Source organism: Oncorhynchus gorbuscha, linkage group LG22 (genome assembly GCF_021184085.1).
Source record: "Oncorhynchus gorbuscha isolate QuinsamMale2020 ecotype Even-year linkage group LG22, OgorEven_v1.0, whole genome shotgun sequence".
In the NCBI taxonomy this organism is placed as follows: Eukaryota; Metazoa; Chordata; class Actinopteri; order Salmoniformes; family Salmonidae; genus Oncorhynchus; species Oncorhynchus gorbuscha.
The window spans coordinates 34,174,947-34,319,125 of NC_060194.1; the positions used below are offsets into that span (position 1 = coordinate 34,174,947).

The following is a 144,179-nucleotide window of genomic DNA, read 5'->3' on the forward strand; positions in this document are numbered from 1 at the left end:
GTGTGCTCTTTGACTCTTTCTTAATCAATTTTGAATTGGTCAAATAGCTCCAAAAAGTTATAAAATGAATCAAAATGTCCTTGGTCAGTGCTCCGGTTTGACTGAACAGCATTCTATCCTTCTCTGGTCACGTTACCCTACTGGTTCCGCACGCTGACGGTGGTCTAACTTTGAATCCTCGAGCACTGTTATCTGTTAGAGGTTACTGCCTCTGCTCAACCCCTCCCTTCTGAGAGAGGGTGACAGAGAGCGAGAATGAATGAACAATGCAGTGAATATAATTGATTGTAAGCCAGAGGGATAGCTGCTTAAAAGTGAATTACTGTTCAATAAAGTGAGGGGAAGTAGAGAGAGGTGTTATTTTTATGCCCGTGCAACATTGTACGCTATGACTGGGCTGTGTCTTGTCACCTTGGGACAGGAGTCAGGACAAGAGCACTATAGACTTCAGACATTTTTTCAGGAATTCCTTCATCCAAGTGAACTGGATTTACCTGATTAGCGAATTGTGGAGTTAAAAATCGTGTATTGTTAGTCTTGAACATTGTTTGGGAGATGATAATCTATACAATTCTGTAGGATCTATATTCTATCCACACCTGCGGCTGTTTTCTATGGACCGAATTGCTGGCTGCCAGAATACCGTCAGTGCCCGTGATTGATCACCATCCCAGAGGTGGAGAAAGAGAGCGTGGCATGGATCCTGATCGTGGAAATTACTTAGAAGAAGTCGTCTCCTGAGACCTCTTATAACGGTTGCTACATTTAATTGCGCCATTGCTGAAAAGACTGCGCACGCACAGAAATATTGAGACATATAATCTTGGCGCACGCCATACATACGCATGTTTCCCGTTATAAATCAGACCTGTTGTGAAATTGCTCGCCTGAAAAAACGCCCATCATTCACCTTTTATGGTGACAATAACGCCCTTATTGTCTGTATTGGCATTAGAAGTATTGGAATTAGGCCAAGACAGTATCTAAGGAAATGGCAATGCATGGAGAACTTGGTCAAATGTGTTTGGAGGGGTTGGCAGAATGTGTTTGGAGGGGTTGGCAGAATGTGTTTGGAGGGGTTGGCAGAATGTTTTCTTTTGCAGTGACATTTGCTGTGAACTATCTGACTATGTCTGAAAGAATAAAACTATTGCACATTGTTGTGGACCTGTAACCAGATCGTTGGAATGTAATCGTGTTTTGCATTGACTTTTTATGAACCTAATGTGCTGCACTGCCTGCGATTTCTGAAACATTGTCTACTAATGGTTATGATATATGTAGTATGCATTAGGCCTATGGTGATAAATTCTATATTGTCTACTAATGGTTATGATATATGTAGTATGCATTAGGCCTATGGTGATAAATTCTATATTGTCTACTAATGGTTATGATATATGTAGTATGCATTAGGCCTATGGTGATAAATTCTATATTGTCTACTAATGGTTATGATATATGTAGTATGCATTAGGCCTATGGTGATAAATTCTATATTGTCTACTAATGGTTATGATATATGTAGTATGCATTAGGCCTATGGTGATAAATTCTATATTGTCTACTAATGGTTATGATATATGTAGTATGCATTAGGCCTATGGTGATAAATTCTATATTGTCTACTAATGGTTATGATATATGTAGTATGCATTAGGCCTATGGTGATAAATTCTATATTGTCTACTAATGGTTATGATATATGTAGTATGCATTAGGCCTATGGTGATAAATTCTATATTGTCTACTAATGGTTATGATATATGTAGTATGCATTAGGCCTATGGTGATAAATTCTATATTGTCTACTAATGGTTATGATATATGTAGTATGCATTAGGCCTATGGTGATAAATTCTATATTGTCTACTAATGGTTATGATATATGTAGTATGCATTAGGCCTATGGTGATAAATTCTATATTGTCTACTAATGGTTATGATATATGTAGTATGCATTAGGCCTATGGTGATAAATTCTATATTGTCTACTAATGGTTATGATATATGTAGTATGCATTAGGCCTATGGTGATAAATTCTATATTGTCTACTAATGGTTATGATATATGTAGTATGCATTAGGCCTATGGTGATAAATTCTATATTGTCTACTAATGGTTATGATATATGTAGTATGCATTAGGCCTATGGTGATAAATTCTATATTGTCTACTAATGGTTATGATATATGTAGTATGCATTAGGCCTATGGTGATAAATTCTATATTGTCTACTAATGGTTATGATATATGTAGTATGCATTAGGCCTATGGTGATAAATTCTATATTGTCTACTAATGGTTATGATATATGTAGTATGCATTAGGCCTATGGTGATAAATTCTATATTGTCTACTAATGGTTATGATATATGTAGTATGCATTAGGCCTATGGTGATAAATTCTATATTGTCTACTAATGGTTATGATATATGTAGTATGCATTAGGCCTATGGTGATAAATTCTATATTGTCTACTAATGGTTATGATATATGTAGTATGCATTAGGCCTATGGTGATAAATTCTATATTGTCTACTAATGGTTATGATATATGTAGTATGCATTAGGCCTATGGTGATAAATTCTATATTGTCTACTAATGGTTATGATATATGTAGTATGCATTAGGCCTATGGTGATAAATTCTATATTGTCTACTAATGGTTATGATATATGTAGTATGCATTAGGCCTATGGTGATAAATTCTATATTGTCTACTAATGGTTATGATATATGTAGTATGCATTAGGCCTATGGTGATAAATTCTATATTGTCTACTAATGGTTATGATATATGTAGTATGCATTAGGCCTATGGTGATACTCGAGAAATTTGACATTACACTATTCATTCAGAGGTAGACCTAGCAGCCTACTAACATCAATGGGAAAGGTGAACCGACTGATCCACCTTAAACTGCGCTTCGGATCGGATCAAATAGAGAAAATACTTCATCATAACAAAACAACCGGTAGCTAAATATAATAACAAGATGCAATCATTTGCTGTTAGTGAGAAGAGCTAAAATCCATTTATTTATCTTTGCATTAAAAAAGAAAATTAGAAATAGGCATCTACAGAGCCTTCAGAAAGTATTCACATCCCCGGACTTTTTACACATTTTGTGTCTCTGTCGGAATTTAAAATGGATACATTAGATTTTTTTTTGTCACTTGCCTACACAATACCACAATGTCAACATGTTTACATATCTTGTCGTGTGTCAATAAGTATTCAACCCATTTGTTATAGCAAGCCTAAATAAGTTAGAGTAAAAATGTGCTTAACAAGTCACATAATAAGTTGCATAGACTCACTGTGTGTAATAATAGTGTTTAACATTATTTTTTAATGACTACCTCATCTCTGTACCCACACATACAATTATCTGGAAGGTCCCTCAGTAGTGCATTTCAACCAGATTCTACCACAAAGACAAGGGAGGTTTTTTCAATGCCTTGCAAAGAAGGACACCTTATCAAGGCTCAGGAAAAGACCCAGACAGTTCAAATAATGGACGTTTATTATATAAACAGGGGGCATGCAAAGGACAGGTCAAGGGCAGGCAGGGTTCGGGAGTCCAGGACAGACAATAGGCTTAATCCTAGACACATGAAAAGTGGGATGTATACTGAGGGCACAGGGCAACAGAAGACAAACAGCAGAGGTGCTAATGATCTTGGTGATGGGGAAAGGGCCGATAAAACAGGGGGAAAGTTTGCGGGACTCCACCCAGAGGGGCAGATAATACCGGGGAGCCGGGGTCCAGTGGCGGTCCACCTGGAGGTGGTCTTGAGAAGAACTGACCGGGCTCTCTTCCAGTTGCGGCGACAGAAGCGGACGAATATCTGGGCTGAGGGTATGTCGATCTCTTCCTCTTGCTCCGGGAAGAGCGGGGGCCGATATCCCAGGGAACACTCAAAGGGCTAGAGACCAGTGGCAGAGGAGGGTGTTGGGGCATTCTCAACCCACACTAGTTGCTGGCTCCAGGTGGTGGGGATGGCGGAGACAAGGCAGCGAAGAGTCATCTCCAGGTCCTCATTGGCTCGCTCCGACTGGCTGTTAGACTGGTGGTGGAACCCGGATAACAGGCTGGCCGACGACCCAATGAGCGTGCAGAACACCTTCCAGAACCTGGACGAGAACTGAGGACCCCGGTCGGAGACCATGTCCAACTGGAGCCCAGTGCCATCTCTATGGCAGAGGATAACTTGGGGAGAGGAATGAAATGGGTGGCTTTGGAAAACTGTAAGGATGACAGTGTTGCCATCAGACAGGGGGAGACCATTGACGAAGTCCAGGGATGTGTGGAACCAGGGACAGGAAGCGGTCTTATTCTGCGCACAGATCGTGCAGGTGGTGACGAACAGAGACGTCAGGGACCATGGTAGGCAACCAAAAGCGTTGTCGCACAAAGGCCAGTGTCCAATGGGAGCCTGGGTGGCAGGCAAGCCTGGAGGAGTGGGCCCACTCCAGGTCTGAGGGTGCAGACAGCGTCAGGAACAAGCCTGGAGGAGTGGGCCCACTCCAGGTCTGAGGGGCAGACAGCATCCGGAACAAACATCTGGTTATCTGCCCCCCCCCCCCCCGGGGGTTCGGCTGGGAACGCTGTGTCTCATGGACCTGATTCTCTATTCCCCAGCTGAGTGCCGTCGCCAGACACGAGGTGGGAAGGATGGTCTCAGGGTCTGACAGTGTTTCACGCCGGGCTATAGCGGCGTGAAAGCACATACGGCTTGACATTCTTGGATCCCAGGCAGTAGGATATGGTGAAAATCAGGGCCCTCCTAAGCTTGGTTGGAATTGAGATGCTTGGCGGTGAGGAGATATTCCAGGTTGTTGTGATCCGTCCACACAATGTTCCTCCCCCTCCAACCAGTGCCTCTATTCCTCCAACGCGATCTTCACCCCTAGAAGCTCACGATTCCCCACATCATAATTCCTCCCCATGGCGTTAAGACGATGGGAGGAGGTGGCGCAGGGATGTAACTTGAGGTCCAGGGCAGAACGCTGGGACAGGACAGCCCCCACTCTGACATCCGAAGTGTCGGCCTCCACCACGTACTGACGTGGTAGTAACCTTGCACAAGGTTACTACTAGGCTAATTTTGCAATGCAATACTTCAACCAGTAGAAACTGTGCATACGCATGGTTTATCGGGAGGATAAGCACGTTATCACATCAAGTTCCATTTTTATAAATTCCAACTTTTGCGTGAAAACTGGCGCACCCATGTTTGGGGGCATATTTTGTGGGTACACAATGTTTATAAATAAGTCCCCAGCTCATGATCTGCTCTCTCTCACCTCTCTACACCTTCTAGTAAGTCCCAGCACAGGGTGTGTTTTTGGGACATGTTCCTCTTCTCCCGTACCCTCCCCAGGCTTCACCATTCTACTTATTTTCTATCACCCCTTATTAGAACAGATTGGAAGTTGGAGAATTCATAGGCAATATACTTGGGGAATGTAAGTATAGCGTTGGTTTATTTGTAAAGTTGACAATGTTTGCAGCCCTCTTGATTTTTGCCTTTAAAGAAATGCCCCAGTTGGCAAAATGACTGATACCTCTGCGTTAGGACAATGGAGAGTGTTGTGAGCATGTTGTCTGTAACAAGTAATGATTCTTCATCCGAGGGATATTAATGCAGTCTCAACTAGGACCCTTCCTTGGCATCCAACAGAGAGCCTGATCTTTAACCCCAATAGCTCTAAGCCATGTCCTCAATCCTGCTGAGTAAAGTCTGGTGTGACCCAGCCACCTAGCCCTAGGCCATGCAGACACACAGGGCTCAATACAGGACAGCTTGATGCCCCTTGTTGAAAGGGAGCAGAAGAAGCATCACTTGTTTCACTCAACACCCGCCTTTGTCTTCCAGTTTTCCTGTATATCGTTTGGTGCGGAGAGGGTAAAAATTAGTCTGAGTTACTGTAGGTTATGTTGAGGAATTAGGCAACAAGCTCTCACAGTCTCAATGCAGAATCCGACATTTGTCAATAAAAGTCACATTTCTGAGTCAATGCATTAATTCTGAGGTGAGGGTTAATGTTTGGGATAGGGTTAAACATTTGTATTTTTTTTTAAAGAGTGACCAGCACTGGGATTTAACACGTGACCCTTGGAGCCGAGCTTGTCTACTTGATGGTAATAGCACTCACCATGGCCCTTAGTGGCCGGGTTTGAAGTCAATCTTCCAATGTCCCGCTTATTTGGACGGACGTGGAATTTCACAGTGGATCTTGAGCAACCTGGCTTAATTAGGAGAATATGTGACAACCCAATGGGCATGGGGCCCTTTTTTATCAAGGTTCCGCCACCCCCCGTAGTGACAAATGACATTATTTTGATGTGTCTACATGCGTGGCTAGGCTACGTAGCTATGCTGGCCTGATCATATCTTGTGCACCAGCTTGATAATGGCTAATGTTAGCTAGCTAACTGATAGCCAGCTAAGCTACATAACTGAGAAGCTAGCTAACTGTTATGTATGATCCTTGAACAAATGACAAACCAAATCGAATGTCACACGCGCCGAATACAACAAGTGTAGACCTTACCGTGAAATGCTTACTTACAAGCCCTTAACCAACAATGCAGAGTGAAAAAAATAAAACAAGTCTATAAAAATACAGATAAACTTAAGTAACACAATAAAACAAAATAACGAGGCTATATACAGGGAGTACCGGTACCAAGCCAATGTGAGGGGGTACCGGTTAGTTTAGTTAATTGAGGTAATATGTAGGTAGGGGTAAAGTGACTATGCATAGATAACGGCGAGTAGCAGCAGCGTACAAAAGGGGGTCAATAAAATAGTCTGGGCAGCCATTTGATGAACTGTTCAGCAGTCTTATGGCTTGGGGGTAGAAGCTGTTAAGGAGCCTTTTGGACCTAGACTTGGCACTCCAGTATCGCTTGCAGTGCGGTAGCAAAGAGAACAGTCCATGACTTGGGTGGCTGGAGTCTTTGAACATGACACCGCCTGGTATAGAAGTCCTGGATGGCAGGAAGCTTGGCTCCAGTGATGTACTGGGCCATACGCACTACTCTCTGTAGCGCCTTGCGGTCGGATGCTGAGCAGTTACCATACCAACCGGTGATGAAACCAGTTAGGATTCTCTTGATGGTGCAGCCGTATAACTTTTTGAGGATCTGGGGACCCATGCCAAATATTTTCAGTCTCCTGAGGGGGAATAGACATTGTTGTGTTTTGGTGACCTGGCTTCCACGCTGTATACAGGGTGAAGCGAACCCGTGCACATACGCCGATATGGTGTATAAATGTGTGAGAGAGGTTAGTCTTGCATCTCACTCATCTCAATATCTGTGTCGCTCCTCGTGGCAACGTCATTTCATGGAGTCTACATCTAACTACTTTTAAAAAATACTTCCGCTAGCAATACAACGGTGTGTAGTCATGCAAGGCATTCTATCAACATCCACTACTTGGGTGGTGCATTGCACTATGGGTAGCATAGTCTGTTATTAACACATAACACGCTAACTAGCCTGTTTTTCTAGCTAGCCAAATACTTAGGTTGTTGTTTATATAATTTATTTCAACTGGCTAACTTGCTATCTAAAATTAAAGTGTGTTAACAAGTTGGTTAAAGTCTATACAATATAAAACGTGGTCGTTGTATCTTTGTATCTATGTCAATATAGCCACGTAGAGAAACATACAGTAGCTATTAAAACAACCTCATTTGTTACTATAGGGATGAAGGAACCTTGTTAACAAAGTACCCCATCTGAAAAGGGTAGTCCGTGCTCATTGGATTGTCACAAATACGCCCCAAAACTGAATGTAAATCCATCTCAGGGATTGTACACCTCAAAAGCACCAATAGGGAGAGGGGTGGGGTCGTGGGGACATACTTTTTTATACTCTTGATAAACTTCAACCTGCATTTCACCATTCTAAAATGAAATGCAACAGTATGATGCAAAGAGATGGGTTGACACACATGCAGATCGAGAGAGAGGGTGGGTGAATGGGGACATTGGATAATGGAGAGAGAAAGTGAGAATGGAGAGAGAGAAAGATACATTAGATTAAGAGGGGAGGATTAAGAGGGGGCAGGGTTTAGGTATGGCCAGAGGGTTAGAGGGTAGAGCAGTGGTATTCAATGCCGGGGTGGGGTTGCCAAAATGCGGGGCGGGGTGGGGTGGGTTTGTGAGAAATGGGGTGGGTTTGTGAGAAATGGGAAGTGGGTTTGTGAGAAATGGGGTGGGTTTGTGAGAAATGGGAAGTGGGTTTGTTAGAAATGGGGTGGGTTTGTGAGAAATGCTTCGGGAAAAAAAAGGGGTCTCCAGAAATTCTGGCTGAAAAAATGGCATCCTGAACAAGTTTGAATACCACTGGGGTAGATCATAGCAGAAGAGGATCATGTGGATATGACGAATGAGAGGCGTGAACAACCTCCCTTTGTTCTGTCTCACAGAAAAAAATTCACCCCTGAAGAAAAGAGAGCGTCTGTAGGGAACTTTTGCCGCAGGTGCTGGAGTCTTTAGTCGCGAATTAATATGTAACTGTGAAACAGACCCAATCTTTATTCGCTTTCATAAATACCTGTGTTTGTGCGCGTGTGTATGCGTGCACGTCTGTGTGTGTAGTCCCCCTCAGGCCTCTCTGTGGTGTGACTGCTGTGATAGTCTTTTAGCACTGGGATCCAGCTGACTGCAACACAATACAACACTGACAGAGAGAGACGTTTTAAGTGTCCTTTAGAAAGCTGTTGACCAGATTGATGGACAGCCTGCATGTTCTAATGCCAGTCAGTAAGGGTGGTTAGTTAGTTGTAAACGCTTGGAGCTTGAAGCAGAAACCCTGGGGGGTTTCCCAGGCAATGAGTGTGAATGGCTGTTGTGTGTGAGGATAGGACACCTTAACCAGAAGATATGGAACGATACATTTCTCTGTACTGAGCATTTCCCAAACAGTGTGTGTGTGTTTGTCCATCCTCCAGTAACTCCTCGTGATCCTATCAATGGAATCTTCTGTATTCAAAGTTAAGAGACTGAGTGTCTATCAGTCTTCCTTACCCCCCTCCATTACCTCCCCTTCTCTCTATTTCCAATCTCCAGACTGACTCACTCTTATCTCCGTACCACCATCCTCGCTATATATACACACTTTTTCCCTTATTCCAATCGCTCCTTTTTTCTCTATTTCTATCAGTCAGTCCCTCCCTCATTTACTTCCCATCACACCTCTGATTTAAAACACCCCTATTTCATCTATAGTTCTAATCTCTCCTACTGAGTTGAGTATTTAGTTGATGTGGGTACATTACATTCACACACTCATTCGCACACACACACACACACACTATTCACTGAACTCTTCGGTTAATACTTAGTAGTCATTGTAAAGTGAATGCATTGAAGATCAATGAGAAGAAAATGACCAATGAGATTATTTAGGTTTCTGTGTTAATTTTGCACGCCCAATTTTTTAGTTTTTGATTTGTTAAAAAAGTTTGAAATAACCAATAAATGTCGTTCCACCTCATGATTGTGTCCCACTTGTTGTTGATTCTTCACAAAAAAATACAGATTTATATCTTTATAATAATATAATAATAATATATGCCATTTAGCAGACGCTTTTATCCAAAGCGACTTAGTCATGTGTGCATACATTCTACGTATGGGTGATCCCGGGAATCGAACCCACTACCCTGGCGTTACAAACGCCATGCTCTACCAACTGAGCTACAGAGCTACAGAAGGACCACATGTTTGAAGCCTGAAATGTGTCAAAAGGTCGCAAAGTTCAAGGGGGCCCAATACTTTCGTAAGGCACTGTATATACACACACACACACACACAGTGGAAACAGTTGAGAAAGCAAATACACTTCTATGGTGGGACGGCTAACTTATATTTCCCATGAAAATTGACGAGGAACTGACGTGGTAAGTTGCATGTTAATTGATATTGAACTTTCACCCTTACTAGAAAACGAGTACATCTTCAAATCAGATAACATGACCCTGACCCTTCTATGGCTACATCTTAACACTCCAAAGTGGACTATTATCCCTGTCCCCTCTTTCATCAGCACTTATGAGAAGATGGGACGAATGAAGGCACTAGGACAGAGGCCTATCAGGGGGCTTTGTTTTTCATCTGCTCTTCCTGCTATTTTACATCTGAGCAGAAGAGGGAACAGGGAGCCATCATGGCTGACATTTGCATTGTAACACATAGATGAGCCACATTTTCTCCCCACTAAAAACCACTGAAGTTTCACAGGAGAAGGACTGTGTTTGTCATAATATTTTAGGGTTGAACACTTTAAATTAGCATAAATTCAGTTAACACACAACATTAAGATGAACCAACCAACTGCAACACCAAATAATTAACAATAGCACACACATACACTGAGTGGACAAAACATTAGGAACACCTGCTCTTTCCATGACATAGACTGAGCAGGTGAATCCAGGTGAAAGCTATGATCCCGTATTGATGTCATGTGTTAAATCCACTTCAATGGGTGAGGATGAAGGGGATAAGACAGGTTAAAGGAGGATTTTTAAGCCTTGAGACAATTGAAACATGGATTGTGTATGTGTGCCATTCAGAGGGTGAATGGGTAAGACTAAATCTAAAAGTGGCTTTGAACAGGGTATGGTAGTAGGTGCCATGCGCACCAGTGAGCGTGTCAAGAACTGCAACTATACTGGGTTTTTCACGCTCTACAGTTTCCTGTGTGTATCAAGAATAGTCCACCACCCAAAGGACATCCAGCCAACTTGACACAACTGTGGGAAGCATTGCAGTCAACATGGGCCAGCATCCCTGTGGAATGCTTTTAGACACCTTGAAGAGTCCATGCCCGACAACATGAGGCTGTTGAGGGCAAAACGAGGTGCAACTAAATATTAGCAAGTGTTCACACACTCACACAGTGCGTTTCTGGTGAGTTCAGATGTATAAGTAATGACATTAGGAAGCAGCAGTGCAGCGGTCTGACTCTTCTTCTCCAACTTCACGCACCCTCTCTTCCACCATCTCCTCTTGGCCCTTCCCCCCCATGCATTACCAATCTCTGTGCATTGAATCCTCATTCCTGCCCTAACTTACAAAATAAAACTACAGAGTTATGCCTCTTCCCTCCTCTCTGCTCTCTTTTATTTTGGCAGTAGAGACATAGCTGAATGTGTTATTTTGACAGTACTGTATACAGCCTGTGTCTGGGCGACAGGCGGCCATCTTGGAGAAGTTATGGAACCTAATATGGAGGACAGCGAAAGGCCACAGCGTCTGCTGCCCACTCTCGACCTCATTCTTACACATTGATACATGGATAACAAAGATAAACTGAGGGGCAGTGGGATAGGGGAGGGTAGGGAAATAAGAGAAAGGAGAGAAAAAGAGGGGAGCGCACGAGAGATGGATGGACACGCTGAATTTGGTTATTGAATTTGATACACTTTTTATAAAATGTTCTATAAGAAACAGAGGGCAAAGAGTTAACAGTCAGCCCACTAATAATGAATTTGCCCTCTGGCTGTCTGTCTATTCTAACTCAATAAAGCCTTGCATCCCCTCGTCTCTTTCTCCAAGCTTTTCTTTTTCACTGTAATCATTTGACAGTATCCCTGGGGTCGTGTGTAGTGGACCTTTGTCCTGTCAAACACTGAGCCATGCCATTACTGGAAGGCTAAATACAGAAACTCACATATTGAATACTTTATTAGGGTTCACAGTGGAGCAATACAATACTAAGGACCCAAATGATCAAAGGTCATACAGATGCCTGGACTTATGAACACACACATTACTGTACACTGGATGCCTGAGGCAGAGGTTTCTGGGTCTTAATCGAAGCAGCGTGGCGGCCTTCCAAATATGGGTGTCTTACACACATTCAACACATACATGCTGTGTTTAGTATGTTGTCTGCAAAATGTCTGCAATTTGCACCATGAAAGAACACACACACACACACACACAGCAGATCGCCTGTTCTAATTGAGGTTTAACGACTCGTTAATGGCTGTATGGTAGGGGGGTAAACTGAGGTCACATTGTATGAGACTGGGTCTCCATAACACAGTTAATACTGCTATTTACAGAACTAGGCTATTAGTTATCTAATGTGTGGGTGGATATGTACTGAGCAGTGTGTGTGAGCGTGTGTGTGTTGAATGAATGACCACAGTGTTAAAAGCACTGGAACCAGCAGCTGCATTGAGAGCCCCAGTGACACTATAATGAGAGAGTCCCATCTTTTGTTCAAAGGTATTTAAAGGGTCATTATTTTATGTCTAAAAAAAGGTTGCTAATGATTTCTTCCCAGTAAATGAACTGCAGGCTAATAGTTGTTCCCACATGTGGGCCACTTGTACAAAGGGAAACACACACACAAACCCACGCTATGAGAGTATGTATGTGTGTGTAACCAGGTAAAGAGAGAGATCATGTAGGTTGTTATAAAATGTGTCTCCTGCTCTTTCCCTCCTCCCACCTCTTGTACAACTCTAACAGTATTGTGTAGCTGTGGAGAAGATTAAGTGATACGGAGTCTCATGCCTTCATGTGACACTAATCTTGTGACAAAGGTGAAAGTGGATTACTCAGACTTTTTTCTTCACTTTCCATTTGTGATGGATTAGTTTAGCATTCCACATGCGGTACTGGTGGGAGACAGCGGGTCAGCTAACCCAGGTCCTCTGTGTGTGTGTGTGTGTCTGTTTATTTTTGCTGCATGGAGACCAATTGTCCACTTTTTTGTGTGTGTGTGAGGATGTATTGAATTAAATTGAGTAAATGTAATATTATATGTGAGGTGAGGAGTTGAGGCTGCATCTTCCATCAGATTGAGGTACAAACAACCCCAGTAACCACAAACACCAATATCCCTAGAAAAATGACATCTCCATTAAACTTAGTGAGTAGGTCAGTGAACCCAGACCACATTAGCAGACTGACCTAGGTGACTGTGTGGCATCTGTCTGGCTGCGCATGTCTGCATGCTCAGCCCCCGTCCCCCCCAGTCTCCCTCTCTGCCCACATCACCAGTCTACTCTGATCTCCTCGGACAACACATTTACAACCATGTTTGAGAGCACTGCTGAAATGACTGTACAGTGAGACTCCCTCTTCTCTCTCGTTCTCTCCATCGCTACAGTGAGGTTGCCCAGCGGTCTGTGCTCCTGAAGGAAAGCTGATGGGATCACAGCTGGATACCAAGACCCCTGCACTTTTCTAATGTGTGTGTGTTTTATATGTCCCAGGGCAGGGAATTTTAAAATCAGACATCAGAGGGAAACTGATATCGCTATATTTTCTCAATATTTATTCCTTATCTGGAGCACCAATACAGGATGTAAGCTGTGAGAGGTTTAGAGAGAAAGCAAGAAGGAAAGAGAGGTTTTAGAGACTTATTCAGTGAGGACCAACCCCACACATAGGACACAGCTACAAAGCCAGAGCTTCATCTAGTGTTCCTTCTAGGTAACTACACTGACCTCAATCATCGACCAGACAAAAGACATCAACTGTGTGATCTGAGCCATGGCACCAATGCAACCGACCCGTGTTTCGTGTTTGTTTGGCTCATGGGTGGTGGAATGTAAGGTTTAGATCCTCTCTGGTGAAACCAAATTATCTAGCAGGCTGTTAGCGCACTTACGGATGGAACCCTCAAACATGAGGCACTTCCTCGAATACATCATGAAAACATTGTGTGTGTGTGTGTGTGTGTGTGTGTGTGTGTGTGTGTGTGTGTGTGTGTGTGTGTGTGTGTGTGTGTGTATCAGCTCTCTCTCAAAAACATCAAAAAACATTGAAGAATGAATCCCAAAAGCCCAGGATCTGTAAATATGCTAATTGACCGATTCGATTATAGGCTACAGGCCATGATTAAGCAATCCTAAATTAAGTTAGCCTAAATGAGTCAATCTTTTGGCAACTGTTCTAGAGAACCGTATTTTTGTTGAATGTACTCATCATGTTAATGTACTCATTGAATGATTCACAAAATGCAAGTATATCAGAGGTCATATGGCATAGTAAGGTATATTGAGAGATTAAGGGGAGGGGCAATTTAGATTCACAAAACAAGGGCAGTAGTTTGGACTGACACCTGTGCTCAGCGACAGAGGCCCATAGGGCCTAGTTCCATTTCTGGGGAGAGTTCCTCACATCTTCTCCTGTTCTGCTCCCAAAGGGCTACATTCCAAACCAAACAGTTTCTGCCTATCCTCTGTCCGACACCCCTGGTAGATCTGAATTCTGACAGATGCACTACAGAAGGTAACAATAGGCGATGATTCCATAATAGTGAATGGAGCTTCTACCATGTCTTTGTCCTTTCATCATTTTCTTGTCATTTAAAAAAATATATATTTTTTTTAGGGGTGGATCAGCTCAATATTGCGGAAAGAATGTTGCTTCCATCAATGTAATTGTCTGCATCATTTCCAATTCCCAATCTTGCTGCCGGTCCTTTCACTCTACTCGTAGCATGAGACGGAGTCTACAACCCACACAAGTGGCTCAGGTAGTGCAGCTCATCCAGGATGGCACATCAATGCGAGCTGTGGCAAGAAGGTTTGCTGTGTCTGTCAGCGTAGTGTCCAGAGCATGGAGGCACTACCAGGAGACAGGCCAGTACATCAGGAGACGTGGAGGAGGCCGTAGGAGGGCAACAACACAGCAGCAGGACCGCTACCTCCGCCTTTGTGCAAGGAGGAGCAGGAGGATCACTGCCAGAGCCCTGCAAAATGACCTCCAGCAGGCCACAAATGTGCAAGTTTTGAATTCGGCGTTGTTTTGCGTATCAATTCATAAACCATGTGCCATGGAATGGGGACATCGAAAATCTCTTTCCGACTCCCAATTTCCATGTCTGTGTTAGCTGCATGTATGACATAACTCCACCAGTCATAGTTATATCATTCACTAAAATTATAACAACATTTAAACAGTTTTTTGAAAATATGTATTTTTTTAATCAATAAGTATATTTGAGTTTAACCACAATATTTGTTGTATTATTTGTTCTGTCTTTTCAGGTGGATTAAACTGAAATTGCAACCAACTTTAAGGCTTGTTAAAAAATAAAAATATGAGATTATTTCCTTTTCAAACAACCGAAAGCAAGCAGGTGTAATCTGAAGAGGGGAAAAGGCCATTCTTGAACATAGGATGAGACATTCCTACCAATTTACTAGAGAACCAGTTTGGATTTAAGTATAACTTTTGTTTGACTGATGCCTTTAGTGAGAGGTCTAATGCTTTAATATTTAGTCATTTCTGCCCTACGAATTCATATTCATTATATAAATAGGCCCTTTTAATTTGTCTGGCTTGCCCTTCCAAATAAAATTGAATATTTTTTGTTCATATCATTTAAAAAGCAGGTCACTAGGTGTAGGCAAAACCATAAGGAAATAGGTCAACTGTGACTAAAGAGTTCATCAGGGTGATTTTTCTATAAATAGATAGGTATTTTCCTTTCTATGATAGCAAGATCTTAACTATTTTTGCTAACTTTCTATAAAAATGTATTTGAGAATCTTTCTTTTGGGATTTGTATACCGAGTAAGTCCACATCTCCGTCAGACCATTTAATTGGTAAACTACACAGTAATGTAAAATTAGTGATCCAATAATATAGTACACTTATAATTTGGTTTTAATCGAGAAAAGATCGCAAAATAATCTAGATCCTCATGAGGCCGTGGAGAGATAGTTCTTTTAAAACATGACTCATCAGCGTACAATGACACCTTAGCTTCTAATCCCTTAATATTATTGTTGATCTAATTTTACCAGCTAACATTTTGACGGCAATAATAAATAGATGTGCCGATAGTGGACGACCTTGTGTTTTACTCCTCTAGATAGTTTTAAACTTTCTGAGATGTAGCCATTATTTACTATTTTACACCTAGGGTTACTATACATAACTTTAACCCATATAAGAGATTCCCCAAAATAGAAATATTCTCTGCATTTATACAGTTGAAGTCAGAAGTTTACATAAACAAGTTAATGACTCCAACCTAAGTGTTTCAACCACTCCACACATTTCTTGTTAACTATAGTTTTGGCAAGTCGGTGAGGATATCTACTTTGTGCATGACACAAGTAATTTTTCCAACAATTTTTTAGACAGATTATTTCACTATCACAATTTCAGTCGGTCAGAAGTTTACCTACATGAAGTTGTGTGCCTTTAAACAGCTTGGAAAATTCCAGAAAATAATGTCATGACTTTAGAAGCTTCTGATAGGCTAATTGACATAATTTAAGTCAAACTGAACTCTAGTTCATCCGTAGGAGCAATTTCCAAAAGCCTGAAGGTACCACATTCATCTGTACAAACAATAGTATGCAAAGTATAAACACGGGACCACGCAGTCGTCATACTGCCCAGGAAGGAGACGCATTCTGTCTCCTAGAGATGAACGTACTTTGGTGTGAAAAGTGCAAATCAATCCCAGAACAACAGCAAAGGACCTTGTGAAGATGCTGGAGGAAACAGGTACAAAAGTATCTATTTCCACAGTAAAACGAGTCCTATATCGACATAACCTGAAAGGCCGCTCAGCAAGGAAGAAGCCACTGCTCCAAAACACCATAAAAAAAGACTACAGTTTGCAACTGCACACGGGGACAAAGATCATACTTCTTGGAGAAATGTCCTCTGGTCTGATGAAACAAAAATAGGACTGTTTTCCCATAATGACCATCATTATGTTTGGAGGAAAAAGGGGGATGCTTGCAAGCTGAAGAACACCATCCCAACCGTGAAGCACGGGGGTGGGGCAGCATCATGTTGTGGGGGTGCATTGCTGCAGGAGGGGCTGGTGCACTTCACAAAATAGATGGCATGAGGCAGGACAATTATGTGGATATACAGTGGGGCAAAAAAGTATTTAGTCAACCACCATGGAGCCTCTTAAAGAAGAAGTTACAGGTCTGTGAGAGCCAGAAATCTTGCTTGTTTGTAGGTGACCAAATACTTATTTTCCACCATAATTTGCAAATAAATTCATTAGAAATCCTACAGGGATTTTCTGGATTTTTTTTCTCTCATTTCGTCTGTCATAGTTGAAGTGTACCTATGGTGAAAATTACAGGCCTCTCATCTTTTTAAAAGTGGGAGAACTTGCACAATTGGCGGCTGACTAAATACTTTTTTGCCCCACTGTATTGAAGCAACATCTCAAGACATAAGTCAGGAAGTTAAAGCTTGGTCACAAATGGGTCTTCCAAATGGACAATGACCCCAAGCTTACTTCCAAAGTTGTGGCAAAATAGCTTAAGGACAACACAGTCAAGGTATTGGAGTGGCCATCACAAAGCCCTGACCTCAAGTCAATAGGAAATGTGGGCAGAACTGACATTTCACATTCTTAAAATAAAAGTGGTGATCCTAACTGACCTAAAACAGGGTATTTTTACAAGGATTAAATGTCAGGAATTGTGAAAAACTGCATTTAATGTACTTGGCTAAGGTGTATGTAAACTTCCAACTTTAACTGTATATAAACTCGCCGTACTTTATCAAAAGCCTTTTCAAAATCAACCATGAAAACCAGGCCTGGTGTCCCCGATATTTCATAGTATTCTATTGTTTCCAGTACTTGTCTTATATTATCTCCAATGTATCGTCCATGTAAAAACCTGTCTGATTAGGATGAATAATATCTGACAATACTTTAAATTCTATGCACCAAACATTTTGCATCACAACACTTGAAGTGTGTAGTGTGTATTTAAATACACACCACTTGGGTCCTTTTTCAGTAATAATGATATCAGACCTTGTTCTGTGTCCAATAGGAGTGGTTACAAAATGCTAATAATGGTCCTCTGAGTATGTAAAAAACAAGTTTGGTATACCTCCACTGGTCTGCCATCCAGCCCTGGAGTTTTCCCAGACTTACATTTAACATTTACATTTAAGTCATTTAGCAGACGCTCTTATCCAGAGCGACTTACAAATTGGTGCATTCACCTTATGACATCCAGTGGGACAGTCACTTAACAATAGTGCATCTAAAACTTAGGGGGGGTAGGGTGAGAGGGATTACTTAACCTATCCTAGGTATTCCTTAAAGAGGTGGGGTTTCAGGTGTCTCCGGAAGGTGGTGATTGACTTAAAGGCTTTAATTGCATCAAGAAGTTCCTCCTCTGTAATTTGGCCTTCACATGAGTCTTTCTGTGCAGATGTTCATTTTACATTATTATTAGAAAAAAAATCCATACAATTAGCGTCAGTTAGTGGAGATGGAGGAGAATGAAACAAAAACATTCTGAAAAGTACTTTACTTCCGCTTTCAAAATACCATTCGGTGAAACATGCGTGACTCCATTTGTAACAAGTTCAATACATTTTGTTGGTAGCATTTCTATATTGAAGATTGAAATAGAATTGTGTATTTTCTCCCATTTAGCTTTATTTTTATGACATATTACATTGGATCTTTCCTGAATAAGTTCCTCCTTTTCTTTTTTCCTCTAGCTTATTCCTCTATGGTAGTTTTTAATTGCTATCTAACTGTACTGTTAGTCCTTCAATTTCATTCGTTAATATGTACTCTTTGGATCGATATTGCTTTTGTTTTATGGATGAGTACTTAATTGCATGGCCTCTAAAGGCACATTTAAAAGTGTCCCACACTAAGGGGATCTGCTGTACCTGTTATGTATGAAAAAGTCAGTTACACATTCTTCTGTCCTAGATCTAAACAATTTATCATCTAGTAGGCTTTGATTAAATTTCCAATATCCTCACCCACGTGGAAATTCTGTAAGAGTAATATATATGCCAATAACGTGATGATCCGACCACATTCTGTCCCCTATCAACACTTTTGGTGCCAGAGAGAATGGCATAAGAAAGTAGTCAAGACGACTAGCTTGATTATGCAGTCGCCATGTATATCTCACTAGGTCAGGATATTTAAGTCTCCATATATCCACTAATTCCAATATATCCATGACATTCATGATTTCCTTAAGTGGCTGAGGGTGATAGTTTGTAGTAAGTCGCTCTGGATAAGAGCGTCTGCTAAATGACTTAAATGTAAATGTAAATGTAGTGTGATTTCCTTTACGGTCCATAGAAATATTTATAAACCGTATTAAAATTCTCCACCATAATAATAGAGTCTAGTGTTGCTTGTAGAGTCGATACATTCTTATATATATTTTCAAAGAAGCTTGGATCATCATTATTTGGACCGTATGTGTTAATAAGCCATATGTTTATTGTCCAATAACATATTTAAAATTCTCCATCTATTTTGATGATATGTTTGGACAATTTGCACACAATTTGTCTTGGGTCACTAGAACTATATCTATTTTGCCAATTGGATTGATCCCCTCTACCACACGGAACACCACTAATCTACCGACGGAAACGAGGTGGCTAAATACAGACCTCCATCCTATGCTAGCTTGCTACCGATGGCCCGGCTAGCTGTCTGAATCGCCGTGACCCCAACCAACCTCACTGCTCACTGGACCCTTATGATCACTCGACTAAGCATGCCTCTCCTTGATGTCAATATGCCTTGTCCATTGCTGTTCTGGTTAGTGTTTATTGGCTTATTTCACTGTAGAGCCTCTAGCCCTGCTCACTATACCTTATCCCAGCTTTCAGTTCTACCACCCACACATGCGATGACATCACCTGGTTTCAATGATGTTTCTAGAGACAATATCTCTCTCATCATCACTCAATACCTAGGTTTACCTCCACTGTATTCACATCCTACCATACCTTTATCTGTACATTATACCTTGAAGCTATTTTATCGCCCCCAGAAATCTCCTTTTACTCTCTGCTCCAGACGTTCTAGACGACCAGTTCTCATAGCTTTTAGCCGTACCCTTATCCTACTCCTCCTCTGTTCCTCTGGTGATGTAGAGGTGAATCCAGGCCCTGCCATGCCTAGCTCCACTCCTATTCCCCAGACGCCCTCTTTTGATGACTTCTGTAACTGTAATAGCCTTGGTTTCATGCATGTTAGCATTAGAAGCCTCCTCCCTAAGTTTGTTTTATTCACTGCTTTAGCACACTCTACCAACCCGGATGTCCTAGCCGTGTCTGAATCCTGGTTTAGGAAGACCACCAAAAATTCTGAAATCTTCATCCCTAACGACAACATTTTCAGACAAGATAGAACAGCCAAAGGGGGCTGTGTTGCAATCTACTGCAAAGATAGGACAGAACTCTGCAGGCTACTATCCAGGTCTGTACCCAAAATATTTGAACTTCTACTTTTAAAAAGCCACCTCTAAAAACAAGTCTCTTACCATTGCCGCCTGCTACAGACCACCCTCTGCCCCCAGCTGTGCTCTGGAAACCATATGTGAACTGATTGCCCCCCATCCATCTTTAGAGCCCGTGCTGCTAGGCGACCTAAACTGGAAAATGCTTAACACACCAGCCATCCTGCAATCTAAGCTTGATGCTTTCAATCTCACACAAATATCAATGAACCTACCAGGTACCACCCCAAAGCTGTAAACATGGGCACCCTCATAGATATCACTCTAACCAACTTGCCCTCTAAATACACCTCTGCTGTTTTCAACCAAGATCTCAGCAATCACTGCCTCATGGCCTGCATCTGTAATGGGTCAGCAGTCAAACACTCCCTGAAACACTTCAGTGAGCAGGCCTTTCTAATCGACCTGACCGGGGTATCCTGGAAGGATATTGATCTCATCCCGTAAGTAGAGGATGCCTGGTTATTTTTTAAATGCCTTCCTCACCATCTTAAATAAGCACGCCCCATTCAAGAAATTTAGAACCAGGAACAGATATAGCCCTTGGTTCTCCCCAGACCTGACTGCCCTTAACCAACACAAAAAACATCATATGGCATTCTGCATTAGCATCGAACAGCCCTGGTGACATACAACTTTTCAGGGAAGCTAGAAACCAATATACACAGGCAGTTAGAAAAGCCAAGGCTAGCTTTTTCAAGCAGAAACTTGATTCCTGCAACAAACTCATAATTGTTCTGGGACACAAAAGTCCATGGAGAATAAAAACACCTCCTCCCAGCTGCCCACTGCACTGAAGATAGGAAACACTGTCACCACCGATAAATCCAATATAATTGAGAATTTCAATAAGCATTTGACCCAAACTGCTACAGACCTATATCCATCCTACCCTGCCTTTCTAAAGTCTTCAAAAGCCACGTCAACAAAACAGATTACCGACCATTTCGAATCCCACCATACCTTCTCCGCTATGCAATATGGTTTCAGAGCTGGTCATGGGTACACCTCAGCCACGCTCAAGGTCCTAAACAAAATATTAACCGCCATCGATAAGAAACAATACTGTGCAGACGTATTCATTGACCTGACCAAAGGCTTTCGACTTGTACGCTCTCGTTGGCTGGCCCTCGCGTCATATTCGTCGCCAATCTCACTGGCTCCAGGTCATCTACAAGACCCTGCTAGGTAAAGTCCCAACTTATCTCAGCTCGCTGGTCACCATAGCAGCACCCAACTGTAGCACACGCTCCAGCAGGTAGATCTCTCTGGTCACCCCCAACACCAATTCTTTCTTTGGCCGCCTCTCCTTCAAGTTCTCTGCTGCCAATGACTGGAACGAACTACAAAAATCTCTTGAAACTGGAAACACTCATCTCCCTCACTAGCTTTAAGCACCAGCTGTCAGAGCAGCTCACAGATTACTGCACCTGTACATAGCCCATCTATAATTTAGCCCAAACAACTACCTGTCCCCCTACTGCATTTATTTATTTTGCTCCTTTGCACCCCATTATTTCTCTATCTTGCACATTCTTCCACTGCATATTTACTGTTAGTGTTTTGTATTTACTTCGCCACCATGGCCTTTATTTTTTTTTCTTCCTTTACCTCCCATTGTATATAGACTTATTTTTCTACTGTATTATTGACTGTATGTTTGTTTTACTCCATGTGTAACTGTGTTGTTGTACCTGTCGAACTGCTGTGCTTTATCTTGGCCAGGTCGCGGTTGTAAATGAGAACTTGTTCTCAACTTGCCTACCTGGTTAAATGAAAAAAAAAATGTGGATCAAAATTACTGTTAATTAAAACCATCACCCCTTTTTAATTTCTTTTGCCCATGGGAGAAATATATTTCGTCCCCCTCAATCCTTTTTCCACAAAACTGGCACAAAAATTCTAACATTTTTGTGCCAGGTAAAGAACCTTAGTGTTGTTTCTTATCTGCTAAGCCATTACAATTATAACTGGCTATATTTATTTCACCATGAGACAACCTACGATTATATTTATCAAAATATATATGTTTGTAAACGTAACATGATAATTGAGTGTCTATATTGTTGTACCATGATATTTGCATTGCTACTAAGTAAACCTCCAATTGGTCCCCACTATTCCACCGCTAAAAGCCCTCATCTAGAGTTTGGTTGTCATACCAATGCCTGGCAGACCACTCCCGACCCACAATACGGCACAGCCCTGAAAAGATTGGGATCCATCCTTCGAAAAGAGTACACAGTGCCATTTACAGAACAAAAGTAGATCAACGGCCAAATGCATTTCCATCGCCCTCACCTCAATTTGTATTACATATAGCCGTGTGTGTGTGTGTGTGTATATATATACACATACCTACACACACACACACACACACACAGTGGGGCAAAAAAGTATTTAGTCCGCCACCAATTGTGCAAGTTCTCCCACTTAAAAATATGAGGCCTGTAATTTTCATCATAGGTACACTTCAACTATGACAGACAAAATTAGGGGGAAAAAATCCAGAAAATCACATTGTAGGATTTTTTATGAATTTATTTGCAAATTATGGTGGAAAATAAGTATTTGGTCACCTACAAACAATAATTCTGGCTCCCACAGACCTGTAACAACTTCTTTAAGAGGCTCCTCTGTCCTCCACTCGTTACCTGTATTAATGGCACCTGTGAACTTGTTATCAGTATAAAAGACCTGTCCACAACATCAAACAGTCACACTCCAAACTCCACTATGGCCAAGACCAAAGAGCTGTCAAAGGACACCAGAAACAAAATTGTAGACCTGCACCAGGCTGGGAAGACTGAATCTGCAATAGGTAAGCAACTTGGTTTGAAGAAATCAACTGTGGGAGCAATTACTAGGAAATGGAAGACATACAAGACCACTGATAATCTCCCTCAATCTGGGGTTCCACACAAGATCTCACCCCGTGGGGTCAAAATGATCACAAGAACGGTGAGCAAAAATCCCAGAACCACACAGGGGGACCTAGTGAATGACCTGCAGAGAGCTGGGACCAAAGTAACAAAGCCTACCATCAGTAACACACTACGCCGCCAGGGAGTCAAATCCTGCAGTGCCAGACGTGGCCCCCTGCTTAAGCCAGTACATGTCCAGGCCCGTCTGAAGTTTGCTAGAGAGCATTTGGATGATCCAGAAGAAGATTGGGAGAATGTCATATGGTCAGATGAAACCAAAATATAACTTTTAGGTAAAAACTCAACTCGTCGTGTTGAGGACAAAGAATGCTGAGTTGCATCCAAAGAACACCATACCTACTGTGAAGCATGGGGGTGGAAACATCATGCTTTGGAGCTGTTTTTCTGCAAAGGGACCAGGACAACTGATCTGTGTAAAGGAAAGAATGAATGGGGCCATGTATTGTGAGATTGAGTGAAAACCTCCTTCCATCAGCAAGGGCATTGAAGATGAAACATGGCTGGGTCTTTCAGCATGACAATGATCCCAAACACACCGCCCAGGCAACAAAGGAGTGGCTTCGTAAGAAGCATTTCAAGGTCCTGGAGTGGCCTAGCCAGTCTCCAGATCTCAACCCCATAGAAAATCTTTGGAGGGAGTTGAAAGTCCATGTTGCTGGGCAACAGCCCCAAAACATCACTGCTCTAGAGGAGATCTGCATGGAGGAATGGGCCAAAATACCAGCAACAGTGTGAGAACCTTACGGAAAATGTTTGACCTCTGTCATTGCCAACAAAGGGTATATAACAAAGTATTGAGATAAACTTTTGTTATTGACCAAATACTTATTTTCCACCATAATTTGCAAATAAATTCATTATAAATCCTACAATGTGATTTTCTGGATTATTTTCCCCTCATTTTGTCTGTCATAGTTGAAGTACCTATGATGAAAATTACAGGCCTCATCTTTTTAAGTGGGAGAACTTGCACAATTGGTGGCTGCCTAAATACTTTTTTGCCCCACTGTATATATATTAAAAATCTGGTTTCTTATTTTCCATAATTAGCTATTAATATTTGTAGTAATGTAGGCAATTTATGCAAAGTATTTTACCTCTCACCATTACCAAAATTACATGATTGCAAAAAAGTACATTATTGCAAGCAATTATATTATTGTCCTTTCATTATTGAGCAAATCAAGGAGAATTTGGAATGGAGCCCGGAACCCAATTCCTCTAACACATACAGATCCCTCCAACACAATAAGCCAACCCCTGTACCCCAGGAGCAAAAAAGGAATGAATACTACCCACAATGCACCATGGTGATTGGAACCCCCCATGGCCATTGGCTCTTGGAGAAGCCCTGTGTGTGTGTGTGTTAGTTGGTAAGCTTTGAGTTACGCATTTGGACTGTTCCTGGTTCTATTGCCTTCATATGTCAGATAGTTTGCTCCACTGTGAAATTACTGAAAACACCAGCATTTAAATATTTTTTAAAGAAGTGAAGCTTTGCAGTAAAAATACACCATCATGGCTCAGATTCAGAAGTTAGAATAACAGCAATCTATATACGTCTAATGAGTCCATCCCATGGTGTCTCTGTCAATAAAATAACTAAAGCATTCATTGGGGCGGCAGGGTAGCCTAGTGGTTAGAGCGTTGGACTAGTAACCGGAAAGGTTGCGAGTTCAAACCCCCGAGCTGACAAGGTACAAATCTGTCGTTCTGCCCCTGAACAGGCAGTTAACCCACAGTTCCCAGGCCGTCATTGAAAATAAGAATGTGTTCTTAACTGACTTGCCTGGTTAAATAAAGGTAAAATAAAAATACACACAGTCAGGGTTCATGGCAATCTCTCCCCAGCAGTCCCATCTCTTCAAAAACTTGTGAGGAAAACTAGGATATTTATCCACTGAAATAAAGAACAATTAGATCAGAGCCTTTGAATTATTCATTAATCAGTGTCTGTGTGTATTTTAAAACAGGGTGGTGCTAGATTTTGGGTCCTGAGTGTAAAAATGTGTCTGCAATAGAGAGCTTATGCATAGACATGGTACACAGCGGCACCCTGTGGACGAATGTGTAATTGTCTAGTGGGACTTCCATGTAGGAAATTACAGATATGACAAATCCATATCTGATATGAAAGAATTGGACAGCAAGCAATACTGCCTTGATAGTCCAAGGACTCGATTATATACTGATCATGGACGTTCAGTGCGATTGAAATGTAAAAGCCATGTTGCCCTGGTCACGGAGAGTGCATTCAGTGAATGCTTCATGTCGGTTCACATCGTAAATTACCGTCACATTTCAATCCCGCTATAGCACTGAACTTCCGCAAAACGGATTGAATCAAACCATAAACTGAATTTTCACCATATGATTTTGCATGTTCCTAGAGACTAGGTGTCAATACAGGATTGGTCAATAGACTGGGACGGAGTCTATATGCTCATTACATTCCTGGTCAGATCACAAGATCACGGTCGTTTTCATTAGCGCACTCCGAAGCAAACATTTTTGGAATGGAAAAACAAGCGTTTCTTAACGTCTGATAGTCCATCCCCATTTTGCCCCGTTTGCTTTCGTTTCATCCTAGTGAAGAGACTGGGCTTTACTCCCAGTTGAAGTAAAACATGAGACCAGTCAGAAGTTTATGTATGTCTTGCTTTAAATCAGGATAAGAGAAGTATTTAAGGGGCTATGACAGTGACACATTGGCATTAAGACTTTGGGGGCTATAAACAAACCATATACAATAACCATATTGTCACATGAACACACTCCGAGGTTCAACCTTAACTCAAGAAAAAAGAAAAAACTAGCAAGCTCACCTTCAAACGATCTAACTGATAATGGTGAAGAACAAAGTAGAAGAAATGAAGGGTAATAGAGGATTAACAGTTAGTTGACATGTACATTTGTTCTGTGTCTTGGGATCATAAAAATGGCAAATCAACAACACCAGCACACAGAAAATGCCATTGGTAGTCAGGTGCAATGGCTAAATATACAACAGCCACCTCTTGACATTCACTTCCCTGTTACTGCATAGGCCAGGTCAGACCACAGGCAGGTCTCTCTGGAAGTTTAAGAGATATCCTGTAAATGAAAGGTTAAATAGATTGGATTGGACACCTCGACCTGAACAGGGATAGACTATGGAGTCTCTGCTGCTGTGGCAGAGTAAGAACTGGGGCTCCGCGTGTGTGTCAGAGATAGGGGTCCTGAAATGACGTAAGGGGCGGCGTGCCAATCATGCTGTCCAGAGTGTATTAATACTATGAACCCAGAATAGTCCGTACACACCGTCCCCATTAACTGTGTGTAGGTCATTCATACACTGTGCCAGGTCACCCTGAAATGATGAAAGTTTGTTCTAAGGGTGCCCACATGACTGAGTGAGTCAATACACTGAGCCAATTCAACCTGGCATTAATAACCTATGTGCCATTGTGTGTGTGGGAGTGTTAGTGGTCACCTGACCTCTGATCTTAATCTGGTTATACAACTAGCCCCATTAAAAGTCCTACCAACCCAGTTCTATAATAACAAATATAAGCTTTCCAGTGGCTGCACAGACATCGAGGGTTTCAGAAAGTGGCCAGTCCTTGAGTAAATGGCAAAGTTAGCAGTCTTTTCCACAGCTTCTTTTGGCAGTTCCTCTTGCAACCAGAGAACGCACACCAAGGCATCTGAAATCCATACAATCTGAGGTAAGTAGTGACTGCTTTTAATATTATTTGAGATCCTGTACATCAGGGGTACTCAAGTACTATTTTAGAAGGTCCGGTCATATAAATTTCCTCGGTTGCAAAGGTCCGGATAAATAGAAATATATCATCGTAGTAACAAACCCCCAACTCACAACCCACATTTGTCCATGTCTTGTGTGTTTATATGATACCAGTGGTTGAGGCTCGACAGATTCAAAACATGATAATAAATACATAATTTAGGGCCAGTTTCAAAATTATGGTCTTCGCGTCACCTTGCTTTCTGATGGTGCAATTGACCGCAACTTTCACGTCCTCTTTCCCAACCAACCAGAGCTCCATTACGTAAGCAGCCAATCAGAAAGGAGAAATGTGTCTGAGGGGGCGTGGTCAACACCACACAGACAAGAAGTGGGAGGCTAGACAGGATACGTTCACCCCTCTTTTGGTCAATTCTTTCCCCTCTCTGGCCGAGTTCTTTCCTCTTCAGCGCTACATTTCATTCTCTCCATCAGACCTCCATCTTCTTCAGCTGTTCGTAGGTAACAAAGAACTAAGGAGGAGTTAAGGACAAGGCACAGAAAGAGAGAAATAAAAAATAAAAACATCCTTCTCTGTGCAGGAGCTTTGCTAGGAACATAACACATCCCAAACACACCACGTCCACTCCACCCTGTAGACTTCCATTCCCGTTCCTAGCTCACCTCGGTGACCCCTGGTTACCCGTTCCTAGCTCACCTCGGTGACCCCTGGTTACCCGTTCCTAGCTCACCTCGGTGACCCCTGGTTACCCGTTCCTAGCTCACCTGGTTACAAGTTCCTAGCTCCCTTCTGTGATCCGCTGGTTACCCGTTCCTAGCTCCCTTCTGTGGTCCCCTGGTTACCTCAATGTAATAATCACATTACATGGCTGAGGTTTAGTTATAGCTGCTACCTCTGCCCAATCTATAGGCCCACTCTCCTAAAGGTTTATACTTGTTCTAATGCCATATCTGTAGATAATTAATTAGAATGTAAGTGTCACTGTTCAAAACATTTAATTTATACTCCGATGGAATGTCTGTAGACCGTCGGTTTCCTTGTTGCATAGACATGAAAAAAGTTAATGTCTGTGCGACTGTTGCAACATCCGTTGTGGTTACTGGGCTGCTACAGCAACAAGACCAAATCCACCTGTGATAAGACGGTGCATGAGTTGTAAAATTCTCAGATGACAATTTACTTTTATTCCGTGACTTTTTGTAAATAATGTTGGTGGATAATGAATAAAATAAAATAAAAGTAGGCTATTTGGAGGTCATGCAGAGGCTATCATTTTGGGTTTATACTCGTTCATGATGTCACAGAGACATCTGTCTACAGACCAACTGTAAAACCAGCCTCATCATGCCACAGGGAACAGATTTCTCTCCCCCTATTGTTCTCCCTCAAATCGTCATTCCCTTTCCCTCTCTCTTAATGCACCAAAGGGACCTGGCCACTCTCCAAACTTAAACCCTTCACATTTGTTTCTCTCCCCCCACCCCCTTCCTTACCCTCCATCTTCCTCACCACCATTCTGGCTCCTAGATCCCCGTTACCCTAGGTGAAACTGGATTGCTATTACAGCAGCTGTAATGTGTGTGCAACTGCATTACATAATTGCGTTAGCTGGCATTAGATTCACCCTCTGGCGCCATTGGAATGTCCAAACTAAGGTTGGGATCAATTCCATCAAAATTCCAGTCAATTTAGGAATTGCATTCCTATAAAGAAATTCCATGACCAACTCTACAGATGTATATTAAACTGGAATTGACCTCGACTCAGTGGTAGATAAACATACACAAATGAAAACATAAACACACTTCTGTGAGTAGGTGAAAGGATACGATGATGTTCCATGGACCGAGACGGAGCCAGTTGGGGAAAAAGCCTTTGTAGAGTGCCATGAAGCCCTCAGACCGCGACGTCTAAAGAGATAAAACGTTACACACACACAGCCCTGTACCAATCATTGCCCCGCATCTATGGGCTGTATTCATAATGCCAATTCTGTTGCAAACCGCTTCTAAAACAGAACGGGGAGGGACCTACCTGAATTTGTCCAATACATTCTGTTTTGCAGGTGTTTAGACTAATGATTACACCCCACCCCTGGTTCATATGGTGTGTACTCATCAAGGTTTCCGTTAGGAAAATGGACTTTCAGCATTTTTATTTACCGGACATTTCAGAAATACCAATATTAGCGGAGTAACGAACAGCAAAATCCCTAGTCTATGTCAATCTACTATCGCCCATAGTAGAAAAGTTCCCCTATTCTATTGGTCAGCATATTGTTCTGTGCGAGAAATAAATAGCCTATTCCAAAACAGACTCTGGGACAGTTATGGACAATAGATCCCAAACTTTACAACCAGTAGTCCTAGGTTACACCAAATAATAAATACATTCAAAAGCAATGAGACTGATGCAACAGATCAGATCTATTAGCTTAACATTTTGATATAATGTGAAGAAATAATCATTTAAGCACAGCAATGCGCACAAAGCAGTAAGCTACGCGCGAATGCTGGTTCCATAATGCAATTGGCAGAGAAACCCAGGTGCCAAAAGCGCACCACACATGCGAGTGGTTTCATGTAAAAGAGATTAAAATATCTTTAGAAATATGGGAGATCTAAAGATGAAACTAGCATGGGTTGCTAATATGACTAGGAATGAAGTTCGGCTATTTGACAATAAAATAAAAGTTGATTTGAAAACCAGTAGAACATGAGAGAAATAGGCTGGTTTTAATGGCATATGGAAGTCTCTATAAAATAATTTTGGCTAGGCAAGACAGGCCACATAATAATAAACTAATGAAAATAGACGTAAACCCAGAGCTCTATGTAACAAAATATGTTGCTGTTCATCCAGGAATATTAGGAGCACGGTGCGAATAGGAAAAAAAATCTGTTGTAATAAGGCTTCACTTTGTTTCGAGTGCCCTAGAGCAAAAGTGAGTGCAGAGTCGATAGCGTAAAGGCTGCACCATTACTACAGCAAAAATGGCTTGCTTCTAGCCCACCAGGTCAAATGATCTGAACCATATTACAGGAGCAACATTTTTATCTTCCTATAGCAGATCACATTTCCCATTCATAAACCATGTTTTGGGCCTTTATAAAATTATTTGCGGGCCGTTAACATGACTGAAGTGTAAACAAATGGTTCCATCATTGGCTAGCTAGCTAACAACCTAGTAACTTTACCTGTATATCCAAACATTTGGGGATACAGAAAGGAAAAGGGATAGCTTCTTCAGGAGATCAATCATAGCATTGAATGAACGCACAGTCATCACAAACCTGATTCTCATTTACAATGACGGCCTAACCCGGACGACACTGGGCCAATTGTGCGCCACCCTATTGGGACTCCCGTTCACGGCCGGTTGTGAGACAGCCCGGGATCGAACCAGGGTCTGTAGTGATGCCTCTAGCACTGAGATGCAGTGCCTTAGACCGCTGCGATAAGCATGACCATTCAAATGTATTTCCACCGACTGATATTTCCAGACTACATTACATTACAAAATAATGCTTTTAATGTGATGTGATCCCCCCAAGCCGGCTAACAGAAACCCTGGTGTTCCTACCTACCTGAAGTAAGCAGTCCAGTGTTCCCTGGTAGGTGACAGCTCCGTATGTCTGGTTCATCATGCGTGTGCGGACCACGTCTATGGGGTTAGAGGCCAGAGCCCCCGCCAGACCACACGCAAAACTGGACCTGGGAACCAGAGGGAAAGGGTCAGAAGTTCCCTAGTCTTACAGAGCCATATGTTGCTCTCTTGTGGAGAGAGAACAGAGTGGTGGGTGAGCATTGATGTCACTCACAAGAAGTGTGTGTAAATGTTGTCACCCATGTGACAATCCAGAATCAGGTGTTTCTTTGCGAGGTCATAGGCAGGAAGCTCCACCCCCACTACGATGGCTGCTCTCTGCGCTGTCAGAGACACACCCTGTGAGAGCAAGAGAGAGTGAGGGGGGTTAAAAGTGTGTGTGTGTGTGTGTGTGTGTGTGTCCATACACCTACCTTCCACAGCCCCCTGGTTCCTTCCTGTTGGTAGATGTTGATGAAGTTTCCCATCATGCTTCCCTGGATCACACTTCCCTGAGCCTGCATACGGATCTAGGAAAACCAGGAAGGAAAAACAGTTGGGATAAAAGTAATCTCAAATTAACAGAAAACCAGTATGCAGATGACAGGAGAGACTAGTGAGAGTTATCAGCACTGGATGACAATTTAACATGGCCTTCGGCGATCTGCCACAAAGAGTTAAGCTTAGGGGGAAACACTGCTGAGGTGTGTGTAGAGCCACAATGTTAAGGTGCCAAGGGTTCACCAGCTGTCCTCATCTGCATTCTGACCCACTGTGTTCTGCATTCTGGCCTACTTAAAGCCTTGCCAATGCTCTTAAGACCAAACAAATGATAACAATAACAATGTGTTAATGTGTTGAATGCAGATCAGTCTCATCCAACTTAAAGGGAAATATAAACCTGCCTGCATACCTGGTTGAGTGGTGTGTGTATGTCCAGAGAGTTATTTAAGTGTGTGAATAAAGCTAAGCACTTGACCAACGACGACCCCCCCCAAACACACACACACAACCTTTGAAAACACACTGTTCTAACTTTCAGCCAACCAATTAAATCCTAAAAACACACATACGCCCACATGATATGGCTATTTCTGGTGGGCAGGAGTCTGGAAATATCTCAGTGACCCCCCTCCCATACACACTTCAACCCCCACCTCCCCCCCCAGACACAACCCTGTACCCATAGAATTAATGTAGGAACTTTATTTAGAAACATCAAGTACTTTCGCCCCCTCACACACCCTCCAATCCATTAAAACCTCTTAAGGATCTGACCCTTTTTTTCATTTTCCGCTTAAAATGACATTTAAATGATATTGTTTGAAAGAAAACACTTTGAAGTTTGTGGAAATATTAAATGAATGTAGGAGAAAATAACACATTAGATCTGTTAAAAGAAAGTAAAAAAACGAGGTTTTTTTTGTACCATCATCTTTGAAATGCAAGAGAAAGTATTTGCACTTGGGAGTATGGCTAGACGGTACACTGTCCTTCTCTTGGTACATATTTAGCTGCAGGCTAAAGTTAAATCTAGACTTTTTCTCTATCGTAATCACTCCTCGTTCACCCCAGCTGCCAAACTAACCCTGATTCAGATGACCATCCTACCCATGCTAGAACACAAAGACATTTATAGATCGGCAGATAAGGGTGCTATCGAGCAGCTAGATGTTCTTTACCAGTCGGTCATCAGACTTGCCACAAATGCTCTTTAATGGACACTTCACCACACTCTATACTCCTCTGTAAAACTGGTCATCTCTGTATACCTGTTGCAAGACTCACTGGTTGATGCTTATTTATAAAACCATTTTAGGCCTCACCCCCCCCCCCCTCCCCCATCTGAGATATCTACTGCAGCTGTTACCGTGTTGTGTCGCTAACATGCTGTGTTGTCATCTTAGGTCTCCATGTAATGTTGTCTCTTGTCGTGGTGTTTTGTCCTATAATTTATATTTAAAAATATATATTATTAATCCCAGCCCCCATCCCCTTTTGGTAGGCCGTCAATGTAAATAAGAATTTGTTCTTAACTGACTTTCCTAGTTAAATAAAAAGTTAAATAAAATAAATGTATTATTCCAGCCCAGGAACAATTTAGATTTTGGACACTAGATGGCAACAGTGTGCACGCAAAATTTTAGACTGATCCAATGGACCATTGGATAATTGTTCAAAATGTTGTATTAAGACTGCCCAAATGTGCCTAATTGGTTAATTAATACATTTAAGTTCATAACTGTGCACCCTGCTCAAACAATAGAATGGCATTATTTCACTGTAATACGTACTTGTAAATTGGACATTGCCGTTAGATTAACAAGAATTGAAGCTTTCTACCCATATCAGATATGTCTATGTCCCGAGATGTTTTTTGTTACTTACAACCTCATGCTAATCACATTAGCCTATGTTAGCTCAACCATCCCGCGGGAGGGGGAACACCGATCCCGTATTAATGTAGAAAACCCCTAGCATTCAGGCTGAGCTGGATTAGGCAGGCCCAGAGAGGATCACTGCTTATGCTCTGAGACAAAGAAACCGTGCCAAAATGCTGTATTTTGTTCAGATCAACCCTGCCGGTCTCTGTTGGCTTCTAATACCCAGGAAACTACTGACAACGTTTACAAGTGTGTGTGTGTGTGTGTCTCTCTCATTACCTTCAGTACATCCGTTGGGTTGGCGATGGACGAGGAGATGACTCCAGACAGAACACCACACAGGACGTTGGTCAACAATGTCTCATCTGAGAAAGAGAGGAGAAATTCAATTCAGGCTAGTCTTTGTACATTGAATTATAGTTCCTCTAAGTCTCACCCGCGCACACACTACCTCTATGATGTGTGTGTCTGTGTTACAATAGCGTATAATGGAGATATTATTCTCAGCAGAAACTGGGTCACACACATTAACTTGACCTACAACCTGCACACAGCTTGGGGTAGGTAAGCTCGTAGCATGTTCTGGGCCTAGCACATAAGGAGCTTTGCTGTCCTGTGGAATATATGCCCCAGAAGGCATCTCATAGCTCCTACCTACTCTTCTTTTCTCATACCTAGTCTTAGGGCTGGGATATACATTTTAATAAATAAATTCATTTGATATATGTTTTTGCGTGTTATTCCAAATGCCTGTATAACAGAATGAAGTAACTTTTCTGAACATGCATGTCTGCTTGTTCTCATGTTGTATGTTTAGTCTTGTCTCCTTCGCGCCTTCTGTGCACCTTCCCATTTACACCAGAGATCTGTATATAATGATGAGATGCACGTCTCCGCCCTAACAATGGGAGTCCTTGTCCCAAAGACAGGAGAAGCAGTTGGAAAAAAACGTAGGTCCAAAATAAGCCCATTGGAAATCGTCCTCGTCCTCTGTTAACACACACTAAGCCCCTCCATGTCTCTCACGCTAACAAAGTTGAGAGATCACGTCTTTATCTGACAAGTGGTTTCAACTAGCTATTTAGTCCAAAAATTAATAAATAAAGTCTCAGGGGAGAAGGTGACTTTTCTAAAGATATCCTTTTCAAATGTCTCAACTACTCAAAGTGCACGCAGAGCAGAACCTACTGAAACGTGAGTATCAATGAACATTGACAAACTGGAAATACATTTTCCAGAATCACTCGGGACATTGCAGTATCACTAGCAGCAATTTAGCCAAAGACTTAAACTTGCTGTCTAGTCTGTTTTATAAATGTGCAATAAGCATAAAACACAATTATATATCGAATTGGCAACTCGTCATTCTGAGAAATAAGATTGTTCAGATGCTTTTTCAAACAGAACATTGTGTTCATAACAAATCAACTGTTCAACCTTGTTAGTTAGCAAATAGATTGAAGTTTGCTAAACTTGAAATGCAGTATAAAGATTAGCTGGCTAATCACTAGCACGTGGCCTTGAGAGATTGATGAAACGTGTTAATTTTCTATAGCCTAATACAAGTTAGTTATTATTAGTGGATATCCATTATGCCTGGGTAGGGCATTTTCATAGACTTGAAAGCCAGATCAGTGATTAGTGTGTCCCCCCCCCAAAAAAAATAGAGGTTAAACTGTTTTCATAAAATAATGAGTGGGTCTTATGGTTGTGTAAGGCTTATATTTATCGTAGGTATAACTTCACACGCCCGGAATTCATTCGATTATTGCTGTTTGAAATGCACTTTGACCTTTAATTTTAAAACTCTTATTTACATTGATACATATACAGTGGGGCAAAAAAAGTATTTAGTCAGCCACCAATTGTGCAAGTTCTCCCACTTAAAAAGATGAGAGGCCTGTAATTTTCATCACAGGTACACTTCAAATATGACAGACAAAATTAGAAAAAAATGAATCCAGAAAAACACATTGAAGGATTTTTAATGCATTTATTTGCAAATTATGGTGGATAATAAGTATTTGGTCACCTACAAACAAGCAAGAATTCTGGCTCTCACAGACCTGTAACTTCTTTAAGAGGCTCCTCTGTCCTCCATTCGTTACCTGTATTAATGGCACCCGTTTGAACTTGTTATCAGTATAAAAGACACCTGTCCACAACCTCAAACAGTCACACTCCAAACTCCACTATGGCCAAGACCAAAGAGCTGTCAAAGGACACCAGAAACAAAATTGTAGACCTGCACTAGGCTGGGAAGACTGAATCTGCAATAGGTAAGCAGCTTGGTTTGAAGAAATCAACTGTGGGAGCAATTATTAGGAAATGGAAGACATACAAGACCACGGATAATCTCCCTAGATCTGGGGCTCCACGCAAGATCTCACCCCGTGGGGTCAAAATGATCACAAGAACAGTGAGCAAAAATCCCAGAACCACACGGGGGACCTAGTGAATGACCTGCAGAGAGCTGGGGCCAAAGTAACAAAGCCTACCATCAGTAACACACTACGCCGCCAGGGACTCAAATCCTGCAGTGCCAGACGTGTCCCCCTGCTTAAGCCAGTACATGTCCAGGCCCGTCTGAAGTTTGCTAGAGAGCATTTGGATGATCCAGAAGAAGATTGGGAGAATGTCATATGGTCAGATGAAACCAAAATATAACTTTTTAGTAAAAACTCAACTCGTCGTGTTTGGAGGACAAAGAATGCTGAGTTGCGTCCAAAGAACACCATACCTACTGTGAAGCAAGGGGGTGGAAATATCATGCTTTGGGGCTGTTTTTCTGCAAAGGGAACAGGACGAATGATCTGTGTAAAGGAAAGAATGAATGGGGCCATGTATCATGAGATTTTGAGTGAAAACCTCCTTCCATCAGCAAGGGCATTGAAGATGAAACGTGGCTGGGTCTTTCAGCATGACAATGATCCCGAACACACCGCCCAGGCAACGAAGGAGTGGCTTCGTAAGAAGCATTTCAAGGTCCTGGAGTGGCCTAGCCAGTCTCCAGATCTCAACCCCATAGAAAATCTTTGGAGGGAGTTGAAAGTCCATGTTGCTGGGCAACAGCCCCAAAACATCACTGCTCTAGAGGAGATCTGCACGGAGGAATGGGCCAAAATACCAGTAACAGTGTGTGAAAACCTTGTGAAGACTTACAGAAAACATTTGACCTCTGTCATTGTCAACAAAGGGTATATAACAAAGTATTGGGATAAGTATTTGGTCAATAATAAACATTTATTTGCAAATAAATTCATTAAAAATCCTACAATGTGATTATCAGGATTTTCTCTCATTTTGTCTGTCATAGTTGAAGTGTACCTATGATGAAAATTACAGGCCTCTCTCATCTTTTTAAGTGGGAGAACTTGCACAATTGTTGGCTGACTAAATACTTTTTTGCCCCACTGTATACACACTTTATAGCTATAGCATGTGCACATCGCAATGAAAGTGACTGGGAGATGTATACATACACTGTACCAGCCAAAAGTTTGAAACACCTACTCATTAATTTTTACTATTTTCTATATTGTAGAAGAATTGTGAAGACATCAAAACTATGAAATAACACATATGGAATCATGTAGTTACCAGAAAAGTTCAATCAAATAGCATTTTATATTCTTCAAATATATAACTTCTCAGCACGTGGGAACTCCTTAAAGACGGTTGGAAAAGCATTCCACATGAAGCTGGTTGAGAGAAGGCCAAGAGTGTGCAAAGCTGTCATCAAGGCAATGGGTGGCTACATTGAAGAATCTAAAATATACTTTGATTTGTTGAACCCTTTTTTGGTTACTGCATGATTCCATGTGTTATTTCATAGTTTTGATGTCTCCACTATTATTCTACAATGTAGAAAATAGTAAAAAATAAAACACCTTGAATGAGCAGGTGTGTCCAACCTTTTGACTAGTACTGTATGTTAAGTTTCCCTATATTTCTGTTGTTAGTGAGCCTGCGCAAGAATCTCACTTTGATGGACCTGGCCTGAGTGTAATGGCAACGATGTACTGTGGTAGGTAACGTTGTTAAACTGGAACCTAGTCGTTGTGTAATTTTGAGTTAACACTGTGTGAGGATATAGATGTAGATATATCCAAATCAGTGTTCATTGCAATGCACACACACACACACCCTACAGACAGATTTAGGACACATGTAACAAGGTGAATAAATAGCTATGAGATCTAAAACCCTGATGTGTGTGCGTTCTCTTACCTTCTGGCCTGTCCACCAGTAGTCTTTTGAAGCTCTGGTATGTGCCAATCTTTATGGTCCCATAGGATGCCTGGCGCAACATTGCAGGGGCGAGACTGCAACACAGAAACACACAACGCGTGAGTATGACATAAATAAAACAGGCTTAACAGTTCAAATCTAGGGGTCATGGGAGAAACTGGGGGTGTCCTAATATGACAATGTGGTCATGGGAGAATTTCAAAAATCCAGAAAAAAAGGTACCAGTCAAAAGTTGACACACCCACTCATTCCAGGATTTTTCTTTATTTTGAATAATAGTGAAGACATCAAAACTATGAAATAACACATATGGAATCATGTAGTAACCAAACAAGTGTTAAACAAATCAAAATATATTTTATATTTGAGATTTTTCAAAGTAGCCTCCCTTTGCCTTGATGACAGCTTTGCACATATGGCATTCTCTCAACCAGCTTCACCTGGAATGCTTTTCCAACAGACTTGAAGGAGTTCCCACATATGCTGAGCAGTTATATTTGAAGAATATAAAATTTATTTTTTATTTAACATTTCTGGTAAATACATGATTCCATACATGCTTTTCCTTTACTCTGCGGTCTGACTCATCCCAAACCATCTCAATTGGGTTTATGTCCAGTGATTGTGGAGGCCAGGTCATCTTGATGTAACGGCACAGGGGATGCTGCGTGGCTATATTCCATTGGATCGAATGGTGGAGGCGTTTTGCACAGATGGGGCTCCATCTATGGCGGGATGGCCTCTGCACTCTAGTTATGAATGTGTCTCTCTCTGCCATATGGACGCATTGTATGTTACACCGGGAGCAACTGGCGGCAAAGGAGCGGAGCACAGAACTCAGAGCTATACTGCAGCAGGTAACTAAGACTAAACTACATCAAGCCACATTCCCTGCACACACACCTGTTCACAAAACTAAGTGGAGATATGGAATCAGAGCAGGACAATGTTCCATTTCACTCTGAGGCGATGTATTTGAAATATTTTCTCACATTCAGAGAGGAACTGTTCACAATTAATGTAAAAACAAATAAAGGTTAAAAAGTTGACTTTGTGTAATAAAAATACATTTGTCTCCTTGCATATGTAACATACATGTTTGGGAAACTGAACGTAAGCACACAGGGGAAATATAAAACATTCTACAGATGAGTGACCGAATCAGTGGATTCAGAGGAAATAATTCTTATTGGAGAGTCTTTCAAAAGCGAACCATGCCCACTTCCCTCAGCTGTGCATGTTTCAAACAGAAAACAGCATCAGTAAGTGTCATACAAACACACACATAATGACTGCTCACCTCCAACGCTTAGAAGAGCACATTGGGACCTACTTCCCAATCCGTTTTATTTTGATCCTGGATCTGTTGATTGAGCTGTCATGTGACCAAATTCACAGGTCACTAAGGAGGACTTTTGGTTCTGACTCAAAGGGAATACCAAAGATCTTTATAACTAAACCAAGATCAACCACAGCCTGTCATTTTGAATGGGAACCAATTAGTCAGTGAACAGAACAAGCAAGGAGGTGGGCAGTGCCAGCACGAGCTAGCGCAATCCTATTGGCACATCCATTTGTATATTTCCTTTAGGGAATGCCTACTCTGAAGTGCACGTGTGCAATAACTCAATATACATTTGCACTCCTAAACACAATTTAAAAAAAACTTTGGCAGAAAGTAAAGTCTACAAAAATGTTGCCACTATGTTCGTAAAATATTATAGTTTGGGAACAGAAAATTGTACTGAGACCAAATGTTTCACCAATGAGAAATGTAGCAGAATGTTGGCCAAAATCCATGTCGTTCATATTTGGAAGTGAGTGGAAACACCAAGCAGCTGCTTCACATTTATACAACCACCTGTGGAAATATGTTGCCATCTCCCTCTGAGCATTAATACGGCATTTAAGACAACTGGGAACTTGTCAAAAATTAGCTCCAACTGGGAAAAAAATATTTTAACCGGTCAGCCAACTTGGAATTCCAACTCAGGAACCTTTCTAGAGCTCTGACTTTCCGACCTGAAAGGTCACGGTCGTCCTGATTTCACCTCGTATTTTTCCCCCAGCATCATCAGTGCTCTTGTCTTCATTAAAATATCGATTCAGGTTGGATGTGGCAGCTGAGATACGCACTGTCGACCAATTCCCCTGACTTTGAGAAGTGCTGACTCAACATGCATCAAGAACACCCATCTCATTAGTGATGGTGAGATAAAACAGACTACTTTGCAATTGACTATCACATTAAAACGATGCGATGGTGAATTGAGAAAAACAAATCCCAAATACTGTTAGAATGTTTTTCAATTGACTGCCATAGCACCAAGTAAAAAAGTTAACATTGGCTGTTAACCTCTCCGAGCACGGAACCCGGTAGCGGGCTGAAATTCCACAACATACGGTGATCGTTACATAAATAGTCATATTAAACAGTCATGAAAATACAAGTGTCTCACATGTATAGAAAGTCTAGAATCTTGCTAATCCAACTCAGTTGTCAGATTTAAAAAAGGATTTACTGTGAAAGAATACGATGCGATTATCTGAGTATAGAGCCCCATAAAAAATATAAAAAATTCAACCGGCACAGGCGTAACAAAATCTCATGCTGCATTAAAATAAATAGTTTACCTGTGTTTGCAATCCCAATGCTCATTGTTACACAATGAATGATCTTTTGTTTGATAAAATCCGTTTTTATAGCCTAACACGAAACATTTTGGGAACCGCTTGTGTTGTGAATTCCGTCTCATTCCATTTTCGACGACACATTCCAGGTAAATAACCCATACAGAACGTGACTTTTCCAGTCATGTTTGGTTTCATTACAATCAACTAGTTTGTTTGTAACACAACCAAACCTGATGGGCCATTTCGCGGGACGTATTGACTGAAAGATACTGATTTGAAGACAACAAGTAATGACATCACTGTGAACCAATGATATGACCACTGTTTTGTTGATTGACTGTATTTTAACCCAATGAACACTGATCGTCTTGAAATCTAGCTGGGTAGATAGCCAATGAGCTGAGGTAAACGGCAGTATGCAATGGTTGTGTGTTGGAAGATCAACCCATGTCGTAAACTCCGGCGTAAAGAGAGTCATTCGCTATTGAAGTTATTGCGGAAGGAGCTACGCATTTTAGGCACAGCGTTGTTTTGGTAAACGTTCAGATTCAACTGTTTATATATCAATCAGTGTGGCGACTAAGTCAGGGAAAGCTAAATCTAAGTCTAGATATACAGATGTACACACAATTTTAGAAGAAATTGATCGGAAAAGTGAGAGAGTGTTGTAGGACAATTCATTTAGCGATTCCCAAGTGGAGGAATATTTTTTTGAACAGAGAGGACACCATTGTAGCCACTGTGTATAATCTGTAACGTGCCTGCAGAAGAGGAACAATGTCACCGTTTTTGCCCTAGGACCATGCGTCAGGACTACCTGGCATGATGACTCCTTGCTGTCCCTAGTCCACCTGGCCTTGCTGCTGTTCCAGTTAACTGTTCTGCCTGTGGCTATGGAACCCTAAACTGTTCATATTTACTCTTGAGGTGCAGTCCTGTTGCACCCTCTACAACCACTGTGATCTCCACCTGGCACAGCCAGAAGAGGACTGGCCACCCCTCATAGCCTGGTTCCTCTCTAGGTTTTGTCCTTTCTAGGGAGTTTTTCCTAGCCACCGTGCTTCTACACCTGCATTGGTTGCTGTTTGGGGTTTTAGGCTGGGTTTCTGTACAGCACCGAGATATTAGCTGATGTACGAAGGGCTTTATAAATAAATTTGATTTGAGAGGACTGAGGGTCTTCCAAATATTGAAAGTGCGTAAATAGTTACCCATATTTTTTTCTCCATTTTTGGGAGAGTGTGTTAGAATACCATTTTGGCATTTTGTATATAGTTATTCCATTCAAAATGTATAACTTCACCAATTTGGCCACTTGGGTACATTTGGGCTACTTGTGTGGGACACCTGAGTGACTTCATGATAAATGTCATGTAGCACACTCATTTTGGAAGTTACCATTCTGAAACTTTGAAGAAGTACTGTTGCCCTCATATTTGTCACTGAAATTGTCCCCATCATCCTATCTGAATGTTTGTTTTATCTTGTTCAGTATGGTTTTATTCATTGTATTATCTAAACCAGATCTATTGTGTTATATTCTCCTACATTCAATTCACATTTACACTAACCAAGAATATGCATATCCTTGCTTCTGGGCCAGAGCTACAGGCAGTTAGATTTGGGTATGTCTTCAGGCAGAAATTGAAAAAAGTAGGGGGGGGGGGGGGGGGGTAGCTCTAAGAGGTTTCAATTACAATTTTTTTCACATGGTTGGGGTCATGAGAATTTCCAGAGTTCCAGAACAAAATGTGGTCTTTGGCCAAAAAAGTTTAGGAACCCCTAATTTATTGGAAACTTCGCTGGCATGTGTAGCAACACACGGATGATCACATAGCTCGGTATTTCTTGACTAGCAGGTTTGATGGAGACAGATTAAGACAAATACTTTACGAAGAACAAATTTCAATGGTGAATCTGAATTGAACATGCATTTTATTCTAGAACTAGGCTTAATCTGTGCTAATTTTGTGCAAAACGCAGAAAAGGACTTCAATCAAAATGGAATCATCATCATAAAACTGGTCAACACTCACCCTGAATAAAGTGCACTTATTCCCTCCTCTCTGCATATTCTGCCGATGGCGTGCAACATTCCCCGGTATCGAATCTCTCTGTACTTGCTGTCGCCCACTTGGCCTTGAACTTGCAGCCGCGTCTTGGTCAAATCTATAGGAAATGTACCTACACAACGGATAGAAAGACATCAATTGAGAAACAATGACAGTAAATGAATGTTAATCCACCTCAAACACCTATGTGTAGTAAACAATGAATAAATAAAAACTCACCGCATTCTGCAGTGACGGATGCCAGACCGCCGAAAACGAAAGGTTTCCAGTTGAAGTTGGACATTTGGATAGACGCTGTAGTTATTCCAGTAGACAGAAAGTATACCGGTGTGTGGTGGTTGCAATATATGTGGTAAGCACACTATTAGTGACAGCTGGAGAGACTAATAAATAAACCGGTAAAAAGGTTGCTGTCGCACACTTATTCAGTTCCCTCTCTCTTTTCAGTAGTGGAGCACATTGCGTCGCCACTCCCACCTGCTCTTTCTATAACCCCTCCCACAGCTGTTGCCATAGCAGCAGTGGATCAGGGTTGCGCGCGCCGCCACGATCACAGTTTGCTCACTGATCCAGATACAGTTTTAGTTTTTGTTGTTGCTGCTTTAAGAATAATATCCTGCAATTATACACATTTTGCCACGAGGCAGAGAGAAAACGTGTAAGAGCTGTTTGTAATGACACACTCAACGCCAACAAAACAAAGGAGATGATCGTGGACTTCAGGAAACAGCAGAGGGAGTACCCCCCTATCCACATCGACGGGACAGTAGTGGAGAGGGTAGTAAGTTTTAAGTTCCTCGGTGTACACATCACGGACAAACTGAATTGGTCCACCCACACAGACAGTGAGGTGAAGAAGGCGCAGCAGCACCTCTTCAACCTCAGGAGTCTGAAGAAATTAGGCTTGTCACCAAAAGCACTCAAACTTTTCACAGATGCACAATTGAGAGCATCCTGTCGGGCTGTATAACCGCCTGGTACGGCAACTGCTCCGCCCACAACCGTAAGGCTCTCCAGAGGGTAGTGAGGTCTGCACAACGCATCACCGGGGGCAAACTACCTGCCCTCCAGGACACCTACACAACCCGATGTCACAGGAAGGCCATAAAGATCATCAAGGACAACAACCACCCGAGCCACTGCCTGTTCACCCCACTATCATCCAGAAGGCGAGGTCAGTACAGGTGCATCAAAGCAGGAACCGAGAGACTGAAAAACAGCTTCTATCTCAAGGCCATCAGACTGTTAAACAGCCACCATTAACATTGAGTGGCTGCTGCCAACATACTGACTCAACTCCAGCCACTTTAATAATGGAAAAATGTATGTAAAAATGTATCATTAGCCACTTTAAACAATGCCACTTAATATAATGTTTACATACCCTACATTACTCATCTCATATGTATATACTGTACTCGATAACATCTACTGCATCTTGCCTATGCCATTCTGTACCATCACTCATTCATATATTTTTATGTACATATTCTTCATCCCATTACACTTGTGTGTATAAGGTAGTTTTTGTGAAATGGTTAGGTTAGATTACTCGTTGGTTATCACTGCATTGTCGGAACTAGAAGCACAAGCATTTCGCTACACTCGCAATAACATCTGCTAACCATGTGTATGTGACAAATAAAATTTGATTTGATTTGAAATAATCAAAGCTTGATGATGAGTTGGTTATACCTACACGTACGCTACGGTCACAAGATGCAGGCCTCCAACTGTCCAACTGCTTTCTCCTATAGAGCTCAATTTTTATGGACTGGTCTGCCTACCCATGTGAGAGACGCAGACTTGGTCTCAACCTTTAAGTCTTTATTGAAGACTCATCTCTTCAGTAGGTCCTATGATTGAGTGCAGTCTGGCCCAGGAGTGTGAAGGTGAACGGAAAGGCACTGGAGCAATGAACCGCCCTTGCTGTCTCTGCCTGGCAGGTTCCCCTCTCTCCACTGGGATACTCTGCCTTTAAATATTTACAAGAGTCAATGTCTCACAATAAAACACATTCCCAATAACTACAGTCCCTTGTGAAAGTCATGCACATCCCTTGCACAGTCTTCACATTTTTGCTGCCTTAAAATAAAATCTAAATGGGTTACATTTGTTTTTTTCCTACAGATCTACACAACCAAATTATAGACCAAAAAAAAGATGATGTTTTGATTGCGTATTTCTTCTCACCCCAGAATTAATATTTGGTGGAAGCACCTTTGTCACGCCTACTCCTGCTCCCTCCCTCCGGTGCTCAACCTCACCGGTCTACTAACCACCAGCTCTGGCAACTATGATTATGCACTCCTGCTCCCCATCATTATGCACACCTGCTCCCCATCATTATGCACACCTGCTCATCATTATCTCTGCGCTTACTCCCCCTTTATTTAGCCCCCAGTAGACATCTGCCATAGACGTGTGTACAGGTGGCAGGGAAGTCAGGTGCAGTTGTGACAGTACTCCCTCCCTCCTGATGCGCGGCTCCAGCTGCACGTCGACACCGGCCTCGGGGACGACCCGGAGGACGAGGCGCAGGGAGATCCGGATGGATCCGGATGGAGACGGTGGAATTCTCGCAGCAGGGAAGGATCTAACACGTCCTCCACCGGAACCCAGCATCTCTCCTCCGGACCGTACCCCTCCCAGTCCACGAGGTACTGAAGGCCCCTCGCCCAACGTCTCGAATCCAGGATGGATCGAACGGAGTACGCTGGGCCCCCCTCGATGTCCAGAGGGGGTGGAGGAACCTCACGCACCTCAGCCTCCTGGAGCGGGCCAGCCACCACCGGCCTGATGAGAGACACATGGAACGAGGGGTTAATGCAGTAATTGGGGGGAAGCTGTAACCTATAACATACCTCGTTCACTCTCCTCAGGACCTTAAATGGCCCCACAAACCGCGGACCCAGCTTCCGGCAGGGCAGGCGGAGGGGTAGGTTAATACCCTAATACACATTGAAAGGGAGAAAGGTTAGTGGAGGAGTGGCGGAGCAAGTTCTGGGCCATCTCTACCCAGGGCATGAACGCCGCCCACTCCCCCGGCCGGTCCTGGCAATAAGACCTCAAAAACCTACCCACATCCTGGTTAACTCTCTCCAGCTGCCCATTACTCTCGGGGTGAAAACCTGAGGTAAGGCTAACGAGACCCTTAGACGTTCCATGAATGCCTTCCAGACCCTTGACGTGAACTGTGGACCCCGAACAGACACTATATCCTCAGGCACCCCATAGTGCCGGAAGACGTGTGCAAACAGAGCCTCCACAGTTTGTAGGGTCGTAAGGAGACAGGGCAAATGGAGGAGACGACAGGACAGAAAAACGATACACAACGACCAGGATAGTGGCGTTACCCTGTGAAGGTGGAAGATCGGTTAGGAAATCCACCGACAGGTGCGACCACGGCCGTTGTGGAACGGGTAAGGGTTTTAACTTACCTCTGGGCAGGTGTCTAGGAGCCTTGCACTGGGCACACACTGAGCAGGAGGAAACATAAACCGCCACTTCCTTAGCTAAAGTGGGCTACCAGTACCTCCCATCAAGACAGTGCACCGTACGACCGATCCCAGGATGACCAGAGGAGGGTGACATGTGTGCCCAATAGATCAGTCGGTTGCGGACAGCAGCCGGAACGTACAGACGCCCAGCTAGACACTGAGGGGGAGTGGGCTCTGCATGTGACGCTCGCTCAATGTCCGCATCCAGCTGCCACACTACCGGCGCCACCAAATAAGAGGCTGAGAGTATGGAAGTGGGATCCATGGGCCGCTACTCTGTGTCATTCAGCCCGGGACAGTGCGTCTGCCTTCACGTTCTGGGAGCCTGGTCTGTAAGAGAGGGTAAACACAAAACGGGTGAAGAACATGGCCCACCTTGCCTGACGAGGATTCAGTCTCCTCGCCTCCCGGATGTACTCCAGATTGCGATGGTCAGTCCAGATGAGAAAATGTTGTTTAGCCCCCTCAAGCCAATGTCTCCACGCCTTCAAAGCCTTGACGACAGCCAACAGCTCCTGGTCCCCCACATCAGAGTTTCGCTCCACCGGGCTGAGCTTCTTCAAAAAGAAGGCACAGGGGCGGAGCTTCATTGGCGTACCCGAGCGCTGAGAGATCACAGCTCCTATCCCAGCCTCGGATGCGTCCACCTCCACTATGAACGGCAAAGAGGGATCCGGATGAGCCAACACAGGAGCCAAGGTAAACAGAGCCTTCAGGTGCCTAAAAGCCCTGTTCGCCTCAGCTGACCACTGCAAGCGCACCAGGCCCCCCTTTAGCAGTGAGGTAATGGGAGCAGCTACCTGACCAAAACCCTGGATAAACCTCTGGTAGTAGATGGCAAACCCTAAGAATCGCTGCACCTCGTTCACCGTGGTGGGAGTCGGCCAATTACGCATGGCTGCAATGCGGTCACTCTCCATCTCCACTTCGGACGTGGAAATATTATGCCCTAGGAAGGAGACGGACTGTTGAAAGAACAGGTATTTCTCAGCCTTGACGTACAGGCGACCAAGCACTTTGCGCACCATTGACACATGCTCGGCGCATGTAGCGGAGTATATCAGAATGTCATCGATATACACCACTTCACCCTGCCCGTGCAGGTCTCTGAAAATCTCATCTACAAAGGATTGGAAGAATGATGGAGCATTGTTCAACCCATAGGGCATGAAGAGGTACTCATAATGCCCTGAGGTGGTACTAAATGCCGTCTTCCACTCATCTCCCTTCCGGATACGCACCAGGTTGTACGCACTTCTGAGATCCAATTTAGTGAAGTAGCGCGCCCCGTGCATTGACTCAAACGACGTAACGGGTAACTGTACCGCACCTTGATTTGATTGGGACCTCGATAATCAATGCACAGGCGCAAATCTCCATCTTTCTTCTTCACAAAAAAAAAGTGGAGACAGGTGAAGTGGAGGACCGAATGTACCCCTGACGCAGGGATTCGGAGACATGTTTCCATAGCCACCATCTTCGCTTGCGACAGGTGATACACGTGACTCCTGGGAAGTGCAGCGTCTACCAGGAGATTTATCGCACAATCCTGCCTGCTGCCTCAATTCCCAGAGGAACCAACCCGGCACTGACCAGCAGTGTGACCTCTGTGACCACATATGGTGCACGAGCTGGAACCCCCTCCGGTCTCCCTGCGCACCGTCCCTCCCAGCTCCATGTGTATCGGAGAAGGGGTGCGGGAGGATGGAACAACCAGACCCCGATCTGGACGTCCGCGAGTAGCCAGCAGGTTGTCCAGTCGGATGGCCTGGTCCACGAGCTGGTCGAAGGTGAGGGTGGTGTCTCTACAGGCCAGCTCCCGACAAACGTCCTCGCGTAGACTACAGCGGTAATGGACGATCAGGGCCCTGTCCCTCCATCCAGCGCAGGCAGCCAGGGTCCTAAACTCCAGAGCAAACTCCTGGGCGCTCCTCGTCTCCTGCCTCATATGGTAGAGGCGCTCACCCGCCGCTCTGCCCTCGGGTGGGTGGTCGAATACTGCCTGGAAACGGCGGGTGAACTCCTCAATATGGTCCAACGCCACATCCTCTTCTCCACACACAGCACTGGCCCACTCCAGGACTTTCCCGGTGAGGCACGAGACAAGGGCGAAACTCTTCTCACGGTCTGATGGAGCTGGGTGGACCGTGGCAAGGTAAAGATTAGTTGGAGGAGGAAATTCTGGCAGTTGGCAGCACCGCCGTCGTACCCCTGTGGCATGGATAAATGGATCCCACTGGGTTCAGGCGGGATAGGGGCGCTCAGGATAGACCCCGGTTGTGCTGGTGGAGGCACTGGAAAAACTCCCAGAGGTCCATATTCTGTACAATGCGATCCATGGCGACGATCAGATGGTAAATGTTCTCCGTATGTTCATGGACGCGCTCCTCCACCTCCATGGCCGGGGTACCTTCTCCTGCTGACTTCATATATTTGGTCAGAGATTCTGTCATAGACGTGTGTACAGGTGGCAGGGAAGTTAGGCGCAGGAGAATCGAACTTGGTAAAATGGAGTAGTTTAATAACGTAAAAACATAGCTCCAAACCATGACAATAATCAAAACAAAGTGGGTACGAGGACCCGTCGCGCACTAATACAAACAACACGATAAATGAACAACAAACAATCTCTGACAAGGACATGAGGGGAAACAGAGGGTTAAATACACAACAGGTAATGAATGGGATTGGAATCAGGTGTGTAGGAAGACAAGTCAAAACCAATGGAAAATGGATCAATGATGGCAAGAAGACCAGTGACGTCGACCGCCGAGCACCGCCCGAACAAGGAGAGGCATCGACTTCAGCAAAAGTCGTGACAACATCAGTCATTACATTTACATTTACATTTAAGTCATTTAGCAGACGCTCTTATCCAGAGCGACTTACAAATTGGTGCATTCACCTTATGACATCCAGTGGAACAGCCACTTTACAATAGTGCATCTAAATATTTTAAGGGGGGTGAGAAGGATTACTTTATCCTATCCTAGGTATTCCTTAAAGAGGTGGGGTTTCAGTTGTCTCCGGAAGGTGGTGATTGACTCCGCTGTCCTGGCGTCATGAGGGAGTTTGTTCCACCATTGGGGAGCCAGAGCAGCGAACAGTTTTGACTGGGCTGAGCGGGAACTGTACTTCCTCAGTGGTAGGGAAGCGAGCAGGCCAGAGGTGGATGAACGCAGTGCCCTTATTTGGGTGTAGGGCCTGATCAGAGCCTGGAGGTACTAAGGTGCCGTTCCCCTCACAGCTCCGTAGGCAAGCACCATGGTCTTGTAGCGGATGCGAGCTTCAACTGGAAGCCAGTGGAGAGAGCGGAGGAGCGGGGTGGCGTGAGAGAACTTGGGAAGGTTGAACACTAGACGGGCTGCGGCGTTCTGGATGAGTTGTAGGGGTTTAATGGCACAGGCAGGGAGCCCAGCCAACAGCGAGTTGCAGTAATCCAGACGGGAGATGACAAGTGCCTGGATTAGGACCTGCGCCGCTTCCTGTGTGAGGCAGGGTCGTACTCTGCGGATGTTGTAGAGCATGAACCTACAGGAACGGGCCACCGCCTTGATGTTAGTTGAGAACGACAGGGTGTTGTCCAGGATCACGCCAAGGTTCTTAGCGCTCTGGGAGGAGGACACAATGGAGTTGTCAACCGTGATGGCGAGATCATGGAACGGGCAGTCCTTCCCCGGGAGGAAGAGCAGCTCCGTCTTGCCGAAGTTCAGCTTGAGGTGGTGATCCATCATCCACACTGATATGTCTGCCAGACATGCAGAGATGCGATTCGCCACCTGGTCATCAGAAGGGGGAAAGGAGAAGATTAATTGTGTGTCGTCTGCATAGCAATGATAGGAGAGACCATGTGAGGTTATGACAGAGCCAAGTGACTTGGTGTATAGCGAGAATAGGAGAGGGCCTAGAACAGAGCCCTGGGGGACACCAGTGGTGAGAGACAGATTCTCGCCACGCCAACTGGTAGGAGCGACCTGTCAGGTAGGACGCAATCCAAGCGTGGGCCGCGCCGGAGATGCCCAACTCGGAGAGGGTGGAGAGGAGGATCTGATGGTTCACAGTATCGAAGGCAGCCGATAGGTCTAGAAGGATGAGAGCAGAGGAGAGAGAGTTAGCTTTAGCGGTGCGGAGCGCCTCCGTGATACAGAGAAGAGCAGTCTCAGTTGAATGACTAGTCTTGAAACCTGACTGATTTGGATCAAGAAGGTCATTCTGAGAGAGATAGCGGGAGAGCTGACCAAGGACGGCACGTTCAAGAGTTTTGGAGAGAAAAGAAACAAGGGATACTGGTCTGTAGTTGTTGACATCGGAGGGATCGAGTGTAGGTTTTTTCAGAAGGGGTGCAACTCTCGCTCTCTTGAAGACGGAAGGGACGTAGCCAGCGGTCAGGGATAAGTTGATGAGCGAGGTGAGGTAAGGGAGAAGGTCTCCGGAAATGGTCTGGAGAAGAGAGGAGGAGATAGGGTCGAGCGGGCAGGTTGTTGGGCGGCCGGCCGTCACAAGACGCGAGATTTCATCTGGAGAGAGAGGGGAGAAAGAGGTCAGAGCACAGGGTAGGGCAGTGTGAGCAGAACCAGCGGTGTCGTTTGACTTAGCAAACGAGGATCGGATGTCGTCGACCTTCTTTTCAAAATGGTTGACGAAGTCATCTGCAGAGAGGGAGGAGGGGGGGGGGATTCAGGAGGAAGGAGAAGGTGGCAAAGAGCTTCCTAGGGTTAGAGGCAGATGCTTGGAATTTAGAGTGGTAGAAAGTGGCTTTAGCAGCAGAGACAGATGAGGAAAATGTAGAGAGGAGGGAGTGAAAGGATGCCAGGTCCGCAGGGAGGCGAGTTTTCCTCCATTTCCGCTCGGCTGCCCGGAGCCCTGTTCTGTGAGCTCGCAATGAGTCGTCAAGCCACGGAGCGGGAGGGGAGGACCGAGCCGGCCTGGAAGATAGGGGACATAGAGAGTCAAAGGATGCAGAAAGGGAGGAGAGGAGGGTTGAGGAGGCAGAATCAGGAGATAGGTTGGAGAAGGTTTGAGCAGAGGGAAGAGATGATAGGATGGAAGAGGAGAGAGTAGCGGGGGAGAGAGAGCGAAGGTTGGGACGGCGCGATACCATCCGAGTAGGGGCAGTGTGGGAAGTGTTGGATGAGAGCGAGAGGGAAAAGCATACAAGGTAGTGGTCGGAGACTTGGAGGGGAGTTGCAATGAGGTTAGTGGAAGAACAGCATCTAGTAAAGATGAGGTCGAGCGTATTGCCTGCCTTGTGAGTAGGGGGGGAAGGTGAGAGGGTGAGGTCAAAAGAGGAGAGGAGTGGAAAGAAGGAGGCAGAGAGGAATGAGTCAAAGGTAGACGTGGGGAGGTTAAAGTCGCCCAGAACTGTGAGAGGTGAGCCGTCCTCAGGAAAGGAGCTTATCAAGGCATCAAGCTCATTGATGAACTCTCCGAGGGGACCTGGAGGGCGATAAATGATAAGGATGTTAAGCTTGAAAGGGCTGGTAACTGTGACAGCATGAAATTCAAAGGAGGCGATAGACAGATGGGTAAGGGGAGAAAGATTAATTATTATTAATTATTTAAATCATTAGATAGCATTGTTTTCTCTCACGTTCTGTGCACTTCTCATGTCTGTTCATCTGCATCTATTCATTATTAAACTTACCTTCTGCACCTTCTTCCTGACTCCCGGCATATTACGTTACAACATTTGGCAGCCATTACAGCTATGAATCATGTTGAATAAGATTCTACCAATTTATCCATTGTTTTTGTTAAAATTGGTCAAGCTCTGTAAATTAAGTTGGGAATAACTGATGGACCACAATATTCAAACCTTGTTTCTGATCAGTCAGGACTGAGACTGTACCACTCAGGAACACTCAACACCTATTGGAAAGCCATTTTTGTGTGTCTTTGGCATAAATTCTTTTGTAAATGTCCAGATGAAAAATAAAACTTTATCCCAGGGTTAGGTTTTCAGAAGACTGTGGCAAGTTTTCCTCAAACTTTTTACCTGGAAATTGGTCCTTTCATATTTATTTTGATCCTTACAAACTCCTAGTTCCTGTTGGTGACAAGCATACCCATAACATGATGATAATCTCGCGCTCTCATTGAGGTGCATGGACTGAGTCTGAGATTAGAGTTTCATAAAATAGACCGATCATTTAATGAGATTAATTTAACGAAGTGCAGTAGGCACACACGGAAGTTCCATTCACTGGGTTTAGTTCCATTTGGCTTCCAATGCTCAAACACTTGAGATACTGTATAATACTGTCTTCTACATTCGCCAACATTTCAATGTGTTAATAGGGATTCCATGCATTCACTATGTCCCTCACTATGTCACTCCTGTATTCAAATTAAACTAAAGTTTATGAGAATCATTGTCAAAATGTCAAGGCCTATGTGTGGTATAAACCATCATTATATTAAGCAATAAGGCCAGAGGAGGTGTGGTATATGGCCAATATACCATGGCTAAGGGATGTTCTTATGCCCAACGCAGCACAGAGTGCCTGGATACAGCCCTTAGCTATGGTATATTGGCCATATACCACAAACCCCTGAGGTAGCTTTTGACAAACTGGTTACAAATGTAATTAGAACAGTAAAAATACGTGTTTTGTCATACCGTGGTATACGGTATCATATACCACGGCTTTCAGCTAATCAGCATTCAGGGCTCGAACCACCCAGTTTATAATAGCAAATAAACGGTTTATTACAAAAAGCTGTAACCATATCATGATGAAACATTACTTTGTACATTATCTAATATGGTTAATGTGCAGTTGTGGGTCTAGTTATGAAACCAATCAAATAGGTATTTTGATTAGTTGGCACAAGCACCAAAATTGGACACAATAGCCATTGTTGGCACCATCTTTGTGAGAAATCATTAAATATTTACCCCTGCAGGTGTCAGTATGGCCATGCAGTTCAGTGGTCTACGGGCGTAGTGTGGACTGACCCCATCTACTAGCTACATCCAGGAAGAAAGATAAGCGTTCAACCAAAAGAGTTCGATACAGCCAGCCAAGCAATCAATCCAGGCAGCACAAGGGAATTTGTGGAAGCGACGTTTGGAGCAGACTTCAATCTCAATGGAGTAACATCTATATTAAAATAGATAGGATGCTATTTGAAAATGTTCTATAGAAAGAAAAAGGAATTAAATAAAACTTCAGTTTCAAAGAAGAATCTTGGGGGAAACTTTGGGTCACATAACTCAGCAGTAAGTAACGTTAACTCGCTAGCTAAACTAGCCTAGCTTTATGAAGACTATTTGCATCTCAGTCCTGGATAGTTTTCTGAGTTTGCGCGTTTGAATAATTTCGTAATTTATATCACTGCTTGTAAAGCCCCGCGAGTATAAACATAATTTAGCTACTAGCTAAATATACTTGAAGTTGCATCAGGCATTGGTAGTGTAGGATAAGATATAACGAATGTCCCTGAGGGGGAAACTGTCTTACGTTACATGTGTATTGCTTGCTAATGCCAACTTTAAGGGATTTATGTTTTGCAATGCCGCCAGGTGTGGGCGTGGCTTCCAGTCTGACACACCTGTCACCTGGCAATGATAAGTCAACTTGTCAATGTTTGGGAATTTTCCAGTGTTGTTCATCCTCATTGAATCATCTTTCTCTTTCTGTGTTTTTTCCATATGCTTTTGCATTGTGACTCATGGCCTTTCAAATTGTTTTAGAGGCGCAGGTTTCTCAACAACAGTTGTCTTCATCATCAGCATCATCATCCTCTAGTCGTAACATCTGTGTCATCACTCATCACCACCATTCTTATTATTCCCCATCTCTTTCCTCTCCTTTCTCTCTTTCTACCTACCCGGCTCTCACTCTCCCATTCCCCACCCTACCTCTCCCTTGTCCTCTGGTGTGTCTCAACACCAGCTATCTGTCCTCCAGGAACAACCCACTAGAGATGGTGGCTTGGATGTCCCCCCCCCTTTCCCTGCATCCCTCCAGGACCCCCAGGCTCCTCCCTGCCCCACTACCACCTGTCTGCTGCACCCCAGGCTGGCCACGGCCACCAGCCCTCCCCCTGTCCTTGGAGCCTGCCTTAGACGACCCACAGCCCTGAGTCGACATGCCAGTGCGGCTGGCTTCCCCCAGGCTGGAGCCTGGGCCTTCAGTAAGACCCAGGGGAAAGGAGCGAGCCTTGCCTCCAGCCCCACCACAGAGGCCTCGGAGGTGGGCATCGAAGTGGAGGACATCCCCTCTTTGCTCCGGGACGTGGCTTGCTTCGCTGAGGCTGTGGAGAAACTGAAAGAAATGGTGCTGGGGGAAGGTGAGAGGGGCATTATAATTGCCAGGAGTTTTTGACCAGTAAATTTTTTTATTTTTAGCCTATAACTAGAGTTCAGAGTTTTCTTAAGTCACATCATATGGAAAGGAAAAAACCCTGGCCCTTAGTTATGTTGTAACATTGTGTGTGTGTCCCAGCCAGGGTGTGTGTGTGTGTGTGTGTGTGTGTGTGTGTGTGTGTGTGTGTGTGTGTGTGTGTGTGTGTGTGTGTGTGTGTGTGTGTGTGTGTGTGTGTGTGTGTGTGTGTGTGTGTGTGTGTGTGTGTGTGTGTGTGTGTGTGTGTGTGTGTGTGTGTGTGTATGCCTTGCGAAACTGAGGAAGGAAGAGGGAGTATGTCACACAAGGTACGCAGCACTATAGTATTTGTCTGGTGTGTAAACACAGCTCACAGGCTTTCCTATAACCCAGAACCGTTACATTACAAGGACAAGGGTTCGATTTGGAATTTAGCAAGCTGGGTCGTTCCACCTCTTCGGTGCCTTTTCAGATGTGTAACTTGGTGATTTTTTAAAAGATTTCACCTAATTCTAAAATTCTGTCATAAAGACCACATGTTCAACTTAATAACAATAAAAATCCCATCTCAAAAAAGTACTATAGTAAGTGCCTATTAAGTTCCAAATAAAGTAACAGGGTTCACGATTTCACCTTAAATCAGCCATAAATCTCCATGTGACAGAGAAAATAGAAGCTTGTTGTGTACAACAGGGAGGGGCAATTGAATGCAAGCGTAAAACATTTCTAGCCTGTCTATCTATGGGTAACATGGTTGACCTGTTGTGCTCGACCCACTCAGTTTTCCACCACAAAACACCAGAAAATTACCCAAAATAGTAAAACCAGCTCATCTGCTTTTACACTACACTTTGACTATTAGATGTTCAATGTTTATTTTTGAAAACATTATTTAAAAAGGAATAGTTTCACCAAATTAAAATGAGAGTTCACGTAACAGGGTTGACCATAATATGAGGGACGTTTTCCCATTAATCACAATAATAATCTTCAGAAATGCCTTTGTCAAAGCAACAAAATACCTAGGGATTTACAATGATGGTGAAAACATGGAGACATTTTGTGGATAAGTGGTATAAATATTCCTGGAAGTTACAGAGAGTCAAAGAGGGACAAAATGCTGAATTCTGGCACTTTAGCAGGTCTTTATTCCAGTGGAGGCTGGTGAGAAGAGGACCGCTCATAGTAATGGCTGGAATAGAGTGTAATGGCCGGAGTGAATGAAATTGGTATCAAACAGATGAAAATCATGTCTTTGATATCATTCCATTCACTCTATTCTGGCCATTATTATGAGCCTCCCCTCAGCAGCCATCCTCCACTGCATTATTCATATAAAAATTGTATTTATTAATTTCTCCATGTGGTCTATATTAAAGGGCACTTCATTGAATATAACAGGCTTTTGACATTCAATATTGGTGCACAATTTCTACTTAAAAATATCAAAGGGATGCAAAAGAGCCCTCATTTCTTGGAACGAACCCGCTAAGCCATGTCAGGGTGACTTCACTTCCTGTCCAGGCAGCTATTTTCATCGCAACTTCCTGTTCTCAGTCTCCAAGTAGGGCGAGGAGATAAGGGAGAAAGAGAGAGAATGAAGGGAGGAGAGAGAGAGACTTTTCTTAGTGGGTACGTGTGTTATTACAATATGACAACAGAGGTAGGAGTGTTAAAATCAACCACAGAACAAGAGCCAAATGATGGTACACTCACAAAGAGTTAGGCTCCTAAATAATTAGGGGTCTAAGCAGTAGTACACAGTACATTTTTCTTAAACATTGACGTTTCAGCCCCAAACTGCATTTTGACTACATTTTAAAGTTGGTTCACGTGCTGTCTGTGTCCACCACCACTTCCTACTTCAAGAGTGGTAGTGTGACAGACAACAGCCCTACAGTTCCTGGTTTTCACACTTTAGTCGTCCAAGGCCCAACTGAAAAACAACACACACAAAAGGAGAAGTATAACAGTAGCTGTGTTTCCATGACGGCTACTGGTGCTGGTTCTCTTTTTTCCCAGTAAACAGTGCTTCATTACATGGCCTCTTGCTTGATTCATTATATGTGTGTTTATGCTGCCTGTTTATGTACTATTATGAACTGGGTGGTTCGAGCCCTGAATGCTGATTGGCTGACAGCCGTGGTATATCAGACCGTATACCACGGGTATGACAAACATTTATTTTTACTGCTCTAATTACATTGGTAACCCGTTTATAATAGCAATACCGCACCTCGGGAGGATGACCACATGGAGAAAGTAATACATCTGATTTCTTATATGAATAAAGAAGTGGCCAATATACCACGGCTAAGGGCTGTTTCCAGGCACCCCCTGCGATGTGTCGTGCTTAAGAACAGCCCTTAGCTGGGGTATATTGGCCATATACCACACCCCCTAGTGCCTTATTGCTTAAATAACCTACATTTTCTATAACATATTGTTCCTTTGTGTGTGTGTGTGTGTGTGTGTGTGTGTGTGTGTGTGTGTGTGTGTGTGTGTGTGTGTGTGTGTGTGTGTGTGTGTGTGTGTGTGTGTGTGTGTGTGTGTGTGTGTGTGTGTGTGTGTGTGTGTGTGTGTGTGTGTGTGTGTGTGTGTGTGTGTGTCAGGGTTGGGGTGAATTCGAATTTGCCTCAACCTACAGGAAGCAAAATATTAATTGAATGAAGTAGAATTTAATTCAAACCAATTCAACTAAGAAGTGAAACATGAAAGTTTCATTCATTTGACAAATCTTTTATCGTAAGGATATACCATTTATTAATGTAATGAAAAATTACTTAAATGTAAATGTAAATACACATATTCCTGAGTGGTGCAGCGGTCTAAGGCACTGCATCTCAGTGCAAGAGGCGTCACTACAGACACCTTGGTTTCGAATCCAGGCTATATCACAACCGGCTGTGATTGGAAGCCCCATAGGGTAGTGCACAATAGGCCCAGCATTGTCCGGGTTTGGCTGGTGTAGGCCGTCATTGTAAGTAAGAATTTGTTCTTAATTGACTTGCCTAGTTAAATTTTAAAAATCAATTTAAATATTAGTTTGATTATAATTTAGATGTAAAACATTACTTTTCTTTGTCATGAGATGTTAGATTGTTCCCTTCCATACTGCCGTGTTTGATCTAATGCATTCTGGGAAATGTTTGTTCTGATATTTAACAAAAAATTGAATTCAATCCAAATTCTGCGGTGTGTACGTGTGTGAGCATATAATCCAAGGTTATTATGGTACATTTTTAAAGTTGTGTTTTAAAGTTGAACCTTATCACTCGCATGGTTGCCTCACTGCGATGATGTTACAATTATGAATATCACCTCAAATTAGGATTTTTTCATTCTTATTTCTTTATGTTTAGTTTCAGTTTTAGTTCTAGACAAATAAATAACATATCTGTCTGTCACTGTCTCAGACAGGCAGATAGATAACCTCTCAGACAGGCAGCTGGACCGTCGTGACCTGGCCCAGGAGTGTTTGGGAGAGGTGTTGCGTGTGTTGAGGCAGGTGATCAGTGCCTACCCCCTCCTCAACACTGTAGAGACCCTCACTGCTGCTGGAACACTCATCTCCAAGGTCAAAGGTCAGAGCTCTACTGTTAGAACTGGACACCTGTTGGAATGTGTGTGGATCAAGGTGTGGGTGGTGTGTGTACTGAGAGTGTTCTGAGATCAAATGTGTGTATTTGATTTGATGTGTCCAGGGTTTAGTTACAAGGACAGCAGTGACATGGGTAAGCAGGACTTTGAGAAAGCCATCGAGACCATGGCTGTGGCTTTCAGTAGCAGGTAAGTGTGTGTGTGTTTTGCTTTACTATCCCTAGGATCTACATTGATAAGGTTTTTCCCATTCTCCCCCCCTCTCCCTATTTTACACCCCTTTCCTTCTCTCCCCCTCAGTGTGTCGGAACTTCTGATGGGAGAAGTGGACAGCAGCACCCTCCTGTCTCTACCGCTAACAGAGAGGAGCAGGGTGAGTGTGTGTGTGTGTGTGTGTGTGTGTGTGTGTGTGTGTGTGTGTGTGTGTGTGTGTGTGTGTGTGTGTGTGTGTGTGTGTGTGTGTGTGTGTGTGTGTGTGTGTGTGTGTGTGTGTGTGTGTGTGTGTGTGTGTGTGTGTGTGTGTGTGTGTGTGTGTGTAAAAAACAAACAATGTTTTCTTTAATCGTAAAGGATGGCTCAGTCTAAGCATTTGTGTGACCTCAGAGATGGTGTGTGTGTGTGTGTGCAGTCTATGGAGAACCTGTATGACTTAGACTCGGCCCAGGCCAAAGACTGTCAAGGGAGGAGTGACCAGCAGGACTGCTGCAGTAAGTACAAAATGACATGTTGTCCTCGATGTCTAAGCATTTTGTTTCCCTTTCCAATCATGTCTTACTCATACATTCTCGCGTGTGTGTGTGTGTGTGTGTGTGTGTGTGTGTGTGTGTGTGTGTGTGTGTGTGTGTGTGTGTGTGTGTGTGTGTGTGTGTGTGTGTGTGTGTGTGTGTGTGTGTGTGTGTGTGTGTGTGTGTGTGTGTGTGTGTGTGTGTCAGTGCTGAGTGGAGAGCAGGTTGACCTCCTACTGCAGTGCAGTGAGGGAGGAGTGGACTCCGCTCTCTCCTATGCCAAGGCTGTGTCCAGATATCTGAAGGACGTTATCAGCTATGTGGAGAAAAGGACTGCTCTGGGTGGGTTGATCACTTTGACTCATCTAATTATTCTGTCTCTTTTACATTTACATTTACATTTAAGTCATTTAGCAGACGCTCTTATCCAGAGCGACTTACAAATTGGTGCATTCACCTTATGACATCCAGTGGAACAGTCACTTTACAATAGTGCATCTAAATCTTAAAGGGTGGGGGGGAATACTTATCCTATCCTAGGTATTCCTTAAAGAGGTGGGGTTTCAGGTGTCTCCGGAAGGTGGTGATTGACTCCGCTGTCCTGGCGTCGTGAGGGAGTTTGTTCCACCATTGGGGGGCCAGAGCAGCGAACAGTTTTGACTGGGCTGAGCGGGAGCTGTTCTTCCTCAGTGGTAGGGAGGCGAGCAGGCCAGAGGTGGATGAACGCAGTGCCCTTGTTTGGGTGTAGGGCCTGATCAGAGCCTGGAGGTACTGAGGTGCCGTTCCCCTCACAGCTCCGTAGGCAAGCACCATGGTCTTGTAGCGGATGCGAGCTTCAACTGGAAGCCAGTGGAGAGAACGGAGGAGCGGGGTGACGTGAGAGAACTTGGGAAGGTTGAACACCAGACGGGCTGCGGCGTTCTGGATGAGTTGAAGGGGTTTAATGGCACAGGCAGGGAGCCCAGCCAACAGCGAGTTGCAGTAATCCAGACGGGAGATGACAAGTGCCTGGATTAGGACCTGCGCCGCTTCCTGTGTGAGGCAGGGTCGTACTCTGCGGATGTTGTAGAGCATGAACCTACAACATCTGTGTCCATCAGAAGTTGTTCTCAGCCTCTTAGGGCTTCAACTACATTACATACACATGTCCAGGATCTAGGGGCAGAAATGGAACTGGGCCAAACCTTTTGTTGTCTATTTCAATTTCTGCTAACAAGGCAGTGTGTGTGTGTAAGTAGTGTGTGAGTTTCTGCTAACAAGGCAGTGTGTGTGTGTAAGTAGTGTGTGAGTTTCTGCTAACAAGGCAGTGTGTGTGTGTAAGTAGTGTGTGAGTTTCTGCTAACAAGGCAGTGTGTGTGTAAGTAGTGTGTGAGTTTCTGTGTCTGTGTTTTCCAGAGATGGAGTTTGCCAAGGGTCTGCAGAGGCTGTGTCAGTCCTGTAAGCAGAGCATTGCACAGGTAATGGGAGAACAGACACAAATAAACACACACACACACGGACATACGTGCACATAAACACACACACATCTCTCTCCTCTCCCTCCCTCTCTCTCTCTCTCTCTCTCAGCCCCAGATGCCATTCTTCTCCATCTACTCTCTGGCTCTGGAGCAGGACTTGGAGCAGAGTGTGGGTGTGCAGCAAACCACTGGCTCCATACACACTGTTCTACAGGTAGATACAGTATCTCACACACACACACACACACACCAGCAGGTTGGTGGCACCTTAATTGGGGAGGACGGTTGTGTTAATGACTGGAGAGGAATCATTGAAATGGTATCAAATACATTAAAACACATTGTTTCCAGGTGTTTGATGTCTTTTCATTTGTTCCATTCCAGACAGTATTATGTCCTCCCTCAGCAGCCTGTCACACACACACACACACACACACACACACACACACACACACACACACACACACACACACACACACACACACACACACACACACACACACACACACACACACACACACACACACACACACACACACACACACACACACACACACACACACCTACAAGGATTATTTCAAGTAAATAATAATAAATCTCAACCCCTCTCTGGCCCAGCCTCTGATGCAGTGTAAACAGGAGCATGAGAGGAGACGCAGAGAGCTCGGAGAGCAGTGGCAGAGGGCCCAGAGGAAACTGGTAAAGTCACTGCTATGTCTTGTCCATGTTGCTTTGACAGGTTAATGCTGCGTACGTGTTATCATGTCTCACTCTTATGTCATGTATGAGAAAGACATTGATATTCCATATTTCAGTGAGAGTAGATGGTTTACCAATCGCTCTGTCAAAAGTTAAAAGCCTCAGTGTCAGTCCAGATTGCTCCCTCTATTTCAAACCACACATAAAAACCATCACCAGGATGGCATCACCTCTGCAATATCTCCAGGCTCCGCCCCTCGCTATCACACTCCAGCAAGGAAACTCTCATCCATGCCCTGGTCACTCCCCGTTTGGACTATTGTAACACTCTCCTCACTGGTACCCCCACCAAACTCACCAACAGACTTCAACTGGTCCAGAACTCTGCTGCCAGAATCCTCACCAGCACCAGATCAACTGAACACCACACCAATCCTCATCAATCTACACTGGTTTCCCTGTGTAATCCTTTATTAACTTAAAGACAGGCCTCCTCACCTACAAAGCCCTCCACAACCTGGCACCCACCTACCTCTCTAACCTTCTCTCAGTCTATGCCTCTTCACGCTCCCTCCGCTCCTCCTCTACTGGTCTCCTTGTCACCCCTTCATGCCACCTCTCCACCATGGATGCCCGGGCCTTCAGCTGCTGGAATGAGACCCCCCCCCCCCCCCACATACAACATGCAGATACAATAATCTCATTCAAAAACCTCCTTAAAACACACCTCTTCAAGGATGCCTATAACCTATAGCCTGTGTTCTATGATTCTCTGTCCTACGCTCCATTCTGTGCATTCTCACTATACCTATGTATCCCTATGTGTCCCCCCCAACCCACACCTTTACCCTTACCCTAAACTCTTACCCTAAACCCTTACCCTAAACTCTTACCCTAAACCCTTACCCTAAACCAGGTCTGTATCTTATTTCCAACCCTACCCCCTAAACCCTTACCTAAACCAGGTTTATATACTCTACCCAACCCTACCCCCTAAACCCTTACCTAAACCAGGTTCATATCCTCTACCCAACCCTACCCTCTAAACCCTTACCTAAACCAGGTTTATATACTCTACCCAACCCTACCCCCTAAACCCTTACCTAAACCAGGTTCATATCCTCTACCCAACCCTACCCTCTAAACCCTTACCTAAACCAGGTTTATATCCTCTACCCAACCCTACCCTCTAAACTCTTACCTAAACCAGGTTCATATCCTCTACCCAACCCTACCCTCTAAACCCTTACCTAAACCAGGTTTATATCCTCTACCCAACCCTACCCTCTAAACCCTTACCTAAACCAGGTTCATATCCTCTACCCAACCCTACCCTCTAAACCCTTACCTAAACCAGGTTCATATCTTCTACCCAACCCTACCCTCTAAACCCTTACCTAAACCAGGTTCATATCCTCTACCCAACCCTACCCTCTAAACCCTTACCTAAACCAGGTTCATATCCTCTACCCAACCCTACCCTCTAAACCCTTACCTAAACCAGGTTCATATCCTCTACCCAACCCTACCCTCTAAACCCTTACCTAAACCAGGTTCATATCCTCTACCCAACCCTACCCTCTAAACCCTTACCTAAATCAGGTTTATATCCTCTACCCAACCCTACCCTCTAAACCCTTACCTAAACCAGGTTTATATCCTCTACCCAACCCTACCCTCTAAACCCTTACCTAAACCAGGTTCATATCCTCTACCCAACCCTACCCTCTAAACCCTTACCTAAACCAGGTTCATATCCTCTACCCAACCCTACCCTCTAAACCCTTACCTAAACCAGGTTCATATCCTCTACCCAACCCTACCCTCTAAACCCTTACCTAAACCAGGTTCATATCCTCTACCCAACCCTACCCTCTAAACCCTTACCTAAACCAGGTTCATATCCTCTACCCAACCCTACCCTCTAAACTCTTACCTAAACCAGGTTCATATCCTCTACCCAACCCTACCCTCTAAACCCTTACCTAAACCAGGTTCATATCCTCTACCCAACCCTACCCTCCAAACCCTTACCTAAACCAGGTTCATATCCTCTACCCAACCCTACCCTCTAAACCCTTACCTAAACCAGGTTTATATCCTCTACCCAACCCTACCCTCTAAACCCTTACCTAAACCAGGTTCATATCCTCTACCCAACCCCTGTAGTACTATGTACTACACTTGCTTTTAATGGCTACTTGTAATGTAAGATATCCTTGATTACCCTGAAAGGCATCCACCAAATAAACTGTATTATTGTTATTTAATGTGTGTGTGTGTGTGTGTGTGTGTGTGTGTGTGTGTGTGTGTGTGTGTGTGTGTGTGTGTGTGTGTGTGTGTGTGTGTGTGTGTGTGTGTGTGTGTGTGTGTGTGTGTGTGTGTGTGTGTGTGTGTGTGTGTGTGTGTTTGTCTGTCCCTAGACTGATGCTGAGAGTGTCATGCGTAAAACTCGAGGGTCATACATGATTCGCTGTGAGGAGTATGACAAGGCCAGGGGTCGGGCAGAGGAGGAGCTACAAGGGGGAGCAGGCGGGCTTAAAGCTCTGGACCGGAAGAAGCGATTGGAGGAGGAGGCCAGGACCAAGGTCAGCTGACTAGTCTGACCTTTTCCTAGACCTTTTCCTAGATCCTGAAATGCCAACTCTGCCAACTCAGTTATGCCAGGTGAGCAAAATGAATCGCACCTAATGGCTGGTCCATGTGTGTCTCTACAGGCTGAAGAGGCAGAGGCTGTGTATCGTGCATGTCTCTCCGAGGCGGAGGCGCGGCACCAGGAGAGAGAGCAGACTAAGGGCAGCACTCTCAGACAGATCCATGATGTCATCAGACACACAGACCACACCCTCAGATCTGTAAGTCAACTCACGCCTCTGTCAGTGAAGTAAAACCCTCAACTTATTTGCAGGTGGATTGCACTGACCAATCAAACGTCCTAATCATGACTACATCCACCTTTAGGTTTGATTATGTTCATGAAGTCTGTTCACGAGAGATCTTGGGAGAGACGAAATGTGTTCATGGAAATTGTAATTTGTCTCCATCGAATTGCTTATTCCTGGGTGTTGTAGTTCTTTACAACATGTCTCCCTCCCCAGTGCACGGTGTCGTACTATCAGCTGCTGCACATGCAGACAGCAGTGCTGCCAGTCCACTACCAGACTCTGTGTGAGAGCACCAAGCTCTACGAGCCGGGACAACAGTACGCCGCTCACGCAAGACATTTACACAAGAGCCCAGAGGACGCCAGACATCTCTACACGAGCACAGAGGATGCCAGACATCTCTACATGAGCACAGAGGATGCCAGACATCTGTCGAACCCAGAGCCTGAAGCTCACTACCACTTCGAGTCCTACTCATCAAACCAGTTTGTTCCCACTTGAAATTGTTTACGTTTGACCTTTCAGTAATTCATATTGTTGTCGAGATCAGAAAATACCAGGTGCAGAGAAACGTTTTGTAAGTGGCGTTACCCTTCAAAGGGTCAGAACAGGCCAGTTAGTTGGATACCAACTACTATGATTTACAGGAGGAAGCAATGTCATTTTCTCCTTCCCTCATCAGTCTGTCTGGACACACCCGCCACAACAGCTCTAACACGGATGTACCAATCAGCACTGAGACCACACCTCCCACGGATTCACCAATCAGCACGGAGATCACGCCTACCACGGATTCACCAATCAGCACGGAGACCACACCTCCCACGGATTCACCAATCAGCACGGAGACCACACCTCCCACGGATTCACCAATCAGCACGGAGACCACACCTCCCACGGATTCACCAATCAGCACGGAGACCACGCCTACCACAGACGAGGATGGTGGTACTGAGGATGGAGTCACACAGAGATGTGGTGAGTCCTGATTGACTCGTGTAAGGGGTCATCCACTTCTCTAATGGTCTAAGAAGAAGAGTAGCACACGTTTCTAACCACAGATGTGATTTATAGGAACCACGATCCAAGATTAGAACTTTTCATTATGGTGTTTCATTTGAAAGCTCATTGGTGGTATGTGTCCTTATTGAAGGGCAAGGTCACCAATCACACAAGTCCTGGCCGTCAACGATGAAGGACTCGGACTGTCTTGGAGGAGTCTATGGTCTGGAGTCCTCCAGTACTGGTATCTCCTGATGTAGAAAGTAGAATGTCAACCTCCAGCACAGCTACCATAGAGCCTCAGCAATTTATAGATTACACAAAAGGGTTCAGCAATGTATCATTCAGAATATTCAACGATATATAATAGTTTATTGCATGTGTGTTTCAGGGCACGTACCTAAAGCCAGTGAAGAAGAACATGATGGAAACGTCACCTCGTTTGAACAGGGTAACAAACACTCCTCCTCCTCAAGTCTCCGTTAGTCTGAACTCTGTCTAAATCCAGATCCACACAGCGGGAGAATTGCATGAATAGTTCAGGTTAGGATTACGACCCTCTCTTTCTCATTCTGAACTCTGTCTAAATCCAGATCCACACAGCGGGAGAATTGCATGAATAGTTCAGGTTAGGATACGACCCTCTCTTTCTCATTCTGAACTCTGTCTAAATCCAGATCCACACAGCGGGAGAATTGCATGAATAGTTCAGGTTAGGATACGACCCTCTCTTTCTCATTCTGAACTCTGTCTAAATCCAGATCCACACAGCGGGAGAATTGCATGAATAGTTCAGGTTAGGATACGACCCTCTCTTTCTCATTCTGAACTCTGTCTAAATCCAGATCCACACAGCGGGAGAATTGCATGAATAGTTCAGGTTAGGATACGACCCTCTCTTTCTCATTCTGAACTCTGTCTAAATCCAGATCCACACAGCGGGAGAATTGCATGAATAGTTCAGGTTAGGATACGACCCTCTCTTTCTCATTCTGAACTCTGTCTAAATCCAGATCCACACAGCGGGAGAATTGCATGAATAGTTCAGGTTAGGATACGACCCTCTCTTTCTCATTCTGAACTCTGTCTAAATCCAGATCCACACAGCGGGAGAATTGCATGAATAGTTCAGGTTAGGATACGACCCTCTCTTTCTCATTCTGAACTCTGTCTAAATCCAGATCCACACAGCGGGAGAATTGCATGAATAGTTCAGGTTAGGATACGACCCTCTCTTTCTCATTCTGAACTCTGTCTAAATCCAGATCCACACAGCGGGAGAATTGCATGAATAGTTCAGGTTAGGATACGACCCTCTCTTTCTCATTCTGAACTCTGTCTAAATCCAGATCCACACAGCGGGAGAATTGCATGAATAGTTCAGGTTAGGATACGACCCTCTCTTTCTCATTCTGAACTCTGTCTAAATCCAGATCCACACAGCGGGAGAATTGCATGAATAGTTCAGGTTAGGATACGACCCTCTCTTTCTCATTCTGAACTCTGTCTAAATCCAGATCCACACAGCGGGAGAATTGCATGAATAGTTCAGGTTAGGATACGACCCTCTCTTTCTCATTCTGAACTCTGTCTAAATCCAGATCCACACAGCGGGAGAATTGCATGAATAGTTCAGGTTAGGATACGACCCTCTCTTTCTCATTCTGAACTCTGTCTAAATCCAGATCCACACAGCGGGAGAATTGCATGAATAGTTCAGGTTAGGATACGACCCTCTCTTTCTCATTCTGAACTCTGTCTAAATCCAGATCCACACAGCGGGAGAATTGCATGAATAGTTCAGGTTAGGATACGACCCTCTCTTTCTCATTCTGAACTCTGTCTAAATCCAGATCCACACAGCGGGAGAATTGCATGAATAGTTCAGGTTAGGATACGACCCTCTCTTTCTCATTCTGAACTCTGTCTAAATCCAGATCCACACAGCGGGAGAATTGCATGAATAGTTCAGGTTAGGATACGACCCTCTCTTTCTCATTCTGAACTCTGTCTAAATCCAGATCCACACAGCGGGAGAATTGCATGAATAGTTCAGGTTAGGATACGACCCTCTCTTTCTCATTCTGAACTCTGTCTAAATCCAGATCCACACAGCGGGAGAATTGCATGAATAGTTCAGGTTAGGATACGACCCTCTCTTTCTCATTCTGAACTCTGTCTAAATCCAGATCCACACAGCGGGAGAATTGCATGAATAGTTCAGGTTAGGATACGACCCTCTCTTTCTCATTCTGAACTCTGTCTAAATCCAGATCCACACAGCGGGAGAATTGCATGAATAGTTCAGGTTAGGATACGACCCTCTCTTTCTCATTCTGAACTCTCTCTTCTCTCTTGGATGTCTTTTCTCTTGCTGTGTGTTCAGGGACAGAGCCAGAGATCGCCGCTCCCACTGGTCCCTTCCGGAATGTGGGAATGTCCAAGGCAGCAAAGACCCACAGACTCCGCAAGCTCCGCACACCTGCCAAATGCAGAGAGTGTAACAGCTATGTGTACTTCCAGGGTGCAGAGTGTGAGGAGGTGAGACACACACACACACACCCTAGGAGGTACAGTAGACTGTGTAATGTCTACTCTGTTTACTGACTGTAAAGTTACTATACTGCTCAAAAACATAAAGGGAACACTAAAATAACACATCCTAGATCTGAATGAATGAAATATTCTTATTAAATACTTTTTTCTTTACATAGTTGAATGTGCTGACAACAAAATCACACAAAAAGTATCAATGGAAATTAAATTTATCAACCCATAAAGGTCTGGATTTGGAGTCACACTCAAAATTAAAGTGGAAAACCACACAACAGGCTGATCCAACTTTGATGTAATGTCCTTAAAACAAGTCAAAATGAGGCTCAGTAGTGTGTGTGGCCTCCACATGCCTGTATGACCTCCCTACAACACCTAGGCATGCTCCTAATGAGGTGGAGGATGGTCTCCTGAGGGATCTCCTCCCAGACCTGGACTAAAGCATCCGCCAACTCCTGGACAGTCTGTGGATGGAGCGAGACATGATGTCCCAGATGTGCTCAATTGGATTCAGGTCTGGGGAACGGGTGGGCCAGTCCATAGCATCAATGCCTTCCTCTTGCAGGAACTGCTAACACACTCCAGCCACATGAGGTCTAGCATTGTCTTGCATTAGGAGGAACCCAGGGCCAACCGCACCAGCATATGGTCTCACAAGGGGTCTGAGGATCTCATCTCGGTACCTAATGGAAGTCAGGCTACCTCTGGCGAGCACATTGAGGGCTGTGTGGCCCCCCAAAGAAATGCCACCCTACACCTTGACTGACCCACCGCCAAACCGGTCATTCTGGAGAATGTTGCAGGCAGCAGAACGTTCTCCACGGCGTCTCCAGACTCTGTCTCATCTGTCACATGTGCTCAGTGTGAACCTGCTTTCATCTGTGAAGAGCACAGGGCGCCAGTGGCGAATTTGCCAAAATTGGTGTTCCCTGGCAAATGCCAAACGTCCTGCACGGTGTTGGGCTGTAAGCCAAACCCCCACCTGTGGACGTCGGGCCCTCATACCACCCTCATGGAGTCTGTTTCTGACTGTTTGAGCAGACACATGCACATTTGTGGCCTGCTGGAGGTAATTTTGCAGGGCTCTGTTAGTGCTCCACCTGCTCCTCCTTGCACAAAGGCGGAGGTAGCGGTCCTGCTGCTGGGTTGTTGCCCTCCTACGGCCTCCTCCACGTCTCCTGATGTACTGGCCTGTCTCCTGGTAGCGCCTCCATGCTCTGGATACTATGCTGACAGACACAGCAAACCATCTTGCCACATCTCCCATCTCTCAGGAAAATAACCTCACACTCAACGTCAACAAAACTAAGGATATGATTGTGGACTTCAGGAAACAGCAGAGGGAACTCCCCCCTATCCACATCGATGGAACAGTAGTGGAGAGGGTAGCTAGTTTTAAGTTCCTCGGCATACACATCACAGACAAACTGAATTGGTCCACTCACACTGACAGTGTCGTGAAGAAGGCGCAGCAGCGCCTATTCAACCTCAGGAGGCTGAAGAAATTCAGCTCGTCACCAAAAGCACTCACAAACTTCTACAGATGCACAATCGAGAGCATCCTGGCGGGCTGTATCACCGCCTGGTACAGCAACTGCTCCGCCCTCAACCGTAAGGCTCTCCAGAGGGTAGTGAGGACTGCACAACGCATCACCGGGGGCAAACTACCTGCCCTCCAGGACACCTACACCACCCGTTGTTACAGGAAGGCCATAAAGATCATCAAGGACATCAACCACCCGAACCACTGCCTGTTCACCCCGCTATCATCCAGAAGGCGAGGTCAGTACAGGTGCATCAAAGCTGGGACCGAGAGACTGAAAAACAGCTTCTATCTCAAGGCCATCAGACTGTTAAACAGCCACCACTAACATTGAGTGGCTGCTGCCAACACACTGTCATTGACACTGACCCAACTCCAGCCATTTTAATAATGGGAATTGATGGGAAATTATGTAAATATATCACTAGCCACTTTAAACAATGCTACCTTATATAATGTTACTTACCCTACATTATTCATCTCATATGCATATGTATATACTGTACTCTACATCATCGACTGCATCCTTATGTAATACATGTATCACTAGCCACTTTAACTATGCCACTTTGTTTACTTTGTCTACACACTCATCTCATATGTATATACTGTACTCGATACCATCTACTGTATGCTGCTCTGTACCATCACTCATTCATATATCCTTATGTACATATTCCTTATCCCCTTACACTGTGTATAAGACAGTAGTTTTGGAATTGTTAGTTAGATTACTTGTTGGTTATCACTGCATTGTCGGAACTAGAAGCACAAGCATTTCGCTACACTCGCATTAACATCTGCTAACCATGTGTATGTGACAAATAAAATTTGATTTGATTTGATGTGCCATCCTGGATGAGCTGCACTACCTGAGCCATTTGTGTGAGTTGTAGACTCCGTCTCATGCTACCACTGGAGTGAAAGCACCGCCAGCATTCAAAAGTGACCAAAACATCAGCCAGGACGCATAGGAACTGAGAAGTGGTCTGTGGTCACCACCTGCAGAACCACTCCTTTATTGGGGGTGTCTTGCTAATTGCCTATAATTTCCACCTGTTGTCTATTCCATTTGCACAACAGCATGTGAAAATTATTGTCAATCAGTGTTGCTTCCTAAGTGGACAGTTTGATTTCACAGAAGTGTGATTGACTTGGAGTTACATTGTGTTGTTTAAGTGTTCCCTTTATTTTTTTTGAGCAGTGTGTATTATTTGCTTGTCTTCCCTCCTGCAGTGTTATCTGGCATGCCATAGGCGTTGCTTGGAGAACCTGGCTATCCAGTGTGGCCATAAGAAGCTACAAGGTCGCCTGTCTCTGTTTGGCAGGGACTTCACGCAGGGGCTGGGAGACCCCGATGGTGTGCCTCTGGTCATCAGGAAGTGCATCACAGAGATAGAGAGCAGGGCTCTTAGGATGAAGGTGCTTTTACACTTACACACAGAGTAGGACACACACATTGAAAAAATGACTTGACATATAAACTGTGTGTGTGTGTGTGTGTGTGTGTGTGTGTGTGTGTGTGTGTGTGTGTGTGTGTGTGTGTGTGTGTGTGTGTGTGTGTGTGTGTGTGTGTGTGTGTGTGTGTGTGTGTGTGTGTGTGTGTGTGTGTGTGTAGGGTATCTATCGTGTGAATGGGGTGAAGACTCGTGTGGAGAAGCTGTGCCAGGCCTTTGAGAATGGGAAAGAGCTGGTGGAACTGTCCCAAGCCTTTCCTCATGATATCAGCAACATGCTCAAACTTTACCTCAGACAGGTAACATACTGCTACATACACTCACAAAATGCTCTCCCTCCACTGCTAGACTCACTATTCCTCCTTCACTCTGCATCCCACTCCCTCCCCTCACCCTCTGTCCCCTTCTTTCTCCTCTCCTCTCCCCTCCCTCACTTCCTCTCCACCCCCCTTCACTCTGTCCTCTCCACCCCTCTCACGCTCTGTCCTCCTCTTCCTCTCAACCCCTCTCACACTCTGTCCCCCTCTTCCTCTCCACCCCCTCACTCTGTCCTCTTCCTCTCCACCCTCTCACGCTCTGTCCTCTTCCTCTCAACCCCTCTCACGCTCTGTCCTCTTCTTCCTCTCAACCCCTCTCACACTCTGTCCCCCTCTTCCTCTCCACCCCCTCACTCTGTCCTCTTCCTCTCAACCCCTCTCACACTCTGTCCTCTTCCTCTCAACCCCTCTCACACTCTGTCCTCTTCCTCTCAACCCCTCTCATGCTCTGTCCTCCTCTTCCTCTCCACCCCCTCTGTCCCACTCTTCCTCTCAACCCCTCTCACTCTCTGTCGTCCGATTCCTCTCCACCCCCCACTCTGTCCTCCGATTCCTCTCCACCCCCTCACTCTGTTCTCCGATTCCTCTCCACCCCCTCACTCTCTGTCCTCCGATTCCTCTCCACCCCCTCACTCTGTCCTCCGATTCCTCTCCACCCCCTCACTCTGTCCTCCGATTCCTCTCCACCCCCTCACTCTGTCCTCCGATTCCTCTCCACCCCCTCACTATCTGTCCTCCGATTCCTCTCCACCCCCTCACTCTTCCTCCTCTTCCTCTCCACCCCCTCACTCTCTGTCCTCCGATTCCTCTCCACCCCCTCACTCTGTCCTCCTCTCCCTCTCCACCCCTCACTCTGTCCTCCTCTTCCTCTCAACCCCTCTCACACTCTGTCCCCCTCTTCCTCTCCACCCCCTCACTCTGTCCTCTTCCTCTCAACCCCTCTCACACTCTGTCCTCTTCCTCTCAACCCCTCTCATGCTCTGTCCTCCTCTTCCTCTCCACCCCCTCTGTCCCACTCTTCCTCTCAACCCCTCTCACTCTCTGTCGTCCGATTCCTCTCCACCCCCCACTCTGTCCTCCGATTCCTCTCCACCCCCTCACTCTGTCCTCCGATTCCTCTCCACCCCCTCACTCTCTGTCCTCCGATTCCTCTCCACCCCCTCACTCTGTCCTCCGATTCCTCTCCACCCCCTCACTCTGTCCTCCGATTCCTCTCCACCCCCTCACTCTGTCCTCCGATTCCTCTCCACCCCCTCACTATCTGTCCTCCGATTCCTCTCCACCCCCTCACTCTTCCTCCTCTTCCTCTCCACCCCCTCACTCTCTGTCCTCCGATTCCTCTCCACCCCCTCACTCTGTCCTCCTCTCCCTCTCCACCCCTCACTCTGTCCTCCTCTTCCTCTCCACCCCCTCACTCTCTGTCCTCCTTCCTCTCCACCCCCTCACTCTCTGTCCTCCTCTTCCTCACTCTCTGTCCTAATCTCCACCCTCTCACTCTGTCCTGCTCTTCCTCTCCACCCCCTCACTATTTGTCCTCCTCTTCCTCTCCACCTCCTCACTCTCTGTCCCCTTCTCTTCATCTCCACCCCCTCGCTTTCCCTTCTTCCCTCTCCAGCTGCCAGAGCCTATCTTGCCTTTCCATCTCTATCAGTCTCTGATGGGGCTGGCCAAGGAGAGCCTGCGTTCTGCGTCTCCTAGCCCAGATGGAGGTGAGGTGGCTGGGGCAGCAGTGCTGGCAGACCTGGGTGCTGAGACTCCCCTGGAGGTCCTGACTCTGGTCCACAGCCTGAGGGAGCTAATGCTAACGGAGCTGCCGCAGGCTAATACAGCCACACTGCGCTATATTGCACAGCATTTGCGCAGGTGAGGTGACCATGAGTAAGGCACACACACATAAAGTGTGATTTTAACACGGAACATTAATCCTAACGTTTGATGAAGAACAAATAGCTCATCGTGCCCATTTCTCTTTTCTTACTATTTCCTTCCTCCCTCTTATTTCTTCACTTTTCCCGTTTCAGGGTGTGTGAGTGTGAGCAGGAGAACAAGATGAGTCCCAGTAACCTGGGCATTGTGTTTGGCCCCACCCTGATGCGTCCCCGTCCCTCCGGGGCCACCGTGACCCTGTCCTCCCTGGTAGACTACCCCCACCAGGCCCGCATCGTAGAGACTCTCATAGTCTTCTACAGCACCCTCTTCCATGACAGCCCCTACGGCACCCCAGTTTCCTCCTTAGCCCTAAGCCAGGTGAGAGCGACTGTGGGTGTAGGGTGTCATAGTGAAACAGTGTGCTGGTTCTGGTCTAGAAACAAGTAATGTGAGGAAAATACAATTATGGGCCTCGAGAGAGTGGAAGAGCGGTAGCAACCAAACAAATAGAAGAGAAGGAAGCATTTAAAAATATATATACATTTTCTTTTATTTAACAAGGTAAGTCAGTTAAGAACAAATTCTTATTTACAATGACGGCCTACACCGGCCAAACCCAGATAACGCTGGGCCAATTGTGCACCGCCCTATGGGACTCCCAATCACAGCCAGTTGTGATACAGACTGGATTCGAACCAGGGTGTCTGTAGTGACGCCTCCAGCACTGAGATGCAGTGCCATAGACTGCTGCGCCACTTGGGCATACACACATACACACTATTGTTTATCACATTCAACCATTTCTCCTGTGTGTTTCTCCTAGGACGGTGGAGAGACTGTGGGGGTGGGGGAGGAGTCCAGGGGAGAGATGAGGGAAACAAGACAGACTTAAAACACCACGGGGTGAGACGCCAGATAACGACACAGAGAGACCAGTGGAATCAGACCGAGGAGGAACCCTCAGCCGCAGCACCCACTGAACCTCTCTGGACCTGAACTCTTCAACAAAGAACTTCTGGGAAAAATGGAAATGGAATTGTTTTTCAAATGAAAAAGTACTTTAGTAAAATCTACAAATTGGAATTAATTTGGGAAATTGCAGTTGAAATGAAAGTGGTTCCAACGTACTGTTTTAATGTGTTGACTACTGATGAAAGAGTTAGTACACTGACTAGATAGCAGAATATCATATTGCTGTTGTGTGAACGTGTTAATTTCATTGCATGACTTGAGGTATGATTTTCTAAACCAGTTTTGCCAAAATGCTGCACAAAGCTATTTTATTGTTTTAATTACCTGGTGAGATACCAGGAAGGAATGTGAGATTCAGTGTTTTTGTGCCTGCAATTTCCTCTTTTTGTATTCTCTCTGTATACCCCTTGTATGGTGTATTCATATGGTATGTCTATACTCCAGCCTACCATCTGCCTGTGTACTCACACCACTGCTGCTGGTTGGTATGCTAGTCAGAGAGAGATATGTTTATATTGTTACAGTTCTAACATCATTTGTTGTATATCCTTGGTGACATAAAATTCAAACGTGAAGCACTACACAAATGTTTGACTCCCAATGGTTGTTGCTGAGATTTGACTGTTTTGCAACACAGTAACTGTAGTCACAGTAATAATGAACACAAATGTCAATGTGCATTATACTTCAATCAGTTATGTGGGACATTTTTTTTAATGTAAAAAGACCTTGCCTTGCTCTTTGACATTAAAAACAGTTGGATTTATTCTGAAATAAATCGTTTGCCCGTTGAAATTAAAAATGCTTATTTAAAAAGAAAAAAAACAAATGCAGAGGTTATCACCTCAAGCACATTGATAAAAACTAGTAGTGCCAAAAGGTAAGCAAGTCAACTTATTCACAAACGTTATTGGGATACAAATTGATGAGAGCATGTTCTTTCTTCTTCATATGAAACATCTTCAGTCATTCCCTGTCCACAATCATCAGATCTCATACTCCTTCTGGTCCATAATAGAGCTGGTGTGTGTTTACTGCACCAGTCTGTAGGTGATGTATCTACCAGCAGTCTCACTCGGTCTGATGATCTTCACTACCTGTTAGAACAGACAGGCCAGCAGGTCAACACAGGAGAAAACTAAAATTGCACATAAAACACCCCCGTCATTTGTTTCTGTGTGTCACACCTGTCCTCTTTTCAGTCCAAAGTATCTGGCCACAGGGTCTCCTGCTTGAATCCTGGGTAACTGGCTCTCCTTCAGTTTACTGACACATCAATCAAGGAATCACAAAGGCAACATCATACCATCCATGTTCATGAATTATGTGTGTGTGTGTATATACAGTGGGGAGAACAAGTATTTGATAACCTGAAAAGTCGGCAGTGTTTCCTACTTACAAAGCATGTAGAGGTCTGTAATTTTTATCATAGGTGCACTTCAACTGTGAGAGACGGAATCTAAAACAAAAATCCAGAAAATCACATTGTATGATTAAGTAATTCATTTGCATTTTATTGCATGACATAAGTATTTGATACATCAGAAAAGCAGAACTTGATATTTGGTACAGAAACCTTTGTTTGCAATGACAGATCATACATTCCTGTGGTTCTTGACCAGGTTTGCACACACTACAGCAGGGATTTTGGCCCACACCTCCATACAGACCTTCTCCAGATCCTTCAGGTTTCGGGGCTGTCGCTGGGCAATACGGGCAATACGGACTTTCAGCTCCCTCCAAAGATGTTCTATTGGGTTCAGGTCTGGAGACTGGCTAGGCCACTCCAGGACCTTGAGATGCTTCTTGTGTTTCAGGTCATTGTCAGCCAGGTGAGAGCGACTGTGGGTGTCATAGTGAAACAGTGTGCTGGTTCTGGTCTAGAAACAAGTAATGTGAGGAAAATACAATTATGGGCCTCGAGAGAGTGGAAGAGCGGTAGCAACCAAACAAACCCAGGCACGACCCATCTTCAATGCTCTTACTGAGGGAAGGAGGTTGTTGGCCAATATCTCGCGATACATGGCCCCATCCATCCTCCCCTCAATACGGTGCAGTCGTCCTGTCCCCTTTGCAAAAAAGCATCCCCAAAGAATGAGGTTTCCACCTCCATGCTTCACGGTTGGGATGGTTTTCTTGGGGTTGAACTCATCCTTCTTCTTCCTCCAAACACAGTGAGTTGAGTTCAGACCAAAAAAACTATATTTTTGTCTCATCAGACCATATGACCTTCTCCCATTCCTCCTCTGGATTATCCAGATGGTCATTGGCAAACTTCAGACGGCCTGGACATGCGCTGGCTTGAGCAGGGGGACCTTGTGTGCGCTGCAGGATTTTTATTTTTTATTTTATTTTATTATTTTTTACTTTTATTTAACTAGGCAAGTCAGTTAAGAACAAGTTCCTATTTTTAATGACGGCCTAGGAACAGTGGGTTAACTGCCTATTCAGGGGCAGTTCAGGGGTTTGAACTTGCAACCTTCCGGTTACTAGTCCAACGCTCTAACCACTAGGCTACCCTGCCACCCCATGACGGTGTAGTGTGTTACTAATGGTTTTCTTTGAGACTGTGGTCCCAGCTCTCTTCAGTTCATTGACCAGGTCCTGTCGTGTAGTTCTGGGCTGATCCCTCACCTTCCTCATGATCATTGATGCCCCACGAGGTGAGATCTTGCATGGAGCCCCAGACCAAGGGTGGTTGACCGTCATTTTGAAATTCTTCCATTTTCTAATAATTGCGCCAACTGTTGTTGCTTTCTCACTTGGCTGCTTGCCTATTGTCCTTTAGCCCATCCCAGCCTTTTGCAGGTCTACAATGTTATCCCTTATGTCCTTACACAGCTCTCTGGTCTTGGCCATTGTGGAGAGGTTGGAGTCTGTTTGATTGAGTGTGTGGATAGGTGTCTTTTATACAGGAAACAAGTTCAAACCGGTGCAGTTAATACAAGCAATGAGTGGAGAACAGGAGGGATTCTTAAAGAAAAACTAACAGGTCTGTGAGAGCCGGAATTCTTACTGGTTGGTAGGTGATCAAGTAACTTATGTCATGCAATAAAATGCAAATTAATTACTTAAAAATCATACAATGTGATTTTCTGGATTTTTGTTTTAGATTCCGTCTCTCACAGTTGAAGTGTACCTATGAAAAAATTACAGACCTCTACATTTTGAAAGTAGGAAAACCTGCAAAATCAGCAGTGTATTAAATACTTGTTCTCCCCACTGTATATACAGTGGGACAAAAAAGTATTTAGTCAGCCACCAATTGTGCAAGTTCTCCCACTTAAAGATGAGAGAGGCCTGTAATTTTCATCATAGGTACACTTCAACTATGACACACAAAATGAGAGAAAAAAATCCAGAAAATCACATTGTAGGATTTTTTATTAATTTATTTGCAAATTATGGTGGAAAATAAGTATTTGGACACCTACAAACAAGCAAGACTTCTGGCTCTCACAGACCTGTAAGTTCTTCTTTAAGAGGCTCCTCTGTCCTCCACTCGTTACCTGTATTAATGGCACCTGTTTGAACTTGTTATCCGTATAAAAGACACCTGTCCACAACCTCAAAACAGTCACACTCCAAACTCCACTATGGCCAATACCAAAGAGCTGTCAGAGGACACCAGAAACAAAATTGTAGACCTGCACCAGGCTGGGAAGACTGAATCTGCAATAGGTAAGCAGCGTTGTTTGAAGAAATCAACTGTGGGAGCAATTATTAGGAAATGGAAGACATACAAGACCACTGATAATCTCCCTCGATCTGGGGCCCCACGCAAGAGCTCACCCCATGGGGTCAAAATGATCACAAGAACGGTGAGCAAAAATCCCAGAACCACACGGGGGGACCTAGTGAATGACCAAAGTAACAAAGCCTATCATCAGTAACACACTACGCCGCCAGGGACTCAAATCCTGCAGTGCCAGACATGTCCCCCTGCTTAAACCAGTACATGTCCAAGCCTGTCTGAAGTTTGCTGGAGAGCATTTGGATGATCCAGAAGAAGATTTGGAGAATGTCATATGGTCAGATGAAACCAAAATATAACTTTTTGGTAAATACTCAACTCGTCGTGTTTGGAGGACAAAGAATGCTGAGTTGCATCCAAAGAACACCATACCTACTGTGAAGCATGTGGGTGGAAACATCATGCTTTGGGGCTGTTTTTCTGCAAAGGGACCAGGACGACTGATCCGTGTAAAGAAAAGAATGAATGGGGCCATGTATCGTGAGATTTTGAGTGAAAACCTCCTTCCATCAGCAAGGGCATTGAAGATGAAATGTGGCTGGGTCTTTCAGCATGACAATGATCCCAAACACACCGCCCGGGCAACGAAGGAGTGGCTTCGTAAGAAGCATTTCAAGGTCCTGGAGTGGCCTAGCCAGTCTCCAGATCTCAACCCCATAGAAAATCTTTGGAGGGAGTTGAAAGTCCATGTTGCCCAGCAACAGCCCCAAAACATCACTGCTCTAGAGGAGATCTGCATGGAGGAATGGGCCAAAATACCAGCAACAGTGTGTAAAAAACCTTGTGAAGACTTACATAAAACGTTTGACCTCTGTCATTGTCAACAAAGGGTATATAACAAAGTATTGAGATAAACTTTTGTTATTGCCCAAATACTTATTTTCCACCATAATTTGCAAATAAATCTGTCATAGTTGAAGTGTACCTATGATGAAAATTACAGGCCTCTCATCTTTTTAAGTGGGAGAACTTGGACATTTGGTGGCTGACTAAATACTTTTTTACCCCACTGGATATATTTATTAGTGTGGAACATGGTAACAAAAAACTATTGTATTGTGTAATGCATGGTACAGAAATAATTCTGCATTCAGTGCTAAAAAGATACTATCGAAGCAGCAACTCTGACAGTTCTTTTGTCATCACTATGTGCTCAGGAACCAGCTAGAAAGATAGGAAATAAAAGACTCAAATTAAAGAGCATATAATTACAGAAAATATTTTGTTTATGTAGTATAAAGACATTGGGCTTGTTTGAACACATCAGTTTCATGCATTCAGAGACCACCTTTGATCAGTGCTGATCACCAACTTTCAATGTGTTGCATTTTGGGTATAAAAATTGTCGGACTTGTCTACATGTCGACTGCATGAACTTTACAAAAACCACATGATCAAAGGTCAGGCAGTTTTTTTTAATACCGTCTTTAAAGTTTCTCCACACCAACTGCCAGTGGTGTAAAGTACTTAAGTAGTACTTTATAAATAATTTTTACTTAAGTAGTTTTTTGGGGTATCTGTACTTTACTATTTATATTTTTCACAACTTTTACTTCACTAAATTCCTGTAGAAAACAATGTACTTTTTACTCAATACATTTTTCCTACCTCCCAAAAGTACCCATTACATTTTTAATGCTTAGCAGGGCAAGAAAATAGTCAAATTCACACACTTAACAAGAGAACATCCCTGGTCATCCCTACTGCCTCTGATCTGGCGGACTCACAAAACACATGCTTCGCTTGTAAATTATGTCAGAGTGTTGGAGTCTGCCCCTGCCTATCCGTACATCAACAAAAAGAAAATTGTGCAGTCTGGTTTAATTTAAGCTATTTGAAATTATTTATACTTAAGTATATTTTTACAATTATATTTACTTTTGACACTTAAGTATATTTAAAACCAGATATTTACTCAAATAGTATTTTACTCGGTGACTTTTACTTAAGTCATTTTCAAAAATGGTATCTTTACTTTTACCCAAGTATGACAATTTGGTACTTTTTCCACCAGTGCCAACTAAAAGTGCCAACTGCACCCTGTCTTCAGCCATCAACTGCACCCTGTCTTCAGCCATCAACTGCACCCTGTCTTCAGCCATCAACTGCACCCTGTCTTCAGCCATCAACTGCACCCTGTCTTCAGCCATCAACTGCACCCTGTCTTCAGCCATCAACTGCACCCTGTCTTCAGCCATCAACTGCACCCTGTCTTCAGCCATCAACTGCACCCTGTCTTCAGCCATCAACTGCACCCTGTCTTCAGCCATCAACTGCACCCTGTCTTCAGCCATCAACTGCACCCTGTCTTCAGCCATCAACTGCACCCTGTCTTCAGCCATCAACTGCACCCTGTCTTCAGCCATCAACTGCACCCTGTCTTCAGCCATCAACTGCACCCTGTCTTCAGCCATCAACTGCACCCTGTCTTCAGCCATCAACTGCACCCTGTCTTCAGCCATCAACTGCACCCTGTCTTCAGCCATCAACTGCACCCTGTCTTCAGCCATCAACTGCACCCTGTCTTCAGCCATCAACTGCACCCTGTCTTCAGCCATCAACTGCACCCTGTCTTCAGCCAACAACTGCATTGTGGGAGGCACTATTGTCAACCAGTCATTAGGGTGTTTTTCCCTGACTAATGCGAACATGACCAAATATGTGACAAACAAGAACCAACTATGCCACAATTCATTTGCTACAACGGATTGGCTACAAATGAATGTAAATCTTTGAGACCCCTCTTTCACAAATGTATTGTATGTTTTGAGTTTGAGAGTGTGTGATATGGATGGTAGAGAAGAGGTTATTTGGACACTGAAGGAAAAGTTTTAAAAAGAACACCTGCTATGTTGACACTGCCATGTTGATATGAGCCTTGTTAGAAAACACTGACTTTCAGTTGTCGCAGATGTACCTCCCCCAACCATCGACCAGCCAACTCGAACACGCTCAAAGTCCCCTTTAAGCAAGATACTGTGTGTGTAGGTTATAGTTTGCAGCCAAATAATTGGCACTCTTGCACCTTTAATTCCCAATTTCTTCTTCTAAAAAAAGTTGACATTTGAAGAAAATGTTGGTCTCCACACCTTATTGGATTTTTTTTTCAAAATAAAGCACAAATAGCATGGACAACATTATTGGCACCCTGAAAGTAGTACTTGGTTGCACAGCCCTTGACCAAGATAACTTGGACAAATGCTTATTGTAGCCATCAATGAACCATTCCAGGGTTCTTTTGATGAGTGTTTTTTTCTCTGAATGCTTCGTTTGGTTGTGGGGAAGCCCCCACTACTGAAGGAGACACGAAAGCCTGATTGAACTTCACAAAGAATACACCTAAACAAGCCTAAATCCTGGGCGAAATGTTCTGTGGACAAATTAAACAAAATTAGAGCCCTTTGGCAATACAGATCAGAGCTCTGTTTTACTGTCATCCAAAATGAAGTATTCAATGAAAAGAACACCCTCCCTACAATCAACAATGGGGAGGTTTGATAATGCTGTGGGGTTTCTTTGCTGCCTCTGGTACTGGGGGCCTTGAACATGCGCAAGGCATTGTGAAATCAGTAGATTATTAGGTCAAAAAGCACAATGGAATGGTTCAAGAAGAAACACTGGACAGTTCTGAATCACATCCAAAACCAGCAGTTGGTGGAGAGCATTCCTCAAATATAGAAGAATAAGAGCAGTTTGCCAAATTGCCTGTAGAAAGGTGCAGCAAGCTTATTGATGGCTACATTATCTTGGCCAAAGGCTGTACAACCTAGTATTTGCTCCGGGGTGCCAGTAATTATGTCCATACCATTTCATCTTAATAAAAATTGTAAACTTATATTTGCAAAAATAAAATCCTTCTGCAATGCTGAAAATCCAATAAGGTGTAGAGACAAAGTTTTTCAACTTCATCTATTTTTTGGGGGCAAGAAATATAGAATAATTTAAGAAAAGTGGAAGTGTACCAATATATTTGGCTGCAACTGCAACTCTAAACGAGTGCACATACCTCATGCTATGTGATGTTGATGAGGAGCTCCTGTTGTAGAAACCGCTCCAGGATGTATTTGGGTGCCATGTCCACTAGCGACTGAAAAGAAAGAAACAAGGGAGTCATAACTGGGCCCTGGATAGGGACGAGTGATCCGCATAGGACAGGGCCACATGAAAAGTAACATCTCTGTTAAAACACTATGAAAACATGTATATTTTATTATTCTGCTCCATGGAGTAATCTGATGTGAATTAGCAGGTGTTAACTGTAGTGTAATTAGGGCTGTGACCTACAGTCTACTCGGAAACCCTTCAGGCCCCTTCACTTTTTCCACATTTTGTTACAGCCTTATTCTAAAATTGATTAAATTGATGAGGAAAAAAAAACTATCTACACACAATACCCCATGACACAGCAAAAACAAGTTTAAACATTTTAGCAAAAAAAAAAAAAATTAAATACACCCCGGAAATATCACATTTAAATAAGTATACAGACCCTTTACTCAGTACTGTGTTGAAGCACCTTTGGTAGCGATTACAGACTCTAATCTTCTTGGGTATGATGCTACAAGCTTGACACACCTGTATTTGGGAAGTTTCTCCCACTCTTCTCTGCAGATCCTCTCAAGCTCTGTCAGGTTGGATGGAGAGCATTGCTGCACAGTTATTTACATGTCTCTCCAGATACATTTGATCAGGTTCAAGTCTGGGCTCTGGCTGGGTCACTCAAAGACATTCAGAGACTTGTCCCTAAATCACTCCTGCAAAGTCTTGGCTGTGTGCTTAGGGTCATTGTCCTGTTGGAAGGTGAACCTTCACCCCAGTCTGAGGTCCTGAGAGCTCTGGAACAGGTTTTAATCAAGGATCTCTGTACTTTGCTCCGTGCATCTTCCCCTCGATCCCAGTCCCTGCCACTGAAAAACAACCCCACAGCATGATTCTGCCACCACCATGCTCCACCGTAGAGATGGTGCCAGGTTTCCTCCAAACGTGACACTTGGCATTCAGGCCAAGGAGTTCAATCTTGGATTCATCAGACCAGACAATCTTGTTTCTCATGGTCTGAGAGTCCTTTAGGTGCCATTTGGAAAACTCCAAGCTGGCTGTCATGTGCCTCTCACTGAGCCATGGCTTCCGTCTGTCAACTGTGGGACCTTATTTAGACAGGGGTGTGCCTTTCCAAATCATGTCCAATCAATTTAATTTACCACAGGTGGAATCCAATCAAGTTGCAGAAACATCTCAAGGATGATAAATGGAAACAGGATGCACCTGAGCTCAATTTAGAGTCTTATAGCAAAGGGTCTGAATACTTATGTAAATAAGGTATCTGTTTATGTTTTTAATTGTTTTGAAAAAATAAAAAACAATTTGCGCTTCGTCATTATGGGGTATTGTATGTAGATTGATGAGGGAAAATGTGTATTTAATCCATTTTAGAATAAGGCTGGAACGTAACAAAATGTGGAAAAAGTCTGAATGCACTGTGCATGACTGTATTATACAAGTGATTACTCCGAGCGGGAAGGAAGGCTAAAGAGCAACAGAGAAGCTTAATGGCTCAGTCCTGCCCCACCTGTTTGGCAGAAGGCGTCATCCCCATCTGGACCACGATGCAGGCACGTGTGATATTCTCCTCCTGCATGCGCTGGCAGTACATCTTTATAGTCTTGATTCCCACCTTGGGCTCCTCTGTGGACAAAGAGATTTGTTGATTGATGTGCAACAATTGTAGCGAAGTAAAGGTCCAGACAACTGATGCTCACAGACCAAAAGTTATTTTCAGAAAATAGCTTGTGACACCTTGGAAATGCGTGCTGCTGTGGCAGTCACGTGCGTTTATCTTCTAGTTACCTGGAAAGAAGACGAACATCTGGTCGGTAGGGTCATCGTTGTGGGCGACCAGCACAGTGAGATCTGTCCGCCGTGGGCGCCCTTCACTCGGCTTGTCCCCAAACTGGCTCTTGAACTCGTCCAGAGTCTGGTCCAACTCATCCTGCGTCACAAGGTAGCCTCTGTCGTGGCACAACTATGTGAAAGGGGAAAAACAAATAAGTGGAGTTAGCTAGCTACCGGTAGCTGAATAATCAATTATAGAAGACAGACGGAAGACAGAGGCAACCACCTGTGCAAATGAGCTATCTAGCATGCTCTGAACACCTGTAACTAAAGAAGGACGTGGGGTTTCTGTTGTGCATTTCCGCCACTGACCCCATTCGTCTTTCAGTCACCCATGTGGGTATAACCAAAGAGGAGATGGCACGTGGGTACCTGCTTCTAAAAACCAATGAGGAGATGGGAAAGGCAGGACTTGCAGGGCAATCTGCGTCAGAAATAGAACTGACTTCTATTTTAGCCCTTGGCAACACAGACGCTCGTTGACACGCACAAGCAATGTGGGTGCAATAATTGAATAATATAGATGAATACATTTATTCTGCGACGCGAGCGGTGTCGTCAGCCTGTTAGAATTTAATTGAGCCTAAATGGCACCAAAAAATGTATCCCTTTTTATTTTACCACTACAATCTGTTCTTAGGACGAAACTGAAAAATAACTTGTGTAGAAAGTAAACATCCACACCTCAATGGTGCCAAGTGTGCTTATGTCTGCATAACAGGAAGTGGGGAAAAAATGGCAACTTCTGACTATTTCTGGTCTAGCATTTGATGACAAGATACAAAAACTAAATATACACATTTCGAGATATTAGGCAAAATAGACAGACATACCTATATTTCCCTATAGTAAACAATGGGACGACCTCAGAGTTCCATGAGTAATTTGTTGTTGTTTACATTTTAACTATAAACAACGTGAGCAGGTGTTCATTGCCAACTATAGAGAAGCTGCCATTGTGACATAGTACAACAACATGGGATTAGAACCTTCGGAAGGCGAGTTGGTGCCACAGTGCCCAATATAACTAATAGGAGCTGGCAGGGTGAAAAATGCTGTTAAATTAAGACCTGTTTTTTCGTGATTACTTCAAAACTACGGCAGGCAGCTGGGATATATGGTAATTTATTAAACTGGGCTCCACCGCGGATGCAATTAACTACTTTTTATTCGAAAAAAAAAATCATTGTTAAAAATGTCATGTGTCCAGCCTACCTTGGGTACTGGAGAACAAGTTGTAAACCGAATGCCTGGGATGAAGTAGTCTCAATTTTACAATTTACCGGCATGATTGTTTTGCGGATTTTCCATGGTCTGTAGGTCTCCTCCTCGTCATCCATAATATATTCTATAGGTTAGCTATTTTCCAATGTTTTCCACTCGTGAAAAACAAATCTTCACTTACGTTTTCCCGAAATCACAACTTTACTTCCGCACTTCAAAATCACGTGTTTTTAGGAGGTCTTCTTTTGTTTGTCTACAATTTTGCCTGCCATATTGATATTTGAACAATTCGTTTAAACGATTAGCTACATAAACAGTTTCATAATTTAATATGTAATTAAATAGGTCATATTTCAAATTAAAATATTGTATATTTAAAATTTGTATCTTTGAAGATTATGTCATCGCAGTAAAAACAGGCATTCATTTCTTACTGTGCATGCACCGTCGGATGCATTGAGCTTTGGGTCTAATGTCGTAAACAAGATTTTCACGGACAGATTTGTCAAGAGAGCCACTGTTTTTGGTCTAGCTAATGTTTGCAAAACAACAAAATGCAAACGCTCCGGGAGGAAAAGGGTAAACTATCCATATATTGCAATTAATTGTATAGGTGACCTGTTGCAGTGTGCATTGCTGCCACAATTTCTAGCTAGCTAGCTAGCTAGCCAACCACCATCTTTGCCAGCAGTCTCGCGAAAAGGGCCATATGTGAAAGGTTATTTGTTTAGTGGTTACACGGACTTTTCAGACGTGCAAATCGATATTTAATGTCAGAATTTGTAAAACATTTGGTTAATGTCAGGGTTAATGGTTTGGTTAAGTTAAGGGTCATTTTTCGATTTGGCTAGTCTTGCACGTCAGAAATGTCCGTAATGTATAGCCCTTCCCCCAGTCCCTCAACCTGAGACTGAAGCTGGGCCCAGGGGCGTATTCATTACGCCAATTCTGTTGAAAAACGTTTCTTAAGCAAACGCAAACTGGATGAAACGTGATGGACCTGCCTGAATTCGTCCATTATAAACTCTCGTTTTAGCTGCAAATTGTTTCGTTTTGCAACTGTTTGGACTAATGATTACACCCCTGGCTTGAGCCTGGGGACGAGGTTAAACCACAGCCATTTTGTAAAATATCTATAGCCAGATAGAATATCCTGCGTTCGAACTCAATAATATAAATCATTAGAAATGTATTGCAACTCAGACAGTAGTATTTCTTTGTGTAATACGTGTAGAATTTAGTGTAATGTGTGTAGCTATATATCAGGGGTGCTCAAACTTTTGGGTTTGGTGGGCCAAAGTATAATCTGACTGGTGGGCCCAACAAATATACAAAAAATAATAGGTAAACAATAGCTTTCTTGAAAACAATTGTAGAATTGCACTTCAAACAATCAAATTGCAGCCAAATATATTGACACCTAACACATTCTGATTACCAGTATGAAATATTTTCCCGTTGTATTGTAGAAACTGCAACCAAGTTTCTATGTTTGCAAGGCTAAAAATTTGAATATGTGCAGGGGGCCCTAAGTGAGATTCAAGATGGTCCTGAAATATTTTTAAAAAATCATGAATTGCATTGCTTTGCTTTTCTGGTTGGCTGGATGCAAGTTTCACCATCCAATTATTTCAAATTTACAGGAGTGCAAATTTCACCATGGTACGGACGATACATTGGCCCATGAGAATTATTAGAATATGGCAAATATGATTCTATTTTTGCATTTTATCCATGCTTGCTTTCATGGCCTACCTCAGACATAAAACAGATAGTGTCTTCAGAAAGTATTCATTCCCCTTAGCTCTTGACTTATTTCACATTTTGTTGTTACAACCTAAATTCAAAATGTATGAAATAGTATTTTTTCTCACCTTTCTACACACTACCCCATAATGACAACTGAAAACATGTTTTTAGAAATTGTTGCAAATGTATAGAAAATAAATTTGTATGCACACCGCTTTGCTATGACACTCCAAATTGAGCTCAGGAGCATCCAATTTCCTTGATAATCCTTGAGATGTCACTACTAGGCTTGAATGGCTGGTTACTGAGATTTACTGACAAAAACCATTCCCCTTTCCCGGGAGAAATAACTGCAAAAAAATGGTAAATCATAATAAATGATTTATATGAACAACATAACGTGAAATGGAACAGTTAATTTATATGCATTGTCTAAATCTGGCTCTCTACGGCCTTCCGTCTGCATGATGAATCATCAACGCACAGGGCGGGGACAGACATCTCCGTATGGAGCACAGTTCACAATGCATGTAGACCTATCATCTCATCATGGGAACTTTTTGTCCTATCACAGGTAGGCGTACATTTGCTGCCTATGATACAGTAATATAAAGACCAAATTCGTGTCTAATTTACACATTATGATACACTAATATAAAGACCGAATTTGTGTCTTAATTTACAAATTATGATACAGTAATATAAAGACTGAATTCGTGTCTTAATTTAAACATCTCCATTTGGTTTTTGGCGGTCACCTTATTATTTTACTTGTAATTTTCTTTTAATTGCAGCTGCAGAGTTTTAAAACAGCCTATCACTCGAAACTTTTTGATTTAAATCATTGCACGCATGATCATACTCTCAGTATTTCTCTCCATTAATTCCATTCAAAATAGTTAATCCAGTTCAAGATTTATATCAGGCCTATATATGAATGAAGGGTGATGCAGAATAATCTTCGTACGTATAGCCTCTGTCTCTTGTGCAATATACGTGCTCCGCTGGCCTCCCTAAGAAATGCTCCTTAACTCTTGGAGTCCCATGCAGGAAATGCTAGACTTGAACAGCTTGCGGGACATGATTTTCTTTAGCATTTCTTATGCCAATAGAATATTAGAAGAGGAAAATATTCTCATGTTTGCTGAATGTTAAATACAGCAGCCAATAGAACTTTACAGATCATTTTGAAAGAGTGAACGCGCAATGGCGGTAGGTTATTCAGTTATTTATTCAGACCCATAACCATTCAATCTTCATGAAGAGAAGTGCAAGCCTTCTGCATCTCATTCTAGTCCTATATTATTCAAGCATGTCCTTAGAATTATTCATATAAGGACAACAAAATGTATTGCATTTAGGAAAGAATGAAGCAACACTGGAGAGAGAAAGAAGAGGTAGGCTAATAACATTGGGAAATATTCAGAATTCTTTTTTCAACACTTGTTTTTGCAATTTCTTTTTATTGAAAAAAATGGTGTGATGTCATTTCTTCCAGCTGTTTTTATTGAAGTAAGATAGTTAAATCAAATTTGAAGAAAAAAAAAGTGCTGATGCATTACCAAATTTTAAAATGTGTTTTGTTTAAGGGGTGGAGGGGATTGGTCCGCGGTCGCTAGTTGCCCATCCCTGGTCTAGACGGACAGCAAATTCTTGTACTTCATAGTATATTTTGATCGGATGGCTTGTTCTGGTGTCATGAAACTAAATACCACAATAATCAGGTAGTATAACTGGCAAGTACAACAGATCAAAGATTTTTTGACCAAATTCATACTTGCTTCACTTTGCATTTGAAGAGCAGTATGTACAATGACTATTTTAACCATTTACACTGAACATTTTCCAAAAACACATTTACTGGAAGAACTGTGTAGATGCAATCTCCCTCAGTATTTTGCGTGACTACGTTTTCCAAAACTCTTAAATATCTGCTCTGAATTCCGATTAAAATATGTTTTCAGAAAAAGAAGAAGGTGTCACGTCAGCTATGACGTGACACCTTGAGTTTGAAATCTCTTTTGGTTATTGAACTGCAGTAAATAACGTGGATTTACTCCCGGTAACTGAATTGCCATAATGAAATTTCATCATGGGTCTCTGATCTGAACTATATGAATGGCATTATTTTCATGGTGATGTGTCCTAAATAGGTACACAAGAAATATAAATATGCAATATCCTCCTTTTGCATATTTGGGTAGTATTCCACATATTGGCTATTATTTTAATGAGCTCTGCCCCCAAACAAGACCAAATTTGATTGATCCGGACCAAATCTGAACCAATCATAGAGGTCTATGTTTCACAAGTTTGGACATCAAAGTACAGCTTAATAGAGTACAGTAGAGTGAACCACATCTGAACCAATCATGGACCTCTATGTCTGGGCCAAATCAAGTCCGGACCGAACCAAAAATATGTATCTGTGGATGTTGAAATTAAGGCCAGGGCGGGCTGACCATATTTCAACTACTTTTCATTGTCCATGGACGTCCGGTGTCGGATGCTGGTTACAGTAAATTGAAAGAGACGGGCTCATGGGTAGGTGTCAGTCAGAGCCAGGTCGTTTGTGACTGCTAGGATTTCCCAATGTAGACAATTTTATTTCAGTAATTCCAAAACTGATTTTTAATGGAATTTCAAGGCACAGGGCAATGCTTTCTCTCGTGGTCCAGGTGGGCCAAACCAAACATCGTTAACTTGGCCTTCTGGCCTCCGTTTGGTCAGCCCTGCTATTAAGCTTCCTCCCTAGAATTAGGAATTAGAATCATTTTATAGGATATCTATAGCGTCCTCATTGATCAAGGCTGAATTTGATTCCCATAAGGTTTTCTCTGCCTCTGTTACTCCTCATCATTGATCTGACATGGATGGCACTGTAGAAAATCAAATGGATGTCACGGTTGTTTACACCTACCAGCTAACTTTATAAAACAACTAGAAACTGATTTTCTGGTTAATTAAGAAATCTAAACATACATATGTCTTTTTGGTTTGTTGAGTTAATTAGAACATCCCCATTTCAAGCTTATCTTTCTTTAAAAAAAGTTAGCTGGCTAACTCATTGATTTGGCTTTGTAGTATAACCCACTGGAAAGGGGAGTGAACAAGAGCAAAAAGGGTTGGGACATATATGAAGTATGCCCCCCCCAAGTTATAGTAACTAGCTTGTTTTTTCATTTAGATGTAAAATGTAAATGTTTCATTTTCTCTTCTAGGTCCTCCTCTTCCTCTGTCGTCTATGCGTCTTTTTATTCCTCCACTGCGCCTGGTGTGTGCAGCTCTGTGGCAGGTTGTAGAGCGGAGAGACATCATGGACTATGGGCTGCTGGAGGAGTTTGCCACCAGCGTGTTGGACATAGTCCCTGAACTGATGACTTACAGAGAGAGGGTCCAACTCCTCATGGGACTGAGAGCACGGGTGAGTGGGGGTGACGGGAGAGAAAGGAGTTGCTGCTAGGCACAGATCTAGGATCAGTGTACCCTACTGAAATGTGGACAGTTTATAGAAGGTAAACAGGGCTGTGATGGTCATGGAATTTTGTATGCAGGTTATTTGTCAGCCAAACCGATATTTACCATTTTAGCGGCTTTTTTAAGCATTCTAGTATAGTTAACACACACATGGACGCAGCGGTTTAAGGCATTGCATCTCAGTGCAAGAGGCGGCACTACAGTCCCTGGTTTGAATCCAGGCTGTATCACATCCGGCCATGATTGGGAGTCCTATAGGGCAGTACACAATTGGCCCAGCGTCGTCCGGGTTTGGCAGAGATAGGCCTTCATTGTAAATAAGAATTTGTTCTTAACTGACTTGTCTAGTTAAATGAAAGTTACACACACCATACTGACCAAAAAGTTATTTTGTTGTCATTTGCATTTGTCCCCATTACCAGTAAAACATAATCAAAACCTATTTCTTTTACTTACTTGCTGTGCTGTTTTGTTGTTCAGTCGTTTCATTCTCAACCAGGATTTCTATGGAACGCCGTTTGGGTATTTGCATGTCAAAAGATATGCTATTTAACACTATTTGCCGTGTCAAATAAGCTTGTTGATCAATCAGGAACTGAATATGACTGCACGTCACACAATAATTTAACGCGTTGATACATTTTTTATGTAGTTATTACACATTGATTACACTTACTCGTATTTCATACGTCACAACAATTCATTGATATGTATGCTATGATGCTGGTAAAGTCCAATTTGTAAGTCGCTCTGGATAAGAGCGTCTGCTAAATGACTTAAATGTAAATGTAAATGTCTCGGGCACCTACAGTCCTGGTCATAAAAAAAAAGCTAGCTAGCTCATGGATGCAAACAATGTTCTTCCCCAAAAACATAGCAAAACGACATCATCTGTTTCAGTAGCTATAGTTAGCTAGCTATAGTTAGCTTCACAATAAAAGTATGGCATCAGTCTACTATTTGCATCACTGTCAATGACACATTTATTTTGAAGGCAAACCACAAATTCCTCTATTGTGCCTAATCCTTATTGTGGCTAGCTTCACAGCCCATAACCCGTTCCGGTCGATCCTCACTAGCCAGATGAAGCTAACTGGCTGCTTATAATGTTAGCTTTGGGCAACAGGGTTAAGTAGCTGGCTAGCTATTTATTTTCATGAAATTAAGTTCAATTTCATTATGCAAACAACAAGTGGCAACCTAGCTAATACTTACTTACTAGGATTCTTAAATCATTGCTAGGAATAATGAAAATGACTGCAGTTTCTACTGGTTATTGTTTTCAAATCAAATCAAAGTTTATTTGTCACGTGTGTCGAATACAACAGGTAGACCTTACAGTGAAATGCTTCCTTACAGGCTCTAACCAATAGTGCGAAAAAAAGGTATGTGTGTGTGTGTAGGTAAGTAAAGAAATAAAACAACAGTAAAAATACATTTGAAAAAAGAGTAGCAAGGCTATATACAGACACCGGTTAATCAGGCTTATTGAGGTAGTATGTACATGTAGGTATGGTTAAGTGACAATGCATATATGATGAACAGAGAGTAGGCTGTCTCATTGTTGGGGCGGCAGGGTAGCCTAGTGGTTAGAGCGGTGGTTAGAGCGGTGGACTAGTAACCAGAACTTTTATTTTACTATATTTAGGTCAAGTTTGTCCACTTCAAAATGAAGTTGATAAAAAAAACATGTTTTTATTTTTATTAAAACGCTTATGATAGTTATTTTATTTACATGACGGCCTTCATCCATAATAGTCGTTTACACGATTGTACAATTACTGTGCCAGCCCTAGGAAAATGCGAGATTTACATTAGATAAGTGCAACCTCATCCTACTTAAACATTGAACTCAACAATCACACATACACACACCTGCTGCCATTTTTGATCAATTCTCATTTGATTGACAGCTGGTTCTGGAGTTGTGTCGCTGTGATGATGAGCTGTGTCGCCCTGATACTGTCCAGCCACACCTGAACAGGATAAGGAGCTGTGTCTCCAATCAGAAGGGAGAGGTGAGGACTGCTCGGAGAAGGAACCTTGATTCTAATAGCTCTGTTGGTAGTAGTGTGGTCCTTGTAACATGGTACTTGTAATGTGTTTTTTTTCCCACATTTGCCTCAAAAGACTATGTATGTAAGTCAGTATGTAAGCCTGTAAGTATATTTGCTAAATGTCTATAGCATTTAGCATAGGAGTCTTGTTAGCCTATGGTTAGTTTTACTTACCCACTGTGCATTATTTCTGCAGGTTTCAGATCCAAAGGTGGAAGCATCAGAGGCCAGCTTCATGAAGCTGATTGAAACCCTACTGGAGCAACCAGAGGAGAGGGAACTCTTCTTTCAGGTCAGTGTCATAACATGCTGGGGAAAAGGGACATGATTGCATTTCACTGCTTCCGTGTCCAACCTGGTGCGAGAATCTTAGTGAGTGAGCTGTTCATTTCAACGGAACCTGTTTTTTAGCCAGAGATTGCAAACCAACAACTGTATTTTAAGGCTTATCTTATTCACTATTTCTGTATGGATGTACAGTGCCTTCGGAAAGTATTCATACCCCTTGACCTATTCCACATTTTTTTATAGCCTAAATTCAAAATGTATTAAATAGTTGTTTTTTCCCCACCCATCTACACACAATGCTCCATAATGACAAAGTGAAAACATGTTTTTAGAAATGTTTGTACATTTATTGAAAATGTATTGAAAATTAAACTCATATCTCATTTACATAAGTATTCAAAACCCCTGAGTCAATACTTTGTAGAAGCACCTTTGGCATTGATTATAGCTGTGAGTGTTTCTGGATAAATCTCTACCCAGTGGGCATAAAATGTAATAAAGACATCTTTTACTGGTTGAAATCTGGTCTGGACTTCATAACCACATCACAACCAGATTAAGACGTCTTCCACATTACGTCTTTTTGACGTCATGAAAAATATTTATGACATTCTCTATGGTCCTATAGCTATCAGAGATTTGACCTACTTTAGAGAATATCCGATACTATAAATGCTTTTGCTTTTACTAAAGGCTATGTTTTTCGTAGTTGCAGTCCACCCAATTGTGCACATTAACTTCCTTAACATGTGTTCTAGGCAACCAGCATGTAAAACAATGCACAATATGACAGGATACCGTTAAAAAATGGCACTGCTGTTAAAATGCAGTAAACCTGCGGAACAATGAAATAATGGTTGTTTAATTAATGATATCTGGTAGCTTGCTGTGTGTGTGTGTTGGCTTCCTAATGGTAATCTTTTGTCTGTGTTAACTAATTGTACTGTTTATTGTGCTGCACATTTTCTTCTGTTCCACTGAATGCTGTTTTGATGTTCTATTATGACTAACAAATAACATGTAGGCCTAGTCTTTTATTTCAGTATCCTGCTACAATCCACCAGGATTTACAAAACCCTATTTTTATCACCTTTTTTTTTCAATCAATAATTTGTACAAAATGATTGCACCTGAATTTGACCCAGATAATATGACTATTATATTTTTCCTTAAAGCTTTTAAACAATTAACATAATGTGTGCTGTAATTGCATTTTAATTTCAGTAGCTAAATTAGGAGGTAGGCATATCAGTTCCAGCTAAAACTTGGATTGGAATCCGTGCTTCATGCACAGCAATAGATCTCATCGCAGCCTACTCGAGCGCATAGGTCAACATTCCATGTTAGTTGGGACAGCTCGCTCAATTGGCTACACAACAACACAATTGGAAAACTACAACAGTTTCTTGAAATTTAAACAAAAAAACTAAAATATTTGCCTGCTGTGGTAGTCCCTGTTTTCCTGCAATCTTGTTTTACTTTTGTAATTGAAGCAGTGGTTTGTTGGGGAGAAGAACGTCAAGGAAAGATTTGCTAGCTAGCTATATTGGCTGGCTAATTTTAGCTAACTAGCTGTCTAACGTTAGCTCTCTGGCTAATCTCCATGGACATGGTAAGTTTCAATTTTACCTTTTGTAGGCGTTGGGTCTAGCTAGCTAACATTTTGATATATGTTTAGTTAATGCAAGTAAATGTGTGTGTTCTCTGCGTGTGTGCGTGAGAGATGATGATCATGTCAACATTGTCATGCTAGCTATGAGTGTGTGTTCTGGGAGAGAGGGGGAAGAGATGATGATTATGACCACAATACCTTAAAGAAAAGATTGTCAACATTGTGAGAGAGAGATGGTACATGAATACACATATAGTAAACATTTATTGTGTGTGAGACGGTAAGCTAGCCTAATTCTTGAAACGTGTACCCCCAATATGGATGTTTAGACTTTCTTGATTCATCAGAGATATTTTTGTCTATATTTAATTTGACAATATGATACATTTTGCCTGTCCCTGCTCCTCCTCAACACTCATTCTAAGATTACACCTCTCAACTGCCTTTTTCAATTATTGGTTCTCTTTTTTTTGCAGGAAACTAGCTTGGATGGAAGGTTGGAGGAGGGAAAAAAAGGGAATGAGTATAGAAGTTATCCAGTCTGCGGACTAAGAAATGCAAATAGACAGCAAAACATAGATGGAGAGAGAGTGTCTGTCTGCCGGAAGGCTGAGGTGCAACATAGTCAAAGCACTTGCTAGGCTAACTTCGTGAAGACCTTGGGTAATGGCTAATCATGATTTGTCTTTACAGTTCCTGAAACATGTCAATGTCCTGATGCATGGCCTCTACAGCAGTGCCTGGCCACCCACTCAATTACCAGTGACCTACCTATTCTGCCACATCCCAGGTAAAGGAGAGAGCAGAACCACTCCTCCTTAAATGAATAGTAATTGACAGTAAGTTGTTTGCAAAATGTTTGTTTCTTCGGTTTGATACTCTGATCTTCAGCGTGTATTGATTCCTACCAACCAACTTTGTAGAGGTTAAGTTTGTACTTGCAATGCTGATGATCATTAACTTTTTTCATTGCATCATGTGTCACTGAGACTGGATTTCCCAAGAGACATGCTATTCAGCTGCCTATATAGCTGCCCGATCTTACACTCTTAGAAAAAAGGGTTCTATCTAGAACCTTAAAGGCTTCAATCGGCTGTCCCCATATGAGAACCCTTTGAAGAAACCTTTTTGGTTCCAAGTAAACCCCTTTGGTTCCAGGTAGATGTATTTTGGGTTTCATGTAGAACCCTTTCCATAGAGTGGTATACATGGAACCCAAAGGGGTTCTACATGGAACCAAAAAGGGTTATCCTATGGGGACAGCCGAAGAACCCTTTTGGAACCCTTTTTTTCCTCAGAGTGTTGTGTAAGTAGATACAATTGAAGTAGCAATAATATACATTTGTAAAGCAAATCGAATCCTATTTTAACTCACCTTTTTTTCAGGTGCACAACCCATGAGTCCTGATTCAACATAAACTCACGTGTGCAGTTGCAGAGAAGAGGAAGAGATTTGGAATTACACCCATTTCTAACAATATTTGTTGTAAGAATGATATGACACACACAACTTATTGGTTTCTATTGCCTCCTACACATACTTACATTGTCGTATTTAGCTTTCTTTGTTTAAGACTAGCAAGCTGTCCTCAATGGGGGGAACCTTTGTCTGGAATAATGTCCACAGGATTTTGGAGCGGTGTGTTATATAAGAAGTTAAAAATGGTAATTATCCAACTACTAATTTTGATATCCTCTTTCTTAAAAATGTGTCAGATTGTTGACCAATGAATGAATGTCTCACTTCAATATGAAGGGACAGAAGAGCAAACATGCCTTTGCCTTACTTATAGTAGATTCTGACTGTTAAAGATATTTTACTGTGCATTACTGTTCTGTCGTGTCCTGCATGCCCACATTATGCCAATCATTCATTTATTTTATTATCTTTCTATGCATACAGTAAGTGTCCGCAAACTCAAGAGGTTATTGTGTTGCAGGCCCTCTGGAAAGACTTAAAATATGCCCGTGACCACCCTGATGGAGGAGGAGGCAAAGTATGTACAATACCAGTCAAAAGTTTAGACACACCTAGTCATTCAACGGTTTTTATTTATTTGTACTATTGTCTACATTGTAGAATAGTAGTGAAGACATCAACACTATGAAATAACACATATGGAATCATATAGTAACCAAAAAAGTGTTAAGCAAATCAAAGTATATTTAATATTTTAGATTCTTCAAAGTAGCCACCCTTTGCCTTGAAGACAGCTTTACATGCGCTTGGCATTCTCTCAACTAGCTTAATCTGGAATGCTTTTCCAACAGTTTGTCTACATTGTAGAATAGTAGTGAAGACATCAAAACTATGAAATATTCTGAGCAGTTGTTGGCTGCTTTTTCTTCATTCTGTGGTCCAACTCATCCCAAATGGTCTCAATTGGGTTGAGGTTGGATGATTTGTGGAGGCCAGGTCATCTGATGCAGATCTCCCTTCACTTTCCTTCTTGGTCAAATCACCCTTAGACAGCCTGGAGGTGTGTTGAGTCATTGTCCTGTTGAAAAACAAATTATTCTTCAACTAAGCGCAAACCAGATGGAATGGCGTATCGCTGCAGAATGCTGTGGTAGCCATGCTGGTTTAAGTGTGCCTTGAATTCTAAATAAATCACTGACAGTGTCACCAGCAAAGCACCCCCACACCATGCTTCTCAGTGGGAACCACACATGCGGAGATCATCCGTTCACCTACTCTGTGTATCACAAAGACAGGTTGGAACCAAAAATCTCACATTTGGACTCATCAGACCAAAGGACAGATTTCACCTGTCTAATGTCCTTTGTCCTTGTTTCTTGGCCCAAGCAAGTCATTTCTTCTTATTGGTGTCCTTTAGTAGTGGTTTCTTTGCAGCAATTTAACAATGAAGGCCTGATTCATGTCTCCTCTGAACAGTTAATTTTGAGATGTGTCTGTTACTTGAACTCTGAAGCATTTATTTGGGCTGCAATTCCTGAGGCTGGTAACTCTAATGAACTTATCCTCTGCAACAGCGGTAACTCTGGGTCTTCCTTTCCTGTGGCGGTCCTCATGAGAGCCAGTGTTCATCATAGAGCTTGATGGTTTTTGCGACTGCGCTTGAAGAAACTTTCAAAGTTCTTGACATTTTCCAATTTAACTGACCTTCATGCCTTAAAGTAATGATGGACTGTCTTCTCTTTGCTTATTTGAGCTGTTCTTGCCATAATATGGACTTGGTCTTTTACCATGTCACAACACAACTGATTGGCTCAAACATGTTAAGAATGAAAGAAATTCAACAAATTCACTTTTAACAAGACACACCTGTTATTTGAAATGCATTCCGGTGACTACCTCATGAACCTGGTTGAGAGAATGCCAAGAGTGTGCAAAGCTGTCAAGGCAAAGGGTTGCTACTTTGAAGAATCTCAAATATATATTTTGATTTGTTTTAACACTTTTTTGTTTACTACATGATTCCATATGTTTTATTTCGTAGTTTTGATGTCTTCACTATTATTCTACAACGCAGAAAATAGTACAAATAAGGAAAAAGCCTAGAATGAGTGTGTCCCAAAATGACAGGTACTGTATATGAGCAAGTTGCTATTTGTTGAAGACATCTCTAAGCTATAACTGTCGCAACATTTTTCAACTAGTACCAAGGAAATACTTTTAGCCAGCTGAGTCCACAAAGTTTCTTAAGTGATATCCTTTTCTAGTTTGCTTTTAAAATGTCATTATTGATTAATATGTAATGTGCTGATTCTCTTTACTGCAGATCTGACCCATCACATGACTCTTCTAGAGGGCCATTAGGCTCCAGATCTCCTTCTGTGTTCCGAGCTCCTTGATGAGGATCTACCCCATCACACCACTCTGATTAATCATTAATCAAATAAAACAATGGGCCTTTATATACTCTGTCCCAGTCTTTCTATGCATCTAATGTCTGAGTGAATTATGAACCAATTACTGTAAATTGTGATGTAGATTTGTTTTTGCCATTGCTTGATCTATTTTAAATGTAAGAATATGTTGCAGATTAAATGTAATTGGTGACTATGGAACAAATATAAACAAATATAAATGTAATCGGCAATGTTTTCAATATCAAACTTTATCCTCTGCAATACTTTTTACAGTACACTCTTAGCACTTTTTTTTCTATCTAGAACCTAAAAAGGTTATTCAGCAGTTCCCATAGGGGAACCCTTTGAAGAACCCTTTTTGGTTTCAGGTGAACCCTTTTTGGTTCTATGTAGGACCCTTCCCACAGGGGGTTCTATGTGGAACCAAAAAGGCTTCTCCCTAGAACCAAGAAAGGTTCTCCTATGGGGACAGCTGAAGAACTTTTTTTTTATTTTTAAGAGTGTATGTAATAAACTGTAATCATAACCTGGTAATGACCACCTGACGAGGTCTTAACTATGACCACCAGTAGGCTACATCATATAGCAGCACATAATAGTGGTCAGAATTATGACCAACTGGTCGTATGGTGGTCAGAAAAATACATAATATTCTGGTCAGTAAAAAGACATAAAACAAAACGTCCTATTTCAACCGTTTTGCGACCAGAATAATACGTCATAAGACATCTTGTCAACCAGGTTTGCCCACTGGTTAAGAGCTTTCCACACCTGGATTGTGCAACATTTTTTCATAAAAAAAAAACATTCTTCAAGCTCTCAAATTGGTCGTTGATCATTGCTTGACAACCATTTTCAGGTCTTGCCATAGATTTTCAAGTAGATTTCAAAATTGTAAATCGGCCACTCACTCAACATTCACTGTATTCTTGTTAAGAAACTCCAGTGTAGATTTGTGTTTTAGGTTATTATCCTGCTGAAAGTTGAATTCATCTCTTCGTGTCTCCTGAAAAGCAGACTGAACCAGAATTTCCTCTAGGATTTTGCATGTGCTTATCTCCATTCCGTTTCTTTTTTATTCTGAAAAACTCCACAGTCCTTAACGTTTACAAGCTGTGGTCCTTCTGTAGCTCAGTTGGTAGAGCATGGCGCTTGTAACGCCAGGGTAGTGGGTTCGATCCCCGGGACCACCCATACGTAGAATGTATGCACACATGACTGTAAGTCGCTTTGGATAAAAGCGTCTGCTAAATGGCATATATTATTATATTATATTATACAAGCATATCCATAACACCACTTATGCTTGAAAATACAGAGAGTGGTACTCGGTAATGTGTTGTATTAGATTTGCCCCAAACGTAACACTTTGTTTTCAGGACCAAAAGTGAATTACTTAGCCTTTTTTTTTACAGTATTACAGTGGTATTACATTCCTTTAAAAGTTGCAGCTTGCTGTGGCGCAGCTTGCATGTTGCCACATAATTCTATGGCACTTTAAGTGTGAACCACTGGTACCATTAATGCTAGTTAGTGCTAGTTTGACTACCATATTTGATAGCCTTCAATAATGGCTGTAATAAAGAATGCGGGCACACGGGAGACCGGGGTTCAATTCCCCGATGAAGAGGAAGGAGTAGGCTGTCCTTGTAAATAAGAATTTGTTCTTAACTGATTCAATATGTGCTATTTTGTAGTTGTGATGTCTTCACTATTATGCTACGATGTAGAAAATAGTAAAAATAAAGAAAAACCCTGGAATGAGTAGGTTTCTATTCCAAGAAAAATGAAAACCCTCTGGGTTACTGTTATGGCGCGGTACAACGTGACGGTCGGGAGTACAGTACTGGGCCATTTAGCTAAAGAATCTATGTGTCGTGTGGGCAGGGCACACGGGAGACTGGGGTTCAATTCCCAGACGTGGAGGAAGGAGTAGGCTGTCCTTGTAAATAAGAATTTGTTCTTAACTGACTTGCTTAGTTAAATAAAGGTTACACTAAGAGCATAACATTTCCACACCCTAATTTTCTAATTCTGGTCTAACCAATACCCAAACTGAGATTAAGTGAAAATAAAAATCTAATTTTATTTATCAAGACCATGCTTGTCTCAGAGTAGCGTGAAATGGTGCTAAATCATATTGCTTCTAACTTCACCATGCTCTTTAAATAAATAAGACCTGCACCACATTTAACAGCACATTACTCAACACTAGTGAGACTCATGTCGCCTACGGTAGGCCAACAGTATGTCTAAAAACGTGACGTGACTCTCCGCCAATAATTACATATAGAGGATTGGAGGATTCTAAATTAAAACAAAAACTTGTGATCCGTGGATATTCTGAAAGTAGTTCAAGGGTCGTAGGTCATAAGACTAAGGAACTGTTGAAATTTGAATCTATCATAAATTCTCGTAAAATCTCATGAGATGCAAATGGACAAACAAAAAACGTCCAATGTGTAGGCCCACTGAGTGTACATTATGAACCTTGTTTGAGGTGTGTGGGTCACATGACCAAGACTAATGAATTTCACAAATAAAATAAAAAATTGTGTGAGATGTATACCAACAAAAAGCTAGAACCAGTTTTGATAGTTTTAGGAGTAATGGTTAAAGAGCTATTGAAATTTGAAAAATGTGATGTGTCACTATGTTGAAGGATTCTAAATTAAAACCAAAAGCCACCTCATGGGTCTCCCAGTGGCAGCCGGCACAGGTATCGAACCTACATCTGTAGCGACGCATTTTGCACTGCAAGAGCCCCCATCCAAAAAGTTTTAAAACAGAAAGGTGTTGGTAAAGATATATTGTCCTGCTAATAGCCCATAATGGGCTATTATAATACTGTACATGGTGTCCAGGTCAGGATAACCAAAACATTTCTTTATTAAAGACTATCAGAAAGAATGTTGGTACTTATTTATTTTGATCCAAAGCCATGAATGAGTGAGTCACTCAGCTTTATGTAGGTGCCGGCTATATGACTGATAATATATAACGATATTTTGGACGTTATTTTGTTTTCAAAAAACAAAACAGAGCAATTGTAATCTGAATAAATCCCAAAATAATATTTGTAAAGGCCAAAACATTTATTTTTGTTTTTAGAGGGAGAGTAACACTGGGCCAATTGTGCGCGCCCATAAAGGCCAAAATATAGCCCTGCTAATAGCCATAATAGCGCTGTACAACGTGACTGTGTGTTTGAAAGAGTATTTTCCAGTAAGCAACAATTTGTTTACCTTCAATAGACAGCTTTGTTCCAGTAATTCTGTAATTCACTGATATTTATTCCCATAGTAATTCATTATGGATCCAAAGCTAAATAAACATCAGCATTTTGAAAGAGTATTTTTATCATTATTTTATTAACGAAAGCATAAAGATGTTGAAGAAATACTGTACTGCTGTTTTGAGTTAGAAATGTAACACTTCAGAGTACTTAAGCATCAAATACATTGCAGGTAGGGGGATGTTCACAACTACAGTAGCCGGGCTATAAAGAGTCTATTTACCTGATAATCGGACTACAAGTGTTTGAAAACCTGTTTTCAAAATGTCACAAGCTGTTCATCACTACTGTAAATAAAAACACAGCATCTTGTTTACATCTTGTTTACATTCTTTATTGTAACCACAATGTCACAAATAATTTGTATCTACCTTTCCAATTACTTTTAGAGTTTGGGATTATTTTGATTAATATTATGGTGTTTCTATTCCAAGAAAAATTAAAAACCCTCTGGGTTTCCGTAAGGATGGACTGGAAAATATGGAGCTGTACAACGTGACGGTCGGAAGTACAGTACTGGGCTATTTAGCTAAAAAATCCAGTGTCCTGCGGTGACCAGCGTTCAATTCCCCGACAGGGAGGAAGGAGTAGGCTGTCATTTGTAATTAAGAATTTGTTCTTAACTGACTTGCCCAGTAAGAGCATAACATTTCTACACCCTAATTTTCTAATTCTTGTCTAACCAATACCGAAACGGAGATTTAGTGAAATTAAAAATCCCATTGATTTATCAAGACCAGTCCCCATGCTCAGAGCCGCACGAAACTGCTAAAATAGTTGTAGGCTATTGCTTTTAACTTCAATATGCTCTTTAAATCAATAAGACCTACACCACTTTTAACAGCACATTATTCAACACTAGTGAGACTCATGTTGGCTACTGTAGGCCTACAGTATATCGAAAAACATAACATGACTCTCCGCCAATAAGTACATATGGAGGATATTTCTGTAATTCAGTGATATTTATTCCCATAGTAATTCATTATGGATCCATAACTAAATAAACATCGGCATTTTGAAAAGGTATTTTTATTTAAAAAAAATTAATGAAAGCATAAAGGTGCCATTGTTAGTTACATTGTTTTAGTTTGAACGTGCAGACTGGCAATAAAAACAGAACAGCGGGAACGTTTCCCTGGTCAGCACCATTATTAGTGCAATGCCCCTTAAATATTTTGGATATGATTTTGTTTTCAAATAACGTAAAAGAGCGAGAAAAAGGCCATTTTTTAACATGGGATGAGACATTGTTACTCAGTTACATTCTTTATTGTAACCATAAAGCCAGTTTGTTATTAAGAGTGATTTATTTGTAGAGGGAGAAAAACCCAAAACATACAGACCGTTGCGCCAGTCTCCCAGTCAAGGCCAGCATAGGTATTGAACCAGCATCTGTAGCAACACGGCTTGCACTTCTATGCAGTGTCTTAGACCGTTGCGCCACTCAGGCGCTGTACAACATGACTGGTCGGGAGTGGCATACAGTACCACAGTAAGAGCAAAATAATCCTAACAAAATAAAATATTAAAAACCTTAGTTTAACAACAGTTTTAATAAGTAATACTGAAGTCATGCACAATTATGAGTTTCTATTTAGGTTCATGTCAGAGACACAGTAGGACCCAGAAGCATAATCAGTTCTCTAACTCCCCCTTGCGCTGGTCTGGAGCAATGAAGTGGTGGCGCAGGGTACCGTACTAAACCACAAATTACCTCTAAATCCCACGGCATAAGCTCACAACTTTTAAAGGTGGAACCACTGTACTTTAGTGCCTTGTTACAACAGAATGCATGTTTTTGAATATTTTTATTCTGTACAGGCTTCCTTCTTTTCACTCTGTCAATTAGGTTAGTATTGTGGAGTAACTACAATGTTGTCGATCCATCCTCAGTTATCTCTTATCACAGCCATTAAAGTCTGTAACTGTTTTAACGTCACTATTGGCCTCATGGTGAAATCCCTGGGTGTTTCCTTCCTCTCCAGCAACTTAGTTAGGAAGGACGCCTGTATCTTTATAGTGACTGGGTGTATTGATACACCACCCAAAGTGTAATTAATAACTTCAACATTCTCAAAGGAATATTCAATGTTTACTTTTTATTTTTACCCATCTACCAATAGGTGCCATCTTTGTGAGGCATTGGAAAACCTCCCTGGTCTTTGAATCTATATTTTAAATTCACTGGTCGACTGAGGGGCCTTACAGATAATTGTATGTGTGGGGTACAGAGATGAGGTAGTCATAATAAAATAATGTTAAACACTATTACTGCACACAGAGTGAGTCCAGGCAACTTATTATGTGACTTGTTAAGCACATATTTACTAATTTAGGCTTGCCCTAACAAAAGGGTTGACTGCTTATTGATGCAAGACATTTAAGCTTTTAATCATATCTACAAATAAATAAAAGGTTACACTTTGGCATTATGAGTTATTATTATGTGTAGGCCAGTGACACTTTTTTTCTCCATTTAATCCATTTAAAATTCATCCTGTAACACAATAAAATGTGGGAAAAGTAATGGGGTGTGAGTACTTTCTGAAGGCACTCTATGTACTTTTTACTGTCATCTGCTTGTCCTGTCTATCAGAATGTTTTTCCAGAGGAGTATGGCCCCAAGTATGACTCAACACTGCAGATTCTTGTGTGGGAGTTCCTGTCCAGGCTGGAGAAACTGATTCCTGCTCCAAACCTTAAGCAGGTATTATTGTACTGTACATCATCTGAGGTATGAATTAGGGATGGCCATTTGAAAGAATGTCCATGTTCGAGTACTCTCATAATTATTTTAGTTCTCTAGTACTCTCATGTCAATGTGAAACGGGGCTGAATGCAAAATAAAGTTTACGTTATGCTGTCCCTTGCTGTAATTTATGTTCTGATAAGGAAATGTAACACATTTTCACTGCACTTGACACACTCCACAAACAATGGAAACTTCTTAGAGTTTGTAATTTTGTCCGTGCTTATACATTTAACCTGTTTAATAGTAGAATTTGTAAATGTTTTGTATTTGTATTTTATTATTAGCAATCAAATACACTCCCTGGATTAGTACTAGTGCCCATCCCTAGTATGAATTCGGCTCTCAAGTAAGAATGTGTCCCAAAGTGCCTTTCATTCCAAACAAAACCCTGAAACACCATTTTGTTATGGAATAGGTTAGGTAGGTTAGGTCTTAGATGCATGATAAGACACTACCGCTTCAGCAATATTAGCAGGCTAGTTAATTGATTTTGTAACAATTGTTAATTTCTCCATCTCTTAGACTGCATCTTGGCTCAGCCTTGCCCCTGCTCTCTTAGAGGAGTGTGTGCAGTCTGTGGCTCACCCTGAGCCATTACAGGCACTCCTCCATCACCATAAAAATGGACATCACTTAGACACCAATGGTAGGTGGGGTGCAGGATTTGGAAATCATTTACTTGCCTGTTTGCCTGAATTTATTTTCTTTGTTAAAAAAAACGCTTCTGTCCAAATATTTCAATATTTTCCAGTAGAACTTAGGAAATGCTGGAAATGTAATTAAGATATTCCTGATGTTAACCTGTGACGGTCTCTCCTTTTCTAGCTCTAATGTCCAATGGTGGTGACTACATCCTCTCTTCACTGTCTTTCCCTTCCTCTGTGAAGGAAGAAATTGCCTCTTGCCAAGCAGGCCCAGAGAGACAGTCCTATCCCACCATAAAGGGATATCAAACCCCTTTCCCATCTGATGAACCAGAGATGAGCTGGGACTGCAGAATGGCAGATCGTAAGGTCTGGACTGTAAAGCCACCAGCCCGTTCTGCTTCTGTGGAGGTCGCGGTCAAGACTATAGAGGACGCCACTGAGATAGCCGTTAAACGCAAGACAATCAACAAAGAGTTGATAAAAGAAACCAGGAGAGAAAAAGCTGTTCTCTGCCCTCAGACTCGCAGTGGGCTGAAAACCAGCCGCTTGACTGCTTCCTGTCTGCGCCGTCATCCCGTACTGCGGTTGAACAGGCTTGACATACGCAATATGTCATTACCCAAGTCCTTGCTAACACTGATTCTAAGGAGAGGGAGACTGCAGGCTGAGACAAGACGCCCAGGACCGAAAGGAATTGACAGAAAAAAGAAACGGAGAAGAGGTCGTGGTATTACAAAAGAAAAGATTAAATCACACACACTTGATATAAGCGATATGCCGCTACCCAAGTCCCAGCTAACACTGACCCTAAAGAGAGGGGTACTGCTGGATGATCCGACGAGTTCCCAAGTACAGAAAAAAAGAGGTAGAAAAAAAGGAGAGAAAATAGGACCTGGTATCACAAGATTAAAGATTGAGAAGATTGGAGCACACACGCTTGACATAAGCGATGTGCCATTACCCAATCCCTCTCTAAAACTGGTCATAAGGAGAGGGAAACTGCAGGCTGAAGCAACAGGTTCTCAAGGGAAAAAAACAAGGGGCAGAAAGAAAAAATGGAGAAGACGATGTGGTGTCAAAAATGAGGGTGTGAAAAGAGAGCGGTCACCTGAAACTGAGTGAGTGTCCAGCTGTGGAACAGAGGTATTCAAATCCAGGCCTCAAGGTCTGCAGTGCTGCTGGTTTTCTTTTCTCCCAGGTTGTACATTTATTTATGAATATCATTGATTGTTCAGAGAATACACTCACCTAGTGTACAGAGGACTGAATCAGTCCCTGATTCGAGGGATATTGGGGAAAAGTTTATAACCATCAGTGGTGCAGACCTCAGTCCAGATTTGAAGTAGTAGCGGTTACTAGTAATGGCTAGGACCTTGGCAGTGAACTTACCCATTTGAAAACTGACTTTCATTTTGGTCTCTTCTCAGGGAAGAAGCTGAACCATCAGATTATGAACTTTGGACCAGCGTTAATAAAGGGGTCACGCTCAATGAAAGGGCCCCTGTCGATGAATCTGGTAAGAAAAGTTCCTTAGTGAGTGTATAGCAATGAACGTCAAGCTCCTTAGATATGCAAAACTCCTGAATAAAGAATAAGAAACTAGAAATGACAGCCTTAAAGATGCAGAAGAACGTGGTTACTAGACCAAAATGGTCAAGATATTCTGCAGTAAACACTTTCCCTGCATCTATTAGGCTGCAGTACCTCGTTCTTTATTTGAAGAAAGTTCCATATCTCTTCACTGCACTGTGTTCAAATGTGGTCTAGTCTGTTTTTATCAAGCACCGGATCTGTCTTACTTGTTCTCTTTGACTTTGAGTTAATGTCTATATGGATGTCTTGCTCACTTCTCTCTTTTCAACACTAGGTGGAGTCCATGCTTCTCATTTCCCATCATCTCATAAGAGGGAGGAGGAACAGCCCATACAGACCTTTCACACAGAGGAGCACAGTGGTCATATGGCCGAAGGGCAGAACAGAGTAGAAGTCTCAGAGATTGTACCTCAGGACTCACTAACTCCTGAGCCATCCAACACCGCTCACAGAATTCATTCAGAGGAGCACAGTGGTCAGATGGCCGAAGGGCAGAACAGGGAAGAACTCTCAGAGATTGTTCTTCAGGACTCACTAACTCCTGAGCCATCCAACACCTCTCACAGAATTCATTCAGAGGAGCACAGTGGTCAGATGGCCCAAGGGCAGAACAGGGAAGAACCTCCAGAGATGGTATCTGAGGATTTTCTAACTCCTGAGCCATCCAACACCTCTCACAGAATACATTCAGAGGAGCACAGTGGTCAGATGGCCAAAGGGCAGAACAGGGAAGAACCCTCTGAGATTGTACCTCAGGACTCACCAAGTCCTGAGCCATCCAACACCTCTCACAAAATTCATTCAGAGGAGCACAGTGGTCATATGTTCGAAGGGCAGAACAGAGACAAACTGCCAGAGATGGTTCCTCAGGACTTAAGAACTCCCGAGCCATCCAACACCTCTCACAAAGTTCACCCCGAGGAGCACAGTGGTCGTATGTTCGAAGAGCAGAACAGAGACGAACTTCCAGAGATGGTACCTCAGGACTCACTAACTCCTGAGCCATCCAACACCGCTCACACAATTCATTCAGAGGAGCACAGTGGTCAGATGGCTGAAGGGCAGGAGAGAGAACTCCCAGAGGTGGTACCTCAGGACTCACCAAGTCCTGAGCCATCCAACACCGCTCACACAATTCATTCAGAGGAGCACAGTGGTCAGATGGCTGAAGGGCAGGAGAGAGAAGAAGTCTCTGAGATTGTACCTCAGGACTCATTAAGTCCGGAACCATTCAACACCTCTCACAAAAGCTTTCACTTACAGGAGCATAGTGGTCATATGACCGAAGGGCAGAACGTAGAAAAACCTTTAGAGAGTGTACCTAAGGACTTACTAACTGAGATTGTACTTCAGCACTCGTTAACTCCTGAGCCATCCAACAGCTTGCACAAAAGAAGCCAGCGCGTCAAGGCATGCTCTTTCTGTGGCAAGACTTTCACTGACACACTGGGCTTGACAAGACACATGCGATCTCACATTGAGCAGAGGTCACACCAATGCACCCAATGTGGGCAAGACTATGATTCCAGTGAGGACTTAGAGGAGCACCAGAAGAGAAGCTGTGAGGAGAAGATAAAAAAAGACATTGGTGAGGACAATGGTGGGGAAACGGTCCAGAAAAAAACGCATCTGAAAAGAGACAAAAAACCTGATCTGAAAGCAGACAAAAAATCTGATCTGAAAGCAGACAAAAAACCTGATCTGAAAGCAGACAAAAAACCTGATCTGAAAGCAGACAAAAAACCTGATCTGAAAGCAGACAAAAAATCTGATCTGAAAGGACACACAAAAGATCGCTCCATAATGTGCCATGTGTGCGGGAAAGTAACTACTCGTATGTTGGGTTTGCGAAGACACCTTCTACTTCACTTCAACAATGGAGCATACAAATGCCCTGTATGTCCAACGACTTTTATAACAAATGCTGATTTGAGATCGCACCTGAGATTGAAAAGATCTTGTAGGGAAAAATGTTCTGATGAAGTAATTAATACCAAGGTCCATCTCCAATCCAACCCTGGTGAGTACAAGTGTCCTTACTGTGGGGACACTTTCCAGCTACCACGGGATCTGAAAGGACACACAAAAGACTGTTCCAGAAAGTGCCATGTGTGTGGGAAAACAACTTTGAAGCCATGCGGCATGCGAAGGCACATGTTAAAACACAACAACAATGGCCCCTACAAGTGTCCGGTGTGTCCAATTACTTTTATATCCCGTACTGATTTGAAGATGCACCTGAAAAAAAATAAGCAATGTAGAGAGAAATGTTCTGATGTCATGGTGAAGGAATTGCTGTCATCAGTAGATGGTAGATGTAGGAAAACTGAAACAGGAGTCATGACAAGCTGCCAACAACCAAGCTCCAGCAAGACAGGTGGGCCTTCAAAGAATATTGAACAGTTCTTTGAACAGTTCTCTTATGACTTTCAGCAATCCAATAACAGCGCGAGTAGTGATGTGAAGCTGAATAGCCTCAATGAAAACTACAGTAAATACCAACCCATGAAGGATGTTGACTTGTATAGCCTCCGTGAAGCCTCCGTGGTGACCACTGAAGACTACAGTGATGAGATCAGTCAATACCAACCCATGAAGGACAAAAAGTCTGTGGATGATTCATTGGAAAATGAGATGCCCAATGACAAAGAACCAAACTCAACCATTGGCTTAACAGGGAAGCAGGTGTTCCAGACTGACCCAAAGCCTCTCCAGGATTCTCAACCAGAGGTAAGCGGAGAAGTGAAGAGCGAGATACAGGTGATACCGGTTTTGACAATAGATATGACAATACTAAAGGCCCTGCAATTTGAGGTTTTAAGGAAATACAAGGCTCTCGACTAATTTTCCCCTGATGGCACTGGTGCCACTAACTACTTCAGTTGGTGGCACCAGCTGTTATTTGGTGGCACCCCCAAAAAGGGGCATCACATAGACCTGGGCGATAGGAACAAACATCCATAATGCGCTACATTGCCTGAATTGTTGCGATAACAATAAATAGAACGATATGTTTAAAACCATTTATTTTTTCTTTAAACTACTTCTACTACTAGTTTGATGGTTTTAGCATAAATTATTCCATATTAACAAACTTATTTGAATAATAGATAAATGTCATTTAGGAAGTCAGTCATTCATAATGCTTTATCAAGAAGTGTAATAGACTACTGAGATGGTATTCAATAAATAAGTTGTTACATCTAACATGTCCAAGCAGGAATGCAGGAATGCATGATTCAAAATATTTTGATATCCAATCTAATCCAATGATTGTCATGAATTTTGGGTAGACAATTAGGCTATTTGTGTTATATTTTACTGTCAAAATAGGGCTTTAGGCACTGCAGAGCTTGAGGCGTCACTATAGATATGGGTTCAATCCCGGGCAGTGTTGCAGCCGCCCGGAACCGGGAGACCCATGAGGTGATTCACAATTGGCTCAGAGTCGTCCAGGTTAGGGGAGGGTCTGGCCGGCCCTGGATGTCCTCGTCCTCATCTTACTCCAGCGTTACTCCTGTGACGGGCCGTGCTCATGCACAGTGACACGGTTGCCAGTTGTACGGTGTTTCCTCTGACACATTGGTACGGCAGGCTTCCGGGTTAAGCGAGCAGTGTGTCAAGAAGCAGTGTGACTTGGCAGGGTCGTGTTTCAGAGAACGCACGGCTCTCAACATTCTCCTCTCCTGAGTCCGTACGGGAGTTGCGGTGATGGGACAAGAGTGTAACTTCCAATTGGGTATCACAAAATTGGGTAGCAAAAGAGGCTTTAGAATTTTCATATTTTTTTGTTCAATATAGATTAATTTTCATTTGCATTCAATAGGAGTGCTGCTCTCAGATCAGATCATAATAAATAAGCACTCGTTCTTTGAGAAGCTTTTGTATCTAGGGCCCTGATTGGAAGGCAAATTGACCACCAACATGTTGCTGTAACGGAGTGCGTTTCATCCCACCAACATGTACACAACACTTGGCACTGAAGTCAACTGTACTGACAGACAGAGCTTGTGACACAGTGGGAAACGGTTCACATAAGATCTTGGTGATGATGACTTCACCACATGGTTACTACTAGTTCTAGCCTGTATGTTTCTCATCCACTACACTCACCCCATAGTAGTCTGCTACAGTAGACTGTGATCCGGGTTACAGCACCATTGTAAGAGAGTGAGTTCTGTCCCCACCTGGGACACAAACTCTGGGGTTTGCCTCTGGACTGGGCTAAGATACATTCCTTTTATTTATTTATAATATATATAGGTCAAAATTGAACTATTATATATTTTATCCCATTTTCTTCCTATATATCACAAATTATCCACTTTTATGACACTTCAATATCATTTTGTCACTGGATAAAACCATCTGGTGTTGTCTACATGTTGATCCACCTTGATTTCAAGTTTGCTTAAGTGTGATACATTTAAGTTAATTCAAGAAAATAAATGAAAAGGCAAGGCTTTAAGTCGGTGTGCATTTTTATGACCATAATCTATATTTTATACAGAGCGGGAAACTGCAGGCTGAGGCCACGGGTTCCCACGGACAGAAAAGAAGAGGCAGAAAGAGAAAACAGAAAAGAGGACGTGGTGTCAAAAATGAGAAGAGCGAAGCAAAGGGTGTGAAAAGAGAGCGGTCACCTGAAACTGAGTGAGTGTCCATCTGTGGAACAGAGGAATTCAAATCCAGGTAGAAAATGAATTGACCAAGGAATACACTCACCTAGTGTACAGAGGATTGAATCTGTCCCTGATTTGAGAGGTTATTGGGGGAAGGGTGAAAAACAGCAGTGGTGCAGACCTCGAGGCCCAGATTTGAATGACCCTATTGTAGTGGCTAGGACCTTGGAAGTGAACTTACCCATTGAAAATCATAACTGACTTTATATTTGTCTGTCCTCAGGGAAGATGCCGAACCATCAGATAATAAACTTTGGACCACTGTCATTAAAAGGACCACTGTCTGTGATTCTGGTAAGGAGTGTTCCTTAGTGTGTAGAACCGTGAACATGAGCTCTTTATTCAAAACTACTGAATAAACAAACTACAAATGACAGCCTTAAAGATGCAGAGAAATTGGTTACTAGTGTTATGTTCTAATTTTCAGAGTAAATAACTCATGGACACTAGAGAAGCTTAACCAAGTTTAATTCCTCCCAAAAGGTCGCTACAGCTGTAATTCTGACACAAACATGGCTTCCCGCGTGGTTGTGTTCATACTTCACTTTGGGTAGAGTCTCCTTATCGCTAAACAGTGCATCATTATTGCTGAGCAGGGAGCTGAGATATATGAGCCTTCAACGGTTTCTCCCATTATTAGTACTGCCACATGTGATCGTGTTCCCTGCACTCAGCCCTTCCCAAGCTTCATTATGGCACCCCTCATGTCTCTTTAGTACCTAATGTTCCTATACTTCTGAGTATGACAATGTTCAAAGTTTCACCCAGAATCCAACACTAGACCTAAGCGTCCATGCTGTTCTGCTGTCAGAATAACCAAGTGCTTATGTGTATCATTCTTTGAGTTCAGTGAACACTTTCACTGTATCTTTTAGGCTGCAGTACCTTGACTTTGTCAATAATATGTGGATGTCTTGCTCACTTTTCTCTTTTCAACACTAGGTGGTATCTCAGAGAGTGTACCTCAGGACTCACTAACTCCTGAGCCATCTAACACCTCTCACAAAAGAAGTCAACGAGTCAAAGCATGCTCTTTCTGTCGCAAGACTTTCACTGAAACACTGGGCTTGACAAGACACATGCGATCTCACATTGAACAGAGGTCACACCAATGCACCCTGTGTGGGCAAGACTTTGAATTCAGTGAGGACTTAGAGGAACACCAGAAGAGTAGCTGTGAGGAGAAGAAGAGTGGTGATGACTACTGTGGGGGAACTGTCCAGAAAAAAAAATATCAGAAAAAAAACCCTGATCTGAAAAGAGACAAAAAGCCTGATCTGAAAGGAGACAAGAAAACTCATCTGAATAGAGCCAAAAAGAAATATCGGAAAAGAGAGAAAAAATCTGATCTGAAAGGACACACAAAAGAGGGCACCATAATGTGCCATGTGTGCGGGAAAGTAACTACTCGTATTGTAAGTTTGCAAAGGCACCTTCTACTTCACTTCAACAATGGCGCATACAAGTGCCCTGTGTGTCCAAAGACTTTTATATTAAATTGTGATTTGAGATCACACCTGAGATTGAAAAGATGTTCTGATAAAGTAATTACAACCAGGCTCCACCTCAAATCCAACCCTGGGGATTACAAGTGTCCTTACTGTGGGGACACTTTCCAGCTACCACGTGATCTGAAAGGACACACAAAAGACTGTTCCAGAAAGTGCCATGTGTGTGGGAAAATAAGTTCTCGAAAACTGGAAATGCGAAGGCACATGTTAAAACACAACAACAATGGCCCCATCAAGTGCCCGGTGTGTCCAATGACTTTTGTATTCCATACTGATTTGAAGAAGCACCTGAAAACAAAAAAACTATGTAGGGAGAAATGTTCTCATGTCAAGGTGAAGAACAATGCTGATTTGAAATTGCCCCAAAGATTGAAAAGGTCTTATAGGAAGACATTTTCTGATGATGTAATTACAACCAAGATCCACTTCAAATCCAACCCTGGGGATTACAAGTGTCCCTACTGTGGGGACACTTTCCAGCTACCACGTGATCTGAAAGGACACACAAAAGACTGTTCCAGAAAGTGCAATGTGTGTGGGAAAACAACTTCAACGGCACGCGGCATGCGAAGGCACATGTTAAGACACAACAACAATGGCCCCTACAAGTGCCCGGTGTGTCCAATGACTTTTATATACCATCCTGATTTGAAGAAGCACCTGAAACTGAAAAAACATTGTAGAGCGAAATGTTCTGATGTGATGATGAAAGAAATACTGTCTTCAGGAGGCGGTAGATGTTGGAAAATGTTCAATGAAACAGCAGTCATGACAAACCGCCAACAACCAAGCTCCAGCAACACAGCTGGGCCTTGGAAGATTGAAGAGCTCGCTCATGACTCGCAGCAATCCGATAACGGCATGAGTAGTGATATGAACTTTAATAGCCTTGAAGAAGACCACAGTGACAACATCAGTCAATACCAACCCATTAAGGATGTTGACCTGAATAGCCTCTATGAAGACTACTGTCAGGAGATCAGTCAATACCAACCCATTAAGGACGTTGCCCAATCCAACCCTGGTGAGTACAATTGTCCTTACTGTTTGGACACTTTCCAGCTCCCAGATGATCTGAAAAGCCACACAAAAGACTGTTCCAGAAAGTGCCATGTGTGTGGGAAAATATCCTCAAAGGCATGTGACATGCGAAGGCACATGTTAAAACACTTCAACAATGGCCCCATCAAGTGCCCGGTGTGTCCAAAGACGTTTATATTCCATACCGATTTGAAAACACACCTGAAAACAAAAAAACTTTGTAGGGAGAAATGTTCTGATGTGATGGCAAATGAATTACTGTCTTCAGTAGATGGTAGATGTAGGAAAAATGTTAATGAAACAGGAGTCATGACAAGTTGCGATCAACCAAGCTCCAGCAACACAGGTGGGCCTTCGAAGAGCGGGCCTGTGTTGGGTTTGAAGAGCTTTGAAGAGTTCTTTGAAGAGCTCTCTAATGACTCCGATATCAGTATGAATAGTGACGTGAACCTGAATAGCCTCGATGAAGACTACAGTCAGGAAATCAGTCAATACCAACCCATTAAGGATGTTGACCTGAATAGCCTCGATGAAGACTACAGTCAAGAGATCAGTCAATACCAACCCATTAAGGATGTTGACCTGAATAGCCTCTATGAAGACTACAGTCAGGAGATCAGTCAATACCAACCAATTAAGGACGTTGACCAATCCAGCCCTGCTGAGTACAATTGTCCTTACTGTAGGAAGACTTTCCAGCTCCGACATGATCTGAAAGAACACAAAAAAGACTGTTCCAGGAAGTGCCATGTGTGTGGGAAAGCAACTTCGACGCCATGCGGCATGCGAAGGCACATGTTAAAACACTACAATGGCCACATCAAGTGCCCGGTGTGTCCAGCGACTTTTGTGTACCATACTGATTTGAAGAAGCACCTGAAAACAAAAAAACTATGTAGGGAGAAATGTTCTGGGGTGATGGCGAAGGAATTACTGTCTTCAGTAGATGATAGATGTAAGAAAAATGTCAATGAAACAGAAGTCATGGCAAGTTGCGAACAACCAAGCTCCAGCAACACAGGCGGGCCTTCAAATGGCATTGAAGAGTTTTCATATGATTTTCAGCAATCCGATAACAGCATAAGTAGTGATGTGAACCTGAATAGCCTCCATGAAGACAACAGTCAGGAGATCAGTCAATGCCAAGCCATTAAGGACATTGACCTATCCAACCCTGGTGAGTACAAGTGTCTTTACTGTGGGGACATTTTCCAGCTCCCAGATGATCTGAAAGGACACACAAAAGACTGTTCCAGAAAGTGCCATGTGTGTGGGAAAATATCCTCAAAGGCATGTGACATGCGAAGGCACATGTTAAAACATGACAACAATGGCCCCATCAAGTGCCTGGTGTGTCCAAAGACATTTATATTTCACACTGATTTGAAAACACACCTGAAAACAAAAAAACTTTGTAGGGAAAAATGTTCTGATGTGATGGCGAAGGAATTACTGTCTTCGGTAGATGGTAGATGTAGGAAAAATGTGAATGAAACAGGAATCATGACAAGGCTCCAAGAACCAAGCTCCAGCAACATAGGCGGGCCTTCGAAGAGCGGGCCTGTGTTGGGTTTGAAGAGCTTTGAAGAGTTCTTTGAAGAGCTTTCTAATGACTCTGATATCAGCATGAGTAGTGATGTGAATCTGAATAGCCTCCATGAAAACTACAGTCAGGAGATCAGTCAATACCAACCCATGAAGGATGTTGACTTGAGTATCCTCCATGAAGACTACAGTCAGGAGATCAGTCAATACCACCCTATGAAGGATACTGACTCGAATAGCCTACATGAAGACTTCAGTCAGGAGATCAGTCACTACCAACCCATGAAGGATGTTGACCTGAATAGCCTCCATGAAGTCTATAGTGATGATATCAGTCAATACCAACCTGTTAAGGACATTGACCCACAGGGGGACAGAAGGTCTGTAAATGATTCAGGGGTAAATGAGATGCCCAATGACAAAGAACCAAACTCAACCAACGGCCCAGGGCCTCTCCAGGACTCAATCTGAGCCAAACAGAGAAGCTAAGAACGAGATACAGGTGATACCGGTGTCAACAATACATACAACAAAACTAAAAGCCCTGCAATTTAAGGTTATAAGAAAATGATGAACAGCAACAACTTCCTTATATGTATTTGTTTTTTTTTGTAGCTATTGTTATGGATTAGGTTAGGTATTTAGAGATGATAGAGAGATTCCCACTAGTAATTACCAGTTGGAGGGGCATTCAAGTGGATCTTTCCCAGTTGTATGTAGGGATTTGCGAATTTGCGAGATGTTTGAACGCAGCATAACCCGAGTGAAAAGTCAGTTGTCTCTTAGGTGGCGGAGTCTCTCGATAGTTGTGAGGTATCCCCGGTTTGTGAAGCTACTCATGTTCATAAGAGTGCTGATGGCAAACCGGATGGGGAGAAGGATGATTTATGTGGGGGCATAGAGGAAACATTCTTTGCCAAACTAGACGGTGGTTTCCAGGTAATGGTTCATCATAGTGAGAAAGTTTATTCTTGTGTGTATCTCGGTTAGAACTTCTGGGCAGAGATATACAGTGCCGTGAAAAAGTATTTGTCCCCTTTCTAATGTTCTCTGCTTTTGCATTATTGTTATACTTCACCCAAAATATAATATTAGATAAAGGGAACCTGAGTGAACAAATAACACAATTACATACTTATTTCATTAACAAAGTTATGCAACACCCATTTCCCCTGTGTGAAAAAGTAATTTCCCCCTTACACTCGATAACAGTCTATGCCACCTTTAGCTGCGATGACTCCAACCAAATGCTTCCTGTAGTTGTTGATCAGTCTCATGTGGCTGTGGAGGAGTTTTTGCGAACTCTTCCATGCAGAACTGCTGTAACTCAGCGACATTTTGGGGTTTTCAAGCATGAATTGCTCATTTCAGGTCCTGCCACAACATTTCAAATAGGATTAGGTCGGGACTTTGACTAGGCTATTCCAAAACTTTAAATGTGTTGCTTTTTTAGCCATTTTCATGTAGATTGTGTGTTTTGGATCATTGTCTTGCTCCATCACCCAGCTGCGCTTCAGCTTCAGCTCATAGACGAAAGGCCTGACATTCTCTTGAAGAATTCTTGGTTCCTTCTATTAAGGGAAGTTGTCAAGGTCCTGAGGCAGCAAAGCATCCCCAAACCATCACACTACCACCACCATGCTTGTCTGTTCGTGTGAGGTTCTTACTGTGGGAATGCAGTGTTTTGGTTTATGCCAGGCATAATGGGACCCATGCCATCCAAAAAGTTACCATTTTAAATGATCTGTCCATAGAACATTCTTCCAAGAGTTGATGATCATCAAGGTGCTTTTTGACAAACTTGAGTGAACTTTTTGGACGACATGGATCCCATAATGCCTGGTGATAACCAAACACTGCATTCCAAAGTAAGAACCTCAAACCCAACGGTCAAGCATGGTGCAGCTAGACAATGATCCAAAACACACTATCAAGTCTACATGAAAATGTCTAAAAAGCAACATATTTGAAGTTTTTAAATGGTCTAGTCAAAGTCCAAACCTAATCCCAAATGAGATATTGTGGCAGGACTTGAAATGAGCAGTTCATTCTTGAAAAGCCACAAATGTTGCTAAGTTAAAGCATTTCTGCATGCAAGAGTGGGCCATAATTCCTCCACAGCGATGTGAAAGACTGCTCAACAACTACAGGAAACATTTGGTTGCAGTCATTGCAGCTAAAGTTGGCACAACCTGTTATTGAGTGTAAGGGGGCAATTACTTTTTCACACAGGGGAATTGGGTGTTCCATAACTGTTAATACATTATTATATTTAAATAAAAATGTTTACCTTAGGTTTCCTTTAATATTAGGTTTTGGTTGAAGATCTAACATTCAGTATAAAAAATATGCAAAAATCGAGAAAATCAGAAAGGTGGCAAATACTTTTTCACAGCACTGTATTTGAGGAAGTGTGTCATCTGCACAGGATGAGGTTGATTCATGTTTCAATTTATGGGAGACGTTCTTTGTTATGTTGAGTGACACTGAGCAACTAGGTTCTCTTGGTGGTCTGAGAAAGCATTTGGTTCCCCGAGTGATCTGTTGGATTCAGAGTTTGTCAGTGATGATTTTGTTCCTTTAGCTGACATATTCTGTGAGGTTAGTGAGGATCCGCTGGAAGACCCGGTCTGGGTATTGCGGGATGACACGGCTGTGTCTTGTTACAAGAATAGGGTGCTTGAAGAATTGGGTTTGGAAAAGCCAGATCCACTACAGAGTGAGTTTTGTGAAGTTAAGTGTGAGGAGATGAAGATGTTGGTCAATGTTCACTTGTCCCTGTTGGTGGTTGCTCCAGGTTTCTAATCACTGGACACCTCTCAGATGGAGCTTGGTGCGTGTGACCATGGGCGCTGTGAATGGAGTTGGTCTCTCAGGGGGCGGAGTCTCTCAAGGAGAGTTTTGAGGTATCCCCAGTTTGTTAAGATGCTCATGTTCAGAAGATGGCAAACCAGATGGGGAGAAGGATGATTTGTGTGAGGACTCTGTGTCTCTGTTCCTCTCCCTCAAGTTTGAGTTTTGCAGGTTCAGGCAAAAATTAAACAGTTTAGCGTAGACAACGTTTTCTGCGCTAAACTATGTTTAATTTTTGCCTTTTAAACACGACAACTTCCTATGTCCCACAGTTTGTGCTTCTCAGATTTATTTCTAAAAATCTGTGCTTTGAGCTCACACAAAAAACGAACTAAATTGAATTAAAATAATTGAAAGCTAAATTAAACCGAAATGTAGGCTAATCGCTCAGCACTAGTGTACATATTGGTCTCTTTAGTTAAGGAAGTTTTATGGGGGGGGGGGGGGGGGGTGTATTACAAGTTTTGAAAAATTCAGGAAAATAGTTTGTGGTGACTGTGAGGTTTTTTCTTGTTGGGGGGAGAAGTTATAGAATAGGTTTGGTAGTTAAGTATGTAGGCTTAGGACCCCTAGACATAACGAGTCAGTAGGCGAGTAAATTGGTTTCATAACCATGTGTAGGAATAGGAACTCAAAAGTGTAGAAATATGGCGGTAGTTCTCCTGAACCTGGGCCCCTATTCTCAGTGTTTTTGCCTTTCAGATAATAATAAATAAGAGGAGTAGCTGATCCTAGATCAGCATTCATACTCTGAAAATCTTTAGAACCTTTATAATCTAGGACCCAGACTGAAAGGCAAATGGAGCACCAACATGTACACAACACTTGGCACTGAAGTCAACTGTACTGACAGACAGAGCTTGTGACACAGTGGGAAACGGTTCACATAAGATCTTGGTGAGGATGACTTCACCACATGGTGACTACTAGTTCTAGCCTGTAAGTTTCTCATCCACTACACTCACCCCCTAGTAGTCTGTGATCTGGGTTACGGCACCATTGTAACAGTGAGTTCTGTCCCCATCTGGGACACAAACTCTGGGGGTTGCCTCTGGACCGGGCTAAGAGACATTCCTTTTTATTATTCTTTACAAAAATGTGACAAACTATATATCTTCTTTCCCCTTTCTCTCCCTCTCTTTATCCACTTTTTTAACACTTCTATAACACTTAACTATCATGTAATGTCACTGTATACTGTAAGTCACTTTGGATAAAAGCTATGGGTTGCCTATCGGCCGAGCTGAAGTGACTTTTTTGTGTGCATGTTTTTCTTTTTACTTAATGTCAAAATGTGGTAACTGTATATTCTTTCTTCCTCTCTCTATATATCATTAATTACCCACTTTTATAACATTTTTATAATGCTTAAATGTCATGTCACTGTATACTGTAAGTCACTTTGGATAAAAGCATCTACGACGCTTAGTATTTACATGTTTATCCATCCGTTTTTTAAAGTTGACATTGGTGTGATACATTTCAATATATTAAAGAAGACAAATTAAAAGGCATGGCTGAGTCTGAGAGTGCATTTTTTATGACTATAATATACTGACTATAATATACTGAACAAAAATAAACCCAACATGTAAAGTGTTGGTCCCATGTTTCATGAGCTGAAATTAAAGATCGCAAAAAATTCCATATGCACAAAAATCTTATTTCTCTCAAATGTTGTGCACAATTTATTTTACATCCCAGTTAGTGAGCAATTCTTTGTTTCCAAGATAATCCATCCACCTGACAGGTGTGGCCTATCAAGAAGCTGGTTAAACAGCATCATCGTTACACAGGTGCACCTTGTGCTGGGGATAGCAAAAGGCCACTTTAAAATGTGCCGTTTTGTCACACACATAATGCCACAGAAGTTTTGAGGGATCATGCAATTGGCGTGATGACGACAGGAATGTCCACCAGAGCTGTTTCCAGAGAATTTCATGTTAATTGCACACTCCCTCAATAATTAGTGGGATGCTGAGGAGTAATTCTGATTGGCTGGGCCTGGCACCCAACTGCACCTCTGCCCAGTTGTGAAATCTATAGATTAGCGCATCATTTTTGTTATATCTATTGACTGATTTCCTTCTATGAACTGTAAAATCTTTGCATGTTTGCAAAATTGTTGCATGTTATATATTTTTTGTTTGTTCAGTATATACAGTGCCTTCGGAAAGTATTCAGACCCATTGAGATTATATTTTTTCAGTAATCTACAGACAATACCCCATAATGAAATTAGCTAAATAAATGTTTGCAAATGTATTTCAAATAAAAAACAGAAATACCTTATTTACATAAGTATTCAGACCCTTTGCTATGAGAGTCAAAATTGAGCTCATGTGCATCCTGTTTCATTGATCATCCTCGAGATGTTTTTTACAACTCGATTGGAGTCTGTCCGCCTATGGTAAATTCAATTGATTGGGCATGATTTGGAAAGGCACACACCTGTCTATATAAGGTCCCACAGTTGGCAGTGCATGTGAGGGAATAAACCAAGCCATGAGGTTGAATGAATTGTCCGTAGAGCTCCAAGACAGGATGGTGTCGAGGCACAGATCTGGAGAAGGGTACCAAAAAATGGCCTCCATCATTCTTAAATGCAAGAAGTTTGTAACCACCTAGATTCTTAGAGCTGGCCACCCGACCAAACTGAGCAACCGGGGGACAAGGGCCTAGGCCAGGGAGGTGACTAACAACCCAATAGTCAATCCGACATAACTCCAGAGTTCCTCTGTGAAGATGGGAGAACCTTCCAGAAGGACAACCATCTCTGCAACATTCCACCAATCAGGCCTTCATGGTAGTGGCCAGACGGAAGCAACACCTCAGTAAAAGGCACATGACAGCCATCTTGGAGTTTGCCAAAAGGCACCTAAAGGACTCTCAGACCATGAAAACAAGTGTTCTGGTCTGATGAAACCAAGATTGAACTCTTTGGCCTTAATGCCAAGTGTCACGTCTGGAGGAAACCTGGCACCATCCCTATGGTGAAGCACGGTGGTGGCAGCATCATGATTTGGTGATGTTTTTCAGCAGCAGGGACTGGGAGGCTAGTCAGGATTGAGGGAAAGATGAACAGCGCAACGTGCATAGGGAATCTTGATGAAAACCTCCTCCAAAGTACTCAGGACCTCAGACTGTGGCGATGGTTCACCTTCCAACAGGACAACCACCCTAAGCACACAGCCAAGACAACACAGGAGTGGCTTCGGGACAAGTCTCAATGTCCTTGAGTGGCCAAGCCAGAGCCCAGACTTGAACCCGATCTTACATCTCTGGAGAGACCTGAAAATAGTTGTGCAATAACGCTCCCCATCCAACCTGACAGAGCTTGAGAGGATCTGCAGAGAAGAATGGTAGAAACTACCCAGATACAGGTGTGCCATGTGGAAAAAGTAAAGGGGGCTGAATACTTTCCAAATACACTGAGTGTACAACATATTAGGGACACCATCTCTTTCCTTGACATAGACTGACAAAGTGAATCCAGGTGAACACTATGATCCCTTATTGATGTCACATGTTAAATCAACTTCAATCAGTGTAGATGAACGGGAGGAGACTAGTTAAAGAAGCTCGACCCAGCGACCTTTCGGTTAATGGTCCAACCATCTCTAATGTTAAAGTTGCCGGGATTTCACACGCATCACACGTATATCAGTATACTCGTAACAACCTCAGCATTACGCAACTTCTATTAGATCAAATAAGCCCCACGTATCAAAATAGCAATACATTTTATATTGACTAAATTTGACCATCTAGTAGAGAGGCTATGTCATATACTCTCAATGTTCCAGAATGGGATGAAAATGACAACCATAAGGGGCCAGGGTTCCGGCCTAGAAGCACGATTGATTTGATGATGGCGTCAACAGAGATGGTTGCCTCGTTTCTGGTCCTTAGGATACTATACAGTATTTTGTTTTATTTTTATGTATTATTTTTTACATTGTTAGCCCAGAAAATCTGAACTGTTATCACATACAGCCGGGAAGAACTGTTAGATATAAATGCGGCGTCAACGTACCAACATTACAACCAGGAATAGGACTTTCCTGAAGCGGATCCTTTGTTTAGACCTCCACCCTGGACGTGGGATCTTATCTTAATCCAAAGCTGTCGCCGCAGGAGGCAGAAGGAGCGACCTACTGGTCATACTTAGAAGGCTAGCACACTATACACCGCTTCCGAGCATATTACTCGCCAATGTCCAATCTCTAGACAACAAGGTAGACGAAATTAGAACACGAGTTGCCTTTCAGAGAGACATCAGAGATTGTAGCATTCTCTGTTTCACTGAAAAATGGCTCATTCGGGATATGTTGTCAGAGTTGGTACAGTCACCCGGTTTCTTCACGCATTGCGCCGACAGAAGCAACTCTCTGGTAAGAAGAAGGGCGGGGTGTATGCCTTGTGATTAACGACTCATGGTGTGATCATAACAACATACAAGAATTTAAGTCATTTTGTTCACCTGACCTAGAATTCCTTACAATCAAATGCCGACTTTATTATATACCAAGAGTTTTCTCTTCGATTCTCTTCGTCAAGGTATCCCCCCCAAGCAGATACCTTAGCGGCCCTGAAAAAAATTCACTGGACTCTGTGAACTGAAAACCATACATCCTGAGGCTACATTTATTGTAGCTGGGTATTTTAACATGGCTAATCTGAGAACAAGGCTTCCTAAATTTTATCAGCATATTGAACGGGCTGGTAGCATTCTCGACCATTGCTACTCTAACTTCCACGATGCATACAAAGCCCTCGCCTGCCCTCCCTTCGTCAAATCTGACCATGACTCCATTTTGTTGCTCCCAGCCTATAGACAGAAACTGAAACAGGAAATGCCCATGCTCAGGTCTATCCAACGCTGGTCTGACCAATCAGATTCCAAGCTTCAAGTTGCTTCGATCACGTGGACTGGGATATGTTCCCGGGTAGCCTCAGACAACAACATTGATGTATACGCTGACACGGTAAGTGAGTTTATTAGGAAGTGCATCGGTGATGTTGTACCCACTGTGTCTATTAAAACCTTCCCTAACCAGAGACCATGTATTGATTTCGTCAGTATAGAGAGAAAGTAGAGCTGCAATTCAACGGCTCAAACACGAGACGTATGTGGCAGGGTCTACAGTCAATCATGGATTACAAAAAGAAAACCAGCCCCGTTGCGGACATCGACGTCTTGCTCCCAGTGTGTCCAAAGAAGGGCCAGAAGTATACAGAATGGTGTCGTCTGCGTAGAGGTGGATCAGAGAATCACCAGCAGCAAGAGCGACATCATTGATGTGTACAGAGAATATAGTCTGCCCGAGAATTGAACCCTGTGGCACCCCCATAGAGACTGCCAGAGGTCCGGACAACAGGCCCTCTGATTTGACACACTGAACTCTATCAGAGAAGTAGTTGGTGAACCAGGCGAGGCAGTCATTTCAGAAATCAAGGCTGTTGACTCTGCCGATAAGAATGTGGTGATTGACAGTGTCGAAAGCCTTGGCCAGGTCGATGTATACGGCTGCACAGTAATGTCTCTTATCGATGGCAGTTATGATTTTGTTTAGGACCTTGAGCGTGGCTGAGGTGCACCCATGACCAGCTCGGAAACCAGATTGCATAGCCGAGAAGTTACGGTGGGATTCGAAATGGTCGGTGATCTGTTTGTTAACTTGGTTTTTGAAGACCTTAGAAAGGCAGGGTAGGATAGATATAGGTCTGTAGCAGTTTGAGTCTAGAGTGTATCTCCCTTTGAAGAGGGGGATGACCGCGGCAGCTTTCCGATCTTTGGGGATCTCAGACGATACGAAAGATAGGTTGAACAGGCTAGTAATAGGGGTTGCAACAATTTCGGCAGATTAGAGAGGGTCCAGATTGTCTATCCCAGCTGATTTGTAGGGGTACAGATTTTGCAGCTCTTTCAGAACATAAGCTATCTGGATTTGGGTGAAGGAGAAATGGGGAGGCTTGGGCGAGTTGCTGTGGGGGGGTGCAGGGCAGTTGACGGGGGTAGGGGTAGCCAGGTGGAAAGCATGGCTAGCCATAGAAAAATGCTTATTGAAATTCTCAATTATCGTGGATTTATCGGTGGTGACAGTGTTTCCTAGCCTCAGTGCAGTGGGCAGCTGGGAGGAGGTGCTCTTATTCTCCGTGGACTTTACAGTGTTTGAAAAAGCAAGCCTTAGCTTTCCTAACTGCCTGTGTATTTTGGTTTCTAACTTCCCTGAAAAGTTGCAGGGGGGCTATTTGATGCTAATGCAGAACGCCACAGGATGTTTTTGTGCTGGTCAAGGGCAGTCAGGTCTGGAGTGAACCAAGGGCTATATCTGTTCCTTTTTGAATGGGGCATGCTTATTTAAGATGACGAGGAAGGCACTTTTAAAGAATAACCAGGCATCCTCTACTGGCGGGATGAGGTAAATATATCCTTCCAAGATACCCGGGTCAGATCGATTAGAAAGGCCTGCTCGCTGAAGTGTTTTAGGGAGCGTTTGACAGTGATGAGGAGTGGTCGTTTGACCGTATACCCATTACGGATGCAGGCAATGAGGCAGTGATCACTGAGATCTTGGTTGAGGACAGCGGAGGTGTATTTGGAGGGCAAGTTGGTTAGGATGATATCTATGAGGGTGCCCGTGTTTACTGATTTGGGGTTGTACCTGGTAGGTTCATTGATATTTTATGTGAGATTGATGGCATCAAGCTTAGATTGTAGGATGGCCGGGGGGTTAAGCATGTCCCAGTTTAGGTCACCTAGCAGCACGAGCTCTGAAGATAGATGGGGGGCAATCAATTCACATATGGTGTCCAGGGCACAGCTGAGGGCAGAGGGTGGTCTATAGCAAGCGTCAATGGTGAAAGACTTGTTTCTGGAAAGGTGGATTTTTAGAAGTAGAGGATCGAATTGTTTGGGCACAGACCTGGATAGTATGACAGAACTCTGCAGGCTATCTCTGAAGTAGATTGCCACTCCGCCCCCTTTGGAAGTTCTATCTTGTCGGAAAATGTTATATTTAGGGATGGAAATTTCAGGGTTTTTGGTGGTCTTCCTAAGCCAGGATTCAGACACGGCTAGGACATTCGGGTTGGCAGAGTGTGCTAAAGCAGTGAATAAAACAAACTTGGGGAGGAGGCTTCTAATGAACCTCTTGGAGCTACCCCCCTACTTTTTTCAATTTCCGCCTGAAGACATACCCAAATCTAACTGCCTGTAGCTCAGGCACAGAACCAACGATATGCATATTCTTGGTACCATTTGAAAGAAAACACTCTGAAGTTTGTGTACATGTGAATTGAATGTAGGAGAATATAACACAATAGATCTTCAAAAAATATTCCTCCATTTGGGAATCGCTAAATGAATTGTCCTCGATCAATTTCTTCTAAAATTGTGTGTACATCTGTATATCTAGACTTAGATTTAGATTTAGCTTTCCCTGACTTAGTCGCCATACTGATTGATATATAAACAGCTGAATATGTGCTTTACTAAAACAATGCAGTGCGCAACATTCGTCAATGGCGAATGAACCTCTTTACGCCGGAGTTTACGACATGGGTTGGTCTTCCAACACACAACCATTGCATACTGCCGTTTACCTCAGCTCATTGGCTATCTACCCAGCTAGATTTCAAGACGATCAGTGGTCATTGGGTTAAAATACAGTCAATCAACGAAACAGCGGTCTTATCATTGGTGCACAATGATGTCATTACTTGTTGTCTTCAAACCGGTTTCTTTCAGTCAATACATCCCGTGAAATGACCCATCAGGTTTGATTGTGTTACAAACCAAATCGCGTTGTGCAAACTGGCAAGAGATTTCCGAGCTAGAGGTTAGCTGACTAGTAGCTAGTTAGCTGGCTAGCTTCCGTTTTGCGATTCCGGTTCGAAAGTAAAGAAAAATACTTTGAAAAATAGCAGATCCATACCACAATGGGTGAGGCAGGTTGCAGGAGAGTATTTTGAAGTTGAGGAAAAATATTAAAAAGATATGCAAATGAAAAAGATATTAAAAATATATATACACGGGACACGACAAGACTAGGACAATGACGTCTGACTACTACGCCATCTTGGAAGATTATGAGGCCAGAATGCTCAGATCAACCCTTCTCCTCTGCCAGAGCGTTCAGTGTGCGCTCTAAACTCTCAGAGAGCGGAACGCTCTGAATTTACAAACGGACAATCTGACAATGCTCTGAATTTACTAATGCCCAGAGGGCACTCTGGCACTCCAGATTGAATTTACGAACACACCTTTAGCTTGCTATTATGAAATTCCAATTCAACAATGCCAATAATGTTTCAATTCGACTTTTGCTTTCAACAGCAGCTCAAACATAGAACATGTAAGAATGAACTATAGCCATTGAATTCTACCATTAAAATATACCATGCGTTATTTAACAAACAAGGCACAAGAGGGTGTGGTATATGGCCAATATAACATGGCTAAGGGCTGTTCTTGTGCATGACGCAGCGCAGAGTGCCTGGATAGAGTCCTTAGCTGTGGTATATTGGCCATATACCACAACCCCCCAAATTGCCTTATTGCTATTATAAACTGGTTACCTATGTAATTAGAGCAGTAAAAATACATGTTTTTCCATACCCATGGTATACGGTCTGATATACCCAGTTTATAAAGGGAAATAAATGATATGCTCTAGAATGCCCTTCAAGCGATTCAGGAACAATGCCATGGTATAATGGCAGTTAATTTGAAATAATTATGGAGTCCTTCCGATAAAACTTAGTGGTGCACAACTTCAGGATGTTTGGAGTCAAAAAGAGTCGACTCTTGCCCAACTCCCAAAACACGCAGAAACTGATGCGCACACACACACTACCTCATTGTTGGAGTCCTATTAGGAAGACTACATTTGCATTCTAGAGGACTGACATGAACATAATGCTGCACATTTGCCTATAATATTTTAATATAGAAGGGGATGTGTAGGAAGGTAGCAACTAGAATATTTCATTGATATTTCAGTTGTGTGCAGCCTTGACAGATCCCATGGGATGATATGCACTATAAAGAATGAAGGGTTCTTCTAAGATCCTCAAAGTTCTTAGAAGAACCTTAGGGTTCTTGGCACTGAAAAAAAGGTTACCAAAAGGTTCTTCCAAGAACCCCATTGGAGGTGGGGTTCGTCGAGGAACTTCCTTAGTTGTTGGGGGTTCTTGCAGAAACCTAACTGCCCAACTGAAACATTTGAATTTGAAAGGACTGCAGGTGCAGGCACTTAACTGAAAAATGTAAAGATCTCCTTAATTTAAGGTAAGGTTTGCCCCTTGTATGATCTAAATTCATATTGTTTTACGATGATATCATCTATCTTTTCAAATTTGTGCAAATCTTTCTAAAACAAAAATGGACACAATTCAATGGATATCAAACAACAAAGAGCTAAGAATATGTAGGCTATAAAAATATGTTGAAGGCTAGCTGTATTGGGTGCAGATGACTGAACTGCTCACTTTTGTGTTTGTATCTGCAGGTATATAAATGAGGAGGCATACAAAGGTATGTCTATTGGTATGTTATATTATGTTATGCAGATCACATTTACCACCACCTCTTCAATGACTATCCCATAGGTCTCTACATTATGGATAAGGTATGTGTCTGAAAACCATTATCAAAACAGATTTTTAAATTCATATTTACCACAAAAACCCAATGTATGAATACTGCTGTGTGCATGTTTTGTTAACCATCTGTATAATTACTATTTTTTGGATTCACAGACTTCACCCTCCCTACACCTCTGATGAATGTAGCAGGAAACCTGTTAGATCACCATGCACTGCGAAATCGTTCTGGCTATGGATGCAGAGAACATCAACACATTAACATCAACACGCCAGAGGATATGCTCATTGGACTTGGGGCTCTGGATACAGAGAACATCAACACATTAACATCAACACGCCAGAGGATATGCTCATTGGACTTGGGGCTCTGGATACAGAGAACATCAACACATTAACATCAACACGCCAGAGGATATGCTCATTGGACTTGGGGCTCTGGATACAGAGAACATCAACACATTAACATCAACACGCCAGAGGATATGCTCATTGGACTTGGGGCTCTGGATACAGAGAACATCAACACATTAACATCAACAGGCCAGAGGATATGCTCATTGGACTTGGGGCTCTGGATACAGAGAACATCAACACATTAACATCAACACGCCAGAGGATATGCTCATTGGACTTGGGGCTCTGGATACAGAGAACATCAACACATTAACATCAACACGCCAGAGGATATGCTCATTGGACTTGGGGCTCTGGATACAGAGAACATCAACACATTAACATCAACACGCCAGAGGATATGCTCATTGGACTTGGGGCTCTGGATACAGAGAACATCAACACATTAACATCAACACGCCAGAGGATATGCTCATTGGACTTGGGGCTCTGGATACAGAGAACATCAACACATTAACATCAACAGGCCAGAGGATATGCTCATTGGACTTGGGGCTCTGGATACAGAGAACATCAACACATTAACATCAACACGCCAGAGGATATGCTCATTGGACTTGGGGCTCTGGATACAGAGAACATCAACACATTAACATCAACACGCCAGAGGATATGCTCATTGGACTTGGGGCTCTGGATACAGAGAACATCAACACATTAACATCAACACGCCAGAGGATATGCTCATTGGACTTGGGGCTCTGGATACAGAGAACATCAACACATTAACATCAACAGGCCAGAGGATATGCTCATTGGACTTGGGGCTCTGGATACAGAGAACATCAACACATTAACATCAACAGGCCAGAGGATATGCTCATTGGACTTGGGGCTCTGGATACAGAGAACATCAACACATTAACATCAACAGGCCAGAGGATATGCTCATTGGACTTGGGGCTCTGGATACAGAGAACATCAACACATTAACATCAACAGGCCAGAGGATATGCTCATTGGACTTGGGGCTCTGGATACAGAGAACATCAACACATTAACATCAACAGGCCAGAGGATATGCTCATTGGACTTGGGGCTATGGATACAGAGAACATCAACACATTAACATCAACAGGCCAGAGGATATGCTCATTGGACTTGGGGCTCTGGATACAGAGAACATCAACACATTAACATCAACAGGCCAGAGGATATGCTCATTGGACTTGGGGCTCTGGATACAGAGAACATCAACACATTAACATCAACAGGCCAGAGGATATGCTCATTGGACTTGGGGCTCTGGATACAGAGAACATCAACACATTAACATCAACACGCCAGAGGATATGCTCATTGGACTTGGGGCTCTGGATACAGAGAACATCAACACATTAACATCAACAGGCCAGAGGATATGCTCATTGGACTTGGGGCTCTGGATACAGAGAACATCAACACATTAACATCAACAGGCCAGAGGATATGCTCATTGGACTTGGGGCTCTGGATACAGAGAACATCAACACATTAACATCAACACGCCAGAGGATATGCTCATTGGACTTGGGGCTCTGGATACAGAGAACATCAACACATTAACATCAACACGCCAGAGGATATGCTCATTGGACTTGGGGCTCTGGATACAGAGAACATCAACACATTAACATCAACAGGCCAGAGGATATGCTCATTGGACTTGGGGCTCTGCTGGGAGTTTGCCTCATATTTAGATTTTTTTATTCTGCTTTGGCACTAAAATCATAATAAACACTGACAACTAAATCATTGTGTTATTGTTATGCATATTATTATTATTACTATTAATAATAATAGGGAAGGGGGGGGTAGTGAAAAAAGGAATCCCAAAAGGTTATTTAAGGATCCTTTAAAATAGGTTATTTGAGGAACCATTTTAATGGGTTTTTCAAAGAACTTATAGGGGTTCCCCCACAGTTTCAATTTGAAGAACCCATAAAGGATACTCCGGGAACCTTTTCTTTTTAGTTTATGTTTTATAAAAAGGTAGTAAATGAGGCTGATTGAACTGTTTTGGTGCCAGACAAGGCTCAACTGATAGCCATGTGTAGCAGTGGTAAGGATTCACTCCATGGTGCTGAAAAGAAAGCTCTGCTGTTGGGACAGCTTTATGTAGGCCCTAACTGTTACGGTTTTCATGTGGTGAAGGAGAGTCAGACCAAACTGCAGCGTGTATATTGCGATCCATGTTTAATAAACAACGTAGCAATGGTTAACGATGCTTCGTGGGTGACTGTTGTCGATGTGTGCAGAAAGTCCCTGGTTCACGCCCGGGTATGGGCGAGGGGACAGACGTAAAGTCATACTGTTACAGCTGCCTAAATATGGTTCCCAATCAGAGACAACGATAAACACCTGACTCTGATTGAGAACCACTCCAGACAGCCATAGACTCTGCTAGATCACCCCACTAGCTACAATCCCACTATATACCAAAACCCCAAGACAAAACACACCACAATACAAAAACCCCATGCCACACCCTGGCCTGCCCCAATACATAAAGATAAACACAAAATACTTCGACCAGGGCACTGTTAGTATTTAGTGACACTAACAGTTTGTGACACTAACACAGACACTAACAGTTTGTGAGCACTGTTAGTTGCCGTTATAGTGCAATTAATGTATTGTTTAGTGTTGTGTAGTGGCTTTGCTGGCATGAATAAAAAATGTAAAATGTATGTTTGCAAAATGTATGCAAACGGTTCTGGCTGTCTCTCTGCCTGTCCCGATCCTTTCTCTCCCTCGCTTGCTCTTTCTCTTTGCTATAAAAACGCTAGCATGTGTTTGGTATTCGGTCTGTTGCGTGTAGAATAGCTCAGCCTACTGATTGATAGCCCTTACTATAGTGTAGAACTTGCCCGAGACATTGCAAACCAAGAAATTACGAAATACAGCATTGCGATAGCCTATAGCCTACATCTTTTGATTACAGATGCATGGTTCTGACTGTCTGCCTGGTTGCCAACATACCTACCTCAACCTGGCTGTGGCTCTCCCATCTCTTTCAATGCAATTCAATTTCAGGGGGTTTCTTGGCATGGGAAACATATGTTCATTGGCTTGTTTATTGTTTACTCCATGTGTAACTCTGTGTTATTGTCTGTGTCACACTGCTTTATCTTGGCCAGGTCGCAGTTGTAAATGAGAACTGATTAAATAAAGGTAAAATATATATATTTTTTACATTGCCAAGCAAGTGATGTAGATAATTAACAAAAGTGAAACAAACAACAAAAATGTACAGTAAACATTACACTCACATAAGTTCAAAAATAATAAAGACATTTCAAGTGTCATATTATGTCTATATACAGTGTTGTGACGATGTGCAAATGGTTAAAATAAATAAACATAAATATGGATTGTATTTTGGTTGTGCTTTTCTTGTGGCTACAGGTCACAAATATTGCTGCTGTGATGGCACACTGTGGTATTTCACTCAGTAGATATGGGAGTTTATTTAAAAAAAAACATTTTTTGTGGATCTGTGTAATCTGAGGGAAATATGTACCTCTAATATGGTCATACATTTGGCAGGAGGTTAGGAAGTGCAGCTCAATTTCCACCTCTTTTTGTGGGCAGTGTGCACATAGCCTGTCTTCTCCTGAGAGCCAGGTCTGCCTACGTCAGCCTTTCTCAATAGCAAGGCAATGCTGAGTCTGTACATAGTCAAAGCTTTCCTTGCGTTTAGGTCAGTCACAATACCTGCCACTGTGTACTCTTTGTTTAAGGCCAAATAGCATTATAGTTTGCTCTGTTTTTTTGTTAATTCTATCTAAAGTGTCAAGTAAGTATCTATTTGTTTTCTCATGATTTGGTTGGGTCTAATTGTTATTTCTCTCCCTCGCTAACTCGCTCTTTCTTTGCTGTGAAAGATGCGAGAGTTTGTGTTCTCGAACTGAATAGACGACGGAAGTTGCAAAAATACAGAATGAGTCGAGGAGTCGATTCCTCGCGGAAATGTGTATCGACACCGGGAGTTGACATTGTGGAGACGACTCCTCACCACTACTAAAATTGGCTGGCTAACTAACTAACACACCGTGCAGATAAATTATTCGAATTCATTGTTTTACACAATATATTTTCACAGTACTTGCAAACCATGTTTGACTAACTTCCTCACCAACATTAAGGACTTTTTATACCATCAGATTAATGTCCATTCAAACGGTTTTATATTAGCTTCACTATACAGCGCAGGGATTGGCTACTTTCATGGTTTTCCCCCACTGGGCGGGACTACGCTACTTAAACAGCTTGGTCACAGGATGTGGATCGTAACGCGTGGGTTAGTTTTTGGTTTGCTGGGCAGCAGTGGAGTCGGTAGAGCAATGGTAAGAATGTTTTGTGTGCTAAACTTTTATGCTAGGTAGTTATTGGTTTGTGACATTACACGTGTAATGAGTGTTTGAGATGTTAACTAAAGGTAGGTCAAATACTGGACTGCTATTACACAATGTCGGGAGGTACAACGGTTAACTCTGTCCGATGTGGAACATTTGCCAGCCAGTTTGGAGAAATTACCTAGCTTGCCCGTCAGCTGTTTGCTAATAGTCATCCCAGCAAACGACTGCTGTTTGTCTGTTTTCGAGTTAGATTTTTAAACGTTCGTTTTAAAAACTGTTTGTCTAAATGCTGTGGTTTATCTACTTAAAGGTACTGTAGCTGGCGAATCAACTACTACAGGTGTCTGGCTAGCTAAGCCCCATTTTTATACATTTTAGCAGAATGGCGGTATAATAATCACGAGCCTAAAATGAGCGTGCAGACCAAGTAATTCGTAATGAGGAGTTTACATGGTTGTGATCATGCAAACGTACAACTTTAACATAGGAAGTGACTGCTCGTGATTGCGCTGTCAAGTTTGAGTCCAGAAAATATGAAGTTTCATTGCTATCGGGATTTGAGGATGTGGGGGGGGGAGAAGTCTCGCGCTCCCTGAATGTCATACCAAATAAACGTTGCGGTTATTGGTAGTGTTATTTTAGTTTACTTGTGGTACCTGATCCATTTGACTATTTATCAGCTCACCATTGGAGAAACAATCCATTTGTATACCGCGTTCACGTTCTTGTCGAAATATGGACTTTTCCGGCTTGCTTACTAGTTATACACGTGCCGTGTTCAACCAGTTAGCAAGTCGGAAATTTTCTGTGTTCCAACTAACACCTGAATGTAGCATTATGAAGACATGACAGCCAGTCTTGGCAAACTGCCCGATCACGTGAGGCAGCCTGGTCTCATAGACTGACTGTAACATGGTCTATTTAAATGAGGGACACCCAATTAGTATATGTGGTTAACGTAACCATACCTATTAAGCCCATGTCCATCTATAGATTAAAACAAATAATCATCTGCTTTGTAATATTTAAACCAATTCTTCTGACAGTTTATTCTAAGCCAATCAGATTCAAAGTTATGGACAGTTATGTCCAAGTTCCCACTAGTGGGACATTTCAAAGCTGAAAAACCTGGGGCAACCTTCAGAAACTAACTTTCCCTAGTTGAGTAACTTTTCTAGCAAATGATCATACTTTATCTAAATTTAGGGTAATGTGCTGATATATTTAATAGACATAAATTACTATTTCATTCTTTGAGGTTTTTTCATGCTAGTATGAAGTTTTAAAGGAATGTGCAATTGGCATGGACTGCAGAAATGGCCACTAGAGCTGTTGCCAGAGAATTGAATGTTCATTTCTCCACCATATGTCATTTTAGAGAATTTGGCAGTGCGTCCAACTGGCCTCACAACCTTAGACCACGTGTATGGTGAGTGGTTTGCTGATGTCAACTTTGTGAACAGAGTGCCCCGTGGTGCTGAGGTAATGTTATGAGCAGGCATAAGCTACAGACAACAAACACGATGACAATTTGATTGCATAGAGAAACTGTGACTAGATCCTGAGGCCCATATTGTCCTGCCACTCCTCTTCCATCGCATCATGTTTCAGCATGATAATGCACAACCCTTATGTCAGAACGATCTTTACATAAATCCTGGAGGCTGAAAATGTCCCAGTTATTCCATGGTCTGCATTGTCACTAGACATGTTGCCTATTTAAAAAAATAAAAACATTAAAAAAAAATGTAATCACCTTTATTTAACTAGGTAGGCTAGTTGAGAACAAGTTCTCATTTACAACTGCGTCCTGGCCAAGATAAAGCATAGCAGTGGGAACAGACAACACAGTTACACATGGAGTAAACAATTAACAAGTCAATAACACAGTAGAAAAAAGTCTATATACATTGTGTGCAAAAGACATGAGGTAGGCAAATAATTACAATTTTGCAGATTAACACGAGTGATAAATGATCAGAAGGTCATGTACAGGTAGAGATACTGGTGCGCAAAAGAGCAGAAAAGTAAATAAATATGAACAGTATGGGGATGAGGTAGGTAGATTGGGTGGGCTATTTACAAATGGACTATGTACAGCTGCAGTGATCGGTTAGCTGCTCAGATAGCAGATGTTTGAAGTTGGTGAGGAAGATAAAAGTCTCCAACTTCAGTGATTTTTGCAATTCGTTCCAGTTACAGGCAGCAGAGAACTGGAACGAAAGGCGGCCAAATGAGGTGTTGGCTTTAGGGATGATCAGTGAGATACACCTGCTGGAGCGTGTGCTACGGGTGGGTGTTTCCATCGTGAACTGAGAAGGCGGCGCTTTACCTAGCATGGACTTGTAGATGACCTGGAGCCGGTGGGTCTGGTCACAAATATGTAGCGAGGGCCAGCCGACTAGAGCATACAGGTCGCAGTGGTGGTTGGTATAAGGTGCTTTAGTAACAAAACGGATGGCACTGATAAACTGCATCCAGTTTGCTGAGTAGAGTATTGGAAACTATTTTATAGATGATATTGTCGAGGATTGGTAGGATAGTCAGTTTTACTAAGGTAGTTTGGCGGTGTGAGTGGAGGTTTTGTTGTGAAATAGAAAGCTGACTCTAGATTTGATTTTAGATTGGAGATGTTTGCTATGAGTCTGGAAGGAGAGTTTACAGTCTAGCCAGACACCTAGGTACTTATAGATGTCCACATATTCTAGGTCGGAACCATCCAGGGTGGTGATGCTAGTCGGGCGTGCAGGTAGCGAACGGTTGAAAAGCATGCATTTGGTTTTACTAGCGTTTAAGAGCAGTTGAAGGCAACGGAAGGAGTGTTGTATGGCATTGAAGCTTGTTTGGAGGTTAGATAGCACAGTGTCCAAGGAAGGGCCGGAAGTATACCGAATGGTGTCGTCTGCATAGAGGTGGATCGGGGACTCGCCCGCAGCAAGAGCAACATCATTGAGCATGTTTGCGATGGTCTGGTTTGGCATGTATGACAGTGTTTCAGTTCCTGGCAATATCCAGAAACTTCGCACAGCCATGAAAGTGGGACAACATTCCACAGGCCACAATCAACAGCCTGATCAACTCGATGCAAAGTAGAGGTGTAGTGCTGATATAGGCAATGGCAGTCACACCAAATACTATGTGGCATTATATGCATCTGTATTCCCAGTCATGTGAAATCCATATATTTAGGGCCTAATGAATGCATATCAGTTGACTGATTTCCTTATGAACTTTAACTCGCTAATCTTTTGAAAGTTCAGTATACATTTGTGGGCTTAACCTGTGGTACAAATGGGATGCTAGCGTCCCACCTCAACAGCCAGTGAAATTGCAGGGCGCCAAATTCAAAACATAAATACATAATTAAAAATTCCTCAAACATACAAGTATTTCATCATTTCTAAAGAAACTTCTTGTAAATACAGCCAGTGTCCTATTTCAAATGGGCTTTACGGCAGAAGCACACCAAACGATTGTTAGGTCAGCACCTATTCACAGAAAACCATACAGCCATTTTCCAGCCAATGAGAGGGCTCACAAGTCAGAAATAGCCATTTAAATGAATCACTAACCTTTGATCATCAGATGGCACTCGCAGGACTTCATGTTACACAATAAATGTCTTTGTTCAATAAAGTTAATCTTTATGTCCAAAACCTTGTTTGAAATTGGTGATGTTCAGAAATGCATGGTCTGAAACAAATATCTGGTGAAAGAGCAGAGAGCCACATCAAATAACAGATACTCATCAACATTGATGAAAGATGCAAGTGTTAAACATACGAATACAAACTTCTCCTTAATCTTGGAACTCCCTCTCCCGGATCCGGGAGAATTGTCATCAACTGACACTAATTAGCATAACGCAACGGACAAAAATATTACTAGAAAATATTCATATTCATGAAATCACAAGTGAAATATATTGAAACACAGCTTAGCCTTTTGTTAATCACCCTGTCATCTCAGATTTTGAAATTAACTTTCCAGTCAAAGCAAGACAAGCATTTGTGTAAGATTATCGATAGCATAGCATTATGCCTAGCTAGCTGCAGGCAGCGTGGTCACAAATCAGAAAAGCAGTCAAATTAAATCGTTTACCTTTGAGCTTCGGATGTTTTCACTCACAAGACTCCCAGTTAGTCAGCAACTGTTCATTTTGTCCCATGAGGATTATTTTTATAGCCGAAATACCTACTTTTGTGCGTCACGTTTGGTTTGAGAAATCCACCGGAAACTGAGGTCACGACAACGCCGAAAAATATACCAAATTAAATCCATAATATCGACAAACATGGCAAATGTTTTTTATAATCAATCCTGAAGGTGTTTTTCAAATAACTATGTTAATATATCAACCGGGACAGGTGGCTTCTTAGTAGGAAAGAGGCACAAAGGCTGCATTTGTCATTACGCACAACACTCAGAGCCTCCAGCTGACCACTGACGTAATGTTGTCGTTCAGGCTCATTTTTCAAAATAAAAGCCTGAAACTATGTATTGTGACACTAGACACATTAGGGAAGCCATAGTAAGAGGAATCTGGTTAATATCCCATTCACTGCTCAATAGGAACACAGAGCTTTCCAAGAGTCCCTTCCTGGTTGGATTTTTCTCAGGCTTTCGCCTGCAATATCAATTCTGTTATACTCACAGACAATATTTTTACAGTTTTGGAAACTTTAGAGTTTTCTATCCTAAGCTGTCAATTATATGCATATTCTAGCATCTTGTCGTGACAAAATAGCCTGTTTACTTTGGGAACGTTATTTTTCAAAAAATGAAAATGGTGCCCCCTAGTTTCAAGAGGTTAATGTAACCGCTGTCAGATTTCCAAAAAGGCTTTATGGCAAAAGCACACTTTGCGATTGTGTTAAGTCAGTGCCTAGACACAGAAACCCATACAGCCATTTTCCAACTAAGGATAGTGTTACAAAAGTCAAATATAATCACTTACCTTTGATCTTCATCTGGTGGCACTCCCGGGTGTCCATGTTAGACAACAAAAGTTTGTTTGATAAAGTTCATCTTTATGTCCAAATACCTCTTTGTTGGTGCGTTTTAGTTCAGAAATCCAAAGGCACAATGCGTGCTCTCAACACCAAGACAACATACAATAAACGATAGTAGAAACGTGTCAAATGATGTTTAAAATCAAGCCTCCAGTTTGTCATAAATAATCAATAGTATTTCAACCGGACAAAAGCTTCGTCAATGGAAAAGGTAAACAAGAAATGCTCGCTCCCGATCATGTGCTTGGTTCATGTCTGGAAATTTCCACTGTCCCCTCATTGAAAGCGGTGTATCTCCCTAATTTTTCAGAGTAAAAGCCTGAAACAATGCCTAAAGACTAGTCACATATTGAGGAAGCCATTGAGACCGTGAACTGGGTCTTTGTATGTTGGATAGGCTTTCAATGGAAAAACAGCCTCAAAATAATAATACTTCCTGGTTGGATTTTTCTGGTTTTTGCCTGCCACATAAGTTCTGTTATACTCAGACATTATTTTAACAGTTTTGTAAACTTTAGTTTTCTATCCAAATCTACTAATTATATGCATATCCTAGCTTATGGGCCTGAGTAGCAGGCAGTTTAATTTAGGCATGTTTTTCATTCAGAATGCTGCCCCCTCCCCTTGTAAAGTTAATAGGTACACTTACCCTACATAAGACCGGTTACTTTAGGTTAAAAGGAAAAGGCAACGCAAACGTCTAGCAACCCAACTGTTGTGTGGCCGTGATGAAATTCTTACAGCTTTATTTTAGCTAATCGGCAACTACTTTGCATGTTACCTAACCTTAATGCTTTAACCTACTTAACTTTAGCCAGCTAGCTAATGTTAGTGTTGGCAACACAATTTTGAATTTGTAACATGTAATACATTTTTTCCAAATTCAGAAACCAATTGTACAAATTGCAATTCAAGACATCACAATTTGTTGGATTTGCAGTCAGAATAATACACTGAGATCAGGTTGCGTGAAGATTGCAGTAGCATGACACGTGCTAGATTAGTGTTTCCACGGATAGGCATCTCATCAAAGATTGCGCTGAAGTTGCCCTTTCCCTTACTGATCACTTCAAAACTGACCTTAGACCTTAGATCAGTGTCATTCTTCACAGGCTATTCTTATAGGCCTAGCTGCCATGTTAAGGTCATGAGGAACCCTGCCCTCTTACAAATATTTTTTTTTGCAATCTGCATATTATCCCTCCTGTGGCTAATGATAGAACAGTGGCGTCTGTCTGCCTGAATAGCTCCGATCAAAGCCAGTTAATTTACTAGGGAGTTATTCTGTACAGCACTTCTCCAGCTACACAGCTTTTTGGTAAGGTAAAAGTGACACTGGTGGTATTAGATTTGGGGTCAAATACCTTCAGCGTAACACCCAGTGTGTGCATGACCATATTACTATTTTTCACAACTCTAATGTTATCTTAAATGATCTTTCTGAAGCTGTAAAGTTTCTCATGAAGGCTGTTGCAGTGACTTATTTGCTTATGACATTTACATTACATTTAAGTCATTTAACAGACGCTCTTATCCAGAGCGACTTACAAATTGGTGCATTCACCTTATGACATCCAGTGGAACAGTCACTTTACAATAGTGCATCTAAATCTTAAAGGGGGGGGGGGGGGGGGGTGAGAGGGAATACTTATCCTATCCTAGGTATTCCTTAAAGAGGTGGGGTTTCAGGTGTCTCTGGAAGGTGGTGATTGACTCCGCTGTCCTGACTTAAGGTTCAGTGGTCCAAATGCATTGGGTGGATTTCAAGCCCATTGTAGTCACTCCTGTTTTTTTGTTTCATATTGTACAACAGCCTTTTTTTTTTTTGCTATGTCCTAATAGTTGCTGGTTGACAATCCAGTTTACACAGGATCTTCTAATCAGCCAGTTGTGTGGGTGGTGTTTTGATAGTGAGTATGCTTTACGTAGGCCCTTATCAGTATTGAGAAATGATTGAGTCATTTTCAGGGTCATCAGGATTTTTGAAGATGGAACAAGTCTGTCACTCCCTGAAGTCATACTAAACGTTGCAGAAGAGTTGCTGTTGCAGTTATGGAAGTGTTAGTTTGGCTTACTTGTGGTACCTGATCCTTATGCATACTGATCTGCCCAATCATTAAGGCCACGTGCCTCAAATTCCATTTTATACCACATGGTGACAATTCCAGTCGGTAACTGAGTTAATAGACCAACTTCTAAACCTCTCTTCCAATAATGGCTTGTTTTTGCCCTCCCTAAATACTTGCTTTTTAGCAAAATGCCATTAAAATTGACATTGAACTATTGCAGTTAGGTACTTAATCCAGAAATGATTTTTATATTGATAGAATGGCTGCTTTGGAATTATTTTTAACTGGTCATTCCATTGTCCTGGTCATGTTCCCTGTGGTTGCACAACAACCCCTTACTCTACAGTACAGCAACTGACCCAAACATCCATCTTTCTCAGTGTGCGCAAGTGGGTGACTGGAAGACAGCCAAATCTATCTATGAGTTTGGTGCCAAGGACATAGATGGTGAAGATGTGTCCCTAGAGAAATACAGGTGAGTGAGCAGGCCCAGGAAGGTAGGAACTCACCCGATGTATGGGTACTACGTGTCTAAAGTTACCCCCCCACGGTGTTCTCTCTCTCCTCTGCCCAGGGGGTTTGTCTGCATCATCACCAACGTTGCCTCTAAATGAGGTAAGACCAGGGTAAACTACACTCAGCTAGCGGGAATGCACGCCTCCTACGCTGACAAAGGTTTACGCATCCTGGGCTTCCCCTGCAACCAGTTTGGAGGGCAGGTACGGTGCCGGTTCAAACCACTACTGTAGCATAGCCTTTTCATTCATCCACAGTGGTGTCGTGTCATGGGGGCAGTTTTACAACCAATTTGGCCACTGGACTCTGGCTTTGAATTGGAATTCCATTCTCCTAATCCTAATTATATGGTTTGATTGCTTCTCCTTTCCATTCTCTAGGAGCCAGGTACAGAGGTGGAAATCAAGGAGTTTGTCAAACAATTTGACGTTCAGTTTGACATGTTCAGCAAGATTGATGTGAACGGAGACAGCGCTCACCCTCTCTTTAAGTGGCTGAAGGAACAGCCCAAGGGAAAGGGTACTCTGGGAAAGTGAGTTTTGTCCCCCTGATTGGTCTATCGATGCTCCATATCCTACCTATTTGGATTTGACCTGTTAGATTATTTTTGACTTCAGTTGCCCAGAACATTGTAATGCTTTAACTCTATGGTTGTAACAGCAGTTTCTCTCTCTGCAGTAACATCAAATGGAATTTCACAAAGGTGACTTTTTCTCACTGACATGATTAACACAATTGAATTAAGTTGCTTGCTAAACATTTTGCTATTATCTATTGTACTGTATGTCATGCTGTGCATTTCCCCCTCAGTTCCTGATCAACAGAGAAGGGCAGGTGGTGAAGAGATACGGGCCAATGGATGACCCCATTGTAAGTGGCCAGCAGTCGTGCATCAGTCTAATCTCATGTTTGACTATATGTAGGGAAAGGATACCCTGTAGTGGCCAGTTAGATGGTTTATGAAGCACATTTGGCTACCAAGTTGTGCCGACTGGCATGAAGGTTAATCAAAGATGCACTGCTCAAAAAAATTAAGGGAACACTAAAATAACATCCTAGAAATATTCTTATTAAATACTTATCTTTACATAGTTGAATGTGCTGACAAAATCACACAAATTATCAATGGAAATCAAATGTATCAACCCATGGAGGTCTGGATTTGGAGTCACACTTGAAATTAAAGTGGAAAACCACACTACAGGCTGATCCAACTTTGCTGTAATTGTTAGAGGAATTTAATTCCTGTGTTTTAATACCCAATTAAAATTAACCACTCTGTCAATTCATAAGAGTTTGTAAGACCCTTATTTGTATAAAATGGACAGAGACCAGTCTTTGAAATCAACCAGCTGCGTTTATTCTCGTGAGTACTGAACATGATACATGATACATTTTATCACAGGTTATAAACTGAAAATGACGTCAGCGTTTTCTAAACTGTTCAGTCTCTTCTTGACACGGGTACAAAGGCTGTATAGTTCTCAAGCCTTCCCACATCGTCTAGAGCCAAGGTCAGCCTGTGTAGATAAGTATTCTAGCCAGTCTGGCGATATAGTTCATTCATTTCTACCAAGGAACACAGTCATTGTTCTACTTGATTATATTTACACACATTATATTCAGTACTAGGATTAAAAATAATTCATACATAAACAGTAACATAGTATTCTGATTAGTACATATACAGTAACATAATAGTATTCTGATTAGTCAGTCCTGATTGAAATGTATACATTAGTCATTAGTGATAAAAAAAATCCCTTAGCAGTAATGTAATGTAAATGTAATGTCCTTAAAACAAGTCAAGATGAGGCTCAGTAGTGTGTGCCTGTATGACCTCCCTACAATGCCTGGGCATGCTCCTGATGAGGTGGCAGATGGTCTCCTGAGGGATCTCCTCCCAGACCTGGACTAAAGCATCTGCCAACTCCTGGACAGTCTGTGGTGCAACGTGGCGTTGGTGGATGGAGAGAGGCATGATGTCCCAGATGTGCTCAATTGGATTCAGGTCTGGGGAACGGGTGGGTCAGTCCATAGCATTGATGCCTTCCTCTTGCAGGAACTGCTGACACTCCCGCCACATGAGGTCTAGCATTGTCTTGCATTAGGAGGAACCCAGGGCCAACTGCACCAGCATATGGTCTCACAAGGGGTCTGAGGATCTCATCTCGGTACCTAATGGCAGTCAGGCTACCTCTGGTGAGCACATGGAGGGCTGTGCGGCCCCCCCAAAGAAATGCCACCCCACACATGACTGACCCACCACCAAACCGTTCATGCTGGAGGATGTTGCAGGCAGCAGAACGTTCTCCACGGCGTCTCCAGACTGTCATGTCTGTTACATGTGCTCATTGTGAACCTGCTTTCATCTGTGAAGAGCACAGGGAGCCATTTGTGAATTTGCCAGTCTTGGTGTTCTCTGGCAAATGCCAAACGTCCTGCACGGTGTTGGGCTGTAAGCACAACCCCCACCTGTGGACGTCGGGCCCTCATACCACCCTCATGGAGTCTGTTTCTGACCGTTTGAGCAGACACATGCACATTTGTGGCCTGCTGGAGGTCATTTTGCAGGGCTCTGGCAGTGCTCCTCCTTGCACAAAGGCGGAGGTAGCGGTCCTGCTGCTGGTTTGTTGCCCTCCTACGGCCTCCTCCACGTGTCCTGATGTACTGGCCTGTCTCCTGGTAGCGCCTCCATGCTCTGGACACTATGCTGACAGACACAGCAAACCTTCTTGCCACAGCTCGCATTGATGTGCCATCCTGGATGAGCTGTACTACCTGAGCCACTTGTGCGGGTTGTAGACTCCGTCTCATGCTACCACTAGAGTGAAAGCTCCACCAGCATTCAAAAGTGACCAAAACATCAGCCAGGTAGCATAGGAACTGAGAAGTGGTCTGTGGTCACCACCTGCAGAACCACTCCTTTATTGGGGGTGTCTTGCTAATTGCCTAGAACTTCCACCTGTTGTCTATTCCATTTGCACAACAGCATGTGAAATTTATTTTCAATCAGTGTTGCTTCTTAAGTGGACAGTTTTGATTTCACAGAAGTGCGATTGACTTGGAGTTACATTGTGTTTAAGTGTTCCATTTATTTTTTGAGCAGTGTATTATTGAAAGGCTAAAGGGCTGTCCCCGATTTTGCTTAACCTCAGTATAATGCTGTAATAGGAACTTTGCGCTGACTCATCTCTCTCACAGGTGATCGAGAAGGACCTTCCTAAATACCTGTGATGTCTCTGTGATTTCTGAGCCCTTGTCCATCCTGCTGGCTGATCTCTCCTTTGGGATTGTGGGTATAAGTGGCTGTGTCCTGGACCAGTGACGGCCTGTCTGTAAACCCGGCCGGCGGAGAGGACAGGCCTGATGAAACCTAGCGTGCAAAACCCCCAGGAACCACCCACCCATACCCAGTTAGAACACAGGAGAGGACTCTATAGCTACAGCAGTTTGTGTATATTTAAAACACTGCACTCCCAAGCACAATACCCCAACAAATGAGACTTATTGCATCCCCATAGTACTGATATGAATGTCCAACTGTCCCTGCTTCCTATAAATTGTGAACTTTGTCTGTACCAGTGGTAGTAAAAATAATATTTGAAACTATTTATATGGAGGAATAAACTGGCAAAGCTACTGAAACTGTTCATGGTCTGTAATTGATAAACTACATTCAACACAGACATTGTACAACACAAGTTAGATTACTTACATGAAAGTTATTTTATCACTTTTTACTGGAAGATATTTTATTCTGTAGGTTATATAGCCTCGTCCTTAATTTTGGGATGGAAATTATTTGTTGCCAGTCTACCCAGCTGGACATCATTTAGTGGGTGAACATGCTCAATGAAATTATGATTTGATTTTGCACATACTGGGTTTTTGTCACTCATTAGCTGAAATAATAGGTCCCTGAAATGTTCCATACTTATTTAGTGAATTTTGTACACCTCCCTGTTAATGAGCATTACTCCTTTGCCAAGATAAGCCATCCACGTGACAGGTGTGGCAAATCAAGAAGCTGATTAAACAGCATTCACACAGGTGCACCTTGTGCTGAGGACAAAGGCCACTAAAATGTGAAGTTTTGTCACAATGTCATGTTTTGAGAGTGTAATTGGCTTGCTATCTGCAAGAATGTCCTCCAGAGCTGTTGCTAGAGAATCCAATGTTAATTTCTCTACCAATAGCTGCATCCAATGTCATTTTAGAGAATTTGTCAGTATGTCCAACTGGCATCACAACCACAGACCACGCGATACCACGCCAGCCCAGGACCTCCATCAGTCTTCACCTGCTGGATCGTCTGAGACGACACCTGGTGAAATTGTGGGTTTGCACAAATCAATCTCCAGAAACTCAAACTCCCTCAGGGAAGATCGTGTGTGTGCTCGTTGTCCTCGGCAGGGGTCCTGATTGCAGTTCTCTGTAACTGACTTCGGTGGGCAAATGCTCACTTTCACTGGCATGCTGGAGAAGTATGCTCTTCACAGATGAATCCTGGTTTCAGCTGTACCAGGCAGTAGGGTTTTGGTATGGGCAGGCATAAGCAACGAACACAATTGCATTTATTGATGGAAATTTGAATGCATAGACAGGTGATGAGATCCTGAGGCCCAATGTTGCATTCATGTTCTGCCATCACATGTTTCAGCATGATAATGCACAGTCCCATGTCGCCAGGATCTGTACACAATTCCTGGACGCTGAAAAGATCCCAGTTCTTCCATGGCCTGCATACTCACCTGACATGTCACCCATTGAGCATGTTCAAGATGCTCTGGATCGATGTGTATGACAGTGTTCCAGTTCCTGCTAATATACAGAGACTTCGCACAGCCATGAAAGATTGGGACAACAGCCTGATCAAATCAAAGTTGAATTGTCATGTGCGCCCAATACAACAGGTGTACCTACTTACAGTGAAATGCTTACTTACAGGCTCTAACCAACAGTGCATAACCAACAGGCTCTAACCAACAGAGATAAAAACAGTAAAAAGAGTGAAAAATAGCAGGCACCAGTTAGTCTGGCTGGTTGAGGTAGAATGTATAGTTCAAGTGACTATTCATATGATAAACAGTAGTTTATCATAGTAGCAGCGTGTAACGGGGGAGGGCACACATTGTAAATAGTCCAGGTAGCCATTTGATTATCTGTTCAGGAGTCTTAAGGAGTAAAAACTGTTGAGAAACCTTTTTGTCCTAGACTTGGCACTCTGGTACTGCTTGTCATGCGGTAGTAGAGAGAACAGTCTATGACTGGGGTAGCTGGGGTCTTTGACAATTTTTAGAGCCTTCCTCTGACACCGCCTGGTGAAGAGGTCCTGGATGGCAGGCGGTTTAGCCCCAGTGATGTACTGGGGCTGTGCTCTATGCGAAGGAGATGTTGCGCTGCAGGAGGCATATGGTCACACCAGATACTGACTGGTCCATACCTCTTAAGGTACAGGATCGGTGACCAACACATTCATATCTGTATTCCCAGTCATGTGATATTTATAGATTAGAGCCTGCATGTTGCGTTTATTGTTCAGTGTATGAGCATGTCAACTGCAAGAGGATGCTCCGATGACATGTATGATAG

At 42.7% G+C, this 144,179-nt stretch overlaps 4 protein-coding genes, 1 long non-coding RNA gene and 2 pseudogenes across 12 annotated transcripts in view; 4 read left to right on the forward strand and 3 right to left on the reverse strand.

Moving 5' to 3' along the window:
• The window catches only part of LOC124010134 (endothelin receptor type B-like), a 7,772-nt gene extending 7,587 nt beyond the window's left edge, over window positions 1-185 (reverse strand). The window contains exon 1 of the mRNA XM_046322500.1: window positions 1-185. This exon is cut by the window's left edge and continues 282 nt beyond it. The gene's annotated coding sequence lies outside the window, so the exon portion shown is untranslated.
• A 25,685-nt stretch (window positions 186-25,870) lies between these two features.
• Window positions 25,871-42,386, reverse strand: LOC124010139 (kidney mitochondrial carrier protein 1-like). Its single transcript, XM_046322504.1, has 9 exons — window positions 42,126-42,386; window positions 41,871-42,018; window positions 37,180-37,274; window positions 33,229-33,314; window positions 31,000-31,095; window positions 30,801-30,925; window positions 30,567-30,693; window positions 28,809-28,889; window positions 25,871-27,490 (listed from the first exon to the last, which is right to left on the reverse strand). The coding sequence occupies exons 1-9, from the start codon at window positions 42,187-42,189 to the stop codon at window positions 27,449-27,451; spliced, it is 864 nt and encodes a 287-aa protein (XP_046178460.1). The 5' UTR covers window positions 42,190-42,386; the 3' UTR covers window positions 25,871-27,448.
• A 10,000-nt stretch (window positions 42,387-52,386) lies between these two features.
• On the forward strand, window positions 52,387-73,393 carry LOC124009284 (rho GTPase-activating protein 45-like). Of its 4 annotated transcripts, none has more exons than XM_046320922.1 (22): window positions 52,387-52,628; window positions 53,305-53,701; window positions 57,150-57,317; window positions 57,438-57,522; window positions 57,634-57,706; window positions 57,962-58,040; window positions 58,266-58,400; window positions 59,454-59,515; window positions 59,625-59,729; window positions 60,134-60,214; window positions 62,638-62,802; window positions 62,932-63,069; window positions 63,313-63,584; window positions 63,782-64,077; window positions 64,253-64,345; window positions 64,493-64,552; window positions 66,488-66,642; window positions 69,434-69,619; window positions 69,816-69,953; window positions 71,623-71,834; window positions 71,993-72,218; window positions 72,664-73,393. In XM_046320922.1, the coding sequence occupies exons 1-22, from the start codon at window positions 52,542-52,544 to the stop codon at window positions 72,730-72,732; spliced, it is 3,282 nt and encodes a 1,093-aa protein (XP_046176878.1). In that variant the 5' UTR covers window positions 52,387-52,541; the 3' UTR covers window positions 72,733-73,393. The 4 variants fall into 4 exon arrangements, with proteins under 4 accessions (XP_046176878.1, XP_046176877.1, XP_046176879.1 ...); XM_046320921.1 differs by having other exon boundaries at window positions 64,253-64,324; window positions 71,587-71,834; XM_046320920.1 differs by having other exon boundaries at window positions 52,388-52,628; window positions 71,587-71,834.
• Window positions 73,394-73,552: 159 nt separating this feature from the next.
• LOC124009286 lies at window positions 73,553-83,913 on the reverse strand (annotated as a pseudogene).
• Window positions 83,914-84,121: 208 nt separating this feature from the next.
• On the forward strand, window positions 84,122-118,135 carry LOC124009486. The gene is made up of 12 exons (XM_046321302.1): window positions 84,122-84,261; window positions 88,653-88,855; window positions 90,822-90,926; window positions 91,162-91,257; window positions 102,594-102,704; window positions 103,272-103,395; window positions 103,575-104,514; window positions 104,824-104,912; window positions 105,264-107,719; window positions 109,500-109,642; window positions 109,895-109,965; window positions 110,614-118,135. Exons 1-12 carry the CDS (start codon window positions 84,237-84,239, stop codon window positions 114,237-114,239), a joined length of 7,989 nt encoding a protein of 2,662 aa, XP_046177258.1. The 5' UTR covers window positions 84,122-84,236; the 3' UTR covers window positions 114,240-118,135.
• LOC124009487 lies at window positions 91,592-100,310 on the forward strand. Of its 3 annotated transcripts, XR_006834296.1 has the most exons (5): window positions 91,592-92,865; window positions 93,342-93,704; window positions 94,252-94,530; window positions 94,806-94,862; window positions 96,609-100,310. It is a non-coding gene; the product is annotated as an uncharacterized LOC124009487 (long non-coding RNA). The 3 variants fall into 3 exon arrangements; XR_006834295.1 differs by having other exon boundaries at window positions 91,592-93,704; XR_006834297.1 differs by having other exon boundaries at window positions 91,592-93,655.
• Window positions 118,136-130,832: 12,697 nt separating the features above from the next.
• On the forward strand, window positions 130,833-142,232 carry LOC124009898 (annotated as a pseudogene). 2 transcript variants are annotated; one of them, XR_006834331.1, is made up of 7 exons: window positions 130,833-130,975; window positions 138,449-138,543; window positions 138,643-138,787; window positions 138,965-139,116; window positions 139,263-139,287; window positions 139,395-139,454; window positions 141,789-142,232. The product of XR_006834331.1 is annotated as a phospholipid hydroperoxide glutathione peroxidase-like, transcript variant X1 (transcript). The 2 variants fall into 2 exon arrangements; XR_006834332.1 differs by lacking the exon at window positions 130,833-130,975 and adding an exon at window positions 132,394-132,416.
• Window positions 142,233-144,179: the final 1,947 nt, after the last annotated feature.

What these genes read in the sequence shown, in the direction of transcription:
- LOC124010139 (XM_046322504.1), bottom strand. Translation starts at nt 42,189, where the DNA reads ATGTCCAACTTCAACTGGAAACCTTTCGTTTTCGGCGGTCTGGCATCC. An exon ending in ATCCGTCACTGCAGAATGCG is followed by an intron (nt 42,019 to 42,125) that starts GTGAGTTTTTAT and finishes TCCGTTGTGTAG; the next exon opens with GTACATTTCCTATAGATTTG. An exon ending in TCGGTCCATGGAACATCATC is followed by an intron (nt 27,491 to 28,808) that starts GTATCCTTTCAC and finishes ACTCCTCCTTAG; the next exon opens with TTCTTTGTTACCTACGAACA.
- LOC124009284 (XM_046320920.1), top strand. Translation starts at nt 52,542, where the DNA reads ATGTTCTATAGAAAGAAAAAGGAATTAAATAAAACTTCAGTTTCAAAG. An exon ending in TTGGGTCACATAACTCAGCA is followed by an intron (nt 52,629 to 53,304) that starts GTAAGTAACGTT and finishes TCTCAACACCAG; the next exon opens with CTATCTGTCCTCCAGGAACA. An exon ending in AGGAGGAGGCCAGGACCAAG is followed by an intron (nt 62,803 to 62,931) that starts GTCAGCTGACTA and finishes GTGTCTCTACAG; the next exon opens with GCTGAAGAGGCAGAGGCTGT.
- LOC124009486 (XM_046321302.1), top strand. Translation starts at nt 84,237, where the DNA reads ATGCAAACGCTCCGGGAGGAAAAGG. An exon ending in GAGCGGTCACCTGAAACTGA is followed by an intron (nt 104,515 to 104,823) that starts GTGAGTGTCCAG and finishes GTCTCTTCTCAG; the next exon opens with GGAAGAAGCTGAACCATCAG. An exon ending in GAGCGGTCACCTGAAACTGA is followed by an intron (nt 109,643 to 109,894) that starts GTGAGTGTCCAT and finishes GTCTGTCCTCAG; the next exon opens with GGAAGATGCCGAACCATCAG.